The sequence below is a fragment of the Eschrichtius robustus genome, chromosome 3 (genome assembly GCF_028021215.1).
Source record: "Eschrichtius robustus isolate mEscRob2 chromosome 3, mEscRob2.pri, whole genome shotgun sequence".
NCBI classification, from domain to species: Eukaryota; Metazoa; Chordata; class Mammalia; order Artiodactyla; family Eschrichtiidae; genus Eschrichtius; species Eschrichtius robustus.
In genome coordinates, this window is record NC_090826.1 from 184,006,463 (window position 1) to 184,114,153 (window position 107,691).

The window sequence follows — 107,691 nt, forward strand, 5'->3', positions numbered from 1 at the left end:
TATGCATTTAATAGTATGGGAAGCAAATCATTTGAAAGGCAGATCTGTATGGGTTAAAAGTAAGGTTCAGGGAATCAGATCGCTGGGTTCCATTTTGGTTGTAGCACAATGTCTTTTGACTTTGAGGAAGTTGCTTAAATGTCCTGCGGCTCAGCTAAATGACCAATTGTGGCATGAAAGTCACTCAACTTCATTCCTTATCAGTAAAATGCATATTAAAACCTCAGAGAATTACTGCTCCGTGCTCACCAGAATGTCTAAAACCACAAAGATGGAAAACATCAGTGTGTTGAGGGTGTGGAGTAACTTACACACTTGCTAATGGGAATGTCAATTGATACAGACCTTTTGGAAGAGTGTCTGATGAGCCCTATCAAACCTAGAGATATTCATACATTATGTCCTAATATTCCACTCCTAGGTATGTACTCATCAGAAATGAGAACACGTGTTTCCCAAAAGCCTCATAATTTGATGTTCACAGCAGAACTATGTGCATTGTCTCCGAACTAGAAGCTACCCAGATGCCCACTGACAGACACACAGATAAATAAAATGTGGCATATTCGAAGAATTGAATATCATACAGCAATAAGGGTTAATAATCTACAGCAACACCCAACAGTGTGCTGGGATAATCTAAACATAGTTTTTAGTGGAAGGCTCCAAGCACAAAAGAATAAATATCTTATTATCTGATGTATACAAAGTACAAAACCAGGCAAATCTGTCCCCTGTTCACAGAGATCAGGAGAGTGTGTCATGGGGGAGGGGGGAGGGGCACTGAAGTGGAGGCTGGGCCTTTCCTGAGAGATTGCTACTCTTCACCTTGGGGCTCTTAGCACGTGTGTCTTCAGTTTCTCCGGATTCAGCAAACCATTGGCTTACATTCTCTTTATGCATATTATATTTCAGTACAAAGTTTAAAAAATTCAGCATTTCAGTTTCTTGATTTTTGAATTATTAAACTCATTCATACCTAAGGAGAGTGAGCCTGTTGCTTTACACACACCTTTATAACAAGTCCTTAGAAGACTAATTTCATGAACTGCAGGCAAAGCAGGCCCCCCAAATCAACCAGCACTGCATTCCTGGCAAAGTTTAGTTCTGTTGTCTGGGTCTTGATTGTGAAAGCATTGCCTAACCTCAAGTTCTGTAAATGATTTCTGAAAGAGCTTTTATTTATTTATTTATTTATTTATTTATTTATTTTAATCTTCTGAGGTCTACCAACGGTAGATCTGAATGGGGTCTAAATCATTGGAGGGTTTATGAAATGCGGAGAATATCACCAGTTATGCACATTCCAAGAACCTGAACGTTTCCAGTGAAGAACATGCCTGGGTTTATAAAAACAAATCAAGGGCAGGTCACGGCATTAGCTTTCAGTGGGAGTGCAGGTTCAAACTCTGGCACTGCTGGGGCTCCTGGCTTATTTTTTTTCTTTTACTTTGCAAACGTTTCTGATGGGCGGGACATCTAGCAATCGCTTTAATCCCCAAGCTGTGTTTCAACTTCCTTTTGGAGCAAGTAGTTTCCTGCACTTTTCATAGTTTTTAACAGAGGAGAACCTGACACAGTGTTAAGCACTGTCAACTACTAGATGTGCCCCTGAAGGGTCCCCAAAATGAGATTTCCAGCAGCAATTGTGTGGCTTATGTTATGGACTGTTTGTGTCGCAAAAGGTAAGATTAAAAAAGGAAGGCTTTTTTTTTCTATATTGCAAAACATTTGCTTACATGCTTTTTACGGTGGAAATAAAAATGTGGTCTAGAAAATGTGTTTAATTACTGTGCTGTAACCTAGTGTGTGAGACGCTTTTGACACTGTTCAGTTTAAAAAATATAAGCAGCTTATTTGAATGGCATATCTAATTATTCATCATAATTTTATTTAATGTAGAAGTTCAGGAAATGTTTTAATAATTATTTTCAAAAAACGTGACATGTCATGATCATTTCCCTAGTGATTATCATAAAATGTAATTTACTTTTTTTGCTTAGAATTTTCACCAAAATGCCTATGTGAATGTATTAAGAAGTAGTTGAACATAGAACAAGAAAATGAATTAGACAATAAAAGCCTTCAAGCTGCAATGATTGGACTTATTTCAGATAGAGGTGTTAACTCTTGCTAAAGAAAAATTGATTTATCATTTACAATTGATATTGCCATGGCTTTAAAAGTCTTGGAGACAACCATCACTTGTATCGTTTGAATGAAAATGTATAAATTTGAAAAAAAATTGAATATGCAACCTTTGTAAGAGTTACTCAATAGGGTTTTCTTCCCCTGTGGTTGATATAAGATATGCTAGTAGAAAAGCCTTTAGGAGTAGTGAATCTGAGTGCAGGAGTTTTTTTCTGATACCAGTAAGAATTTATGGATAATTAAATTTACTTCTATCACTTTTCCTTGATAGATGAAAAAGTTTCTTCTTGGAGCAAATTTGGTTTCCTAGTTCATGATAGGTAACCAATTATGTGATACATGTTTGACTGACGTTTTTTAAAGTTATCATTCATAAATTCCCAACATTCTTCACTAGGTCAACAAATTTCGATTGAATGCTTATTTCAAGTCAACCTCTAGGCAGTGAGGAATATTAGCAAATAAAACAAAACCCCTGTCCTCGAGGGTCTTTCAATCTAGAAAATAAAGCCAGATATCTTTTTTAAGTTGTATCCTTTAGTAATTTTTTTCAGGTCTTTCTCAAGTGTGTTTAAGAGTTTTTGAAAGATAGTCTTTTTCTCGGTTATACACACTAATACGGTATTGCTTGATTTTTAGCTTGTAAACCTTATATCCAGCCACTTTTTAAACTAGGTATACAATCATTTCCCTGTCCATAAAAATATTACAACTAATAATAACTAATATTACAACACAATATACCAAAATATGATTATATTGGCAAAGAGTTCTGGAACAATGTTAATGTTACCAATAGCAAACATCTTTTTCTTTACACAAGTGTTTTTGTCTTTTCTTTAATAGGAATACTCTTAGTGCTTCACGATTTACATGTTGTTTGCTGAGGTCTTATGTAGATTGCATTTGTCATGTACGGAAGATTTGTTTGGTTTCTAGCTCATGTTTAAAGCTAAGAATCAATGCTAAATTCAATTAAACTGTTTCAGTGATGACAAAGTGGAATTTGAAATATTATTAAAATTGGGTGCTACAAAGTGTAAGTGATAAAAATTAAATAATAGTGATTTAAAACTCCCTGCTTCCCTAATTGATTCCAGCTGATTCATTTCACTTGTATTTTATATTTCATGAACGTATGTTGGAATGTGACAGCAGTTTCTGCTGGTGAATTGAGCTTTAGCACTACACGCATTACAGTGAGAATGGCTGTAAATCTGGCCACTTCCTAGATAAAGTACAACTTTGGTATTTAAAGTAACACTTACATTAGCCTCATGGTTTTCACAAAAGCACACACAATGCACAACCAATTCCATCAGTCTAGCCCTAACAGAAGTTTTACTCAACAGAGTGGCCTTGATCATTAAAAATATCCACATATCCTTCAACATTTGCCTCTGTTTTTGTCTCCCATGTAGAAATGACGATGGAATACAAATTGAGAAACTGAGAAATACTAAACTGAATACTGAATGCTAAGTTGAGAAAGTGAGAAAAGACAGTTGTGTATACTCTCACGATCTGCTTTACTCAACTAGATACTGCATTTCAGCCTTTCCTAAGTGGTCTCCATCCTGTTAAGAGTGAACATTCCTCAAAAATACTAATCACTACTAAAGAGGAGTAGTAACCAACAGGAAGAGTTTATAAGCTCAACTTTCTATTTTTCCCCCTTTTTAGCAAAGGATATTGGAGACCAAGCAGTACCTTTTTAATGCAGTAGGTGGTCTGCATTTTCATCCCTAGCTGTACAGGAGCGTCAGCTGCTTGCGGGGGAGTTCACCCCAGGCTACTAAGAACCTGGTCAGATTTACAGAGTTCAGAGTAACTGTTCCTCAGTTATACCACATCGTTTCTGCTTTCTGGAATATCTTGTGACCAAGCTTTTCAAGAAGACCTTTTAGATTTAAGATCCAAAAAGCATATGCTCTTTGAAATTAGCCACGGCCCCAAAATTCCAGGCTGATTAAAGTAAATAAATCAAAACACAACTGAAATATGTCCAAGTGCACGCTGGCTATGTTGTTTGGAGAGACGTGTTTTCTAATTCTGGAGGTTTAAAGGGCAAAAGCGTTCTTTTAGGACCTGAAATATGTTACATATCAGAGAGATTCTATTCCAACAGAGAGAGGAGAATTTATTTTTTTTTAATGTATTGTTTCAAGTACAAGATGGTTTTGAATTTGAATTAACTAATACAAAAAAATCAATATTATGATCATAAGAATTAGTTATAAATTCATAAAAATGACTTTTTAATACAAAAAAGAATTGATATTATGGTCATAAGAATTAATTATAAATTCATAAAAATTACTCTTTTTTAAGGATAGATGTGAATATTATGTATATTCATCTAATCCAGAAAACTTGTGATAGCGGTTTATAATCCTAAATTCTGTGTTTCAGTTCCAGTGTGATAAATAAGAATTCCCCGTCTCCAAAAAATCCCACATTTTCAGAGGTAGTAGTGTGGGTATTTATACGGTGGGATCTAAAGTGGAGCAATGGCCCAATTGTCTTCAACATCTTCCCTTCTCCTAAAATGTTTTACATATTAATAATACCATAAATTCAACCAGTCTGAAATTTATGTGGAGTGACAATACTCTGAGTAAGAGTTGGGACAGTTTAATTTAGTATTATGCACCACAATTATGTGAATTACTATTCACAGTAAGTTTTCTGTCTGATAAGTTTTCTGCAACAATTTTAATGGGCAGAGGTAGAAATGAACGAGGATGTGGTAAGAACAGGACCCAGCAATCCTGGAAGATGAGGTTTTCTCAGGAAGGAAGATCTGACAGGGGAAGCACTCTCGTGGGTGCTTTGACCAGGGGTAGAGGAAACACCCCCAGGAATGTCACGAGAGCGAGAGCCTTGCTGACTTTTAAGTTTAGGCACAGCCTGGGAATGCACATGCTACTCTTCTGCCTGCACGTAATTTCAAATTAGAACTAAATTATTTAAGTATTGCTAACAGTATTCTTAGCTAGAAGTAAGTTTTCAAATATACGTGGAAGCACAGTTTAGGGAGGATTCTTTATTTTGGGCCTTTGGTTGCTAGGGCTTGAGCCTCAGTCTGAGTTGGCCCACTTTTTTATCCCCTCCATCCCCGACGGTTCTACAGCCTTGGCCACGTTTCCTTCTTCCCGGCTCTGTCTCCTCCTCCTTCTCACCCCACACCCCATCCCCACCTGCCTGCCCGTGAGAGTCTGCCAGCCAGCCTACCCCGTGCTCGCTTAACTAATGTGCACCTTACCCACTTCTTAACAGCTTTAACCGGTCGCAGAACACAGTGCACCAAAAGGATGTGATGCCCCTGGAAAACTAAAGTGTTACCTTCCAGCTTAAGATTATAAGGAAACACTATAAAAAATGGTTCAGAGAGAGTAAAGTAATGGGACAGAGAAAAAAATCACAAAACTAATAAAAAGAAAGGGAAAGAAAAAGATTTGACAGAGCACTTTTTTTTGTTTTGACATTTTGACCAAGAGAGCCAAGTTTCTCCTGAACCTTGTTAACCAGAACTGTAATAGATAGAAAAGTGATTATAGAAATGTTCCTTCAAAGGTTCCGCGAAGTTTTTTGAGCTAAATTAAAATGATTCCTGACTTCAAAAAAGTATAACATAATTCAAACATAGGACACATAGACAGGATGTAGAATGGAATTTTACAGATGTTAGATTTCTTGGGTTCATGCAACAGAGGTTTAAGTGCACTAAACATTTGTTCCCTTATCTTATCTTTTATGTTTGTTACCATCTACAATGCCTTTTCCCCAGGTTATCCATAATCTACAGATAAAATTGAAAGTCTTCGGGATAGCTTCACATTCATTCATCCATTCATTCATCTATTTATTTGCTCATTCAGTGATCATTTTTTTTCTTTTGAGTGACTGCTAAGTGCCAGGCACTATGACAAGCACCTTCCAACAAGAGGTCACTTAGGAGGCAAAACAGAAGGGATGATTATTGTATTTTACTAATATATTGTATTTTATCATATAAAGTATTTTGATGGAGATAACTGAAAACACTGTAGGATCACTTAGGGAAGGCAAGATGCTCAAATTGGAATGAAAGGATGGAGTAGGGTGGGGCTGAGGAGTTGGTTTGTAAGAGGTGCAATGAAGAGAGAGAAATATTTCAGGGTTGTGATGACATCATGGGTAGGTTTTGACGGATTGTGGTGACGGTCTTTATTCTTGGGGAAGTTACATTTTGATGGGAGGATAGATACATAAACATAACTATGAACCATGAATTATGTTGTGAAGGAAGTAAAGTAGGGGCTGAGGGAAAATAACAGAGATGGGGTTGTGGGGTGTCTTGCCTACCTTGCCTAGAGATAAGTGGACCACTTGGAGGAAGTACCTGAAAGATGAGACAAAGCCAGACACCAAAAATCTGTGGTTAACGTGTTCAAAGAGGAAAAAAATGACACGTGCAAAAGGCCTAGGGGGAAAAATTCATTTGAGATGCTCATCTAAATATAAACAAACTAGGGTGGCTTTGGCACAGTGAATAAATGGTAGAGGTGATAAGATGAAATCAGAGAGCGTGGCTAGAGCCAAATGTGGGTTCCAAAGCCAAGGGAAGGAGAAGTCACAGGAGAATTTTAATCCCAGGAGTGACATGACCAAATTTGCAAAAATCACACGTGGTTGTGAGGCCAATGGGAGAGGGGAGCTTGGGGACTAGTTAGCAAGTTGAGTCTTTACCGAGCTGACAGATGATAATAATCAGAACTAAGATTTTGGCGATGGCGGTGGAAAGATGGAACAACAGAGTAGGGGGCGATAACATTTTTTTCCTACGGAGTCAAGAGATACAATTTAAAATTTTTGGATTTGCACTTCTCTAATACTTAGTGATGTTGAGCATCTTTTCATGTGCCTCTTAGCCATCTGTATGTCTTCTTTAGTGAAATGTCTATTTAGGTCTTCCGCCCATTTTTAAATTGTGTTATTTGTGTTTTTAATGTTGAGCTCCATGAGCTGTTTGTATATTTGGAGATTAATCCTTTGTCCATTGCTTCATTATACAGCAGAAACTAACATTGTAAAGCAATTTTACTCCAATAAAAAAGATAAAGAAAGAAATATACACCAAAAAATAAATAAATAAATAAAGTTTGTGGAAAAAGCACCAGAGTTTTAAATATCATTTGGAGTAAAAAGTGTAATGAATATGAGAACTGTTTATATGTAGTAGATATGTATACACAGAGTAAATATTGTGAGAATCTGGTAGAAAGATGGTATGAAAGAGAGGTATCCTTGTCTTTTATGTCTGGGTGTTAAAAGTAAGTAACACACATGATTACTCTTTGGGTAAATGCATTGCTTTAGTAAAAATCATTTAAATTGAATAAGTTAATTGATAAGAAAATTTTATTACTTTTTTCCTTGCATGAGCTTAATAAAAGGATAGGAATTAAATTTATCAAAATGTTGATATATTAGTGAAAAGTGGTTCTCCACTCACAATGTTGGCATCTACATTTGAAATTTAACTAATTAATTTTTCCAGTAACCTAAACGCCATGAAGTGGATCTGAATCTAGAAAGTGGAAAACACACATATTATCCTGTAGTTAAACACAGTATTTCCATGTGAAAACATGATCCTTAAGTTGAAAAAACAAAACCAAAAACTCTGGCTTTTGGGGGGGAAGAGGGTTGCTGGTAGGAAGAGGCGCAGGCGGTTTGTGTTGTTTTGTGGTAGGGTGTTAGCACCATCTAGTGGAGGAAAAGTATGTTTACCTAAATTTTAGAAATCAAAACTAATGTGGAATCATCGATTACAAAGTGTCCTAACAAATGTGCTAAACATTTGCAAAACAGTCAAAGAAAAATTAGTGCATATGAAAGCCCACACAAGTGTTATTTATGACACAAAAATGAAGTTTCATATGGAGTTTCTGTTCTATGAAATGTAGAATGTTTTTGTAATGGGATCCAGCTCCGCTGATTATTTTTTCCCCTTGCCTTTACAAAAAGAAATTCTAGAATACAATGTTAAGCCATTCTTATAAAACCAAGTAAGAAAAGGAGCTTAACAATGAAAATAATATCAATAAATATACATATGGTGAGAAGTATCTTTGAATTTGCCAATTTAAAAGTAATGTGTTAAAGGTCAACTAATGAGCTCACCCTAATATCAAGGGTAGTTGTATCTAAACCAAGCAGTAAGAAGTATTAAAAAGATTAGCAATTATAATCAGTAGGCATGAGCTTCATTATTAATTTTATGTATTCCCTTCTTTATATGTCATTTTGTTAATGAATTACTTTTTTGGAAAAAAAGAATCATACGGCACATACAGATTCTATTACATTAGTATCTTTATTGTGAAGTACATGAGTGAACAAAATATGAATGTACTGTATGTAAAAATAGTTATAATTACCCACGTCAAGAAGTAGAGCATTCCCAGCGTTCCCCAAATACCCTTGCATTTCTTCTAGATTAATACCCCTTCCTTTCTTCTAGAAGAAAACATTATCTTAATATTTATGGTAATTATATTTTTGCTCTTCTTTAATACTTTTTAACCGTCTCTATACACATACCTATTATATACGCCTGTTCTTGAATTTTATATAGATGAAATAATTTTGTAACATTTGATGTACCTTTGTGTCTTTTTACTTCATGTGATTATTATTATTTGTCTCTGCAGCATTTTGTGGCATTGGTGTGCTATTCCAATGCATGGATATACCAGAAATTTTAATCCATTCAACAGTTGACAGACATTGGAGTCATTTCCATTTTTAACTATAAAAAAAACCATATGACTGTAAAATGTTACCATATGTGAAATCTAGTCCACAGTGTGTATGAGTTTCTCTAGGATATATTCCTAAGAATAAAATTGCTGAGTAATAAACAATGGTACCTTCAACTTCACTATGAGTTGCTAAGCTCCTCTCTTTGTGGGGCGCTCTGATTTTCCTTCCCACCAGCAGTACCTAAGGATCCACGTTCTTTCCAAGTGGTAGGATTTTTAGACTTTAAAAAATGTTGCCAATGTCATGTCATTTTATTCATGATTTATTATGGTTTTAATTTTTATTTGAAGTTTGACCAATTTTTCATCAGTCTATTGATCACTTGGATAATATAGTAAAGTATAATTATTTATCTGGAAAGTTATTCTTACAACTCTATGTAGATTTAATTTCTGTACAGTAAAATATATATCTTATATATATTAAGACTTACATTTGCAGAGAAATGAAGACTAACAGTGATACTATGATTAATAATAAGAAATACACATTTGGCCTAATCCATGGTTCCTGGCACACAGCTCCAAAACTCTTATAATTTCCTAATTAATACAGAGCAAAGGAAGTATCTTTTGTTGATAATTTTTGGTCTTTTGTTCTCAGTCCTGAAATAGCTCCAGAGGCTAAGAGGTGAAAGTAGTGTCTTCTGTTATTCACAACAAGCCTCTTTCAACCACACCTAAGTTTATGTTAATGAGGTGATTTTTGGAAAGGCCCTAGAGAACCAAAGGATGGGGGCTGGTTGCCAGGAGGAACCAACCACTTGATTAGAAGGTTGGAACTTTTAGCCCCACCCTCCCCACCCTCCCGCAGTCTCCAACCTCAGGGGTTCTGGGAAGGGAGGCGGAACTGGCGGTTTAGTCAGTCACCTAGGGCCAGCGATTTGATCAATCGTGTCTATGTAATGAAGCCGCCATAAAAATCTGTAAAGAATGGCATTTGGAAGCTTCCAGGTTGGTGAACACAGGGAGGTGCTGGGAGAGTGACACACCTGGAGAGGACATGGAAGTTCCACACCCCTTCCCCCAAGTCTTGCCCTATGCATCTCTCCTATCTGGCTGTTCCTGAGTTGTATCCTTTCATAATAAACTAGTAATCTAGTAAGTAAAAAAAAAAAAAAAAAAAGACTTACATTTGGATGGACCTGTATAGTTTTTTTTTAATAAAAAATAACCTAAACGTACTGCATTTTTAATAGTTACTTAAACACCTATTGTGTTTTCATTTCTTTGTAGATTGTCAAGAACCCCCTCCAAGAAGAGAAAGAGAAATTCTGTCAGGTTCTTGGACTGAACAAACATATCGAGAGGGCACTGAGGCTACGTATAAATGCCGCCCTGGATATAGAACTCTTGGGAGTATAGTAATGGTATGCAAGGATGGAAAGTGGCTATCTCTTCATCCTTCGAGGATATGTCAGAGTAAGTCGTTCCTACATTTGTGAAATCTGTGAAAACTTTTAGTTGTGAAGATACTGAGTGCTACTGTGGAAACGCTGGCTGAATTCTATCACTATTGTCATTTAAATACAAAACGATACATCCTCATTATTTTCTTTTTAACTTTTTATTTTATATTGGAGTATAGTTTATTCACAATGTTGTGTTAGTTTCAGGTGTACAGCAAAGTGATTCAGTTATACATACACAAGTATCTGTTCTTTTTCAAATTCTTCATCGTCATTATTCTTAACAAGGTGTTGTCATCTTCCAAAAGGTACAGATAACTTTGCCATTTTTCACTTTTCCATATTTTCAATTCTGTCCTCTAACACAATATCAAATATCCCTGTCCTCGAACTCATGTAAATTGTTACTCCCCGTGCTACATACTAACATTACATCCTTTTTTTTTTTCATTTTAGAAAAGCCCTGCGGACACCCTGGAGACACTCCATTTGGTTCTTTCCATCTTGCAGTAGGAACTCAGTTTGAATACGGTGCAAAGATTGTTTATACATGTGATGAGGGGTATGTAGCCAATAGAAAAAGAGGCTTATAATTCAGATAATTCATAATGGAAACAGTAAATAGAAACTGTACTAATTTATGTGTTTAAGGTTACTATATTTTTCTATGAACATATTTATAAGTAACATACAAGCAACCTGAAAATTTAAACTATAATGGAAATGATTATATATTGATATAATTATCATCTCCTCAACACTGAAAAATTAAAATGAATTATGATTACTCTGGGAGAGTGTAGTTATAGGAGAGTGGGAAAATAGCATGCATATAAATAAAAATTCACTGCCATGAGTCCTCACTACATTCTATTAGGTGCAGAGTATTATAGGAGTTTGATATGTCAGGGAGAGTGGGAATAGTGACAAACTTACAGTACATGGTATCTATTTTGATAAAATTTTATAAAATTTAGCAGAAACAAGACTTTTACCTGAAATAATAACTACCATTCTTTAAGGTTCCACAAGCTGTAAATTATACTTATCACATGGACCAAAAATGCTGCTATGTTCGGAATCAGTGACTTTGTGCTTTCTAAGCACCTGTTGGTTTTCACGGCTAATCTTAACCCTGTGTTATCTCCTCAGGGTTCTTTCTTTCCTAAGATCTCCAGCCAGGCCAAAAAATTATTTTGGAGAAAGCTTCATGCATGGGAAAACAGGACCATTGCACTTTTATACTACGTAAATACACATAGGATCAAGAAATTACACATGGAATCATTATTCTCTTTCCATTTATTTCTTGAATTGAGGCAGTAAAATAAAATATTTTAAAGCTTAGGCTTTGGAGTAAGCCTATATTCCAAAACTCTACCACTTAATAACTATATGTATTTTTAAAAACTACCTCTTTACTCCCATGTCCTCACTTATAAACGCAGAAACATATCAAGTGCATCACAGGATTGGTGGGAGAAGTAAATACGACACACACCTGAGGCCCTTAGAAGAGTTCCTGGGATATTGTAAACACCCAATAAGTATTAGTTCTTATAACTTAGTCTCTCCTTGGTCACTATCGGAGGGAGATTTTTCAAAGAGTTTTTACCCCAATCTCTGAAATATCCCTTTCAATCCAGGCTAGTCTGGTCCCTTTAAGTTCCACCCTTGACCTAGCAAAAGGGATCAAAACTCATAACCTTCTCCTACTAGATTCCCTAAATCTCAGTAATAAATAATATTTATAAATTGGTAAAGAGGTTAGTGACATACGTGCTTTGACTCTGGCTCTGTTTAACTCATCTTTGCCACGTTCTTCTTGTATTAACTATGGATAAACTGTCATAGACCCTGTAAGAGCAACTGTCTCCACCACCCAGCTTGGGCTTTCAACAGGACTAGATATTTGTCAGTGAAATAAAGTCCTTGGACTGTTGTAAGGTCAGCATCAGAGGGGATATAAGTCTTCTGACCCAGTAGTGGGATCTGATGATAGAGTGGGTTTACTGTCCCCACGGTTTCTGCCAGCCAACCCACCCTGTGTGTCCCCTTGTCCCATCCCCCTTTTGTCTGCTGTGCACCCATTTAGCTGAATACTAGCCACTTACCAGAATACTCAGTATGGAAAACCAGTTTGATCCTCCTACAGGGAGGGAGTCTTATAAGAGGCCCTCTGCACAGTGTTTCTGGTATTTTGCCAGCTTGGGGTTGCAGAAACACAAGCCCTTACTTTTCTCCAAACCAACATTTGGACAATCTCTCTATCCTTCTCCCTCCCTCGATGTACATGGGCCCTAGCATTACTGACCTTTTCGAGTCGTCTTAACAAGGGTCCTTCTGCCCGGTGTTCTTTCAGCCAATAGAATGAGACCGAGTTGGGTTCAGAAGCAAAGGAAAGCTTCATTTTTTAAAAAAATTATTTTTTATTGGCGTATAGTGGATTTACAATGTTGTGTTAGTCTCTGCTGTACAACAAAGTGAATCAGTTATACATATACATATATCCCCTCTTTTTTAGATTCTATTCGCATATAGGTCAGATTGTCATACTGAGTGAAGTAAGTCGGACAGAGAAGGACAAATATCATATGATGTTGCTTTCATATGGAATCTTAAAAAAAAGGGTACAAATGAACCTATTTACAAAACAGAAATAGAGTCACAGATGTAGAAAACAATCTTATGGTTACTAGCGGGGGGAAAGGGGAGTGGGGAGGGATAAATTGGGAGATTGGGATTGACATATACACACTACTATATATAAAATAGATCATTCATAAGGGCCTACCGTACAGCACAGGAAAGCTTCATTCTCCCAACAGGTGGCAAGTGAGCGGCTCTGCCTTATAGGGTCTTGTCAGCTGGGAGGGGGCGGGGCAGCTGCTCTGCTCAGGCTCCAGACCACACTGCCGGGTGCAGCGTCTCTGCACACAGCCCGCTGCTGCCATCTTGGATGGAGTGTCGTGTGCAAGGTGTGCACACGGCCCTGAGCTGAAGTGCCGGGGCCATTTTGAACGAGGAACTCCAGTTTGAAGAGCCGGGTGCAATTCCTCTGCATGTGAGACCCTGTGAGCCAGTGAAACTAGACTAAGCCGGCGGGGGGCGGGGGGGGGGGGGCCGGGGGGAAGGTTAGATTTATTCCCCAGATTCTGGTTTTATTCCCCAGGCTTTGCTGGTGACGCTAGGCGGTTTTGTGTAGAATTTTGCAGAACGCCTGAGAGAGATTTGGGCGAGTAGATGGGTCCCTGGTGTAGATGGAAAATATTCACCAGGAAATCTTCTTTCTCTGTTATAAGGTAGAGCCAAGAGAGGAACCAGAGAAGAACCTTTAATAACCAGTTATTTTGTTCCTTCGTGTGACAGAGGCACAGAGTACAAGTTTGACTTCAAGTTCTGTGACTCCCATTTACTCTTTTGAAATGTTTTCTTCCTGTAGAGAATTGGGAACAAATCAATCCCAATCCAAGAAAGACACAGTGTTTTTTGAAGGAGAAAATTTCTTTTACTTGTGTAATTTGCAGAACAACTCTTATTTGCAGACAAAGGAAACATTTGTCCACGTAGAATTCTTTAGAAGTTCATGAAAGACCATTTGTCAAAATTCTCTCTTTTGTGGTTATCAAAATGCCTTCCATTATTTATTTTTTGAGAAAAAGGTTTTGTTTGTTTGTTTTGCTTTTTGCCTCCAACCGTCCAATGTAATAAATATTGAGAAGGATGCTTTGCCTTCATCTGAAGCGTCCGGGGATGACTGCACACTGTACACCTGCCCAAGGACCTTGCGTTAAAGTACAGCATCTTTGGTTTTAAGCTCAGGCTTGATGAGTTACTATAATTCGACATTGAATGACTTCTATAAGCAGACTTGACTCAGCGACTGCACTCTGGAAAGCATCTTGGATCTCAGGTATAGAGACAGGGAGATGGAGACCAGTGCTGAAAATAAGCCACACTAAGACATTTTTGTTAGCACTATCCTTGATCATGTAAAAAGCCCAAAGCATCCAGAAAATATCACAATCATGGAGGGTAGGAGTATGGATAGAAATATGGAAAAAGAGTGGACGGGGGTGACATACAGTGACCTGTTGTGTACTATCATGTTTTTATCTTCTGTTTTTGATGATCGTTCGTGGAGCTTATTACATTGTTAAATGTACCTCATTAGTGAAAAAATAAATTAATGAAGGAATAAAAGTGCATTGTGCGTGAAACAGTAATGAGTTTGTGTCATGAACCAAGGGTTATGATTATTCCAAGTCCATACACCTGAGGGTTTGAGGGCCTTTCTTTTCTTTTTTTTTTTTTAAATTTTATTTATTTTATTTATTTATTTTTGGCTGCGTTGGGTCTTCGTTGCTGCGTGTGGGCTTTCTCTAGTTGTGTCGACGGGCTTCTCATTGCGGTGGCTTCTCTTGTTGTGGAGCACGGGTTCTAGGCGCTCAGGCTTCAGTAGTTGTGGTGCATGGGCTCAGTAGCTGTGGCCTGCGGGCCCTAGAGCGCAGGCTCAGTAGTTGTAGCGCCCGGGCTTAGTTGCTCCGCGGCATGTGGGATCTTCCCGGACCAGGGCTCGAACCCGTGTCCCCTGCATTGGCAGGCGGATTCTTAACTGCTGCGCCACCAGGGAAGCCCGAGGGCCTTTCTTAAGAAAGGAAGGAGGGAAGTATATGCTGTTAATTTTCCTTGAAATGGAGTTTCTGGACATTTGAAATGGTATCAAACTTAAAACTGGGCATAAGCACGCATTAGCTCACAATTCCGTTATTGTTGGTTTTTAGGTATCAGATGCTGGGTGAGATGAATTTCCGTGAATGTGAAACAAATGGATGGACCAATAATATTCCCATATGTGAAGGTAGATGTAAAACTGATTTACAAGTATATTAAAACATATACTTAAAATATTAGGATTTTTTGAAATGTCTTACATCAAATATTCATAAAGTCTATAATTAAATATTTCTTACTCAAATTATTTTTGTGGATTCTACTGTAGTACAGAGTGGATATCTAATCCTTTTATTGCTACGTTATTAAGTGTTTCAATAACCAAATATAAATACAGGCTCATCTGATCTAATAGTTAATGTATTACAGATTAGAAAAATCTAATTTTTTTTTCCTTTTGGATTCTAACCACTAGAAATAACACAAGTATCACATCAAAATGAAGCTGAGAATTTCAACTTTATTCATGAAGAGACACTGCCCCAAATAACGACCCCAGTGCAGGGATCTCTGGTAACGGCTGAAGTGGAGAACATGATTTAGCCACCTCCTCCCTCTTGCCTGGCAAGGGGAGTTTTCCTATGGTCTTAGTTGTACTGAAAAGAGGCAGGAACTAAGGAAGACCTCTGTCCTTTCTTACTGATCCATAAAGCAAACAATGAGAATGAAAAAATGCACATCCTGTTCCCAAATTTTGAACTAGTAATTCCAATCTCTAGTCATCATGAAAATAAGAGATCAACCAGAATTGTTTTTCCAAGTTCCATGGTGAGGAGTAAGGAGAGAGGGAGAAGAAGAGAGAAGGAAAGGCACAAAGGGAGACAGAGAAAGAGAGAGAAAAACAAAGAGGAAGCAGAAGAGGAAGAAGGGGAGGGGGGTGGGGGGAGGAGAAGAAACATGGTGACTCAAAAATCCCGTGGTCTGAAAAAGAGAGCGGATCTTTCATCTGCGGAAATGAGGGGAAGGACATCAATGTTCTAAGGAACATCCACATTGGAATCACCTGGGGTGTTTCTTAGAAACTGAAATTTTTGGTTAATAAAGATGTATGGAATCAGTATCCCTGGGGTGATAGGGCAGCCATAGAATTTCCATTTAACAAGCATCCTGGGTGATCATTGTAAAATAAAGATTGAATATCATAAGCTAAGGGATACCAGAAAATATTAAGGAAAATTAAAAAAGTGCTCAAGTTATTTTGATATGGAAAAAGGAAAATTAAAGACTATTTATTTATTGAAATAAACATAATCAGAAAGTTTGCTTTTACATCTTTTAGGAATACAGTTTTATATTATTGTGGGACTTAAATGGAAATTTTGTATTTAATTATCCCAAACTTTATATTTCTCAATTATTTAAGAAACACTTGTTTGCTACTACAAAATATATAAACTGTCATTCAAAAATCCAAAGTAGTAATTTTCTTTGTTCACTCTCATAGAAAAGAATCAGAGATAAACTTACAGGGTTTTTCTGTTTGTTTTTGGGGGGTTTTTTTACTTAGTAGAATTTATTTTTGGCTAACAGGTGTATCAAATACATCTTTAAAGAATTTAATTTCCTCCAATCTTGCTATTGGTTATATATATGTTATATTTTTATATACTCATTTTCATAATAAAATTTTCCAATTCTACTAGAAAAATTTATATTTATTTTTTCAGTTGTTAAGTGTTTACCAGTGACAGAACCAGAGAATGGGAAGATTTTCAGTGGTGCCCTGGAACCAGACCAAATATATACTTTTGGACAAGCAATACAGTTTGAATGTAATTCAGGCTACATACTTGATGGACCTAAACAAATACATTGCTCAGCAGATGGTATTTGGAGTGAAGAAAAACCTAAATGTGTAGGTAAGATACACTTACTGTTTGATTATTTGAATGAGTTTAGTTTTTTTCATGAAAATATGCCTTTCAAAACACTGTGCCTCCTACAGAATCTGAAAAATACTAACTCACTAGCATTTATTCAGCACTTACTATTTCCCAGTAAGTGATCTAAGTTCTTTACACGTGTCATCTATTTTGCCTTCCAAATGACTATGTGATTTTTGTACTGTTTTTTCACTGCTATTTTATAATTGAGGAAATCATGGTGCAAAGAAATTAAATCACATGTACAAAATTGTCATGGCATATATGGTAGAGGTAAGATTTAAACGTAGGTTATCTGACACTAAAGTCCATGCTCTTAACTATAATTAAATTGTAATTGACTCTTATGACTAACATAAAATCTTAAACATTTCTGCTACAAGTTTAATATTAAAACTCCAGAATAGGTCATTTTTTTATTTGAAAAACTATCATTATTTATTTCTATTGATGTGTCATGATAACATTGTGTTTTTGAATAACGCTTCTAGGAAGTGGCCCTGTTTTATACTTGCACTGGGAGTTTAGTATAAATATTGCTGAACTGAATTGAATCCACTGAATAAATTTTTGTCTTTAAAAAAAAGTTCCATAGTTAGCTAGAAGTTAGCAATTCTTTAGTTTTAATACTACTGACCTGTGCCTGATGATCAATATGATGATTTTGGCTTTTGTAATAATATATTTTGGTCAATTTATTTAAAAGTACCATACTTCGTTTGACCAGTATTTCTTTGGCAGAAATTTCTGCCATATTTGTTTTTTAACATTATTTAAAATCCCCAAATTATTTATACTTTCTTAGTCTAGTCTGTCCTACAGTGAGATGAAGAGAGAAGCGTCCCTCTTGCTAGGAAGTCTTTTTTACAAAACTAGTTCTTCGAGTTAATAATGGCAAACATATTTATATTCAGTGTAGCAATTACTGTATACTCTAGAGGTTCATGGATGGGTCTTATTTCTTGCAACTAAATTTCTGTGGTTAGTGAAACCTTTCTGGAATGACTGATGCAGAAGATAAGTCTTAAAGGAAGAATGGAAATCTTTCAGATGAAGTTGAGGAGGGGAAAAGCAAACCAGCCAGAAGAAGTTAGTGGAGAGGAAGGGACAATGGCCTTGAGGCCTCTTTGAGCATGAAGCTCCCCTATTCCCACTGTTCTCAGGGGCCTTAACTTAGGATGCAGTCAGGGAAGAAGTCAGTGATGGAGTGAAGATTGGCAGTCCAAGGTTCTGCGGGGCTACGTACACCATGCTGAAGAATTAGGCTTTTATACAGACTGAATTGGGAATCAATGAAGCATTTTAAATGGAACAGTAAAGTGACAAGAAAGAAAGATCATTAAGTTACAAACAGGAAAAAAAGATTAAGATGAAGGGAGAATAAGATCTGGGAAATTAGTCACTGTTTCTGGAGTCCCAGAGAAAAATTTTGGAGTGACGATAGTGTGAAAGATGATGGCCAGCTCTTTTTTTTTTTTTTTTTTTTTGATGGAAAACTTGGATGGATAGCAAAACCACAGAAGCTGGTCAGTTGCTTTTTGGAGATGTAATAACAATGAGATATATTAATTTCTTTGACAAAGTGTTTTGTCAATAATTACTCTATTATCAATAACTAAAAAAATACGTAATTTTTACAGGTCACAGTGAAAATACATATCACATTAAACCTATTTCTGTATGCAATTTTATATATACAGTTGATGAATGTTACTGGCCACTATTTATTTCAAGAGGACTAATTTATCCCCAAACTAAATAAATTAGCAACATGATTTAAATCCGAATTTTTACTTACTTCAAAAATGAATGTTAAGAACAACCGATAAATTATTCACCAAGCATTCAAGTCAAAACAGGACTTTTGTTTAGTTGTCTGATTTACCTAATGGAAACAAGAGTTGTATCTTTATATAACTATGTTTGGGACACAGTCCTTTAATATATAACAAACCTGTTGGAATTTAATCCCTTTTGTTTAGAAATTTCCTGCAAACAGCCAACCATTTTAAATGGATATCCTCTATCTCTGAAGGAAATTTATAAGGCAAATGAACGAGTTCAATATAAATGCGCAAGTGGTTTCGAATACGGGGAAAGAGGAGATGCCGTATGCACTGAATTTGGATGGGCCCCAGTTCCTTCATGTAAAGGTAATGCTATGTTTCTCTTCTATATCTTTTGCTGCATATTTTTACCAATTGTTTAAATTCATATACTCCTTACGGTTAAGCAGTTTATTTTTTCTCACAATGGAGTATTAATGTTTATAGGAATCAACTATTACAAAGACATAACATTTTATGTGTGCAAGGCCTGTTTTGAGATCAATTGGTGTGATTCTCTCACTCTGAAGATAGACATAAACAGGACCAGAAAAGTTCAATAGCTCATGAAATCTTTGGTCTATGGTCACAAAGCAAATCTAGAGCAGAGCCAGGAATGTAACAGGTTTCCTAATCCCCAGGTATATATACCTCTCAAATAATTAGATTCCTCTCGTAAAGCCCGAACTTTCACTTTAAAAAGTAAATTATATTAATACCAGATGAGGTAATCCTCCATGGATAATGGAATTAAATAGAAGAAACTGGAGATTTCATTAACCACAGGCTTCATACGAATCAACTGTGGTGATGGCACTGAAAACAGTTCCTCTTTTAGGCTTCGTAAGGGAAGGATGTTACACAGACTCAAAGAGTTCATTTCAACTGTGCTCTTTGCCCACCAGAAATTATGTCTGATTTTTTTGTGTTCTACTTAGCCTACCTCATTTAGAAAGGGATAGTTTCAACTATCATGGCTTAGAAGAGAAAAATATATCAATAAATAGTTGAGGAATGTAAGAAGTCATAAGAAAAGCAGGCAGATACAACTATAGCATGGTAATAACAGTGTTGAATTATTTGCAAACACTTATGAAAAGGAGGGAGTTAGCTTTTGATGAGGGCTGCTTCACCGAGTAAAACAAGTAACAGTATTATCACACATGACATCCGAGACAAGTGACTTTCCATGAGGGCAACTTTTACAGGTATTGCCACACTGTGACCTTCACCTCTTAAGAGCCCTCTGAACTTTAAATCATGCTATTCGTAATAACATATATAAACCTTGCTTTGGTGATCCTCTTTTACAAAAACTAGAGATAGTTTTTGAGCTGATTTTATTCTTAAAAAAATTTAGTTGAGCCCACGAGCAGCTCCTTGGAAAATACATCCTCCTGAATGACCTTCACTTTCAAGCATTGTTAAGAAAATACTTAGAAAGAAGTTAATGAACACAAGACAGTGATAACTGTTACCGAACCAAAACTTGGGTCTGCTCACCTGCACACAGTAAAGCTAATCTACTGACACCAGGCTGTGGTGAAGGGAAGTGCAGCGTTTATCATAAGGCACCAAGCAAAGAGTCCAGGGCAGCTAGTGCTCAAAAAGTCCAGCCTCCCCGATGGGTTTCAGCAAAGCATTTTTAAAGGCCAGGTGAGGGAGAGGTGTCCCAGGGTATGTGATCAGCTCGTGCCAATTCTCTGATTGGTTGATGGTGAGGTCACAGGGCAGTGTCACAGGGGTTAACATCATCAATCCTCAGGCTCCAGTAGGTCTGGGGGCTACGTGCTCATGGTCATCAAGTAGTTAACATCTTCCGTTTGATTGTAGTTTTAGCATCTGTAAAACAACTCAGGAAATGTGCATCAGATACTATCATCTAGGTAGTTCAGAGAGGAGCTACAGCAGAGGATATGGGGGAGGGGTCTGTCCCGGGAAGGCCCCACAGGGTCCCGCTCGGTTACACAACCACATGAGATCTGTGTGAAGCTGATGCTGTGTGGAGCCCAGCTGTTTATCTCCACGGCATTCGTGGCTCCTGAGCAAAGAAGGTGGATGCACAAGTCCTCTGGCGTCGAAGTCTGCCATATATGCTACTTCCAGAGCCCCTCTTTTATCCATCTGATCACCAAAATATAGCTTATAAACCACTTATTTTATATCAGGACTCTTGTCCCGTATTGAGGATAAACATTAGAATAAAGTTGCAATGAATTCCAGGTTTCAATGAATTCAAAGTAAAGCCTCAGGAATTCAATTTTACTTGGACATAGGACTCAGGATAACATGACGTAGAAGTCATTGAATTATTCCTTTTTCTTGGTCACTTACCTACCTACTTAAAACTCTTCCTTAGAACAGATCCGTTTTAGTAGTGGGAAATCTCTGTTTTTCCCACAGTGTTACTACAATTTCTAGGCTTACTTCTCTTAAAACTAGACTCCTTTACACACACACATCAAAGAATCCACATTTATAAGACATTTTCCTTTTAGAAGCTCTTTTTCATTTTCCCAGTCACAAGTCATAACTTAAAAATTCAAGACTGTATGCTTTAAGGTCCTGCTTTCTTTAGCGAGAGAGATACCAGGATTAGGACTGGTACTCTCTCTTTTACGAGATAATTTGCTAAAGATCAATATAAGTAAAGAGTGGTTCACCCCAAATTAGATAAGCATGCTCTGTCTCTTAAAGATGCTTCATTTTATTAAAATGCATTTTACATTAACTAGATATAGAGAAGTCTTTTATTAAAAGAAACTCCACTCTCTGTACCTCAGCTAGTGACACAAATACCTCTCCCTATTTTCATGGTACATTGGAAGGGTCTACCTGCTGATAATGACAAATTCCAGATTTACATATCTTATTTTATAGAACTCTATAAGAAATTTGGAATTAAGTCATGAAAGTAAATTTAAATAAAATAGTCTAGGATAAAACACTTAAATTGTCTTCTATCTGGTCTATGATTTGTACGTGTCAGGGGTTTTATTTGAGGGTGATTTGTCAAAACTTTGGTCTCTGTTTCCAATAAGGGACAGTCTCTGACAACAAGTCACTCACAGGAATAAAAGTATCAAGACCTGTTAAATAAAAGCCACCTTTGATGCAAATCTCTCTGTTCCCTGTACAGACTGGATTTTCTACGATTCACAACAGAGTGTTAACCTTGAATTAATTATTCTTATTTCAAATGTTTAATGGTTGCTTCTAAAAGTAGAAAAAATTTGGCCTTACATATTCGGACAGTCTCAAATATTATTATTATTATTATTATTTTAATAGAAACACCTGCCCTGGCGATGTTTTAATAACATTGTTTATTTTAATGGAGATCATGAGTAGGGAATCAAAATTTATTAAAAGATTTATATATACTGCTTGAAAGTAATCCCTAGAAGTTCTTCTACTCTTAATTAATTTAACAAAATTCTCCCAATATTATTTAGTAGGTATCTTAGTGAAACACATGTTTATTTATATATTGTGACTTTCGACTTCAAACTTTGGTACTAAGTTCAGCTGTAGCATGAAGTAAAAACTAAGACATGTAAACTGGACTTCAATGTGTATATGAAAATATGATAGATATAGCAGAATGAAGTGAAAGAGAAAAAACAGAAAAGAATAAATGAACACATTTAAGGCTTATTTGAAGTTAGTGTTAAATAGTGAAGACCTATTTCACATAAAACTTGTGTTTAGGTGATCACATGTGATTTCTATTACTTCTAATATAATCATTGCTAATAATTATATTATCATGTTAGCAACAGAGGCATATTGAAGCTTATCTGGCAGAATGGAATATAAATTTAAGACCAACTAGGAGACTACTGCACTACCTCTAAGAGCTGACCTTACACAGTGGAGGTGTCTTATGAAAGGGAGGAGATATATAAGTAATAATACCAACTTTATAGAATATGGTGTTTGACTGAATTTTAAAGTGATGTGGAGGAAGGAATGTAGGGGTAAATTTCCAGGCTTCCATCATGAGGTTCTTGTGTCACAAATTCCAATGTTATACACAGGAAGAAAAGCATATACTGAAAGAAGGATGATGATTGAGTTTGATATATGATAAGTTGAGTATGCTTTTGAGTTGTACCCATGGACCTGTCCAATGTGAGCTGCAACTGGATGTATGGATTGGGATCACACTGAAGAATTTATTAGCATAACAGGGAAGCTTTCTGTCATGGACAAGTCTTGAATTACACAGAGAGTATGATGAGGAAAACAACAAAATCAAGGACAAATACTCATGTAGAACCAAGTACAAGGCATCTCTCTTCATTCATACAACTCTTATAGGGTCTTCAGGGAAGATGATTCTGGCGTGGTGATAAGCATCACTATGAAGATTTAGAGGAGAATCGTTCAAGACACAAGGAACAGAAAGTGCAAATGATAGGCATAAGCTTGGCATGTGTGAAAACCAGACCGAAGGCTAGTGTGTTGGTAGCACAGAAAATAAGTAGGAAAGTGGTAGGGGATGTGATTGGAAAAGTAGGCTGGGCCTAAGAATTAAGTGGATTGGTGGAAGAAGAGGAGTAACTATAAGTAAACTAAACAAAATTAAATCATGTTGTTCAGACAAAGGTAAGGAGAAGTAGAACATAAAAAGGTAATGCACTGGGGAACTTCAAGAAGTCGGTGATCAGCAGTGTCAAATATTACAGAGTTTAGCTAGTAATATACACCAGACACTGTAATATGTGGAATACAAAGATTTTTGAATTTGGAAATTGGGGGACATTGGTGACTTTTGTCAGAGCAATGTCAGCACGATGGTGGTGTGAGAAGCCAGATGGAAACAGGTTGAAGAATAAATGGGAGGAGGAATGGAATACCTTAGTGTCGTGTAAGCGTCTGGGACATTAAACTTTTGATTGCCAAGGCATACATTTTAAAGGCATTTATCCTGAGTAAACATACTGTCAGCTGTGTGACACAGCTACTGTCAAAATAACTAGATAAGGAACCAGACTGCCGCGCCCATGAAGGTCCCTTTATAGAAAGCCCTGGGTGACCTAGATAACTGACAGCTTTTCCCTTCCCTCACCCTAATTCCCACTCTTCTGCTTTAAAGTCACCAATAAAGAGTGAACCTGAGAACCGTAGACACCCACTCTGAGACTCTAATAAAAACAGAGCTCCAAGTTCGTTCTGTCTCTCTCTCTCTCTTTCTTTCTCTTTCTCTCTTTTTCTACCTCTGACCTCACTGTGGGGCACTCCTCAGGTGTACTGGGTACACCTCAGGACCTGTGAGTAATAAATCTTGTTCTTCAGAGTTTCCTGATGATTGTTGCTGAGGGGCCTCTTGCAATCATAATAAGAACCACAGGGCTGGTCCACCCACAGCCTTGACTCCTGTCAGGAAAGGTCTGCGGAGGCTCCGCACAAGCAGTACAGCCCAGGTGGGTGCCTCAGACAACCCAGCTGGCAGCGTCCCTATGGATAGGCTGAGAGTGATACAACAATTACCTAAACTTGGACAAAGGGTAGAGAGAAGGAGTTTAAAATTGGAGAAGTTTGCATATCCATCTAAGACAGAGTGGTTGACAAAATGAGAGAGAGAGAAGAATTAAACAGTGGTGCAACATCCATGGAAAAATGAGAAGTTTGAGAAGCTATCTTGAATTTGAACACACACACAAGAAACAAACAACAGCAGCAACAACAACAACAACAAAAAACACACCTTATTATCAAAGACTAAGGGAAAGGCTTAAGTCCAAGATAGATGCAGCTAAAGTTGAAGAAATCTTGGGAAAAAAATCTAGGGAACAACTCACGACTGGTAGTCTCAATTGTTTCCTGTGAATGCAAGGACTTATTATCTGTTGATGAGAGAGCAATTGTGTTAGGTGCCTTGAGCAAAGTAAGGAGACTGTGGGTCACTGACTTTGGGAAATGGAAACAATAGTAAATTAGGAGCATATAAATAAATGAATTTCAGGCAATGCTGAATGTCCACCACAGGTTTTTAGCCCAAAATACAACATGGCACCATTATAGATGGCTGTGTAACATTTCTACAATAGTTAAAAAGCATGATATTTTATTAGAAAAGGAATATTGCAAATTGCTCCATTGTTGAGATATAGCAAAGTTTACATAAGTGACTGAGAAAAGCTTTATAAATTAGGAAAGGCTAGGTAAAGGGATAACACACTCTAATCCCCGTGTCAAATCCAGCCTGTGCCCTTTTTTGTAAACAAAGATTTATTGGAACAGAGCCATGCCCATTTGTGTATGTATTGTTTATGGCTATGTTTGCCCTACAATGGTAGAGCTGAGTAATTACATCAGAGACCTTTCATCTGGCCCTTTCTATAAAAGGTTTTTCAAACCCTGGATTAGGTTATTCTATTATAGGAAGAAAAATGTATTCCAAAATCTCAGTGGCTTAATACACTAAAGTTTATCTCCTATTCATGCTCACTTCCAATGTAGGTCAGAAGGGTCTCTGCTCATCATTTTCATTGTAAGAATCAGGGGATGGAGACATCACCTTTCCATGTTCTTCTTTTAATCACTGCAGCTGTGGGGAAGAGAACATAAAAACTCACACAATAACTGTTACAGTCACAATGACTGTTCCTCCCTAAAGGAAAACATATTACTTCCATATTCATTTCATTGTCCTATGCAAGCCATGTGTTTATGTCTACTTCAGAGGGGCAGGGGTATACTATCCAACCAAGCATCTGGAGGGAGGACACTCAGAATATTTGTAAATAGTACTTGTGAGAATGACAGAAGCTGAGGAACTTGCAGAAAGTGGAAAGAATAGCTGAAGTGATATATCAAGAATTCATTGCCGGGTATGGAATATCATGAAGCATGTGTTGGCTTTGGAGAAAGAGTATTCAAGAGTCCAGCGGGCACAAATACATTAGATGAGAAATACAATGGAGGGAAATATGAGTGATACAGCAGGAAGGGCATGAGGCTGTGCTCATTTTAATGACATTTTGTGCTGTACTAAGAACAAATAACATCCACTTTTATATTTTTATATACTTGATTATTTTTAATGGATAGTTATTTCTATATTGTACACATATCTTTTCTCTTTTCAGAAGTAACATGTGATCCTCCTCATATTCCAAATGGTATTTACACACCTCAATTAACCAAATACAGAGGTGAAGATAAAATCATTTATGAGTGTAAAAGTGGCTTTTCTCCTGTGATCCAGGGAAATGTTGCAATGTGCACCAGCCATGGCTGGTCACCTGCTCCAAGATGTTCCTGTAAGTTTCACTCATATCTTGACCTACTTCTTAATTCTGAAGTTTCTTTCTCTTAAACATACAAAAATGGGGACAGAATAAATCCAAGTATTTGCCCTACTGTGTATGCAAAGTAGAGGCTTTAGAGGCATTCTTTGCTTTTCAAAGTAGACAGTTCTAAGGAGGAATAAAAACATTTTTGTAAACTAAAACTCTTTAAATTCTTTGCTACTCAAAGTTAAATATATGTCAGTGTGTATGAATATATAATTCTCTAATATAATTCTAATATCTGAACTAAAACATTGAGTAAGACTTACATCACCTAACACCTAGCATATTAGTTATCTAGTGCTGTGTAAAGATATTCTCCCAAAACATATGGGCTTAAAACAACACACCTTTATATTCTTAGAGCTCCTATGGGTCAGGAATTAGGAAGTGGCTTAGTTGGCTAGTTCTGAATCACACTTCTTGGGTTGCAGTCGGGATGCTGGCCTGGGCTGCAAGTCACCTGATGTCTCATTTGCTTCTTAGGCTCTCTCACCTGGCTTTGGGCAGGAAGCCTCAACACCTTACCACATGGGCATCTCCGCAGATTGCTTGAGAGGAAGCTATCTTTCCCCAGAGCTAGTGATCCCAGAGAGAGAGAGAGCAGGAAGTTTCCATACCATTTATGACCTGGTCACACACTGTCACTGTCACTTCAGCCATATGTATTCTTTAGAAGTGGGTCACTAAGTCCAGCACATTCAATTGTGGGGCATTAGGCTCTAATTTTGGGAGGGAGGAATGTACAAGACACTGTGGAATTTTCTAAAACTATCACATTTAGAAAAATGTCACTCAACTGAACAGAGTATTTTATTTCTAGGGATGCTTCCTTTACCTTTTTTCAAGTGTTTTCTGTCTCTACAATCATATTCTTTTTCTTTATACATCATAGTTTATTGTAAAGATGCACTACAGTTAAACTCGATCTTGCATGAAAGAAAAATGTAATGATACAAATAATAGATCAGTGACCTCAATGTTAATTCCAGGCATAAGTCCAAAATGATTTTTCAAAGTATGAGTCCCTTTAAAAGGAAGCTGTTATCAGTATGAAACAGATTTCCATGTGCATAAGAAATATAAGAGAAATATTTAATCGTGTTAAAGTTTGGTTTATGAATATGGCAGATGAGCCTGACTGTACCTCAACGAGTTTATCCCACAAGGGAACTTCCGAAGTTCTTGTGGACAAGATGGGGAAATTGACCAGTTAGATGGTTTATCAGATATTCATAATTTCGTTAAATAAGCCTCTCTGATTATCAGATTCAGGACTGTGTTCTCAGGCCTGCTCCATTCCTCTAGTTTAATGGTGTAGAGGAGATGCAGTACAAATTCACCGCTGGAATGATACAGGGGTGCTGAAAGAGAACCTGCATTAGGACAGGTTCATCACGCAGAGAGACTCCCATGTGCGAGGTTGGATCTAATAACATGAAACTTAACAGTGATAACTGTAAGATCCTGGGCTTGGGTCATAGGAGTCAGCTGCACAAGTACAGAAAGACTAGAAACACTTTTACAAATTAGTGAATATTTTAATCAGTTTTGAGATCAGTCTGAGCCAACACTGTGATGGCACAGCCAAAGCTGCTCATGAGACCAGAGCTCGTGTTGGTAGAAGTGTGAGAGTGTAGTGAGGCTGTTCTAAGTCCTGCCAGTGTGAGTGCTGATCCGACCACAGTGGAATAGTACATGTGCTTCAGGGATTGATCTGGTTAGAGACATACAGACACATTCACATGTGACCGAATGAAAGACAAGAATAGGAACAGGGCTCGGACCAGTGATAGTAATAATACTTACTTTCAATTATGCCCTCTGTGTGTACCTTTTAGAAATGAATCTCAGTGGATTATTTTACTGTATTCATATTGTATGAAGAAACATAATGAAGTGGATAAACATACTAGTTCTGAAATCAGATCATCAGGATTCAAATCTCTGCTCTACAATTTAATGGCAAAGTTAATTGAGTTCTTTAAGATTTGGTTCTTGCAAATACAAAGACTCAAGCTTGCCCAACATAGAATTATTGTTAAATACACATATCTTGACATAACATGATGGAATTTGTAAAATCCATGGATGAAGAGAAAATCTTCTAAATCTCCAAAAAGTAGTGTGAAAAAAAACTAGTCTGTTACTTAAAAGGAATGAGAGTAAATAAGCATTTCAATCTTAAAAGAGTGGGAAGCTTCACAAAAGTGGGGAAAACCTATCAATGATGAGAGATACAGACTATAGGACAAGAATCTATACCAAGAGACGGTATCATTCACAAGTCTTTGTTAAAGAAAGACATTAGGGTATGCAAAGATTCAAAGTTTATAATTCACGTAGCAAGTCTATAAAAACAGCTTGAAAGATTTCTGTAATCATACAAAAAAGAAAACGGATCATTGATCTTAAGGAAGATTAAAAATGGTAATGAATATTGTGTGTGTGTGTTGTACATTTTTTTAATGTGTTGCATATGTGTTCTTGTAATATCATATTTCATGATGTAAAATAAATACTAGTGTAGTATTAAAAGTATTAGATTATCTCCAAACCATCCAATAAAAAGGGTAAATTTTTCTGAAAAATATTATATATAAAACTGTTATAAACAACATAACACTTAAGAATACATGTGAAAATTACTCAATATATAAGAATAACAATAAATGTAATTATATTATACCTCATTTAAAATATTTATAAGAAACAGTGAAAAAAACATCATTCTCCCATTAAAATTAGAAATAAGCATTTAAGTGTTTCCCTTAATCATAACCATTTGGATATTAAGAATTATTCATTCATTGTTCATTTCTCTGATTAGATAAAGAAGGGAAAATATGCCTTCATGTCTAGTTTGAGGGTTAAATAAGAATTTTTTTTTTTCTGTGTAATGTGATCAATGGATCAATGGCTCAACTGTTGTGCTTCTCTACACTTATCACACATTTCCAATACATAGAAAAATAAACTAATGAGTGTTAATCTATAAACAAAAACTGTTTTCCTACATTGACTTGGTCTGAGAATAAAAGCCAGGATGCTGATTTCTGATGAGAATGAAAAAGAAAGAAAAAGAAGACAGATGAGCTGCACGATAAAATTTATACTTTCATCTCTCGATTAAGATGCTAATTTAGTCAACCAAGGCTAGGACTTATGTACTTAAGGATAATTAAATCAATAGCTCTGTATAGTTTTCTACCAAGAGAGCTCACATATAAATTTTATGTAATATGACCCACAAGACATAAGTTGATCTTGATTAGCAAGGACATCCTTACATACCTCAATCATCTGAGTTTTCTGTAACTTTTCTTTTCCTAGAAACTCTAACGCAATGAGGGTAATTAAGCTAATAGGAATATAATTCATAGATGAAACATCTGATCTCTAATCTGATGGCTTACTAAGGTAAAACATTATTCATACCTTTTTTTTTTTATTCCAAGTTAAACCTTGTGATTTTCCAGTAATAAAACATGGAAGGCTACATTATGCATATGGAGAATACTTTCCAGCAAGGTTAGGTCAACAGTTCTCCTATCGCTGTGATCAGTATTTTGTGCCTTCTTCACGAAGTTCCTGGGATTACCTTACTTGCACACCACAAGGGTGGTCTCCAGAAGTACCGTGCCTCAGTAAGTAAACCTCTTTAATTTTATATATATAAATCTTCCAAAGAGTGGAGCGACAATAGTACATAAGTAGTACAATTAAGTCTTGCACAACAAAAAAAAGGCCAAGGGTCAAGTTCTGTGAGCAAAAAGACCCAAATAAGCCTTCTTTTTATGAGGAGCTCTCCATGGAAATCACATGAGAAATATAGAGACTTTACAAGAATATCTGCATCATTTACACATATTGTAATTATAAAAACCAAAGATAAATAACATGGTAGATTGATTTTTTTTCTTTTTTAACAAACACGTGGTAGTAGCTTTCATTTTCATTAAGTTATTTGTTCTTTTTGAATACTAATGCATTGTCAGTTAAATACTATAAAGTTAATTTTTAATGTGCTATTTTACCAAATATATGTTATTTTTTTTCTTTTCTATTGTCTTTATGATCCTTAGGACAATGTACTTTCAATTACTTGGAAAATGGACATTACCCAGATTACGAAAAAAAATATTTACAAGGTGAAACTGTAAGAGTTCACTGCTATAATGGCTACAGTCTTCAGAATTACCAGAACACAATGACCTGTACAGAGAATGACTGGTTTCCTCCTCCCAGATGCATCCGTGTCAGTGAGTAAACTGGTCCGAGATCCCAGTATATTTATAATTTTCTAAGACTCAGCTATATTATCCACTGCAAAATGTTTTTATCAACTTTTTCTTGTTTTGCCAAAAGACTTATTTAGTTTTATTTTTTACAAGTGTGTGTGTGTATATACAGACTTCTTGATAAGTATATAACAAAATAAATGTGCTATTGATAGACATTAGTCAAGAATACAGGGGGAAAAAAAAAAAGCCACAAAGAAGAAACCTATAATAACAGAGAGATGTCAGCAAGATGGCCGAATAGGAGTTTTACTGTCTCTCCTGATACAAACTTTGACAATCACGAATCGATGAGAATATCTTTGTGGGATTCTAGGAGTCTAGCAGAGAAATTATAGCACACTGTTGGAGCACAGAGATTCAAGACTGAATGCATCAAAGAGGGTTAGAGGAACAGTTTCACTTTACCTGTGTCACCTCTCCCCTAAAGTAGCACAGCTTATTGCCCAGAGAGACCCCTTCAGCACAGGATTTCACCTGTGGGGGAAAATAAGAGCATGTGAGTAAGGGCCAGCTTCCTCCACTTGCAATACTGATCAAAAGACCCACTTCTCTCTCACCCCATCCAGAATACTGGGGTAATCTGCATGACTGAGGGGTGGGGAGAGGCCAGGAGTACAGCATCCAGGGCTAGAATTCATCAAGAGACAAGGATCCTACTGACCGTTTTGTAGACACCACCAGCTGGCTGAGGTAGAGGTGAAGAAGTTCAAGAAGATGACAGAGGGCCTGGGTCCCAGCACCCTCAGGGACCTCGCTGTGGCAGGACTGGAGATGCAGGTAAAACCGCTCCAGAGCCTGGGCCTAAAATCAACCCTCATCACCGATGGCTCCACTCCCATCAACCTCCTCTTTAACAAAACTTTGGGTCTGCTGGGGCTCAGGTCTGAGGCCCAGCCCCCAGCCAAGAAGGCAGCCTCGGGGCCCAGTGCCCAAGAGGGCTTGCTTCTCCCCTCCACTGCTGGCTCTCTAACTCTTAGAAGCAACAGGTCATGCCTTAGCCCCCTACTGCACTGACAAATAAAATTGACACTTCTGGGCATTTTAAAAAAAGGAAGCCCATCCTCTAAACATTGCAGACACCTAGTTTGTGAATCCTTCTCACCCATGGACACCCTCAACACATCCACATCCCCCTGCCCCATGGCCAGCTCCCTGTGTATGTCCCCAAGGTGGTGATGCAAACTTTTGCAGATGACTAGTGAGACATCTAGAAGCCAGCCTGACCCTGTGGGATTGTAAGAAAACACACAAACATGAGCATTTGTCATTGCCCCAGGGAAAGCAACCAGGAAGCTGTCAGCACACAGACTGGCTTTGCCAGATTGAGGGAAGCATACAAGCTTCAAAATTCTCTCCCATGAGGGATCAAGATGTGTGGAACAGGTGTGTCCTTAAAAAAGGTCTGGAAAAGCCTATAGCAGTGTGACAGAATGTATTTTCCTCCCCAGTCAGTCTGTAAAGACTGGAGGAAGCAATTGCTTCTTTAAGTGTGAAGACAGCAACAGGCGACTTCAAGAAACAAAAAAATCAAAGGACTACAATACAAACAAAGGAACACAATAGTTTTCCATTAACTGACCTCAAATAATGGATATGTACAATTTATCTGATAGATGCTTCAATATAGTTACTTTAAAGAACTTCACTGAGATGCAAGAAAACACGGGCAATTCAAAGAAGTCAGATAAACAATAATTGAACAAAACCAGAAGTTTAACAGGGAGATAGAAAACATAAAAAAACAAAACAGTAATTCTGAAAGTAAAGAATACAATGAATGAAGTGATAAATACAATGGAGAGCATCAACCACAAACTATCAAGCAGAAAAAAAAAAAAAACTCATTTGAAAGTATCCTGTCAGAGTGAAGAGAGCCTACAGGAATGATTGGAGACCATCAAGAGAAACATTGTAGAGATTATGGGTGTCCCAGAAGAATAATGGGAGAAAGAGCAGAAAGTTTATTTAAAGAAATAATGGCTGGGAAGACATGGACATTCAAAATCATGCATTTCATAAGTCCCCAAACAGATTCAAACAAGAGATATTCTATATACAAGACACATTGTAAAAAACTGTCTAAAATCAAAGGCAAAGAGAATTTTTGAAGCTGAGAGAAAAACCTCCACAAACAAAAGGGATTCCCCATAAAGATATAAGCAGGTTAATAAAACTGCAGAAACACTGCACACCAGGAGAGAGAGGGATGAAATATTCAAATTACTGAAAGAAAAAACCCTGCAACTGAAGAATTATTTGCCTGGAAAAGCAGTCTTGTAACAATGAAGGGGATATAAAGACTTTCCCAGACGAATAAAAACTGAAGGAATTCATTAGAACTAGATCTGTCTTACAAGAAATGCTGAAAGGAGTTCTTCAAGCTGAAAGAAAAAGATGTTAATTAGTAATGTGAAACCATGAGAATATACAACACATACAAAATAATGTAAATTGTGATATCAAAAACAAAATAGGTGGGGAGGAAAGTGAAAGGGTAAAGTTTGTATGCAATCAAGTGAATTTGTTATCAGCTACAAATAGACCATTAAACCTATAAGATATTTTGTGTAAGCCTTGTGGTAACCACAAAACAAAACCTATTTTAGATACACAAAAGATAAAGGAATCAAAGTATACCACTACAGAAAACCATGAATTCTCTAAGAAAGACCAAGGAACAGTATTTACTATATAGCTGCCAGAAAACAGTTAATGAGATTGTATTAGTAAGCCCTTGCCTATCAAGTAATAACACTAAAAGTAAATGAATTCTATTCTCCAATCAAAAGACAAAGAGAGTGCATAAAAAAAAAGGGGGGGGGGGAGACCAAACAGAAGATCCAACTATAAACTACCTAGAGGTAAAACTAAACTGAAACTCACTTCAGCATTTAGGACACCCAAAGGCTAAAGTGAATGAAAAGACAATATTCCATGCAAATGGACATCAAAAGAGAGCAGGGATAACAATACTTATTTCAGAAAAATAGACTTTTAGTCAAAACTGTAAACAAGAGACAAGGAGGTCATTATAAAATGAAGGGGTCAAATCAAGAGGATTTAATAATTGTAAATATATATATATATCCAGCATGGGAGCACCTAAGTACATTAAGCAAATTCTAACAGATCTAAACAGAGAAATAGCAGTATAATAATAGTAGGGGAGTTCAATACTCTACTTTCAAAAATGGGTAGATCATTCACCCAGAAAATCAAAAAAGAGCAATTCGACTGGAACCAAACTTAAACAAATGTACCTAACAGACATCAGAACATTCCATTCAACAGCAGAATATGTATTCATCCTAAGCATACACAGAACATTCTCCAGGAGAGATAACATGCTAGGTCACAAAACAAGCCTTAAAAACCTTAAGATGATTGAAAGTATACCAAATATTTTTTGGACCACAATGGTATGAAACTAAAAAATCAGTAACAGGAAGTAGAAAACTGATGGTTTGTGGAAACTAAACATTCCTCAACAATGGGTCAAAATAGATACCAGGGAGAAATAAAAATATAAAGGAAATGAAAATTTAAGCACAACAAAAGTAGTTGTATGAGAAACATTTGTAGTGATAAAATCATACATTAAGAAAAAAGGAAGATCTGCGAAAAACGAGCCAATTTTACACTCAAAGAAAAAGAACAAACTAAGCGTGAAGTTAGCAGAAAGAAGGAAATAACAAAGATCAGAACAGAAATATGTGAAATAGAGACCAGAAAATACAACAGAAAAGATCACAACATACCTGCTTTTGCAAAAAGATATACAAAATGAACAAACCTAAAGCTAGATTAAGAAAAAAAAGAGATAAAACTCATATAAGTTAAATCAGAAATGAAGGATGAGACATTACAATTGATACCACAGCAATGCCAAGGATCATAAAAGACAACTATGAACTATCATAAGCCAACAAATTGGATAACCTAGAAAAAATGGATAAATTCCTAGAAACTTATAATTCAACAATACTAACTCATTTAAAAATAGAAAATCTGAACAGAATAAAATTAGAAATAAAATTGAATCAGAAATTTACAATCTTCCAATGAAGTAAAGCTCAGGACCAGATGGTCTAATTGGTAAATTTTACTAAGGATTTAAAGAATAAATGCCAATCCTTCTCAAACCAGTCAACAAAACCCAATGGCATATTTTACATAAGTAAAATAAATAATCCTAAAATTCATATGGAATCACTAAATACCCCCTTTTCTTGAGAAAGAACAACAAAGCTGGAGGCATTACACTTCCTGATTTCAAACTATAGTTTGAGAGCAATAGTAATCAAAATAGTATGATTCTGGCATAAATAATAGACACATAGCCAATGGAACAGAATTGAAACCCAGAAATAAGCCCATGTGCCACCTAATATTTAACAAGGCAGTCAAGAATAAACAATGGGGAAATGATGGTGTCTTTAGTAAATGGTGCTGGGAAAACTGGATATGTACAAACAAGAATGAAATTGGACCCCTATATGAAAATACCAACAAAAATTAACTCTAAATGAATTAGAGACTTAAATATAAGACCTGAAACCATAAATGTCATAAAAGAAAACTTGGGGAACTAGTTTCTTGACATTGGTTTGGGCAATGATATTTTTTGATATGTCACCAAAAGCACAAGTAACAAAAACAAAATTTAAGTGGGACTGTATTAAACTAAAAGTTCTGTTCAGCAAATCAACAAATGAAAAGGTAAACTATGGAATTGAAAACCATATATCTAATAAGAGGGTAATATTTTTAAAAAAAGGACTTTTACAACTCAATAGTAGAAAAATCAAATAATCTGATTTAAAAATGAGCAAAGGATCTGAGTAGACATTTTTCTGAAGAATACACGCAAATGGCCAACAAATACATGAGTAGATAGTAAAACAATTACTAGTCTTCAGGGAAATACAAATCAAAACCATAATGAGATATTACCTCACACCTTTTAGAATGTCTTTTATCAAAAAATATAATCGTTGGCAAGGATGTGGAGAAAAGGGAATCCCTGTACACTTTGGTTGGAATTTAATTTGTTACAACTCTATGGAAATCAGTGTGGAATTTCCTCAAAAAAAATAATAGAACTTTCATATGACCCAGCAATCTCATTCCTAGGTATGTATCCAACAGAAATAAAATAAATATCTCGAAGACATATCTGCAGTCCCATGTTCATTTTAGCATTATTCACAGTATCCAAGCTTTGGAAACAACTTAGGGGTCAGCAAAAAAAATAATAAATAAAAGAATAAATAAAGATGTGATCTATATATGTAAAATGGTATATTACTCAGCCACAAGAAAGAAAAGAAGTCCTGCCATTTGATACAACATGGACGAACATAGAGGTCATTATGCTAAGTGAAATAAGAAAGAAAGAAAGAAGGAAGGAAGGGGGGAAAGAGAGAGAGAGAAAGAAAGGGAAAGAAGAGATTGAATTCATAGAAACAAAGAGAAGGAAGGAAGGAAGAAAAGGAAGGGAGAAAGGAAGGAAGGAAGGGAGAAAGAATGAAAGAAAGAAGAAAAAGAAAGAAAGAAAGAAGAAAGAAAGAAAAGAAAGAGAGAAAAAGGAAGAAAGGAAGGAAGGAAGGCAATAAGAAAATAGGAAAACAAGAAAGTGTTGAATTCACAGAAGGAAAGAGTGGAATGGTAGTTACAAGGACTTGAAGGTGAGGAAAATGGAGAGATGCTGGTCCAAAGGTGTAAGGTTTCATTTATAATATGAATAATTCTGGGGATATACAGCTTGGTGATATAGTTACTAATACTATATTGTATGCTTGAAATTTGCTGAGAGAGTAGATTTACAGCATTCCAAGCACACATACAAAGAAAAGGTAATATGTGAGGTGATGGATGAGTTAATTAACCCTATTGTGATAAATGTATATGTATATCAAATCATCTCATTGTATACATTATACATATAAAGTTTTAATTGTTAACTATACATCAATTAAGCTAAGGGGATACCTACAACAGATACACAAAAGATAAAAAGAAAGTAAAAAATTACAAAACAACCAAATAACAATGAAAGATAGAGAGAAAGACATTGAAATAGCAATTGCAGAGTAAGCTAGTTAACAAAATATCAATAGTAAGTGCTCACTTATAATGATTACTTTAAATGTAAATGGACTACACTCACCTATCAAAAGGAATAGAACATCTGAATGGTTAAAAAAACAAGATTTAATAATTTGCTGTCTATAAAAGGCTCATTTTAGAATTAAAGACACAGATGGGCTAAACATGAACATATGGAAAATGATATTCATGCAAATAGAAGCCAAAAGACAGCAGGAGGGGCTGTCAGAAAAAATTGACTTTTTGTCTAAACTGTTTCTTGCAACAAAGAAGGTTGTTATATAATAGTAAAAGTGTCAAATCAACAGGAAAATGGATTATAAACATATAAACACCCCCCATCAGAACTCCTAAATATATAAACCAAATATTCACAGATCTGATTAGAAGAAATTGAGAGCAATACAATAATAGTAGGAGATTTTAATACTCCATTTTCAATATTGGATAGAATGTCCAGACAGAATTTTAATAAAGAAAAAGCAGACTTGAACAACACTGTAAACTAAATGAACCTAATAGGTATGTACAGAACTTTCCACTCAACAACAGAAGAATACACATTCTTCCCAAGTCCACATGGAATAATCTCTGGAAGGATATGACCTGTTTGGTCACAAAACAAGTCCTGACAAATTTTAGAAGAGAGAAATCGTGCCAAGTATCTTTTTTAACCACATTGAAATAAAACAGTAACAGAAAAAAAAAGAAGAAAAGAGAAAATCTACAGATATGTGCATACTAAACAACAAACTCTTGAACAACAGTTTGATCAGAGAGGAAATCATAAGGAATTTTTAAAAATATCTTAAGACAAATGAGAACAAAATAGGACATACCAACAATTACAAGATACTGCAAAAGCAGTACTGAGGGAAGTTTTTTATTATAAATGCATACATTAAAACAAAAGGAAGATCTTATGTAAACAACCTAAATTTATACTTTAAAGCACTAGAAAAAGAACAAACTAAGACCAAAGTTAGAGAAAGGAGGAAATAATGAAGATTAGAACAGAAGTAAATCAAATGAAGAATAATTTTTAAAAAATCAACAAAATGAAAGGTTGGATTTTTGAAAAAATAAACAAAATTGATAAAAGCTTAGCTAGACTAAAAAAGATAGACCACTTAAATTTAAGACAAGTAAAATCAGAAATGAAAGAGGAGACATTATACAGGATGACTCAAGAATAAAGATAATCATAGGGACTAATGAACAAAAATATGCCAACAAACTTTATAATCTAGAAGAAATGGACAAATTCTGAGATACATATAACCTACCAAAACTGAGTCAAGAAAAATATATATAAAGTCTAAAATGTCCAACAACAAATAAGGAGATTGAAGCAAATCTCCACCAAAAGAAACCTCCCAAAAGAGAAAATACTGGGAACAGATGGCTTCATGGGTGAATTCTTTGAAGCATTTAATAAGAATTGGTAACAATCCTGCTAAAAACTCCTTAAAAATCAAAGAAAAGAGAATACTTCCAAACTCATTTTATGAGCCCAACGTCACTCTGATAGCAAAGCTAAAGATACCATAAGCAGAGAAAACTATAGGCCAATATCACTGGTGAACACAGATGCAAAAAATTGTAGTACAATGATAAAAGAAATTAGGCACAGGTAACTGGAAACATATCCAGTGCTAGTGCATCAGAAGCTTGAGCATTGTTAAAATATCCCTACTACCCAAAGTGATGGACAGATGCAATTCAGTCCCTGCCAAAATCCCACTGGTGTTCTTTACAGAAATGGAAAAAAATCATAAAATTTGTATGGAACCACAAAAGGCCTGAATAGCCAAAGCAATCTTGAGCAAGAAAAAAAAGCTGAGGACATCATGCTTCCAGATTTCAAATATATTACAAAAATTACTGTAATCAAAATAGTATGCTACTGGCATAAAAACAGATATACAGTCCAATGGAAGAGAATACAAAGCCCAGAAATAAATCCACGCATTTGTTAATAATACATAATTGAGACACAATCAACTTATCTATGACAAGGGTGCCTAGAATACACTACTGGGAAAGGATAGTCTCTTCAACAAATAGTTTTACTGAAACTGGATATCCACATGCATAAGAAAGAAACTGGGCCCTTATTTCACACCACATAACAAAAATCAACTCAAAATATGTTAAAGATTATATGTAAAGTCCCTTTATCATTATATAATGCCCTTCTTTGTCTTTTTGTTATAGACTATGTTTTAAAGTCTGCTTTGTCTGATATGACTATGGCTACCCCACCTTTCTTGTCATTTCCATTTGCAGGAAATATCTTTTTTCATCACCTCAATTTTAGTCTCTGTGTATCTTTAGCAGGCAGCATATAGTTGGGTCTTGTTTTTCTATCCAATCAACCACCCTAATGTCTTTTGATTGGAGCATTTAGTACATTGACATTGAGAGTGATTATTGTTAGGTACGTACCTATTGCCATTTTCTTACACGTTTTTTCGTTGTTTTTGTAGTACTCGTTTTGTTTTGTTTTGTTTTTATTGGAGTATAGCTGATTTACAATGCTGTGTTAGTTTCAGGTGTACAGCAAAGTGAATCAATTATATATATACATATATATGTATGTATGTATATATATCCATTCTTTTTCATATTCTTTTCCATATATGTTATTACAGAATATTGAGTAGAGTTCCCTGGGCTATACAGTAGGTCCTTATTAGTTGTCTATTTTTATATATACTAGTGTGTATACATTAACCCCAATCTCCTAATTTATCACTTCTCCCTGTGTTTCCCCTTTGGTAACCATAAGTTTGATTTTGAGATCTGTGAGTCTGTTTCTCTTTTGTAAATAAGTTCATTTGTATCATTTTTTTAGATTCCACATGCAAGTGATATCATACAATATTTCTCTTTCTCTGTCTGACATACTTCACTCAGTATAACAATCTCTAGGTCCATCCATGTTGCTGCAAATGGCATTATTTCATTCTTTTTTATGGCTGAGTAATATTCATATATATATATATAAAATACCATTATATATATATGGTGTGTGTATATATATATATGGTGTGTGTATATATATATATGGTATGTGTATATATATATATATGGTGTGTGTGTGTATATATATATATTATATATATATACCACATCTTCTTTATCCATTCATCTGTCAACAGACATTTAAGTTGCTTCCATGTCTTAGCTGATGTAAATAGTGCTTTAATGAGCATTGGGGTGCATGTATCTTTTTGAATTATAGTTTTCTCCAGATATACGCCCTGGAGTGGGATTGCTGCATCATATGGTAGCTCATATTCAGTTTTTTAAGGAACCACCATACTGTTGTCCATAATGGTTGTACCAGTTTACATTCACACCAACAGTGTAGGAGGGTACCCTTTTCTCCGCACCCTCTCCAGCATTTATAGTTTGTACATTTTTTGATGATGGTCATTTTGACTGGTGTGATGTGTTACCTCATTGCAGTTTTGATTTGCATTTCTCTAATAACTGGTGATGTTGAGCATCTTTTCATGTGCCTCTTGGCCATCTGTATGTCTTCTTTGAAGAAATGTCTATTTAGATCTCTTTCTGATTTTTTGATTGGGTTGTTTGTTTTTTTGATATTAAGCTACATGAGCTGGTTCTATATTTTGGAGCTTGATCCCTTGTCGGTCACTTTGTTTGCAAATATTTTCTCCCATTCTGTGGGTTGTCTTTTCATTTTGTTTATGGTTTCCTTTGCTGTGCAAAAGCTTTTAAGTTTAACTAGGTCCCATTTCTTTATTTTTGTTTTTATTTTCATTACTCTAGGAGGTGGGTCAAAAAAGATATTGCTGTGATTTATGTGAGAGAATGTTCTGCCTATGTTTTTCTTCAAGAGTTTTATAGTATCTGGTCTTACGTTTAAGTCTTTAATCCATTTTGAGTTTATTTTTCTGTAAGGTGTTAGGGAGTGTTCTAATTTCATTAGTTTACACGTAGCCATCCAGTTTTCCCAGCACCACTTATTGAAGAGACTGTCTTTTCTCCATTGTATATTCTTGCCTCCTTTGTTATAGATTAGTTGAACATATGTGCTTGGTTCTATCTCTGGACTTTGTATCCTGTTCCGTTGATCTGTATTTCTGTTTTTGTGCCAGTACCATACTGTCTTGATTACTGTAGCTTTGTAGTGTCATGAAGTTAGGGAGGCTGATTCCTCCAGCTCCATTTTTCTTTCTCAAAATTGCTTTGGCTATTCATGCTCTTTTGTGTTTCCATACAAATTGTAAAATTTTTTGTTCTAGTTCTGTGAAAAATGCCTTTGGTAGTTTGATAGGGATTGCATTGAATCTGTAGACTGCTTTGGGTAGTATAGTCATTTTCACAATATTGATTCTTCCAATCCAAGGACATGATATATCTCTCCATCTGTTTGTGTCATCTTTGATTTCTTTCATCAGCATCTTATAGTTTTCTGAGTACAGGTATTTTACCTCCTGAGGTAGGTTTATTTCTAGGTATTTTATTCTTTTCAATGTGATGGTAGATGGTATTGTTTCCTTAATTTCTCTTTCTGATCTTTTGTTGTTAGTGTATAAGAATGCAAGTGATTTCTGTGTATAAATTTTGTATCCTGCAAGTTTACCAAATTCATTGATGAGCTCTAGTAGTTTTCTGGTAGCATCTTTAGGGTTGTCTATGTATGGTATCATGTCATTTGCAAACTGTGATCTTGCTTTTTAGAGTATCCTAGGTTGCAGGTTTTTCACTTTCATTCCTTTAAGTATATTTATGCCACTCCCTTCTGGCCTGCAAAATTTTGCTGAAAAATCAGCTAATAACCTTAGCGGGGGCTTCCTTTTATGTGACTCTTTGTTTTTCTCTTGCTGCATTAAGAATTCTCTATCTTTAACTTATGCCATTTTAATTGTGATATGTCTTGGAGTGTGTCTGTTTGAGTTCTTTTTGTTTGGGACTCTCTGTGCTTCCAGTATCTGTATATCTGTTTCCTTCTTCAGGTTTTGAAGTTTTCAGCCATAATTTCATGAAATATGTTTCCTACCCACTTCTTTCTCTCTTCTTCCGGGACCCATATAATGTGAATGTTGGTATGCTTGATGTTATCACAGAGGTCCCTTAAACTGTTCTTTTTTTTAAAAAATTGTTGTTCTTTTTGCTGTTCTGATTGGATGACTTTCATTACTCTATCTTTAAGATCACTTATGCATCCATCTATATCACCTAATCCACTCCTAATTCCTTCTAGTGTGTTTTTCACATTAATTATTGTATTCTTCAGCTCTGACTGGATCTTTCTTATATTTTCTAGTGCCTTGTTAAAATTCTCACTGTGTTCTTCTAATCTTTTGCCAAGTTCAGTTAGCATTCTTATTACTATTGCTTTGAATTCCTTATGTGGTAAGTTGTTTATCTCTGTTTCACTAGGTTTTTTGTTTTTGTTTTTGTTTTTTACTTTTTTCACCTTGTTCTGTTATTTAGAACATACTCTTCTGTCTTTTCATTTTCTTTAACTTTTTCTGTCTCTGTGAAGTTAGGTGAAACAGTTACCTATCCAGTCTAGAATGCGTATTCTTGTCTGGGAGCGTCCCTATACGGTCTGTGTGTGGCTAGTGGCTTTAACGATAAAGCTGGATCTGAAGTGAGTGTGGGTCACATCTTCCCCCAGGGTGTGCTGTCAGCTTTCATCTTGGTGGAAGGTGATATTGGAGATGGAGGGGATAGAGCCAGAGCCAGGTGTGAGCCAAGGCTTCTCCTGTGCTCAATGATAGTCACCACCCTATTGGGGGTGGGTAGAATACCCTGAGATCCTGGAGCAGAAGCTCTTAGGGTCAGATTCAAGCCAGATCCATTCCCTTTAAGTGCACATACACTCCTTGGCAACTGCACCTCCGCCCTAGGCGGAGCAAAAGGAGCTGGAGAGGGTACCTGGTGCAGGCCCTGGTGCACAATGGGATGATTCCAGTGCACCAGTCAGAGCCCCAGGCAGTTTTCAATCTGCTGCCTCCATGCACACATTGCCCGTGGTTGCCTTTGTCCTGTTCAGAGGCTGGGTTGGGTTCGAGCCAGCTCCATTCCCTTTCATTGTGAACACTCTCCTTGGCAATCACACCTCCACCCTATTAGAAAGCAGCATCAGAGAAAGAGGGGCTGGAGCAGGCAGACAGTATAGACAGGGTTGCATGCTGGAGTGGTCAAGGGAAACTGACCAGAGCCCCAGGCACTATTCAGTCTGTCTCTTTTGCCCTGTTCCTGGGAGTAAGCACTTGTGCACGTTCTTCACAAGTGGAGTCTTGGTTTCCTTCAACCCTCCAGTTAAGTCCCACTGGTTTCAATCCAGCTAAGAGGACTCATCTTGGTGTCAAACCCCAGGTCTGGGGCACCTAGTTTGTGGCTCAAACTCCTCACTCTCCAGGGAGAGTCTCTAAACCTCTGATATCCCACTGCTCTTCTGAGTCACCTGCTAGGGCTTGGGTCCTGACCCACTTATTTCCCTCCTTCCTACCCTACATTGTGTGGACCTTTCCTTATACCCTTTGGTGTAGAAGAGCCTTTCTTCCACTTTCCAGATTGTTTTCAGTGAGAGTTGCTCCACATGTAGATGTATTTTAAAAAATTGTTTATATTGAGGGATAGTTGATTTACAATATTGTGCCAATCTCTGTTGCACAGCAAAGTGACTCAGTTATACACATAGACATTCTTTACTTTTGATGTGTTCTTGGGGTAGGTGAGCTCAGCATCTTCCTACTTTGCCATCTTGATCTCTCTCCTCTTTTTCCAGTTCCTTGAGGTATATTTAGGTGGCTTATTTGAGTTTTTTTCTAAATGTAAACATTTAGTGCTACAAAATTCCCTCGGAATTCATGTTGCAGTATCTGATAGTTTCATAACATTGTGTTTGGCAAAATACTTGTTATGAATTCAATCTTCTTACATTTTCTAAGACTTGATTTTTGACCTGTCACATGATCTATCCTGCAAAATGTTCAGTATTCAATTTAAAAGAATGTGTATTCTGTGGCTACTGCATGGAATGTTTTGTGTTTATCTGTTATGTCAATATGCTGTAAAGTTTGGCTCAATCTAATGTTTCCTTGTTGATTCTGTGTCTGGGTGATTAATCCATTGTTGATAATGGAGTCTTGAAGTCACCTACCATTATTTAATTGTTGTCTATTTCTCACAATACATCTGTTAGTATTTGCTCAATATATTAGGTGCTCTAATTTTTATCTTCTTGATAAATTGACGTCTTTATTAATATATAATGACCTTATTTGTCTCTTGTTACTTTTTTGGCTTAACGTCTATTTTGTCTGATAAAAGTATAGCTATCCTGCCTCTTTTTTGTAATTCACTTTCATTGAATATCTTTTTCCATTCCTTCACTTTCCGCGTGTGTGTGTCCTTAATGCTGGATTTAGTCTCTGGTAGACAGATAGTTTAGTCTTTTTTTTTTTATCCATCCATTCATCCTATGTCTGTTATTTTACTACTTTTTAAATTGGGGTATACTTGCTTTACAATGTTGTGTTAGTTTCTGCTGTATAACGAAGTGAATCAACTGTATGTATACATATATCCCCTCCCTCTTGGACCTCCCTCCCACCCACCCCCATCCCATCCATCTAGGTCATCACAGAGCACCAAGCTGAGCTCCCTGTGCTATACAGCAGGTTCCCACTAGCTATCTATTTTACACATGTTAGTGTATATATGTCAATCCTAATCTCTCAATTCGTCCCACCCCCATTTCCCCTCCTGTGTTCACACATCTGTTTCCTATGTCTCCATCTCTATTCCTGCCCTGCATTTGGTTCATCTGTATTATTTTTCTAGATTCCACATATATGTGTTAATATACGATATTTATGTTTCGCTTTCTGACTTACATCACTCTGTATGACAGATTCTAAGTCCATCCACATCTCTACAAAGGACCCAATTTCGTTTCTTTCTAAGACTGAGTAATATTCCATTGTATATATATATATATACAACATCTTCTTTATCCATTCATCTGTCGATGGACACTTAGGTTGCTTCCATGTCCTGGATATTGTTAATAGTGCTGCAATGAACATTGGGGTACATGGGTCTTTTTGAATTATAGTTTTTTCAGGGTATATGCCCAGTACTAGGATTGCTGGGTCATATGGTAGTTCTCTTTTTAGTTTTTAAGGAACCTCCATACCATTCTCCATAGTAGCTGTATTAATTTACATTCCCACCAACAGTGCAAGATGGTTCCCTTTTCTCCACACCCTCTCGAGTATTTATTGTTTGTAGATTTTTTTGATGATGGCCATTCTGACTGATGTGAGGTGATATCTCATTGTAGTTTTGATTTACATTTCTTTAATAATTAGTGATTGAGCAGCTTTTCATGTGCCTCTTGGCCATCTGTATGTCTTCTTTGGAGAAGTGTCTATTTAGGTCTTCCCCCCGTTTATTGATTAGGTTGTTTGTTTGTTTCTTTGTTTGTTTTGATAATGAGCTGCATGAGCAGTTTGTACATTTTGGAGATTAATCCCTTGTCGGTTGCTTTGTTTGCAAATATTTTCTCCCATTCTGAGGGTTATTTTTTGTCTCATTTATGTTTTTCTTTGCTGTGTAAAAGCTTTTAAGTTTAATTAGGTCCCATTTGTTTCTTTCTGTTTTTATTTTCATTACTCTAGGAGGTGGGTCAAAAAAGATCTTGCTGTGATTTATGTTAAAGACTGTTTTTCCTATGTTTTCCTCTAAGAGTTTTATAGTGTCCAGTCTTACATGTAGATCTTTGATCCATTTTGAGTTTATTTTTGTGTATGGTGTTAGGGAGTGTTCTAATTTCATTCTTTTACATGTAGCTGTCCAGTTTTTCCAGCACCACTTACTGAAGAGACTGTCTTTTCTCCATTGTATATTCTTGCCTCCTTTATCATAGATTAGTTGTCCATAGGTGCATGGGTTAATCTCTGGGCTTTCTATCCTGATCCATTGATCTATATTTCTGTTTTTGTGCCAGTACCATACTGTCTTGATTACTGTAGCTTTGTAGTATAGTCTGAAGTCAGGGAGCCTCATTCCTCTGGCTCTGTTCTTCTTTCTCAAGATTGCTTTAGCTATGCATGGTCTTTTGTGTTTCCATACAAATTGTAAAATTTTTTATTCTAATTCTGTGAAAAATGCCATTGGTAATTTGATAAGGATTGCATTGAATCTGTAGATTGCTTTGGGTAGTATAGTCATTTTAACAATATTGATTCTTCCAATCCAAGAACATGATATATCTCTCCATCTGTTTGTGTCATCTTTGATTTCTTTCATCAGTGTATTATAGTTTTCTGCATACAGGTCTTTTGTTTCCTTAGGTAGGCTTATTCCTAGGTATTTTATTCTTTGGGTTACAATGGTAAATGGTATTGTTTCCTTAATTTCTCTTTCTGATCTTTCATTGTTAGTGTATAGGAATGCCAGAGATTTCTGTGCATTAATTTTGTATCCTGCAAATTTACCAAATTCATTGATTAGTTCTAGTAGTTTTCTGGTGGCATCCTTAGGATTTTCTATGTATAGTATCATGTCTTCTGTGAACACTGACAGTTTTACTTCTTTTCCAAAGTGTATTCCTTTTATTTCTTTTTCTTCTCTGATTGCCATGGCTAGGACTTCCAGTACTATGTTGAGTAATAGTGGCGAGAGTGGACATCCTTGTCTTGTTCCTGATCTTAGAGAAAATGCTTTCAATTTTTCACCATTGAGAATGATGTTTTCTGTGGGTTTGTTGTATATGGCCTTTATTATGTTGAAGTAGGATCCCTTTATGCCCACTTTCTGGAGAGTTTTTATCATAAATGGGTGTTGAATTTTGTCAAAAGCTTTTTCTGCATCTATTGAGATGATCATATGGTTTTTATTCTTTAATTTGTTAATATGGTGTATCACATTGATTGATTTGTGTATATGGAAGAATCCTTGCATCCCTGGGATAAATCCCACTTGATCATGGTGTATGATCCTTTTAATGTGCTGTTGGATTCTGTTTGCTAGTATTCTGTTGAGGATTTCTGCATCTATGTTCATCAGTGATATTGGTCTGTAATTTTCTTTTTCTGTTATATCTTTGTCTGGTTTTGTTATCAGGGCGATGGTGGCTTCATAGAATGAGCTTGGGTGTGTACCTTTCTCTGCAATATTTTGGGAGAGTTTGAGAATGACGGGTGTTAGCTCTTCTCTAAATGTTTGATAGAATTTGCCCATGATGCCATCTGTCCTGGACTTTTGTTTGTTGGAAGATTTTTAATTACAATTTCAATTCCATTTCTTGTGATTGGTCTGTTTATATTTTCTATTTCTTCCTGGTTCAGTCTTGGAAGGTTGCACCTTTCCAAGAATTTGTCCATTTCTTCGTGTTTGTCCATTTTATTGGCATATAGTTGTTTGTAGTAGTCTCTTATAATCCTTTGCATTACTGCAGTGTCAGTTTTGATTTCTCCTTTTTCATTTTTAATTCTATTGATTTGAGTCTTCTCCCTTTTTTTCTTGATAAGTATGACTAAAGGTTTATCAATTTTGTTTATCTTCTCAAAGAACTAGCTTTTCGTTTCATTGATTTTTGCTATTGTTTTCTTCATTTCTATATCATTTATTTCTGCTTTGATTTGTATGATTTCTTTCTTCATACTAACTTTGGGTTTTGTTTGTTCTTCTTTCTCTAGTTGCTTTAGGTGTAAGGTTAGATTTTTTATTTGAAATTTTTCTTGTTTCTTGAGGTAGGATTGAATTGCTATAAAATTCCCTGCTAGAACTGTTTTTTGCTGCATCCGATAGGTTTTTGGTCGTCATGATTTTGTTGTCATTTGTTTCTATGAATTTTTTGATTTCCTCTTTTAATTCTCCAGTGATTTCTTGGTTCTTTAGTAGTGTATTGTTTAGCCTCCATGTGTTTGTATTTTTTAGTTTTTTTCCTGTAATTGATTTCTAATTTCATAGTGTTGTTTTTGGAAAAGATGCTTGAAAGGATTTCAGTTTTCTTGAATTTACTGAGACTTGATTTGTGACTCCAGATGTTATCTATCCTGGAGAATTTTCTGTGTGCACTTGAGAACAAAGTGTATTCTGCTGCTTTTGGGTGGAATGTCTTAGAAATATCAATTAAGTCTGTTTGGTCTATTGCATCATTTAAAGCTTGTGTTTCCTTATTTATTTTCTGTCTGGGTGGTCTGTCCATTGGTGTAAGTGGGGTGTTATGTCCCCCACTATTATTGTGTTACTGTCGATTTCCCCTTTTATGTCTGTTAGCATTTGCCTTATGTATTGAGGTGCTCTTACGTTGGGTGCATAAATATTTATAATTGTTATATCTTCTTCTTGGATTGATCCCTTGATCTTTACGTAGTGCCCTTTAATGTCTCTTGCAACAGTCTTTATTTTAAAGTCTATTTTATCTGATATGAGTATTGCTACTCCAGGTTTCTTTTGATTTTCATTTGCATGGAATATCTTTTTCTCTCCCCTCACTTTCAGTCTGTATGTGTCCCTAGGTCTGAAGTGGGTGTCTTTTAGGCAGCATATATATGGGTCTTGGTTTTGTATCCATTCGGCCAGTTTGTGACTTTTGCTGGGCATTTAATTCATTTACATTCAACGTTATTATCAATATGTATGTTCCTATTAACATTTTCTTAATTGTTTTGGGTTTGTTTTTGTGGGTCTTCTTCTTCTCTTGTGTTTCCCACCTAGAGAATTTCCTTCAGCATTTGTTGTATAGCTGGTTTGGTGGTACTGAATTCTCTTAGCTTTTGCTTGTCTGAAAAGCTTTTGATTTCTCTGTTGAATCTGAATGAGGTCCTTGCTTGGTAGTGTAGTCTTGGTTGTAGGTTTTTCCCTTTCATAATTTTAAATATATCCTGTCACTTCCTTCTGGCCTGCAGAGTTTCTGCTGAAAAATCAGCTGATAACCTTATGGGGAGTCCCTTGAACATTATTTGTTGCTTTTCCCTTGCTGCTTTTTGTATTTTTTCTTTGAATTTAATTTTTGTTAGTTTGATTAATGTGTGTCTTGGCAGGTTTCTCCATGAGTTTATCCTGTATGGGACTCTCTGTGCTTCTTGGACTTGTAGTTTATTTATTTATTTATTTTTATAAGTGTCTAGTGACCTTATCTCTTTTTATTTATTTATTCATTTATTTATTTATGGCTGTGTTGGTTCTTCGTTTCTGCGTGAGGGCTTTCTCTAGTTGTGGCAAGCGGGGGCCACTCTTCATCGCGGTGCGCGGGCCTCTCACTATCGAGGCCTCTCTTGTTGCGGAGCACAGGCTCCAGACGTGCAGGCTCAGTAATTGTGGCTCATGGGCCCAGTTGCTCCGCAGCATGTGGGATCTTCCCAGACCAGGGCTCGAACCCTTGTCCCCTGCATTGGCAGGCAGATTCTCAACCACTGCACCACCAGGGAAGGCCCGTAGTTTAGTTTTATAAACTAAATCTAAGACTTATAGTTTTTGGCTGTGATCTCTTCAAATATTTTCTCAGACCCTTTCTGTTTCTCTTCTTCTTCTGAGACCCCTATAATTTGAATGTTGGTGTGTTTAATGTTGTCCCAGAAGTCTCTGAGACTGTCTCACTTCTTTTCATTCTTTATTCTGCTCCTTGACAGTTATTTCCACCATTCTATCTTCCAGCTCACTTATTTTTTCTTCTGCCTCAGTTACTCTGCTATTGATTCCTTCTAGTGTATTTTCCATTTTCAATTATTTTGTTTTTCACCACTGTTTGTTTATTCTTTAGTTCTTCTAGGTCCTTATTAAACATTTCTTGTATTTTCTTGATCCATTCTTCCATTCTATTTCTGAGATTTTGGATCATCTTTACTATCATTACTCTGAATTGATTTTCAGGTAGGTTGCTTTTTTCCTCTTCATTTATTTGGTCTTTTAGGTTTTTACCTTTCTCCTTTGTCTGTGACATATTTTTTGTCATCTCATTTTTTGTTTTGATGGGTAGGGATGTGTTCATGTCTTTCTGGTTGTTTGGCCTGCTGTGTCCCGCACTGGAGTTTGCAGGCAGTTGGGTGGAGCCAGATCTTGGTGCCGAAATGAGGACCTCTGTGAGATCGCATACCGATTAATATTCCCTGGGTCCTGAAATTCACCGTTAGTCCAGTGGCTTGGACTCGTCGCTCTCACCACAGGAGTTCAGACCCAATCCCTGGCCTGGGAACCAAGACCCTGCAAGCCATGCAGCATGGCAAAAAAGAAAGAAAAGAAAAGAAAAAAAGGCCAGAAAAGGCCTTGGGGGTGGCAGGGATTAGGCTCAGGGCCTGTGCTGCCAGAGGGGGCCCAGGAGTGTGGAGTTTCAGGCCCAGGCCTCCAGCAGGTTTGCCAGGTCAGAGTGGGCAGGGGAGACACTGGCCATGTTCCCTTCTTATCTCCTGATCCCCTGAAGGTCTCTCCCCATCTCCACTGATTCTCTCACTGTGAGTTGGCCCCTCCAAGCATGGTAACGCCTCCCCTCCCCCAGCTGCCCCTCAGGCGTGCCAGTCCCATCCCACCTCCACTTTTCCTCTCCTCCTCCTCCCCCGACCCCCACGTCCTACCTGGTCACATAGGGATTCCTCTCTTCCCCTTAGGTGTCCAAGGTCCCCCACCAGCACCTACTAGGTGCCCTAGTTATGAGGAGACACGAACTCTGCATCCTCCTACTCCTCCATCTTATCCATCCTATGTCTTTTTATTGAAGAATGTAATTCATTTTTTAAAAAAATTATTTATTTATTTACTTTTGGCTGCATTGGGTCTTCATTGGGTTGCACGGGCTTCTCATTGCAGTGGCTTATCTTGTTGCGGAGCACGGGCTCTAGGCTCGAGGGCTTTAGTAGTTGTGGCTCTCGGGCTCTAGAGCACAGGCTCAGTTGTAGCACACGGGCTTAGTTGCTCCCTGGCATGTGGGATCTTCCCGGACCAGGGCTCGAACCCATGTCCCCCTCATTGGCAGGTGGATTCTTAACCACTGCGCCACCAGGGAAGCCCAATCCATTTTTATTTAGAGTAATTATTGATAGGTAATGACTTACTAATACCATCTCTTTTTTTAAGACTCTTTTGTAGTTTCCTAATTCCTTTCTTCCTCTCTGACTGCCTTCCTTTGTGAATTAATGATTTTTATAGTAGTATGCTTTTAATAAACTTCTCTTTACCTTTTGTGAATCTAGTGTGGTTTCTTGCTTTGTGTTTACCATGAGACTTAAATAAAACATCTTACAGAGACAGCGGTCTATTTTATACTGATGAAACGTGAGCATCAACCACATACAAAAACTCTTTCCTTTTACCCTCCACCCTTTTATATTTTTGATGTCATGATTTGCCTCTTTTTATGGTGTGTACTTATTAGCAAATAGTTGTTGCTATCGTTATTTTTGTATTCTTGCCTTTAACTTTAATATGTTAAGTGTTTAACATTCCATATCAAAGTCCTAGAGTATTCTGTATGTGGCTGTATACTTAAATTTACCAGTGTACTGTGTATTTTCATGTTATTAATTAGCATTCTTTTACTTTAGCTTGAATAACTCCTTTCAGTGTTTCTAGTAAGACAGGACTAGTGGTGTTCAATTCCCTCAGTATTTGTTGGTCTGGGGAAGTCTTTATCTTCCATTCATTTCCGAATGACATTTTCCAAATAAAGTATTCTTGGTTGGCAGTTTTCTCTTTCAGCACTTGGCTTTCTCCTGGCCCACTAGGTTTCTGCTGAGAAATCTACTTAGAGCCATATGAGGGTTCTGTTGTAAGTTCCAAGGTCTCTTTCTCATGATGCCTTTAAGACTTCTCTTTTTTTCTTTGATTTTTTTCTGTTTTATTGTAATATGTGTTGTAGAGGACCTTTTTATATTGATTTTGTTTGGTCACCTAAAAATGTTATGAACTTAGATATTCAAATCTCACCCTTGATTTGGGAAGTTTTCAGCCATTATTTCTTTAAATAAGCTTTCTGCCCCCATCTCCACCTTTTCTCCTCTGGAATTTCAATAATTCACAGATTGGTTCTGTTGATGACATACCATATATCATGTAGCCTTTCTTAATTCTTTTTCATTCTTTTTTCTTTGTTCTCCTCTGACTGGATAACTTCAGTATATCTGTTATCTATCTTACAGATTCCTTCTTCTGCTTGTTTCATTCTGTTGTTGATGCTACTCTATTGCATTTTCATTTCATCATTGGATTTTTCAGCACCAGAATTTCTCTTTGGTTCTTTTTTTGGATTTCTATCTTTTTGGTAAACTGCTCATTTTGTTCATGTATTGTTTTCCTGATGTTTTTCAGTTGTCTTCCTGTATTTTCTGGTAGCACACTGAGTTATTTAAAACAGCTATTTTGAATTCTCCATTGGGTAAATCACAGATCTCCAATCTTTGAGTTTGAATACTGAAGATTTTTGTGATACTTTGTTGATGCCATGTTACTTGATTTCATGTTCCTTGAAGCTAAGTGTTGTTGTGTTTGCTTTGGAAGTACCAGTCTCCTTTGGGAGTGAGACAACTTCCTTCAGCCCTGCTACAGACTTTTAGACTATCTCAGATCTTCTATGGGAACACCAGCTCACACTTCTTCTCCCTCTAGTGGCAGAACTTCTGTGCTTGTGTGCCTTGTCTAGATCCTACAATGCACCAGTTTGGGTGCTGACAGCCTGTCTTTTGTTTCCCCAAAGATGGCTCTACATCTTAATCTTCTATTCTCTCCCTGGCCCACAGATTTGAGCCAAATTTCTGTGCATGCTCACTAGCTGTCTATCAAAGCTTGCTTTTACCTCCAATGTCAGTTGTGCCCACGGGTGTTGGCCACAAGATGGGAGGGTGTGTGAGTGAGGCAGACAGAGCCCTGAAGGGGCCAGTGGGCCTGTTGAGTGAACAGGAAGGTGAGGCAGTCCCAGCAGCTTTTGAGTGAGTTCTTCGATGGAGTTTGCAATACAGTTAGTAGGATCAGCCTCCCTTTAATGCTCTGTAAGTGTCCAGTCTTCTGCTTTCATAGCCTCTTCCTGACTCCCAGACATATAGCTCATTATTAGTACTCTGGATGGAATGAAAGAGAAATGAGCCTTTTGGCAGGTCCCATACTGATGGGGAAGCTGCAAGATCATACACACACTCCCCTGCGGGAGAAATCAGGGGCCCAGGAAGTTTTCTGTTAGCCTTAAGCTGTGCCTCCTTTGGGGGAGGGGTGATGAAGGTAAAGTTGAGCTGTTCCTCTTACCCAGTCCAATGAATCCAAACTCATATTTTTTTTTTCTCCAGTGTGTGCTGGAGCTCCTCCTGTGAAAACCTGGAGTTTCACATAAGGACTCTCCTCCATGTGTGATTGTATAAGATAGTGTTTCCAGTGACTCCTGGACTGAGGCTGAGTGAGGCTAGAGCTGGTTCATGGGCCACTGCAGACACCACAGTCTGGACAGAGACCTGTCTGCCTTTTATTTCATGCATATGTGGGTGAGACTCCTCCTGGGTCCCTTGGCATATTGTGTTGAGTCCCACACCTCCCTCAAAGACAGGTTTGTCTGTGGATGGATGTCAAATTTCTGGTGTCGGTTCAGGAACAAAAACAATGAATGTCTTGTGCCGCCAAGATCCCATGTTTTCTGGTAAGGGTTTAAAGTCTATTTTGTCTAACACAAATATCACTAGCCCTGCTTTCTTTTGGTTACCATTTTCATGGAATATCATTTTTCATCCCTATATTTTCAGCCTGTGTTTTTCCTTAAAGTTAAAGTTAGTTTCTTATAGAAAACATAAAGGTGGATCTTGTATTTTTATCCATGCATCCAGTTTATGTCTTTCATTGTTGCATTTAATATATTTACATTTAAAGTATTTTTGTTGATAATTTTTTACTTTTATCATTTTATTACTTATTTTCTGTTTGTCTTGTAGTTCTTTTGTCTCTCTTTTTCTTTCTTGCTATCTTCCTTTGTGTTTCATTGGGTTTGTTTCCTTATTTGTTTGCTTGTTTGTTTGTCAGTTTAAATAGGCTTTGATTCCTTTCTCTTTTCCTTGATGTAATGTATAGGTATACTCTTGTTGGGGCTTACATAAAATATCTAATTTTTACAGCTATAAACTTGTATCTCTCTCCCCTTCCATGTTAAGTTGTTGACACCACAATTTACATCCAATTTTGTTTGTAACCATTTATATAATTTGTTATATTTATTCATAATACTTTTGTCTTTTAACTTTTATACTAGCATTAAAAGTGATTTGGGGGGGCAGAATCAAGGTGGTGTTGTGGAGAGACGTGGAGTTAGCATCTTCCCACCACTAGGGTGCCTGCCGGCTGCTGGTGGGGGACCCTGACCCCCCCAGGAGACAGGAAGAACCCCCAGGTGAACGTGTAGGATGAGGGGGGATGGAAGGGGGAGGAGAAGTGGAGGCCAGACAGGATTGGCACCCCAGAGGTCAGGAAGATCAGGAGAGGCAGGTGGGAGGGACACTTGGGAGGAGTAGGAGAGGAGCAGAGGGCATTGACCCCACCCACTCTAGCCCAGGAAGCCTGCTGGGCTCCCAGGTGAGGTTCCCCTGCCCTCTGAGATGAGTGGTGGGGGACACGCCTTGGCCCCTTATGTTCCTTGAGCCTAAGCCCCACCCCCCACAGCTCCCAGGGCCTTTTCTAGCCCTGTGGGTCCTGAGCATTGGCCCCACCCACCACCCAAACCTCACCCTTGCTTAGGCCCCGCCTTCCACAGCCAAGGCTTTCCTGCTCCTTTTTTTTTCGTTTTCTTCTTTCTTTTTTTTTTTCTTCTTTTCCCTCCTCTGCTTTTGTACTATTGTGGTACTGATGTACTTCCCAGTTGTTGATTCATCTGTATTTTTATTTTTATATTCTTTCTAATATATCTGTTAGTTTCCTAGTCTAATTTTATTTTTTACTTTGTTATTGTTCTCTTTTTTTTTTTGCCACCCCATGTGGCTTGGGGGATCTTGGATGCCCCATGGGCCAGGGGCTGGGCAAAGCTCCTTCTGTGGGAGCTCGGAGTCCAAACCATGGGACTAACAGAGAACCTAAGACCGCAGGGAATATTCATCAGAGTGAGGTCTCAGGGAGGTCCTCATCTCAGCATCAAGACCCAGGTCTACCCAACAGCCTACAAATTCCAGTGTTGGAAGCCTCAGGCCAAACAACAGTAAGATAGATAGGAGCACAATCCCACTCATAAAAAAATTTTTAAAAAGAGGCAGCAAAAAAATATGTCACAGTTGAAGGGGCAAGGTAAAAAATTACAAGACCAAATAAATGAAGAGGAAATAGGCAATCTACCTGAAAAATAATTCAGAGTAATGATAGTAAAGATGATCCAGAATCTCGGAAATAGAATGGAGGCACAGACTGAGAAAATACAAGAAATGTTTAACAAAGGTCTAGAAGAACTAAAGAACAAACAAACAGAGATGAACAACACAATAACTGAAATGAAAAATACACTGGAAGGAATCAGTGACAAAATAACTGAGGCAGAAGAACAAATAGGTGAGCTGGAAGACAAAATGCTGCAAATAACTGCTGAGGAGCAGAATAAAGAAAAAAGAATGAAACCAATGAAGACAATCTCAGAGACCTCTGGGACAACACTAAACATATCACATTCGAATTATAGGAGTCCCAGAAGAGGAAGAGAAAAAGAAAGGGTCTGAGAAAATATTTGAAGAGATTATAGTGGAAAACTTCCCTAACATGGGAAAGAAAATAGTCACTCAATTCCAGGAAGCACAGAGAGTCCCCTACAGGATAAACCCATGGAGAAGCACACTAAGACATATATTAATCAAATATCAAAAATTAAATTCAAAGAAAAAATACTAGAAGCAGCAAGGGAAAAGCAACAAATCAAGTTCAAGGGAATCCCCATAAGGTTATCAGCTGATTTTTCAGCAGAAACTCTGCAGGCCAGAAGGGATTGGCAGGATATACTTAAAGTGATGAAAGAAAAAACCCTACAACCAAGATTACTCTACCTGCAAAGATCTCATTCAGATTCGATGGAGAAATCAAAAGCTTTTTAGGCAAGCAAAAGCTAAGAGAATTCAGCACCACCAACCCAGCATTACAACAAATGCTAATGAAACTTCTCTAGGTGGGAAGCACAAGAGAAGAAAAAGATCCACAAAAACAAGCCCAAAACAATTGAGAAAATGGTAATAGGAACATACATATCAATAATAACCTTGAATGTAAATGGGTTAAATGCCCCAATCAAAAGACACAGACTGACTGAATGGATACAAAAACAAGACTCATATATATGCTGTCTACAAGAGACCTACTTAAGACCTAGGGACACATACAGACTGAAAGTGAAGGGATGGAAAAAGATATTCCATGCAAATGGAAATCAGAAGGAAGCTGGAGTAGCATTACTTGTATCAGATAAAATAGACTTTAAAATAAAGCCTATTACAAGAGATAAGGAGGGACACTACATAATCATCAAAGGATCAATCCAAGAAGAAGATATAACAATTATAAATGTTTATGCACTCAACATAGGAGCACTTCAATACATAAGGCAAATGTTAACAACCATGAAAAGAGAAATTGACAGTAACACAATAATAGTAGGGGACTTTAACACCCCACTTACACCAATGGACAGATCATCCAGACAGAAAATAAATAAGAAACACAAGCTTTAAATGACACAATAAGCCAGATATTTAATTGATATTTATAGAACATTCCACCCAAAAGTGGCAGAATACACTTTCTTCTCAAGTGCACACAGAACATTCTCCAGGATAGATCACATCTGGAGTCACAAATCAAGCCCTGGAAAATTTAAGAAAATTGAAATCATATCAAGCATCTTTTCTGACCACAACGCTATGGGATTGGAAATCAATTACAGGAAAAATACTGTAAAAAATACAAATACATGGAGGCTAAACAGTGCACTACTAAATAACCAAGAGATCACTGAAGAAATCAAAGAAGAAATTAAAAAATACCTAGAAACAAATGACAACGAAAACACGATGACCCAAAACCTATGGGACACAGAAAAAGCAGTCTAAGACAGAGAGAAGTTTATAGCAATTCAATCTCACCTCAAGAAACAAGAAAAATCTCAAATAAACAATCTAACCCTACACTTAAAACAACTAGAGAAAGAAGAACAAAGAAAACCCAAACTCAATAGAAGGAAAGAAATAACGATCAGAGCAGAAATAAATGAAATAGAAACAAAGAAAACAATAGCAAAGATCAGTAAAACTAAAAGCTTGTTCTTTGAGAAGATAAACAAAATTGATAAACCTTTAGCCAGACTCATCAAGAAAAAAAGGGAGAAGACTCAAATCAATAAAACTAGAAATGAAACAGGAGAAATCAAAACTGACACAGCAGAAATACAAAGGATTGTAAGAGACTACTACAAACAGCTATATGCCTATAAAATGGACAAACATGAAGAAATGGACAAATTCTTGGAAAAGGGCAACCTTCCAAGACTGAACCAGGAAGAAATAGAGGACATAAACAGACCAATCACAAGTAATGGAATTGAAATTGTAATTTAAAATCTTCCAACAAACAAAAGTCCAGGGCAGATGGCTTCACGGGCAAATTCTATCAAACTTTTAGAGAAGAGCTAACACCCATCCTTCTCAAATGCTCCCAAAAAATTGCAGAGAAAGGTACACACCCAAGCTCATTCTATGAAGCCACCATCGCGCTGATACCAAAACCAGACAAAGATATCACAAAAAAGAACATTACAGGCCAATATCACTGATGAACATAGATGCGAAAATCCTCAACAAAGTACTAGCAAACAGAATCCAACAACACATTAAAAGGATCATACACCATGATCAACTGGGATTTATCACAGGGATGAAAGGATTCTTCAATATACGCAGATCAATCAGTGTGATACACCACATTAACAAATTAAGGAATAAAAACCATTTGATCATCTCAATAGATGCAGAAAAATCTTTTGACAAAATTCATCAGCAATTTATGATAAAAACTCTCCAGAAAATGGACATAGAAGGAACTTACCTCAGTATAATGAAGGCCATATATGACAAACCCACAGCAAGCATCATACTCGATCATGAAAAACTGAAAACATTTCCACTAAGATCAGCAACAAGACAAGGATGTCCACTCTCGCCACTCTTCTTCAACGTAGTTTTGGAAGTCCTAGCCATGGCAATCAGAGAAGAAAAAGAAATAAAAGGAATATACATTGGAAAAGAAGAAGTAAAATTGTCAGTGTTCACAGAAGACATGATACTATACATAGAAAATCCTAAGGATGCCACCAGAAAACTACTAGAACTAATCAATGAATTTGGTAAGGTTGCAGGATACAAAATTAATGCACAGAAATCTCTGGCATTCCTATACACCAACAGTGAAAAATCAGAAAGAGAAATTAAGGAAACACTCCCATTTACCATTGCAACAAAAAGAATAAAATATCTAGGATTAAACCTGCCTAAGGAGGCAAAAGACTTGTACTCAGAAAACTATAAAACACTAATGAAAGAAATCAAAGATGACATAAACAGATGGAGAAATATATCATGTTCTTGGATTGGAAGAATCAATATTGTGAAAATGACTATATTACCCAAAGAAATCTACAGATTCAATGCAATCCCTATCAAACTACCATGGCATTCTTCACAGAATTAGAACAAAAAATTTTACAATTTGTAGGGAAAAACAAAAGACCCCAAATAACCAAAGCGATCTTGAGAAAGAAAAACGGAGTTGGAGGAATCAGGCTCCCCGACTTCAAACTATACCACAAAGCTACAGTAATCAAGACAGGATGGTACTGGCATAAAAACAAATATAGATCAATGGTGCAGCATAGAATGCCCAGAGATAAACCCACACACATATGGGCAACTAATTTATGACAAAGGAGGCAAGAACATATAATGGAGAAAAGACAGCCTCTTCAATAAATGGTGCTGGGAAAACGGGACAGCTACATGTAAAAGAATGAAATTAGAACACACCTTAGCACCATACACAAAAATAAACTCAAAATGGATTAAAGACTTAAATGTAACACCAGACACTATAAACTCTTAGAGGAAAAACACTCTTTGATATTAACCACAGCAAGATCTTTTTTGACCCACCTCTTAGAGTAACAGAAATAAAAACAAAGATTAAAAAATGGTACATAATTAAACTTAAAAGCTTTTGCACAGCAAAGGAAACCATAAACAAGACAAAATGACAACCCTCAGAGAAAATATTTGCAAATGAAACAACAGAGAAAGGATTAATCTCCAAAATATACAAACAGCTCATGGAGCTCAATATCAAAAAAACAAACAATCCAGTTAAAAAATGAGCAGAAGACCTAAGTAGACATTTCAACAAAGAAGACATACAGATGGCCAAGAGGCACATGAAAAGATGCTCAACATCACTAATTATTAGAGAAATGCAAATCAAAACTGCAATGAGGTATCACCTCACACCAGTCAAAATGGCCATTTTCAAAAAATCTAGAAACAATAAATGCTGGACAGGGTGTGGTGAAAAGGGAAGCCTCCTGCACTGTTGGTGGGAATGTAAATTGATACAACCACTATGGAGAACAATATGGAGGTTCCTTAAAAAACTAAAAATAGAACTACCATATGACCCAGCAATCCCACTACTGGGCATATACCCTGAGAAAACCATAATTCTAAAGAGACATGTACCACAATGTTCATTGCAGCACTATTTACAATAGCCAGGACATGGAAGCAACCTAAATGTCCATCAGCAGATGAATGGATAAAGAAGATGTGGCACAGATATACAACAGAATATTACTCAACCATAAAAAGAAACGAAATTGAGTTATTTTTAGTGAGGTGGATGGACCTAAGAGTCTGTCATACAGAGTGAAGTAAGTCAGAAAGAGAAAAGCAAATACCATATGCTAACACATATATATGGAATCTAAAAAAAAACAAAAAACAAAAAGGTACTGATGGACCTAGTTGCAGGGCAGGAATAAAGATGTAGACATAGAGAATGGACTTTGAGGACACGGGGTGGGAGGGGGAGCTAGGGCAAAGTAAGAGTAGCATCGACATATATACAGTAGCAAATGTAAAAGAGCTAGTGGGAAGCAGCAGCATAGCACAGGGAGATCAGCTCGGTGCTTTGCAGTGACCTAGAGGGGTGGGATAGGGAAGATGGGAGGGAGGCTCAGGAGGGAGGGGATATGGGGTCATATGTATGCATATGGCTGATTCACTTTGCTGTACAACAGAAACTAACACAGTATTGTGAAGCAATTATACTCCAATAAAGATCTATTTTTTTAAAAAGTTATTTACCCATCACTGTATTCTATATTTGTCTCTATATTTACCATTACCAATGAGTGTCATACTTTCTTATGCTATTGTGCTGGTGTTTAGCACCCTTCTTTTTCAACTTGAAGAACTGCCTTTAACATTTCTTGGTATGCACATCTAGTGGCGATAAACTCCCTAAGCATTTGTGTGTCTGGTAATATTTGTACCTCCCCTTTATTTGTGATGGTCCAATTTGCTGGTGTAGTATTCTTAGCAGTTTTTTCTTTCAGCACTTTGAGTATATCATCCCACTCCCTTCTGGCCTTCAACGTTTCTGCTATAAAATCACCTGGTAGTTTTACGGTTCCCTTCTTTGTGATGTTTCCTATTGCTGTTTTCAATATTTTACTTTGTCTTTGACTCTAGACAATTTGATTATGTGTATCAGTCGGGGGGGTTGTATGTTTTTGCAGTTCATCTTACTTCATTCGGGCTTACTGGATCTGGATGTCTATTTCCTTTCCCAGATTTAGTGCATTTTCAGTTGTTTTAGTATGTTTGATTCAGTTTTCTGCCCCTTTCCCTCTCTCTTGTCCTTCTCAGTCTTCTGTAACATATATATTGATCATTTTGGTGGTGTCCCATAAGTGCCGTAACCTATGATCACTTTTTTTTTTATTGTTTTTTCTTTTTGCTCCTCTGACTCAATTATTTTTAGTGACCTCTGCGTCCACTGATCCTTTTTTCTTCTTGTTCTAGTCCGTTGTTGAACCCCTCTGTTTAATTTTTCAGTTTATTTATCACATTTTCCAGTCCTACCATTTCTCTTTTGGTAATTTCTATATTTTCTATCTCTCTGTTGAAATTCTTACTTTGTACACGTATGTTTACATGTAAGCATGTATGTTTACATTTATGTTTTACGTATGTAAGCATGTGTGTTTACGTATGCTTACATGTAAGCACGCATGTTTACATGTAAGCATGGTTATGATGGCTATTTTGTGGGTTTTGGGGTTTCTGTTTGTTTTGGGGTTTTTTGCCATTGCAAAATGCATTTCATTTCTAAATATTTCCTAGTAATAAACCCACAAGCTTTAGTTACAAGAGGGCGAACATCAGAAGCAAGGGAAGAAGCTGAGTACTTAGGCTTGGACATGGAAGCTGCCCGTGACACTCACCTGGGACATATGCCAGGCCCAAACCACCTCTGCTTTACTCTTTTGTCAAATTTTTCGCTCTATCACTGCTATTTTGAATCTCTGTTGGGGAAATCACCTGTCTCCATTTCGTTAGTGTTGGTTTATAGATACTTATCTTGTTCTTCTGACTGGAACGTATTTCTCTATTATTATTTTTCTCGAATCTCTGTTTTGATATCTGTGCATTAGATTAAACACCCACAACTCCTAGTCTTCACAGACTGGACTCATAAGTAGAAAGCCTTCATCAGTCAGCCTGGCCAGAGATTCTGGATGCCTCTCTAACCTCTATGCTCATCCAAACTGCTGTCTTTGTACTTAGCATCTTCCAGGGGTCTAGAGTATGCCAACTCCCATCTACGTCCTGAGACAGGTGAGCTAGAAGCCAGAAAAGCTTGTGCAGCTGGGAGCTGGAGTTTATCCCCTCACTCACTCTGCACTGAGCTGAGGAGAAGGGCTGTGGAAATGCCTGCATGCTCCTTCAAACCCTGTGCTCTTCCAAACCATGATTTTGCTCTCTGTAGTCCCCAGGCACCAACAAATTCTGGGCTTCATCAGCTCTCAGAGAGAGGTTAGTTAGGAGCCAGTTCCTTAGGCAGCAGCTAGAAAAGATGAGGGTCTAGATGTGTAGTCTAACTCCTTCCATGGAGAAACTGGGAGCTGCTCACTCTGCACTAAGCTAGGGGATGACCTGTGAGCAGTGCTAGCACAGCCATTCCTAACTGCCACTTTGTCCTCAGTAGTCCCAGGGGACTGGAAATGCTGGGCCCTCCCAGAGGCAGGTGAGTTAGAAGCCAGACCCTGGACTAGCAGTTGGAAAACTGGAGCCCTAGATTGTGGTTCAAACTCTTTGCTCCTCCAGGAGAAGCTGGGAGTTGAGGGTTCCCTCCCAATTATATGGTGCTGTGCCTAGGTGGGGTTTATTGTGAGAGTGTGTCTCAGCTTTTCCTAACAGTTAGGATTTTAGCATTTTCTCACTTGCCTTGAATGCAGGAGCCTCTCAACCAGTGTTTTGAATAATGGGAGCTGATACATGCATAGCTGTTAATTCAGTGTGTCTGTGGGGAGAGGGAGAGGTCGAGGCATCTTACTCCCCCATCTTACTAATGTCACTCTATTCTTTCAAATTTATATATGTTGTGTTTGTTTGCTTTTCTTTTTATAATTTTTAAGTAAAAAGAATTATAGATTTTCAATCTTTATTATTTTCTATTATTGCTATTTAATGTTAAAATTCCCCTCTCAGCACACTTTCTTGTCATTTCATAAATCTCATAAAATTTTACTTATCATGTTTTTATTTTCATTCAATTCAAAATATTCAAAGTTTTCTCTTTTGATTTCTTCTTTATCCACGAGTTATTTAATAAATGAAGCTGAGCTCTGTGAAGAGACCCAGTAAGTGACAGAAATGTACTTTACTATTTCAAGTTTAGTTATACGTAGTTTGAGGAAGCATCATTTAGTCCTTTGTAGAATGAATACATGTGTTGATCATTGTCATCTTCATTGAACTCCATATATTGACATGGCTTTAAGCACCCAATTTTGATGACAAACATTTCAAATTCTCAGATACAAAGGCTATGGTAACTGTGGTGGAAGATTCTGAGATCATCACCTGATCTGAGCTACCCCAATTTGTTAACTGTGTTCTGGGTTGCTTAAGAGATCCAGACTAAGCAATGTTTTGAACAAGTCCCAGGAAAGGAAACCTATTGTTAATAGAGTTCTGACATGCTGTAGGATTCCAGATCCATTAGACAAACAGATTTCTAATAATTTCCTAGTAAGGATTCTGAGTACTTTAAATCTTGCTTTGTTCTAAAAAAATGAATAAAGTGTCTTGATTTAATACCTTTGGAAACTCATAGATTTTTTTCTCTCACACCAGAACTTAAATGATTAGAATTTTTCTAGGTTTACATTTATAAATGACTCCCCATTTTTCTATAGTTATATTATTTGCATCCTTATAAAATGTTTATCAAATATATGCTTATCTTTTCTTTATGCTTTCTCCCTTTTAGAAACATGTTCAAAATCAGATATACAAGTTAAGAATGGATTTTTTTCTGAATCTACCTTTACATATCCTTTAAATAAGCAAACACAGTATAAGTGTAAATCAGGATATGTAACAGCAGATGGTAATACATCAGGATTAATTACATGTCTGCAAAGTGGATGGTCAATGCAACCTGTATGCATTAGTAAGTAATTGATTATTTTAGTATTCATTATCCTAATGATCACTCTAAAGAAGTTTTCTTTAACTTCATTCTTTTTATCCTTTTTTTTTTTTTGCTGGGGTGGGGTGGTATGAGGTGTTGATGTGGTTCCATGGCTGTGTTTGAAAAGATAAATTTAAAAATGTGTATCATTTTTTACCTTTTATGATTAATTACTAGTAGGGTAGAATATCATTGCATCCTTCACTTCAAGGTTTTTTCACTTTAAAACATCCCGTGATTAAAAACTAATTTAGCTAGAAGACATACCTATAGTCTGGTATAAACTCATTTATTTTTAGCTGAGTCCTTTATGCCAATTGTATCTGATTTTATTTTATGAGACTTTTATGTCAGAATCTTTCCTCCTAAGCCTAAAAGTTATGTTTTTAAGTGAAGATATGAGTCCATAGTGCGTAATCTTCAAATAATATAACTTGTAAATTTTATATGTTTGAAACTGTAGGGTAGAGCCACTTGCGAAAATTTCTCTCTGTTAGGAAATCTTCATAAACATCTAGTAGGACCAAATTCTGCTGTGCTGAGAAGTTTTTCTGTCCCACCACACAGACGTTTATGACAATTTTCCAAGGACAATTTGCTGAGTTTATCTTATTCATCCCAAAGCTGCACAATGATATTTTTGAAGTGATAGTTTACATATTCACTTCAAGAGAAGTGGATGTTTAAAATATCCCTTTCTACTGTTTACATTTTATTTCTTTTGCTTTCCAATGTCTATGCTTAATATGGGCACTAGCCAAAGAGAAAATGATAAAAGTTGCCCCCATATCAAATTCACTTTGCACTAATATGTGACCAATTTTCCATTCTAACGCTCTTTTCATGGAAGAGAAAAGTTCTCTATTACTTTTGTTTATACTAGTATAGTTTTGCTGTAATTTTTTAAAGTTTTAAGCTAGCTGGCTACATAACACATTATGAAATTTGAGATTAATTATTTAAACCTTTATTAACATCACTCTATTACAGTGTTAGTGAAAATTGATACTGTTCAATTTTACTTTCTTATAAAGAAACATTTTACTTTCTTGTAACTTGTTATAAAGAATAGAACTACTTCTGCATTCAACCTTGATAAATATAAAAGAATACACAACCATTAGAAATATATTTGGGAAAGCAAAATCAGCATGTGACTTTAAATATTAGTGTGTTTTAAAGTAGAATTCTATAGAATGTTTAAAATTTTACTTACCTTGTTGAAAATTACTTTTTTTCAATTAATCAATTTTTCTCTGGCATATATGTCACAATTGCTAATAAGTTCAGCATATTAATTCAGAAAATGCTGTTATAAAAATAGTACAATACATCTGTAATGGCTTATTTTATTACTAGCATGGGAAAAATGCATAAGTATAATTAAATTGAGAAAAATGTTCATAAAAGAAATATTTCAGAGACATTAAGTGTTGAGAAAAATGTTGTGTAAAACATATTTTTTCAGGAATTCCCTGGCGATCCAGTGGTTAGGGCTCCGCACTCCCACTACAGGGGTCACGGGTTCGATCCCTGGTCAGGGAATTAAGATCCCGCAAGCCGTATGTTGCAGACGAAAAAGACAATAACAGAAACATATTTTTTTCATTTTGAGTAACTATTTCAGGACAGTGATCTATCACTGGTATTCTTGGATTATTTTTGTATCATTATTTATTAGCACATACTAATTGGTAAAGCCCCCTTTCCCCTTGAGGTGAGACTTAATCAGATTGCCCACTAAATAATATTAGAAATGAAATATTTTTATTCCATTATCCATTAGAATCCTGTGATATGCCAGTATTTGAGAATGCCAGAGCCAGAAGCGATGGCACATGGTTTAAGGTCAATGACAGCCTGGACTACGAATGCCTTGATGGGCATGAGAGCCAAGATGGACACACCACAGGCTCCATCGTGTGTGGTGAAGATGGCTGGTCTGATAAACCTGCATGTTATGGTAAGAACTCCTTTTCAGGTGTTATTCTTTTCAAAATGAACATAATTAACAATAATCATCAAAAATGTTTTATTTTTACCAAATCTGACTGATCTAGAGTCATTGTTAAGGCACAATGATTAAAATCAAGATGTCTCCTTCTGCTTTAATATAAACTGGGTAGAGGGGAAGTTTTGAAATGCAAAGACTCACTCATTACCAAAATGACAGTGTCTTATAACCTCTTCAACTATTTTGCTCCTGAGTTTCTGCTTTATACCTCCTACCTTGAGTATTAATTTCTGCAGGTACTGAGAGGAGCTCTTTATTTTCCCACTGTGAGAAGTTCTGAGGACAGTGACATGAATCTCTTTTATCTTTGCCAATCAGCTGTCTTTTCTCCAGGGCTAGAAACAGGGCTACAGTCTCTGGCCAACTGAGTGGATGTTGAATGTTCCAAGCCAAGGGAACAGTATATGCAAAGCTTTGGCAACAAAACAATATTTGGGAAATACCAAGGTTAATGGATTCTACTCAAGGTGTGGGAGAACTTTATGAGCTGAGGCTGGATAGGAGGCAAAGGAAAGATTATCCAGGTTACTTCAGGGCATGTTCACATTTGGATTAATTTTATGATTGATGAAAAGTCATAAGGAATTTTAAGGAAAGGAATAATATAATTTTATTTGGTTTCTTGAAAGTTTTTTTTTTTTTTTTTCAGGAAGCCATGTAGGGTGAGAAAGAGTGGGGATTAGATAAGGTTATGGCTGAAGAGATGCACAGCAGAGGATAGATTTGGGATATATTTTGTTGGCAGAAAACACAGATAATGTCACTAAATGGTGGATGTCGAAAAGAGCAAAAAGTCAAGGGACTCACGTGCTTGCTCTCCATTGCTTCATAAGCAAGCAGGTAAATGGAAATGACTTTGTCAGGTGCTACTGGCAAGAGAGAGAACGCTTTGGGAAGAACACTGCAACTTTTGACTTGAACACATTGTGATTGGGCTGCCCATGGACCATAAAAATTTGATATATCCACTACAGAGTTGAATACATGGGTCTAGCCAGGAGATACACCTGTGAGATTATCACCCTATAAATAATGATATCGCGTTGGGAAAGAATGTAGAATGAAAACAGAAGAGAGATCAAGACTGAGCCCTGAAGCATTCCAGCATTTAGGTGTCAGACAAAGAGGAATAGATGGCAAAGTAGATAGGAAAAAGGAGAACCCAGAGAATTTAGGGGAAAAACTTAGAAATGAATGTTTCATAGATGTGGAGGGAAGAAAATGTGTAAAGGTAAAGGAAGTATAATAGATCGACTAATGGTGAATCCTGTGGAGTCAGCCTGGATGGGTTCTAATTCCAGTTCTACAATTTGCTAAACATGTATCTTAGGGCAACAACCAAGCCTATTTGAAGCTTTGTTCACGCTTCCTAATCTGGAAAATGGATTAGTAATTACAAATGTTCTAATATTTCAAAGGATTTTGGACTAAATTATTCATATAAACTTCTTACCATAGTGCCTGCCATACAATAAAATCAAGGAAATTGTCATCTAATTACATTATTATGATTGTTAGAGTGGTGAATATTTCTAATTCAGTAGATACGTCCAGTTAGAAGACTGTAAAAATGTGGTGGATTTGGCTACATAGAGGCCAACAAAAACTGCAACAGAGATGGTTTTGGATGGAGTAGACAGGAAAAAACCTACATAGAACCTGCTGAAAAAAATGATTAGTAAGAAACTTAATACAGCATGTGGACATAACTCTTTCAAAAGATTTGCTTGTGGCAGAGAAGAGGAGGTTCAGGATATATTGCTAGGGGAATTATGCACTGAATAAAGAATTGTTTTAATGGGAAAGATGAGAGTGTATTGAACGCTGAAGAGGATATGCTAGAGAGGGGAGCAGGCAGAGACTGAACACAGGAAGTTCCCTGTGAAGGAGAAGGGAAAGGAACCAGCGCTGCTGAGAAAATACTGGGCTTTGGTGGCAACAGCTCTGCTTCCAACTTCCTATCAGGAGGAAGGAAGGAAAATGGATGTGTAAGTCTAATGCTGAAAAGAAGCAGTCGCTGATGGTTTCTACTTTCCTTTGAGGTAGGAGACAAAGTCATGTGAGATTAAGTGGTGCACAGGGGAAGAAGGAGAAGGAACACTAGGCAGAGTAGAAAAGATTAAAAATAGAGATTTCAGACAGACACACAGAGTGAATTTATAACGGAAATGAGACAGGCTTGTTCAAGTGTTCTGGGCACAAATTTCACTTTTCAGGCTGTCAGCAAACACCTAATATGTCCTAGAAGTAGGCTAAGAGAAAATGGTGAAAGATACTAACAGGGGATCTGCCTTTCAAGAGCTTTCATTCCACTATGAAAAAACAACAAATAATTAAGGTAAATAATGAACCAAAAGGTAAAATATTTCTACTATATTTTCCAAATAACTGTATTCGAAGAACAAAAGAATCCAAGTGCTTAGAAAATAGGAGGGGACTGAAGGCTCTAGTTCCTACAGGAAGACATCTATGCAAAGAAAAGTTGGAAACCATTCACTCAGCATAGAGATAAGGGTCTGTGCAACAGCCGAGGCAGCAAAGAAATTGACCTATTTTAAAAATTCTGTATTGACTCCGACTCCAGGGGCAGATAGATGACATTGGAAGTGTAGGCAAGGAATGGATTGTAAAGTGTTTGGAGCTTATTCTAAGTAAAAGGAGAGGCTCTTAACATGATCATGGCTTTCTTAAAGTCACTGTCTTTATGTGAAGACAGCAGTTGGAAAATAGCGTACAACTGATGTTATTGTTAATGCAGCATTTTTCACAATATGATAAAATAGGAATTTTATATAAGCACAAAATATATAAACACAGACACATACCAATAAAAGTATTGCTATGTGGAAATTTGGAGTAGAATTTTTGGAAAGGAATCTCAGTTGTTCTCATCAAGCGTGACCTTCTCAACTAAGCTACAAAACTCAATATTAACACAAAAATGAAAACTATTTTTTGAGTTATTTTTTGTGACATTACTTTTAAAAATAGTTGACTTACATCTAACTTTATGATTATGTGTTAAGACTTGACTTTCAGATGGTATGAGTTTTCATTTTGGTAAAATTCTAATTTTCAAATTCCAGTTTTGAATTTTATAAGTTAATTAACAAGATAGGAAGATTCCAAATAAGAAAAATGCAATTTTTCATAATTTGTAGCAATGTCACAAATTTCATACATTTTATAAATTTGGGGATATAATTTTACACATTTCTAAATTGAATCAGGATAATTATAAATATATTAGTAGTAAGATCATTTATAGGTACAACAAGAATAGATATTTGTATATCATATACATAATCATGACACCTAGAATATGCCTATCTCTGTGACCTTGAACATGTTCCTCATTTTGTTTCATGTTTCAATTTGATCATGTTTCAGTTTGATTTCCACACTTGTAAAATTAAGGGATTTTTAATGTTCCTGTAACTCAAATACATGAGAAATGTCTCCCTTGTGTGTTCTGGTTTCCCCATTATATTTTTAAAAATACCATTTTTCATTTGTGTGCAATTTAAAAATTGTAGCATTCGTTTTCTTTAACGTGAGAGAATCTTTTTACGTTTTGAGACAGAAAAAGTAACATTAAATTTTATAAATGTCAGTGATAAAATCATATCCAGTTCAAACAAGCTGACTTAACAAATAAATTATCAGGACACATACGTTGCTGTTCAATACCTTAATATTTCTCAAAGAGCCCCATATGAATGGAGAGGGTGTATAAAACCTAATATGTAATGTTTTTCAAGGAAGAGCATTTATGTGCTGCCCCTCTGTATATGCATGCAGTACCCAGCACCTCATTTTTACATGCTATATATAATATTTATTTGGCAATGATTAGTTATATAGTCTCACTAAATTATTTGTCTCTTTCTATAGAAAGAGAATGCAGTATTCCACAAATGGAAAACAATTTAGATGCTAATCCCAAGAAAGACACATATAAATTTGGAGACGTGTTGAAATTCTCCTGCATACAAGGACGTATTATGGTTGGAGCAGATTCAGTTCAGTGCTACCACTTTGGATGGTCCCCTAATCTTCCAACGTGTAAAGGTAAATATTTATCTTACAGCTGCTGAACAAGAGTTAAAACCTTAGACATCAACCATTTCTTTCCTCTCTTGATTTTCTGTCTGCTACCAGCGCATCTATAATCTAATGCATTAAGCCAGAGGTATACCCACCAAGGACAAGCGTTGGGTTGTAGATAAAACAGTTTTCCTTATTTAAGAAATTAATCTCCAGTTGCTTCTTGAAATGCGTGGTGGAAGTATCCACAGATATGTATAAGGAACCTGGCACTGGCAGGATTTCTTGTTAGTTTTCCTTTTGCCTACAATTCCACCATTAATATCGAACATTGTATATAATGTGGGACCTACCTTAAGTGTCATCAAGTGTGTCTAAACAATGTTCAAGTAGCTTATGGTCAATTCAATCATATGTATGGCTGGAATAAAAGTTAAAACTTGATCAAATGCTTGTTTCAAAGGATGATATTTTCTCAAAAAGTTTTGATACAATGTTTCCATGGAATAAGAATATTACTATAATTTACACACCCATATTGATTAATTGGTTTGCATACCTATTTAGGGTATCTAGATTATTGAACATGTTTTCTGGGCTTACATAGACTTCCAATATGTTAGCTCAGGATGAGTAATAGAACTAGGAAACAGAGTCTGGTGTAAACACCATTGTTTTTTCATTGTTTAAGAATGCTAAAATAAATTATGTAATAAATAACAAACTAATTAACAAAAAATCTCTGCATTAGCTGGATTTTTAAGCTGTAAAATAGACCACGTAACCATTATTTACACAGTATGTCTACTGTAGGGCAAGTAAAATCGTGTGCTCCACCTCCTCAACTCCTCAGTGGGGAAGTTAAAGAAACGCAGAAAGAAGAATATGGACACAGTGAGGTCGTGGAATATGTTTGCAATCCTGGATTTCTGATGAAGGGCTCTCATAAAATTCAGTGTGTTGATGGACAATGGACAGCTTTGCCCGTGTGTATTGGTAATGTATTAAAAATAGTAATATTTAAAGGTAAATCAACACTTTTATTTGTATTCTTATACAAACTTAAATGATAAAGACGAACATACTTTTGTGAAATTTTCCAGAGGAGAAGAGTACCTGTGGAGATATACCGGAACTTGATCACGGCTATGTCAACCATTCTGCCCCTCTCTATCACCATGGAGACTTGGTAGAGTTCCGTTGCAGAGAAGCATTTACAATGATTGGACCCAGATCAGTCACATGTATTAGTGGAAAGTGGACCCAACCTCCTCAGTGTATTGGTGAGAATGCACTTCTCAAATTGACATTTAACATTTGCAACCATATTGTTGAAATTTAGAGATATCCTTGAAAATGTCAGCTTAAATTATAATGATTCCCAACATTTGTTGTTTATAATTCAATATGTGTCTGAAGAGGAAAAGTATAAACTAGAAGAGAATTTTATGAATCTTTCTGTCCTGATATTAACATTGTTTATCTTTACAAGTGTGAAGCTAAATCTTACTGATATTCACATGATTAAAATATGAGTACTAGTTACCAGGAAAATACAACTATCTCTGCAGAAATACCATTTTTGTTTTTATATGATACTCTTTCTTTTAGGACCTTTAAAACAAGGAAATATAGCTAAGAAAATACCCATTTCATGCATTCCTTTAGGAATCTTGCCTCTCTCAAAACTTCTAACAATGATGATTTCTCAGTCAGTTTCAAATGCAGCAAAAAGAAGCTAATGTGCTGGAGGGAAGGTGGGCTCAGGCCCTCCCAGTCAGTAGGTAACTCAGTCACAGGAGGCCCTTGGGCTGGGGTCAGGAACCTGCCCTGACTGATGCATTTCACTGTAAGTGAATTCATCCTGACCTTTGGATGACCAAGTCCTTGATGACTGACCGGGAGAATCTTAGCTATCTTCCTTCACTTTTCCCTTAGTTGACTTCTTTCCTGGAGTTTTCCTGGGTCCTGCACTCAAAGAGAGCCCTGGATGCCCAGTCTTATTTATTCATCAGATTTCTAGTCATTAATTATTCCAAGAAGAAGGTAGGGCTTAGGCTCAGGCTCCATGAGAGCAGGTATTCATACCTGTTTTGTTCACTGATATATTGCCAATACCAGAAGACTGGCTGACAGATGGGAGATATTCAATAGGAGCTTATTAAGTTAATCAGTAAATTTCATTGTTTATTACTCCCTACAGTTTTACTTAACACAGTCCTGTCCAAGGTATTGCCAGTTCTTCACCAACCCTCATCTTTATCCTCTTCCATCTCCACAAATGACCTCGCCTCATTAACTTTTCATTCTACCTTACACCAAAGCATGTGCTTCAATTATTACTCCCCTGATCTCAGAATTTTCCTTGCAAAGGTTAATCCTCTACCTGTATTCAGTTTAACATAATCCCTCTCAGCTATAATAGACCTTATTCCAATTTTCTCCTCTCAGTGTTTATTTTGTAACTCTGTCTAGTCTAGATTTTCATTCTTCTTACTATATTTATTTTCTCCTAATAAATAAGTTTGCTTTCCTTTCAGAAACCAGTCAATCATAGGATGACGACAGCAGGCACCACTGCTCCTTTTGAGTATACATCTTCCTTCAGTTACTGTTCCCTGAAGAATACTGTCGGCTTTGTCTCCCTCAACACTCTGAACGAATCCTAAAAATAGGGCTGATTCTCAAGCCTCTAGTGTGTTTTGAATTCATCTCCTTATTTCATGTTATTTTTTCAGGGTTGCATTTTCAAATCATTATTTTTCGAGGGCCAACTACTTGACTTTTCTTTATTCTGTTATCCTCACTTGACTCTTATCCCTAACAAATCATTAACAAATACTACCAAAGACCTATACTGATATTTTGTCATATTCAAAAAGGACTTCCACCTGCATTGATTTTTTGAAATAGGTAGCTATATAAAAAGGTTTTTTAGTCCATATTTACCTTTTTTTCTGGAGCCAGAAAAAAAATTGTTATTATGGCATTATATTGGATCATAGAATGACCTGGTGTGTAATATAGCTTCTCAAAGACTCTACGTGTATATACAGAAAACAGGTTTTAACTTTAAGTACCCACTTTCTTATTCCAAGTATTTGTTATTTTTTGGTGATCGTTCAAAAGATCTGCTTAAAAATTAAGATTCTATAAAAAAAAAAAAAAACCCTTAGATGTACTTTTCTTACTATGTTTCATTACTTTTCTTGAAAAAATAATATAAACTAGCAACTTGATATTCTATGTCCACACATAATTGTTTTTATTTTAATGTTTTAAGATTGTGAATTAAAAGTAATGCAGAGATGCTTCAGATCTAAAAACAAATGAATGTGAACATTTGCACATGTTTCAAGTTTGGGACCAGATTATTCATGCGATGACTATTCACTATGTAGATCATGCAAAAATGTTCCAATCCAAAATGCAGAATGTCTTAAAGATGGATATTTTCTCTGAAATTTCAAAAACTGGATGCAGGACTCAGGTTCATATATAATAGTCCATTTCATGCAATTTGATCAGTAATAACTTGGTTGGTGGAATTTGTAGGCATAAATTGTAAGTTCATCATATTACTGACTCCATAGCTATTTATGGTATTTGTTATTTGGTTCTTAGAATTAGTCTTTTCAAGGGAATATTTTCATTTTATAGCGACAGAGGAACTTAAGAAGTGTAAATGGTTAAAAATATTTGCATCTGAGGGAAATCCATCAGATACGATTGAATTTGACCATAACACGAACAAAAGTTACAAATGTCGAGGAAAATCAGAATACAAACACTCAATCTGTATAAATGGAAGATGGGATCCTGAAGTAACCTGCAAAGAAGGTAAACTCTTCTTTATAATGTTTTCAAAAATGTATTCTATTTCTTTCTAACTTGTAAAAGTAGTATCTTTGTGTCTTTCAAGGAAATTGTTATTTATCATTACAAATAATTTTCAATCTGAAAGGTAATTTAGAAACAAACCAAAACACTGTTTCTAAATATTAATTGTATCGTGTGCATTAGTCAGCTATATGAGACAACACCCAGAACGTTGGTGGCTTTAAATTAACATCTGGGCAGTAGGTGTGCTCATTAGCATGGGAAAACCATTGCTTCTGATTTCTTACATTACACATAAATGTGCTTATGTCTATGCTGAACTATTATGTATTTATTCATGTATCTATTTATGTATCAATCTATGTATATATCTATTTATATATATTTATGTATCTATCAAGTCATCTATTTATCTATTTGTGTGTCTATAGCTATCTTAAAAAGTCTTGAATTATATTGACACCACCAATTCCAATTGAATAGGCTCATTTCAGTTTTTTACTTTCACATCTGTATCTCTCTTCTCTAACTGTAGGACACCTTGACTCACTATCCTCAATATTTTTACCAATTTCTACAAGCCTATAATATACAGAAAGTAGCTTCAAACCAATATAAAAACAAATCTACTATCTAGTGTCCAACATCTTATAGTTCTTTCTTATATGCAGTTCTCTATGTAAAAATCATACCACACTAAAGCTGGTAAAGGAGAATAAATTATTTAGAAAAACATAAATATTTGGGAATTAAACAACAAACTTCTAAACAACTGCCATGGCAATATACAATGTGTACTGTATATTATACATGATACATTTATGATTGCTTAGTCCTTGTGAATTAACTTTTTTTTTTTTATAAATCTGATTTTTATTTATTTATTTATTTATTTATTTATTTATTTATTTATTTATTTATTTATTTTTGGCTGTGTTGGGTCTTTGTTTCTGTGCGAGGGCTTTCCCTAGTTGTGGCGAGCGGGGGCCACTCTTCATCACGGTGCGCGGGCCTCTCACTTTCGCGGCCTCTCTTGCTGCGGAGCACAGGCTCCAGACGCGCAGGCTCAGTAGTTGTGGCTCACGGGCCCAGTTGCTCCGCGGCATGTGGGATCTTCCCAGACCAGGGCTCGAACCCGTGTCCCCTGCATTGGCAGGCAGATTCTCAACCACTGCGCCACCAGGGAAGCCCAACTTTTTTATTATTATAAAATATTTATTTATAGTTTTTGTAACACACCTTGTCTGCAAGTCTATATTAGCTTATTTAAATATAGTTAATTTATTTAAAACAATTTATTACTTGCATATGATAAAGGAATGCCCAACAAATTTCAGGTAATCAATGTCCTCAAATTATTCTCTCCAAATTAAAAGCAAATGTAAAATTAAAAGAGAACTTGCTACACAACTGCCTCTTTAAGGAAACAAGTAATATTTAGAGGCAGTGAAGTACATGTGTTCTTCTCCATTTTCTTCTAGAAGCTTCATAGTTTTAGTATGTATATTTAAGTATATCATCCATCTTACATTAACATTTGAGTATTGCATAAAATAGGAGTTGATTTTTTTATGTATGGATAGCCAATTGTTTTAGCAATATGTGTGGAAAAGACTTTGAAATGAAAATCAATTGACTATGGAAGTGTTGATTTATTTCTGGACTTGCTATTCAGTCCATTTATCTATTTGTCTACCTTTATTCCTGCCAAATTGCCTTTGTAACTAGCTTTTTAGTAGACTTGAAGTCTGTGAAGTCTGATATGTAGTCTACAAGTATGTTCCTCCTACTCAAAATTGTTTTAGTTATTCTGGTCTTTACATTAACATAGAAATTTCAGGGAAAGCTGATTAATTTTTATAAAATATTTGTTTGTATATGGAAAGGGATGGCTTTATAATGAGAAATAAATTAGGGAGAACTGACATCTTTACCATATTGAATATTCACATCATAAACATGGTATGTCTCTTTATTTATTTCTGCTTCTGTTTTTCCAGTAATGTCTTAAGCGTAAAACACTTATAGTTCTAAAAAATTTTGAATTTACATGTGAAGTCATCTGATATGTAGTTTGCTTTTTTTGGAAGTTTCCCTTGATGAAGAATTCAATTTCAATAGGGAGTGTGCTATTCACATTTTTGATATTGTCTTTTGTCAAGGTGTGAAAGTTGTATTTTTCAAGAAATGTCTCCATTTTACCTAATTTATGAAATTGATTGATGTAAAATTCTTTCTAATAGTCACTTAACATTCTATTTTTCTTTTAATTCTACAGTATATTTGGTGATATCACTTCTTTCATTCTTGGTGTTGATAGTTGTTTCTCTCCTTTATTTTGATCTTCTCCCAAGAGTTTTGTTTTTCAATATTATTATTTTCAAATAACCAATTTTAACACTCTTGATTTTCTCCATTTCCTCTCTTCTCTAATTTTTAGCTTTGTTAATTTCCTCTGTTTCCTCTTTTCTATTCATCTTTCTCAATTTTCTCTCTTTTCTGGACTTAATTCTCCTTCCTTATAATTTCTTGAGTTTAATTTTACTCTCTCATTTCTTAAGATAGAAAATTAAAACATTGATTTAAGCCGTCCTACTTTCTAAATGTAAACCTGTAAAACTGCCTTTTTCCCTTCTAAGTGCTGCTTTAGCTGTGTCTCAAAAAATTATAAATATATCCAATTTACTTTCATTTAGTTCTATGTGGAATATTTTCTAATATTCCTAATGACTTCTTCTTTGACATGGCAGTTGTTTAGAAGTTTGTTGTTTAATTCCCAAATATTTATGTTTTTCTAAATAATTTATTCTCCATTTAAGAGCTTTATTGTGGTATGATTTTTATATAGAGAGCTGAATATATTTAATGTATACAGTTTGATGAGTATCATGGGTGTTTGCATAGATAATTTATTCTTATTGATTTCTAATCTAATTCAATTGTCACAGAATACACTGTAATTTTTCAATATTTTGAAATTTGTTGTTTCTTTATTGCACAGCATATTGCCTATCATTGTGGTATTTCCTTTTTCATATAAAGCATATGTATAATCTAGTTGCTAGATCAGGATAAAGTGGTTCCTAGTGTTCTAAAAATTTATCTATGTCTTAAAATGTTTTTTTCTAGTTGTTCTATCAGTCAGAGTAAGAAGGGTATCAGTATTGTTAACTAGGATTATGGATTTGTCTATTTCTTCTTTTAGCTCTGTCCATCTTTGCTTCATTTATTTGATATATTTTTAGATACATTATACATTTATGATGGCTTAGTCCTTGTGAATTAACTTTTTTATAATTATACAATATTTCTTTATAGCTCTTGAAATACACCTTGCCTGGAAGTCTATATTAGCTTATTTAAATATAGTTAATTAATTTAAAACAATTTATTACTTTCATACGATAAAGGCATTCCCAACAAATTTCAAGTAATCAATGTCCTCAAATTATTCTCTCTAAAGTAAAAGCAAATATAAAATTAAAAGAGAGCTAGCTACACATCTTATTCACACATGTCACAAATCCCTAAACTAAAAAACCCCATTTTCGGTGGTTTACTAACAGAAGATACGTTAAGTTAAGTAAAATGAAAAGGAAAACAGTATACTTTGAAATCTATGGGATACAGCAAAAACAGAGATATTTGTAGTTTAAAGCATGCATTACAAAACAAGGAACAAACTTAAAGTAATAGGAAGTACAATCTGGAATCTAGAAAAGAACATACACCCAAAGAACATAGAAGGAAAGAATAATTAAAATTAAAATATCAATTATTATAATAAGCTAAAAAATCATAAATAGCTGATTTACAGAATATTAATTCAGTTTATAGGGAAATGTAGTGGATAGACCAACTTCTGCAAGACTTATTAAGAAGTACAGGTTAATATTATTAGGACAAAAGTGGTTAAACATCAGACACAAAAGAAAATAAATTCTTGAAAATACATTGAAACAAACGTCAAGATAGTTAAAACAGAAATAAGAAAAATACTTTGGATGAAATATAAAATACTTCTATTGATGTAGAGCGAAATAGAAAATCTGATGATACTAGTAAGCATGAATGAAGTGTATTCAGTCAAATATTTCTCTGAATTTAATACAAAATATTGAACAATTGAAAGGATTTACAAGACTTTCCAGTATATACTTGCATACGGCTTCTAATGAAATAAAAGTACAGTATGGCAGGAGAAAACAAAATCAAGGAGTCACAGAGAGGTCCAAAATCTTCCAGGTATAGTCATGCAGAATCTTCCCTCAGGTGAGCAGGACAGGCTTTGTCTTCAAATTATGAACTGCCAATATATATCTGAGGTATCTCAATTTTATGGGACTCAGACACGGTTTACAGAGGGGTCTTTTATACCCTGCTGGTCACGTAACTAAAGCCAGGTTGTCTAATCCGTTAAACCAGGTGTATTTCATCGATCTATATATCTCTTAACAGCACAGGAAAGCTAGTAAATTGTACCTCCAGAAGAGTTCTGAACTGTAAACAGTATACTATAAATCCCAGTGAACATATCTAATTCTTACCTTGGCCAAGACTCTGCATCAAATTAATCGATCATTAACTAAGTGTAATTTTTCCTCTGGCTAATCTGCTTCCACTGGGAGAAAATCTTGTGAGGGTTTTAAGCCGATTCCAATACATCTGATCACCGATATCTGTAAAAAACAATACCCTTATATCAGTTTTTACTTAGTGCCTGTAATTGAGTGAGCAATTCACTTAGAACATCCTAAAGGTTAGAAGTAATTAAAATCAATTTTACGTAAATTATGCAAGATTGACCACAGAAAGAACAGAGGAAGAACCTGCAAGGAAGACCATGACACTGTAAACCAAGTGTGATACATTAAAGTACTAAACAAGCTTAAGAGTATAATTAAGAGTCTAATATTGTTTAATCATTTATGATATATTATTAGAGCTTTCTATTTATTGAAAATTATTCCTTTAATATTTTTAACATGGTTTTTAATCAAGAAATCTAATTTTAATATTTTCAGAAGCACAAATACAATCATGCCCACCCCCACCTCAGATTCCCAATACTCGAGATATGACAACTACAGTGACATATCAGGATGGAGAAAAAATATCTATTCTCTGTCAAGAAAATTATCTAATTCAAGATGCAGAAGAACTTGTGTGCAAGGATGGGAGATGGCAGTCAATCCCACGCTGTATTGGTCAGTAGTGCATAACTTACTTTATAACATTCTTTTAAATAAGATTAATACTCCTCTAAGCTTTGTATGGATCAGCAAGGTCAAGGTCTCTCTATGCCACTTTATCTTGAAATGGTAAATCACAATTAAGTATATAAATTAATGAACATTCTTTCACTTCTAGTGTGAAGTAAATACAGACAAAATCTTTGGCCTACTATGTAAATACCAGGTAAAATTTATGTTTATGCATATTTTATTCCTAATGATCAAAAGGACAAGAATGAAGGGGCAGTTGGGCTGCCCAGCCTGGGAGTCACACACTTGGAGGATAAGCCCCCAGCATGTCTGACTTAGAAGACCAGTGTAGCTTGTGTACAGGAAAGCCAGAGGGCTGTAGGAAACAGAGATTCTGTTCTTAAAAGGCACACAAAAATTCTCACTTGCTCCATGTCCCAGTGCAGAGGCAGTAATTAGAAAGAAGTCTGGGTTAGACTGACTTGCTGATCTTTGTGAACCTCCCAGAGAGGCAGGAGGCAACTGGGGACATGGATGCTGGTGCCAGCCATTATAAGAGACAAGTGCCACTTTGGAGTTCTCCCTATAGCTTATTAGCACCAGAAGCTTACCAACCCACGACAGCACCAACTCCAGGCCCCACCAGGCCCCACAGCTCCTACAATGGGACCTGGCCCTGTTCCTGGGTGGGACAGCACCAGCCCAGGTACCCTTGGGTCCTGCAGCCAGCTGCCCCAGGACTTGGTCCTGCCCACCAGTGGCTGACAGCCTCTGCATGAGGCAGAGTATGGTAGCCAACCAGGTGGGGGGCCAGCCCCACCTACCAGTGCACCCAATTGGCCTTGCTACAACAGATGGGCACCCTTATAGCATATAGATCTGGTGTATAGATCCTACAGAGGGGAGCATGCTGCTGGGTCCCGTAGACTTTTCCTACATAAGGTCACTCCTCCAAGATCAGGAACATGCCTCACACATATAAATACAGAGAATTAGGCAAAATGAGGAGACAGAGAAATACATTCCAAATGAAGGAGCAAGACAAAATCTCAGAAAAAACTCTAAACAAAGTGGAGATAAGCAGTATGCCCAATAGAGTTCAAGGTAATGACCATAACAATGCTCAATGAACTCTGGAGAAGAATGGATGAAAACAGTGAGAATTTTAAGAAAAAGGTAGAAAATATAAGGAAGAGCTAAACAGAACTGAAGAATACAGCAGCTGAAATGAAAAATTACACCAGAGGGAGTCAACAGCAGATTAGAGGATTCAGAAGAATGGATCAGTGATCTGCAAGACAGGGTAGTGGAAACCACCCAAACAGCACAGGAAAGAGAAAAAAGAATTTTAAAAAAATGAGGATAGCTTAAGGGACATCTGCAACAACACCGAGTATAGTAACATTTTCATTATAGGGATCCCAAATAAAGAGAGATAGAGAGAAACAGAGAACGTATTTGAAGAAATAATAACTGAAACATTCTAACAAGACAGAAACAGACTTCCAGGTTTGGAAATCAGAAAGTCCCAACCAACATTTACTCAAAGAGGACCACACCAAGACATATTATCATTTAAATGGCAAAAATTAAAAATAAAGAGAGAATCTTAAAAGTAGTAAGAGAAAAGCCATTAGGTACATACAAGAGGACTCCTCTAAGACTATTAGCAGATTTTTCTGCAGAAACTTTGCACGCCATAAGGGAGTGGCAGAACATACACAAAGTGATGAAAGGAAAAAACTTACAACCAAGATGACTGTATCGAGCAAGGCTATCAAAGGATGGATCAACAGTTTTACAGATAAGCAAATGATAAAAGAGTTCAGCAGCACTAAAATGACTTTACAAGAAATGCTAAAGGGACTTTCTAAGAGGAAAAGTAAAGACCACAACTAGAAATAAGAAAATTACAAAAGAAAAAAATCTTAACGGTAAAAGCAAACATACAGTAAAGGTAGTAGGTGCTAGTAGGAAGGTTAAAAGACAAAAATAGTAAAATCCTCTGTATCCACAATAAGTAGTTAATAGAAACATAAAACAAAAGGATGTAAAATATGAGGTGGGGAATAGAAATGCAGGGTTGTTAGAATGTGTTTGAACTTAAGAGACTATCAACTTATAACCACATATGAATATAGGTTGTTATATATGAATCTAATAGTAACAACAAAACAAAAAATCTATAATAGATCCACACACACAAAAGAAAGTAATCCAAACATAACACTAAAGATAGTCGTTAAATCACAAAGGAAGAGAGAACAGAAGAAAGGAACAAAAAAGAATTACAAACACAACCAAAAAACAATTAACAAAATGGCAATAGGTACTTACCTATCTATAATTACTTTAAATATAAATGAACCAAAATGCTCCAATCAAAAGACATAGACTGGCTGAATTGATTTTTAAAAAAAAAGACGCATATATATGCTGCCTATAATCACTCATTTCAGATCTAAAGAAACACTCAGACTGAACGTGAGGGAATGGAGAAAAGCATTTCATGAAAATAGAAATAAACACAAATCTGGGGTAGCAAAATTTATATCAGACAAAATAGACTTTAAAACAGAGACTGAAACAAGAGACAAAGAAAACATTATATAGTGAGAAAGGGACCAATCCAACGAGATTATGCAACAATTTTAAATATATATGCACCCAACATAGAATCACCTAAGTACATAAAGAAAATACTAACAAACACATACAGAGAAATAGACAGCAACAAAACAATAGTAGAGGACTTTAACTTCCCAGTTACGTTTAAGGACAGGTCATCCAGACAGAAAATCAAGTTTAAATCCAGTGAAGAAACATTGGACTTAAACTTTAGGTCGGATGGACTTACTAAACATATATAGAACATTCCATCCAAAACCATCAGATAAACATTCTTTTCAAGTGCACATGGAACATTCTCCAGGATAGATTACATCTTGGCCACAAAAGAAAGTTAAGAACATTGAAATCATAGCCAGCATCTTTTCTGACCACAAATGTATGAGACTAGACTTCAACTACAGGAAAAAAAACCCAAAAGTGCAAACAGTTAGAGGTTAAACAATATGCTACAAAACAACCAAGGGGTCACTGAAGAAATCAAAGAGGATATTAAGAAAAATACTTGAAGACAAATGAAAATGAAAAAACAATGGTCCAACATCTATGGGACTCAGCAAAAGCAATTCTAAGAGAGAAGTTTATAGTGATACAGGCCTACCTCAGGAAAGAAGAAAAATCCCAAGTAAATAATCTAACCTTAGACCTAAAGAAACTAGAAAACGAAGAGTAAACAAAACCCAAAGTTAGTAGAAGGAAAGAAATAATAAATACAGAAGAGCAATGAATGAAATAGAGGCTTAAAAAAACAATAGAAAATATCAATGAGACTAAGAGCTAGTCATTTGAAAAGATAAACACAATTGATAAACCTTTAGAAAGACTCATCAAGAAAAAGAGATGAGGGTCTGACTCAATAAAATCAGAAATGAAAGAGGAGAAGCTACAACTGATACCACAGAAGTATAAAGAACCATAAGAGATTACTATGAACAATTACACACCAATAAAATGCACAACCAAGAAAAATTGATAAATTCCATGTAATGCACAATTTCTCAAATATAAATCAGGAGACATATAGAAAATATGAACAGACTGATTACCAATTAAAATTGAATCAGTAATTTTAAAACCCAAGAAACAAAAATCCAGGACCAGACAGATTCACAGGTGAATTCTACCATTTACAAAAGAGTTAACACCTATTCTTCTCAAAATATTCCAAAAAATTTGAAGAGGAAGAACACTTCTGAACTTATTCTGCAAGTTCAGCATCACCCTGAGACCAAAACCAAAGATGGTGCAAAAAAAGAAAATTACAGGCCAATATCACTGGTGAACTTAGGTGTAAAAATCTTCAATCAAATATTAGCAAACCAAATTCAACAATACATTAAAAGGATCATACACCATGATCAAGTGGGACTTTTCAGAGGGATTCAAGTATGTTTCAATATCTGCAAATCAATGTGATATACATCAACAAATTGAAGAATAAAAATGATATGATTATCTCAATAGATGCAGAAAAAGCTCTTGACAAAATTTAATATCTATTTATGTTAAATCTCTCAGTGAAGTGGGTAGAGGGGAAACATACCTAAACATAATAAAGGCCATATATGACAAACGTCCAGCCAATGTCATACTCAACGGTGAAAAGCTGAAAGCATTTCCTCTAAACCAGGAACAAGACAAGGATGCCCACTCTCTCCACTTTTACTCAACATAGTATTGGAAGTCCTAGACACAGCAATCAAACAAGAAAAGAAATAAAAGGAATTCAAATTGGAAAGGAAGAAGTAAAACTATCACTATCTGTAGATAGCATGATACTATACATAGAAAAACACCACCAAAAACTATTAGAACTAATAAATGAATTCATTAATGTTGCAGGGTATAAAATTAATATACAGAAATATGTTGCATTTCTATGCCCGAACAACAAAGTTTTAGAGGGAGAAATCAAGAAAGCAATCCCATTTACAATTGCATCAAAAAGAATAAAATAGCTAGGAATAAATCTAACCAAGGAGATAAAAGACTTGTACTCTGAAAACTATAAGAAATTGATGAAATAAATTGAAGATGACAAAACAAATGGAAAGATATCATGTTCACGAATTGGAAGAATTTATATTGTTAAAATGACCATGCTACTGAAAACAATCTACAGATTCAATGCAATCCTTATTAAATTACCAATGGCATTTTTCACAGAATTAGAACAATTTTTTTTTTTATTTGTAAGGAAGCACAAAAGACCACAAATAGCCAAAGCAATCTTGAGAAAGAAAAATGGAGCTGGAGGAATCAGGCTCCCTGACTTCAGACTATACTACAAAGCTAGAGTAATCAAAATAGAATGGCATTGGCACAAAAACAGACACATAGATCTATGGAACAGATTAGAGAGCCCAGTAATATACCCACATTTATATGGTCAATTAATCTATGACAAAGGAGGCAAGAACATCATGGGGAAATGATTGCCTCTGTAAATGGTGTTGGGAAAATAGGAAAGTTACATGCAAAAGAATCAAGCTGGGCTACTTTCTCACACAATATACAAAAATAAAATGAAAATGAATTAAAGACTTAATTGTAACTCTTGAATCCATAAAACTTCTAGAAGAAAACAAAGGCAGTATGCTCTTTGACATCAGTTTTAGCAATATTTTGTTTTTTTTGGTTTTTTTTTGGATACGTCTCCTCAGGCAAGGGAAACAAAAGCAAAAATAAGCAAACGGGACTGCATAAAATAAGAAAGCTTTTCCACAGCAAAGAAAACGATCAATAAAATGAAAGAGGCAGCCTACTGAATGTAAGAAGATATTTGCAAAGGATATATCCATTAAGGGGTTAATATTCAAACTATACAAATAATTAATGCAACCAACATCAGAAAAACAAATAACTCAACTAGAAAATGGGCAGAGGACCTGAATAGACATGTTTTCCAAAGAAGACATACAGATGGCCAACAGACACATGAGGAGAGGCTCAACATCATTAAAAGTCAGGCAAATGCATGTCACAACCACAGTGAAATGTCCCTTCACACCTGTCTTAATGGCTGTCATCAAAAAGACAATATCAAGTGTTGGCGAGGATGTGGAGAAAAGGAAATCTTTGTGCACTGTTGGTGCGATTGTAGATTGGTGCAGCCACTATGGAAAAGAGTATGGAGTTTCCTTAAAAAACTAAAAATAGAACTGCCATATGATCTGGCAATTCCACTTCTGGGTATTTATTCAAAGGAACCAGAAACATTTGAAAAGATATATGCACTCCAATGTTCATTGCAGCATTACTTACAATAGCCAAGGTTTGGAATCAACCTAAGTGTCCATTGATAGAGGAGTGGATTAAGAAGATGTTTTATATATACACACAGAATGAACTATTACGGAGCCATAAAAATGACACATTTCCATTTGCAACAACATGGATGGATCTAGGGTGTATTATGGTTAAGTAAAATAAGTCAGATAGAAAAAGACAAATGCCACATGGTCTCACATATACGTAGACTCTAAAGAAGCCAGGGGGATGTGTATTCAGCATAAGGAATATGGTCAATGATATTATAATAACTTTGTATAGGGACAGATTGCTATTAGACATCCTGCTGGTCATTTCATAATATGTGTAAAAGTCAAGTCATTATGTAGTAGACCTGAAACTAACACAATATTTTTTTAATTTATTTTTTTCACACCTTTATTGGAGTATAAATGCTTTACAATGTTGTGCTAGTTTCTACCATACAACAAAGTGAATCAGCCACATGTATACACGCATCCCCATATCCCCTCCCTCCCAAACCTTCCTGCCACCCTCCCTATCCCACCCCTCTAGGATGTCACAAAACACCGAGCTGATCTCCCTGTGCTATGCGGCTGCTTCCCACTAGCTATCTATTTTACATTTGGTAGTGTATATATGTCCATGCCACTCTCTCACTTCATCTCAACCTCCCCCCACCCCCATGCTCTCAAGTCCATTCTCTACTTGTGCGTCCTTGTTCCTGCCCTGCCACTAGGTTCATCAGTACCACTTCTTTAAGTTCCATATATATACATTAACATACGGTATTTGTTTTTCTCTTTCTGACTTACTTCACTCTGTATGACAGATTCTAAGGCCGTCCACCTCACTACAAATAATTCAATTTCGTTCTTCTTATGGCTGAGTAATATTCCATTGTATATATGTGTCACATCTTCTTTATCCATTCATCTGTTGATGGATATTTAGGTTGGTTCCATGTCCTGGCTTTTGTAAATAGTGCTGCAATGAACATTGTGGTACACGTATCTCTTCAAATTATGGTCTTCTCAGGGTATATGCCCAGTAGTGGGTCATATGGTAGTTCCATTTTTAGTTTTTTAAGGAACTTCCATACTGTCTTCCATAGTGGCTGTATCAATTTACATTCCCACCAACAGTGCAAGAGGATTCCCTTTTCTCCACACCCTCTCCAGCATTTATTGTTTTTTTGTTTTGTTTTAAATTTATTTATTTTATTTATTTATTTTTGGCTGCATTGGGTCTTCGTTGCTGTGCACGGGCTTTTGCTAGTTGCGGCGAGCAGGGGCTACTCTTCATTGCAGTGTGCAGGCTTCTCATTGCAGTGGCTTCTCTTGTTGTGGAACACGGGCTCTAGGCATGCGGGCTTCAGTAGTTGTGGCTCGTGGGCTCTAGAGCGCAGGCTCAGTAGTTGTGGCACATGGACTTAGTTGCTCCACGGCATGTGGGATCCTCCCGGACCAGGGATCAAACCCGTGTCCCCTGCATTCACAGGCAGATTCCTAACCACTGTGCTACCAGGGAAGCCCCTTATTGTTTCTAGATTTTTTGATGATGGCCATTCTGACCATCACCGTGGTTTTGATTTGCATCTCTCCAACGATTAGTAATATTGAGTATCTTTTCATGTATTTGTTGACCATCTGCATGTCTTCTACAGAGAAATGTCTATTTAGGTCTTCCACCCATTTTTGGACTGGGTGGTTTGTCTTTGTGATACTGAGCTGCATGAGTTGCTTGTAAATTTTGGAGATCAATCCCTTGTCAGTTGCTTCGTTTGCAAATATCTTCTCCCATTCTGAGGGCTGTCTTCTTGTCTTGTTTATGGTTTCCTTTGCTGTGCAAAAGTTTCTAAGTTTCATTAGGTCCCATTTGTTTATTTTTGCTTTTATTTCCCTTACTCTAGGAGGTGGGTCAAAAAGGAGCTTGCTGTGATTTATGTCATAGAGTGCTCTGCCTATGTCTTCCTCTAAGAGTTTTATAGTGTCTGGCTTCACATTTAGGTCCTTAAAACATTTTGAGTTTATTTTTGTGTATGGTGTTAGGACGTGTTCTAATTTAATTCTTTTACATGCAGCTGTCCATTTTCCCCAGCACCACTTATTGAAGAGGCCGACTTTTCTCCATTGTTTATTCTTGTCTCCTTTGTCAAAGATAAGGTGACCATATGTGCATGGGTTTATCTCTGGACTTTCAGTCCTGTTCCATTGATCTATATTTATGTTTTTGTGCCACTACCATACCATCTTGATTACTGTAGCTTTGTAGTATAGTCTGAAGTCAGAGAGCCTGATTCCTCCAGCTCAGTTTCTCTTTCCTAAGACTGCTTTGGCCACTAGGGGTCCTTTGTGTTTCCATACAAATTGTAAAATTTCTTTCTTTAGTTCTATGAAAAATGCCATTGGTAATTTGATAGGGATTGCACTGAACCTGCAGATTGCTTTGAGTTATATAGTCATTTTCACAATATGGATTCTTCCAATCCAGGAGCATGGTATACCTCTCCATCTGTTTATGTTATCTTTGATTTCTTTCATCAGTGTTTTATAGTTTTCTGAGTATCGGTCTTTTGCCTCCTTAGGTAGGTTTATTCCTAGACATATTATTCTTTTTGTTGCAATGGTAAATGGGATTGTTTCCTTAATTTCACTTTCTGATCTTTCGTTGTTAGTGTATAGGAAGGTCAGAGATTTCTGTGCATTAATTTTGTATCCTGAAACCTTACCAAATTCATTGATTAGTTCTAGTAGTTTTCTGGTGGCATCTTTAGGATTTTCTTTGTATAGTATCATGTCATCTGCAAACAGTGACTGTTTTACTTCTTCTTTTCCAATTTGTATTCCTTTTATTTCTTTTTCTTCTCTGATTGCCATGGCTAGGACTTCCAATACTATGTTGAATAATAGTGGCGAGAGTAGACATCCTTGTCTTGTTCCTGATCTTAGAGGAAATGCTTTCAGTTTTTCACCATTGAGAGTGATGTTTGCTGTGGGTTTGTCGTACATGGCCTTCACTATGTTGAGGTAGGTTCCCACTATGCCCACTCTCTGTAGAGTTTTTATCATAAATGGGTGTTGAATTTTGTCAAAGCTCTGTCTGCATCTATTGAGATGGTCATATGGTTTTTATTCTTTAGTTTGTTAATATGGTGTATCACATTGATTGTTTTGCATATATTGAAGAATCCTTGCATCCCTGGGATAAATCCCAGTTGATCATGGTGTATGATCCTTTTTTTAAAAAAAAAAGTTTAGACTTTATTTTATTACCCAGATTCTTGTTTTTTTTTTTTTAAGGGAATGGTATTTATTTATTTATTTATTTATTTATTTATTTATTTATTTATTTATTTATTTTATTATTTATGGCTGTGTTGGGTCTTCATTTCTGTGCGAGGGCTTTCTCTAGTTGCGGCGAGTGGGGGCCACTCTTCATCGCGGTGCGCGGGCCTCTCACTATCGCGGCATCTCTTGTTGCGGAGCACAGGCTCCAGACGCGCAGGCTCAGTAGTTGTGGCTCACGGGCCTAGTTGCTCCGCGGCATGTGGGATCTTCCCAGACCAGGGCTCGAGCCCATGTCCCCTGCATTGGCAGGCAGATTCTCAACCACTGCACCACCAGGGAAGCCCTGTATGATCCTTTTATGTGTTGTTGGATTCTGTTTGCTAGTATTTTGTTGAGGATTTTTGAACCTATGTTCATCAGTGATATTGGTCTATAATTTTCTTTTTTTGTGATATCTTTGTCTGGTTTTGGTATCAGGGTGCTGGTGGCCTTGTAGAACGAGTTTGGGATTGTTCCTCCCTCTACAATTTTTTGGAAGAGTTTGAGAAGGATAGGTGTTAACTCTTCTCCAAATGTTTGATAGAATTTTCCTGTGAAACCATCTGGTCCTGGACTTTTGTTTGTTGGAAATTATCGATTACAGTTTCAATTTCATTACCTGTGATTGGTGTGTTTATATTTTCTAATTCTTTCTGGTTCAGTCTTGGAAGGTTTTACTTTTCCAAGAATTTGTCCGTTTCTTCCAGGTTGTCCATTTTATTGGCATAGAGTTGCTTGTAGTAGTCTCTTAGGATACTTTGTATTTCTGCAGTGTCTGTTGTAACTTCTCCTTTTTCATTTCTAATTTTATTGATTTGAGTCCTCTATCTTTTTTTTGTGATAAGTCTGGCTAACAGTTTATCAATTTTGTTTATCTTCTTAAAGAACCAGCTTTTAGTTTTATTCATCTTTGCTATTGTTTTCTTTGTTTCTATTTCATTTATTTCTGCTCTGATCTTTATGATTTCTTTCCTTCTCCTAACTTTGGGTTTTCTTTGTTCTTTTTCTTGTTGCTTTAGGTGTAAGGTTAGATTGTTCATTTGAGTTTTTTCTTGTTTCTTGAGGTGAGCTTGAATTGCTATGATCTTCCCTCTTAGAACTGCTTTTGCTGAGTCCCGTAGGCTTTGGATCCTCATGTTTTTGTTGTCATTTGTTTCTAGGGATTTTTTGATTTCCTCTTTGATTTCTTCAGTGATCTCTTGATTATTTAGCAGTGCACTGTTTAGCCTCCATGTATTTGTGTTTTTTACTGTTTTTGTCCTGTAGTTGATTTCTTATCTCATAGCGTTGTGGTCATAAATGATGCTTGATATGATTTCAATTTTCTTAAATTTTCCAAGGCTTGATTTGTGACCCAAGATGTGATCTATTCTGGAGAGTGTTCCATGTGCACTTGAGAAGAAAATGTATTCTTCTGCTTTTGGGTGGAATGTACTAAAAATATCAATTAAGTCTGCCTGGTCTATTGTGTCATTTAAAGCTTGTGTTCCGTTATTTATTTTCTGTCTGGATGACCTGTCCATTGGTGTAAGTGGGATGTTATTTCCCCCACTATTATTGTGTTACGGTCGATTTCTCCTTTTATGGCTGTTAGCATTTGCCTTATGTATTGAGGTGCTCTTATGTTGGGTGCATAAATATTTATAATTGTTACGTTGTCTTCTTGGATTGATCCCTTGATCATTATTATGTAGTGTCCTTCCTTATCTCTTGTAACTGTCTTTATTTTAAAGTCTATTTTATCTGATATTAATATTGCTACTGCAGCTTTCTTTTGATTTCTATTTGCATGGAATATCTTTTTCCATCCCCTCACTTTCAGTCTGTATGTGTCTCTAGGTCTGAAGTGGGTTTCTTGTGGACAGCATATATACAGGTCTTGTTTCTGTATCCATTCAGCCAGTCTGTGTTTTTTGGTTGGAGCATTTAATCCATTTACATTCAAGGTGATTATTGATATGTATGTTCCTATTACCACTTTCTTAATTGATTTGGGTTTGTTTCTGTGGGTCTTTCTCTTCTCTTGTGTTTCCTGCTTAGAGAAGTTCCTTTAGCATTTGTTGTAAAGCTGGTTTGTGGTGCTGAATTCTCTTAGCGTTTGCTTGTTGGTAAAGCTTTTGATTTCTCCATTGAATCTGAGTGAGATCCTTGGCAGGTAATCTTGGTTGTAGGTTTTTCCCTTTCATCATTTTAAATATGTTCTGCCACTCCCTTCTGGCTTGCAGAGTTTCTGCTGAAAGATCAGCTGTTAACCTTATGGGGATTCCCTTGTATGTTATTTGTTATTTTTCCCTTGCTGCTTTTAATATTTTTTCTTTGTATTTAATTTTTGATACTTTGATTAATATGTGTCTCAGTGTGTTTCTCTTTGGGTTTATCCTGTATGGGATTCTCTGTGCTTCCTGGACTTGATTGAGTTTTTGACTATAGTCTCTTCAAATATTTTCTCAGAACCTTTCTTTTTCTCTTCTTCTTCTGGGACCCCTATAATTCCAATATTGGTGCATTTAATGTTGCCCCAGAGATCTCTGAGACTGTCTGCAATTCTCTTCATTCTTTTGTCTTTATTCTGCTCTGCTGCAGTTATTTCCACCATTTTATCTTCCAGGTCACTTATCTGTTCTTCTGCTTCAGTTATTCTGCTATTGCTTCCTTCTAGAGTATTTTTAATTTCAGTTATTGTGTTGTTCATCACTGTTTGTTTGCTCTTTAGTTCTTCTAGATCCTTGTTAAATGTTTCTTGTATTTTCTCCATTCTGTGCCCAAGATATTGGATCATCTTTATTATCATTACTCTGAATTCTTTTTCAGGTAGATTGCCTCTTTCGTCTTCACTTATTTGGTCTTATAGGTTTTTACCTTTCTCCTTCATCTGTAACATAACTTTTTGTCGCTTCTTTTTTTTTTTTTTTTTTTTGATGGGTGGGGCTGTATTCCTGTCTCACTGGCTATTTGGCCTGAGGCATCCAGCACTGGAGTTTGCAGGCAGTTGGATAGAGCCAGGTCTTGGTGCCAAGATGAGGACCTCTGGGAGGCCTCATTCCGATTAATGTTCCCTGGGGTCTGAGGTTCTCTGTTATTCAGAGTTTTGGACTCAGAGCTCCCACCACAGGAGCTCGGGCCCAACGTCTGGCCTGGGAACCAAGATCCTGCAAGCCACATGGCAAGGCAAAAAAAAAAAAAGGAAAAAGATAAAAGAAAGGAGCAGTACAATAACAAAGACTAAAAATCAGCATAAAATTAGAAAGATAAAAACTATATTAGGAAAAATAAAAATACAATTGAAACAACTGCAATAAAGTAAAACAAAACCACAACAGAAAGAAAAAGGGGGGGAGGGCGGGGAACAAGCCAAAAGGAGCAGAACAATAACAAAGTATAAAGAATAAAATAAAATTAGAAAAATAAAAGATTTATTGGAAAAAATAAAAATATAAATGAATCAGCAACAAGGTAAAACAGAAGCCCAATCTACAAGAGGAAAAAAGAAAAAAGAAAAAAAAAAGAAAGGAAGAAAAAAAGAAAAAAGAAAAAGAAAAAACCTTGGCTATGGGGGGTAGGTGTCTAGGCAGAGATGGAACTTAGGCAGGGGTGGGGTTTAAGGTGGAGTGGGACCTAGGCAGGGAGGCTGATGTTTGAGCATGGGGCGGAGCGTAGGCCCAGGACCCATGCAGCCAGAAAAGGCCTTGGGGGTGGGGCCTAGGCAGGGCATCATTCAAGTGGAAGCAGAGAGACAGCAAGTCTAAAGGACTGCCTATGGAGTGTGGAGTTCCAGAGTTTGGAGGTAAGGCCCTGGGTGAGTGTGTGTGGGTTGGATTTAGGCCCAGCGTGGTTGGAGGGGGGTCTCAGAGGGGGTCTCCAATTATAGAGGTAGGGCCCTGGATGGGGTGAAGGGGCGGGGCTTGGGCTCTGAGCTGCAGGAGGGAGGCTCCGAAGGCAGTGGATTAGGCCCGGGAGCCCAACAGGCTCCTCAGTGCCTAAGTGGACAGGGAAAGTGCTGGCCCCGTTCCCTTCCATTCCTCTGTGTCCCCCCACGTCTCCCCCAGAGTCTCCCCCATTCCTGCTGGACCCCTGACTGTTGGTGGGTCTCGCTGGGTGTAGGAACTCCTCCCCTCCCCAAGCCGCCCCTCAGGGGTGCCAGTCCCAGAGGTCCAGCCTTTACTTTTGCTCCCCCTTCCCACCCTCCCACTCTCTCAGGACCTGCACAGCTGGAGGGGGCCTAGGTGGGCAGAGGATCAGGCCCGGGATCTCAGTAGCCTCCTGGAGGCCCAAGAGGGCAGGGGAAACCTGGCCACGCTCCCTTTTGATCCTCTGCCCTCCCAATGGTTCCCCAATTTCCCCCTTTGGGCAAGGGATCCCTTCCCCTCCCCCAGCCACCCCTCAGGGGCGCCAGTCCCGTCCCACCTCCACTTCTCCTCCCCCCTCACTCCCCCCATGACCCACGTCCTACCTGGTTGCTGGGGGTTCCTCCCGTCCCCTTAGGTGTCCGTGGTCCCCCACTGGTGCCTGGTAGGTGCCCTAGTTGTGAGGAGACGTGAATTCCGTGTCCTCCTGGTCCACCATCTTGACTCCTCTCCCTAACATACTATTATACATCAAATATATTTCAATAAAGATAAATTTTTAAAAAGGATGAAGGGGCATACTGAACAAGTGGATAGTAGCATAGTGTTTATGGAGACAAATACCTTGCAAGTTTCAAATATTTTTCAGCTTTAAAATTCCTTAACTTGTTCAAATTATTCTTATTTTAATGTATTTTTAATTTAAACATTATACTTATACTTTACCCTTTGATCTCTGTTTTTCATGTAGAAAAACTTCCATGTTCTCAACCACCTCAAGTAGACCATGGAACGATTAAATCATCTAGCTCTGCAGAAGAAAGGAGAGAAACATTTGCACCCAAGCTTTATGCGCATGGCACCAAGTTAAGTTATACCTGTGAAGATGGTTTCAGGATATCCGAAGAAAATGTGATAACATGCCACATGGGAAAGTGGAGTTCTCCACCTCATTGTGTAGGTGAGGACAGTATGCAAACCAAAATTCTATTTTCAGTACCATTCTTTACTAATCAATTATCATCAAAGTCATGGAACAGAATCCTTTAGATTCCTAAATATATCAATTATTTATATATTTATAGGTCATTTATGTATTAATATATAATTTATATTTTTATACATTTAATCAATTTTTGTATATTCATTTTCTGTTAATTTCATCAGTTCAGTATAGAATCACTTTTAAATCTGACACTTTCTTTTGTATTAACACTGTATGTGTAAAAAAAGTAAACCTACCTATTCATATAGTTAAACCTATTTATATTCCTACTTATTCATATAAGTTTCAGTGTATGCGTTGCCACCAAGTTTTTTCAAAAAAACTTATGTTCTTCCTACAATGTCCCTTTTGATGTCTTACAATATATAGTACTTTTCTTAAGATGATGAAGTCTCAGTGTGTTTTCTTTTATTAATCATAATTGCTTAGAGATGCACTGATAGTCTCTTTCATAAATATATTGGTATTTTTAGTTTCAGGTTCTTGTTCAAGTGGATAGCTGGAAACACACCAGAATGGTGATTTTTGGGTGCCTTTGTGCACTTCTCTGCAATGTGATGGAAGTTCCTGTATAATCATTTATTATTTTCAAGTAAAACTACCAAATATGGCTAGCAGTACATCAAATTAAATTTCAGAGTTAGTGAAACATGAAATCGTTCTTTCATTTATTCCTAGGACTTCCTTGTGGATTTCCACCTTTGATTCAGCATGGTGTTGTATCTAATGAGAAAGACAGTTACCAACATGGAGAAGAAGTTATATACAACTGTGATGAAGGTTTTGGGATCGATGGACCTGCATCTATAAGATGTTTAGGAGAAAAATGGTCCCTTCCACCAGAATGCATAAGTATAGTATATTTCATTTTATTCTAAGGCTGATAAATATCTTTAATTCAGGACATAAATGGCACAAGTATGAAACTAAGCTGTAATTCTAGAACTAAACAAGGTGTCTTTGGAAAGTTCTGGATTCTGGTAGAGAATTAATAACCCTAGTAATAATAAAAGTTTGATTCATGAACTAAATTATCTCACTATCACATCGTCTTGTGTACACTTTGGACATCCTCTGATACACATTCTCAGACTTCTGGTCTCTGTTCCTATAACATAGCTGGCCCCTGCTCATCAGTCTTATCAGCACTCAATTTACTGTTACTTTATCAATTATTTCTTTATAATATACAATTTTCTAAGATATTTGACATAATTCAAGGGAACAGATTTTGATAGAAGCAAAAAAAAGAAACACATCCATAATGTAGGTGACCTGTGATGGGGAAAAATAATTTAAATGTGAGAAGTACGGTCTCAAGCATCAAAGGCATCCCTGTCTCTTTGAATAGCACCATTCCCATGTTATAGTTTTGATGAATATAGACACATTCAATGTAACTAAGTCAAGACTTCTAACATTTGTTTTAAGTTGTAAGAGAAATATTGTACAGTATTCATTAGTTTGATATGTACATATCTATTTTTCTAGAATATAATTATTGGCCACTATTATTTTTAAAGACGTACTAAACAAATACTTTTTTTTTTTTCAGACACAGATTGTTTTAACGTACCCAGCTTTAATGATGCTGTACGCATAGACCGGAAGAAGAAATCATATAGGTCAGGAGAACAGGTGGCTTTTAAATGTCTACAATATTATCAGTTGGATGGAGCCAATACTGTACAGTGTATTAAGAGCAAATGGATAGGAAGGCCAGCATGCAGAGGTACTTTGGTAAAATTTAAAACTTTATTTATTAAAGTATCTTAAGTAACATAATACAGAAAAGTGCCTCTACCATCATAAAATGGACACAGATTATTTTCAGGCCAAGTCAAAGAAGGTTTATGCCTGAACATAAAAAGGGATGGAATTGTGTACTCAAGTGCTCAGTCTTGTAGCCCAATAATTCTCAAAGCACAGCCCCTGACACAGCAGTCTTAGCATATTCTGGAAGATTATCAGACATGCAAGCACAGATTCACAGGCTCACTCATACCTGTTCTATCAAAAACTCTGGGGATGGAACCCTGAAACTGTTTTAAAGATTCCCAAGGGATTCTATGCACATTTCAGTTTAGGAACCATAGCTACAGCATATTGTACTTTACATCCTCCTGAATCTCACTGATGAATTACACATTACTCATTGTTGTATACGGAAGCATTTGCAAAAATATATTATTAAAGAACATTTTAATAAATACATACATTTATTTTTCTGTTATTTTTTCCAGATCTTTGTTTGGATCTTTTAATTAATCATCTTCTTCTTTCAACTACGGTATTCTTCAAAGTGTGCTAACTCTTGATCAAGTCTTTAAAGAAGTACCTAATGTGTTTATTTTCCTAAGGGCCTAAAGTTACAGTTCATAAACAGGATGACTATAAACCGAATCCTGATGTCAAATGATCTTTTATTATGATCTTCTTATGGTTTATAAGTTCATTTTGAATTTATATAATTTATAACACTTATTTTACTAAACTCAGAAAGAGATGTCCAGAAAAGCTTTCATTTTCACTGGCCTAAAAAATGTGTATCAACCGTCTAGTGAAGGATGGGGGAGAGATTTAAGATACAGAAGCTTAATTTGTACTAAAAAATATTGCTTTATCTCCTTATCCTCAAACTTACATGTAAATTTATTAAAATTAACAGTCTTTCATGACAGATTAACTCTTGATTTTAAATGACCATGGAATATATGTGACACCCCCCTTGTTAGCTTGCTGTTCATAATGATCATTATATTAGAGATACTATTTTTCTTTCTATCTAGATGTTTCCTGTGTGAATCCACCCAAAGTGGAAAATGCTATTATACAAAAAGAGAGGTCTAGATATCAAAATGGTGAGAGAGTACTTTACGAATGCATCAGGCCTTATGACCTTTTTGGGGCGGTAGATGTGATGTGTTTAAATGGAACTTGGACAAAACCACCTCAATGCAAAGGTAGAGTATCTTACACCGCCACCCCCCCCAATTTTAGAGAATATATTAGGGACAAAATATGTTGATATAAATGTATAATGAAGTAGTTCTTATGGAATTTTTTTGTTGCAAATAAAAATGAAGGTGCTTAAAATCCAGGTCTTTTGCGGACTGAATAAGTAATCTGACATATTTATTGTATGAAAGAGTTGACCAGATTTGAACAGTTGGAATCTTGGAACATTTCTTATCTTAAATATTAAGACATTCAGTTACTTCCTGGTGAATAAATGTGTTGACGATACCATAAGTACATTTGACAGCCCAAGAAATTCCACTTAGAGACATGGAATACAGGCAGCCAGGGCCTGATCACAGAATGTGACTTAAATTTGGGCATCTTCAGCATATTCATGATATTTAAAGGTATGTTACTAGCTGAACTCATTCAGGGAATTAGTGTACATATAAAAAAAAAAAGTCTGAGAACTTGGTCCTGGGACACTTCAGTGTTTAGAGTTCAGGAAGTAAGGGAATCCAAACCAAGAAATATATTAGCCACTTATAGTTTTTCAAGTTAACTTTTTCCTGGTATGTATTTTTTGCAGTCTTCCACTTGAACATGTTTTCATGTTTGGAGTGATTTTCTTGTAGACAGCATATAGATTAATCTCGTTTATGTGTCCACCCTGCCATTTTCAGTCTTTTCACTGATATATTAAGGCTATTTACATTGAAAATATCTATTAACATAACAGAGACAATGTCAGCAATTTTATTATTTGTTTTGTGTGTGTTTCCTCAGTTTCTCATCCCCATTTCCTTTTCTTGTCTTCCCTGTGGATTTTTGAACATTATAAATAACTTAATTTTTATACATCTGCATTGCTTTGGAGTATATGTCTTGGCATGTTTTTATTAGTGGTTGCTCCAAATATTAAGATACACATAAGCGGCTTATCACTCCCTACTTGGATTGACATTTTACCACTTCAGGTGAAATGTGGAAACCTTACTTCCATTTAGATTCTTTTTATCTCCCCATATTTTAACATAAATGTCTTTAGTATTCTCTCTATATACATTGAGCAACATATCAAATGACATAATTTTACACATAATTTAACAAAATCATTAGGGAAAAGATATTCTTATTATATTTACCCTTACTTTTAAAAATCAATTCCATTGTTTTTTCTTCCTTCCTAAAGTCTCAATCCCTTTTCTAGTTTCCTTTATATTTGAAAAATTGCTTTAGCAATTCTTTAGGTATAGGTCTGCTAGAGACAAATTCTCTCAGTTTTCCTTTGTCTGGGAATGTCTTTCTTTCTCCCTTTAATCCTAAAATATACTTCACTCGATATAGAATTTCGGGTTGACAATTCTTTTCTTCCAGCACTGAAAAAATGATGTCACTTCTTTCTGGATCTATGGTCATGGATGAAAATCCTACCAGTTTTTTTAATCCTTTTTCCATATAAGTATTGCATAATATCTATCTAGCTCTTTTGAGATTTTTTTCTTTTTCTTTAATTTCCAGCAATTTGATTTTGATGTATCTTGACATTAATTTCTTTGGTTTTATCCTGTTTGGAATTCACTCAGCTGTTTTATTATGTAGATGTGTGCCTTATGCCCTATTTCAGAAATTTTCAACCATTATTTTTACATTTTTTTTCATCTCATCCCCTTTCTTTTCATTTTCTGGGTCTCCAATCTTTTGCTATTTTCCCATGGGTTCCTGAAGCTCTGTCCATTTTCTTTTCAGTCTATTTTCTTTTTTTTTCTTTTTAATTTTTTTAACATCTTTATTGGAGTATAATTGCTTTACAATGGTGTGTTAGTTTCTGCTTTATAACAAAGTGAATCAGTTATACATATACATATGTCTCCGTATCTCTTCCCTCTTACATCTCCCTCCCTCCCACCCTCCCTATCCCACCCCTCTAGGTGGTCACAAAACACCGAGCTGATCTCTCTGTGCTATGCAGCTGCTTCCCACTAGTTATCTATTTTACATTTGGTAGTGTATATATGTCAATGCTACTCTCTCACTTTGTCACAGCTTCCCCTTCCCCCTCCCCGTATCCTCAAGTTCATTTTCTAGTAAGTCTGCATCTTTATTCGCATCTTGCCCCTAGGTTCTTCATGACCTTTTTTTTTTTTTTTTTTAGATTCCATATATATGTGTTAGCATATGGTATTTGTTTTTCTCTTTCTGAGTTACTTCACTCTGCATGACAGTCTCTAGGTCCATCCACCTCATTACAAATAACCCAGTTTCATTCCTTTTTATGGCTGAGTAATATTCCATTGTATATATGTGCCACATCTTCTTTATCCATTCATCTGTTGATGGACACTTCAGTTGCTTCCATGTCCTGGCTATTGTAAATAGAGCTGCAATGAACATTTTGGTACATGACTCTTTTCAAAGTTAGCCTATAGTCAAGTTTATTTATCCTTCTGCCATCTGCAATGTATTATTGAGCCTATCCAGTGTGTTCTTTAAAAAAATTATATTACTCTATTTTCCAGTTCTATCAAATTTGACTGGATTTTTAAAAACCATTGTCCAATAATTTCAATATGTATGTCATCTCAGTGTTGTCTTCTTTTGATTGTTTTTTCTCTTTTGAGGTTTTCCTCATCCTTGGTATGATGAGTGATGATCAACCGTATTCTGGACATTTTGGGTATTATGTTTTGAGATTAAGGATTTTATTGAAATCTTTTATTTATCAGACCTCCCTTACTGCCATGCAGGGTGCAAGTCCAGGGGTCCCACCTGGCCTCCACTGACTCCTGGAGAAAGGGGAGAGGTGTCTTGTCCCCTCACCATGTGGGTGGAAGTCTGGACTCCTCACTTGGCCCCTGCTGATCAAGGCGGGGAAGGGTTGGTCTTAGGTTCTATGGTGTATTTCTCGAGAAAGTCAGGATTGTAAAAACTGTTTCTGTCTTACTATGCTGATACTTTCCTGGGACTTTGCTTAAAGAGACCAAGTGCTTCTTGGGACTGTTTTTTTTTTTTTTTCTTTCTGAACTTGCTATCATTTCTGGGTTGCAGGCTCAGTGGTCCATCCCGGATACAAAGAAGGGAAAAGGAAAACCCAAACAAGTCTCTGGAGTGTAATTCCTTGAATCCCAATGTCTCTAACCAGATTAATGTCTTCTCTACATCTTTCACAGTCTCCTGAGTTGGTTTATTATAATATGTTCAGGATTTTTAGTTAGCAGAAAGAATACAGGGCAGATGCAATAAGCAGAAATATTTCTACCTCATCTTGTTCAGAAAAGGAAGACAGCATTCCCTCTCCCACTATTGAAATCTGTAATTCTTTGACTTTTATAAAAGCAGCTGATGGGGCTAATGTTCGTTTTGTAATAAAAATGAAAATCAATAAATATGACTAGAGATTCAATAGACACTGCTGTATGTTGTATACAAGGATAATTTTTTTTATCTTAGCTATCCATCTGTCCATCATATATTCACTAAGAAAATATGTTTTAATACCAGAACACTGCAAAGCAGACATATTTGTTAATGTATTATGTGTACTTTCATGTGGGGTAAAACTAGGGACTTAAAAATGTGCCTTTTCATTTAAGTGATTAAAATTTCTTCAATAAATCACTTCTGTCATCAGAAATCACAAGCCTGGTTATTACATATTAGGCTACATTTTTATCTTTTTATTTTAAACCGTGGGATTTCTTTTTCTTTTTTTTCTCTTTAAATAAATCAAACAACATATTTTTTAGACTCTCAAGGAAAATGTGGGCCTCCCCCACCAATAGACAACGGAGACACTACCTCATTCCCGGCACCAGTATATCCTCCAGGATCGATAGTTGAGTACCAATGCCAGTCCTACTATGAACTTCAGGGAAACAGACACGTAGTATGTCAGAATGGAGAGTGGTCAGAACCACCAAAGTGCTTAGGTAAATATTTCAATCTTCTTGTGGATCCTGGGAAAATCGGTGTACTGAGTATGATGTTTAGCTGTTTATAATAGAATTTTCATGGATTAACTACCAACCATTCTGTGGCATGCCTGACTACCAAAAAATAATATGTGTGGAAATAAAGTTTGAAAATTTCCTGTTCAAGCAACAATAGCAACAAAAGATTCCTTAATGAAAGCTCTTCATATGATAACTGACATTATGAATCTTTGATTATAACATTTAATTATTACACTAAAAATAGTACCTCATTCTTACAACATTAACTGTTTAAAATGATGGAAACTACATACTGGATTTTCAATGAGTTGGTTTGTAAAAGGTTTTGAGAAGGAAGTTTTGGACCAGAGCAGGAGATTCTACTTGAAAGCCTGAAATTCTGTGGAAAATATTTGTATACCACTTAACGGTTTATGTTTATTTTGTTTTAACTTCAGATGCATGTGTAATTTCAGAAGAAATTATGAAAAAACATAACATCCAGTTAAAATGGAGACGTGATAAAAAACTTTATTCTAAAACAGATGACACTGTTGAATTTACGTGTAAACGTGGATATTATCGAAGGACACCAAATCATACATTTCGAACAACCTGTCAGGAAGGAAAACTGGCATATCCTACTTGTGGATGAAACAGTGGTTATAGTGTGTTGTAAAACTGAAATATGTACATGTATTCAGAATTTTTCATTATTATGCCAATTCTCAGTTTCTTTTTATCAAGTATTGTTTAACTCATCGTTATTCATAAATCAGCTTCATGTTAAACATTATAGGGATGGTGTAATTATAATCTTGGAGACCAACTAATTACTTCTTAAAAGCACCTCATTAAAACTTGGCAAACCAAAATGCTACGTGTCCTGTTGATAAAACATCTACGGCAAGAAATTAGATGCAATCACTTCAGTACCTCCTTTCATCCATCAGTTTCCTAACTTTCTAAAGATTTCTCCATAACTTCTGAGGTTTCCTAAGATTCTGTTTCAGAAGAAATGGGAAGAAATGCTTGTCTCCATTTTCAAAATAACATCACTTCACAAACATGTAAAACGCAAACTATGTAATACCTATATTAGTAACTACATGTAAGTAGTTATTTCTTACTTTTGCTCTTCCGTCAATAGATAAATATACCAAAAAATAATGAAATACATGATCTTTTACAAGACGCCTATCTAGCACACATAATAATTCACATAAAGAGGAATTAGAGGACTTCCCTGGTGGAGCAATGGTTAAGAATCCGCCAGCCAATGCAGGGGACATGGATTCGAGCCCTGGTCCGGGAAGATCCCACATGCCGCAGAGCAACTAAGCCCGTGCACCACAACTACTGAGCCTGCGCTCTAGGGTCCACGAGTCACAACTACTGAGCCCACGTGCCACATCTACTGAAGCCCGCACGCCTAGAGCCCGTGCTCCACAACAAGAAAAGCCACCACAATGAGAAGCCCGTGCACCGCAACGAAGAGCAGCCCCCGATCGCCGCAACTAGAGAAAGCCCGCGCACAGCAATGAAGACCCAACACAGCCAAAAATAATAAATAAATAAATAAATTTATTTAAAAATACTATACTAAAATCAATAAAAATAATAATATATTAAAAAAAGATGAATTAGGATCAAATTGGTTGCATAACTATCATAATATGACATATAAGTGATTTTTAAAATCCAGCATCAAGTATAAACACACATACACATATAAACACAATATGCCTTGAACACTGAATACATTTTTTTTTAAACATCTTTATTGAAGTATAATTGCTTTACAATGGTGTGTTAGTTTCTGCTTTATAACAAAGTGAATCAGTTATACATATACATATGTTCCCATATCTCTTCCCTCTTGCATCTCCCTCCCTCCCACCCTCCCCATCCCACCCCTCTAGGTGGTCACAAAGCACCGAGCTGATCTCCCTGTGCTATGCGGCTGCTTCCCACTAGCTATCTATTTTACATTTGGTAGTGTATATATGTCCACGACACTCTCTCACCCTGTCACATCTCACCCCTCCCCCTCCCCATATCCTCAAGTCCATTCTCTAGTAGGTCTGTGTCTTTATTCCTGTCTTGCCACTAGGTTCTTCATGGCCTTTTTTTTTTTCCTTAGATTCCATATATATGTGTTAGCATACTGTATTTGTTTTTCTCTTTCTGACTTACTTCACTCTGTATGACAGACTCTAACTCCATCCACCTCATTACAAATACCTCCATTTCATTTCTTTCTTTGGCTGAGTAATATTCCATTGTATATATGTGCCACATCTTCTTTATCCATTCATCCAATGATGGACACTTAGGTTGCTTCCATGTCCTGGCTATTGTAAATAGAGCTGCAATGAACATTTTGGTACATGATTCTTTTTGAACTATGGTTTTCTCAGGGTATATGCCCAGTAGTGGGATTGCTGGGTCGTATGGTAGTTCTATTTGTAGTTTTTTAAGGAACCTCCATACTCTTCTCCATAGTGGCTGTATCAATTTACATTCCCACCAACAGTGCAAGAGGGTTCCCTTCCCTCCACACCCTCTCCAGCATTTATTGTTTCTAGATTTTTTGATGATGGCCATTCTGACCGGTGTGAGATGATATCTCATTGTAGTTTTGATTTGCATTTCTCTAATGATTAAAGATGTTGAGCATTCTTTCATGTGTCTGTTGGCAATCTGTATATCTTCTTTGGAGAAATGTCTATTTAGGTCTTCTGCCCATTTTTGTATTGGGTTGTTTGTTTTTTTAATATTGAGCTGCATGAGCTGTTTATATATTTTGGAGATTAATCCTTTGTCCATTGATTCATTTGCAAATATTTTCTCCCATTCTGAGGGTTGTCTTTTCGTCTTGTTTATGGTTTCCTTTGCTGTGCAAAAGCTTTTAAGTTTCATTAGGTCCCATTTGTTTATTTGTGTTTTTACTTCCATTTCTCTAGGAGCTGGGTCAAAAAGAATCTTGCTGTGATTTATGTCATAGAGTGTTCTGCCTATGTTTTCCTCTAAGAGTTTGATAGTGTCTGGCCTTACACTTAAGTCTTTAATCCATTTTGAGTTTATTTTTGTGCATGGTGTCAGGGAGTGTTCTAATTTCATACTTTTACATGTACCTGTCCAATTTTCCCAGCACCACTTATTGAAGAGGCTGTCTTTTCTCCACTGTATATGCTTGCCTACTTTATCAAAGATAAGGTGACCATATGTGCGTGGGTTTATCTCTGGGCTTTCTATCCTGTTCCATTGATCTGTATTTCTGTTTTTGTGCCAGTACCAAACTGTCTTGATTACTGTAACTTTGTAATATAGTCTGAAGTCAGGGAGCCTGATTCCCCCAGCTCCATTTTTCGTTCTCAAGATTGCTTTGGCTATTCGGGGTCTTTTGTGTTTCCATACAAATTGTGAAATTTTTTGTTCTAGTTCTGTGAAAAATGCCAGTGGTAGTTTGATAGAGATTGCATTGAATCTGTAGATTGCTTTGGGTAGTAGAGTCATTTTCACAATGTTGATTCTTCCAATCCAAAAACATGGTATATCTCTCCATCTATTTGTATCATCTTTAATTTCTTTCATCAGTGTCTTATAATTTTCTGCATACAGGTCTTTTGTCTCCTTAGGTAGGTTTATTCCTAGATATTTTATTCTTTTTGTTGCAATGGTAAACGGGAGTGTTTTCTTAATTTCACTTTTAGATTTTTCATCATTAGTGTATAGAAATGCAAGAGATTTCTGTGCATTAATTTTGTATCCTGCTACTTTACCAAATTCATTGATTTGTTCTAGTAGTTTTCTGGTAGCATATTTAGGATTCTCTATGTATAGTATCATGTCATCTGCCAACAGTGACAGCTTTACTTCTTCTTTTCTGATTTGGATTCCTTTTATTTCTTTTTCTTCTCTGATTGCTGTGGCTAACACTTCCAAAACTATGCTGAATAATAGTGGTGAGAGTGGGCAACCTTGTCTTGCTCCTGATTTTAGTGGAAATGGTTTCAGTTTTTCACCATTGAGGACAATGTTGGCTGTGGGTTTGTCATATATGGCCTTTATTATGTTGAGGAAAGTTCCCTCTATGCCTACTTTCTGCAGGGCTTTTATCATAAATGGGTGTTGAATTTCTCAAAAGCTTTCTCTGCGTCTATTGAGATGATCATATGGTTTTTCTCCTTCAGTTTGTTAATATGATGTATCACGTTGATTGATTTGCGTATATTGAAGAATCCTTGCATTCCTGGGATAAACCCCACTTGATCATGGTGTATGATCCTTTTAATGTGCTGTTGAATTCTGTTTGCTAGTATTTTGTTGGGGATTTTTGCATCTATGTTCATCAGTGATATTGGCCTGTAGCTTTCTTTCTTTGTGACATCTTTGTCTGGTTTTGGTATCAGGGTGATGGTGGCCTCGTAGAATGAGTTTGGGAGTGTTCCTCCCTCTGCTATATTTTGGAAGAGTTGGAGAAGGATAGGTGTTAGCTCTTCTCTAAATGTTTGATAGAATTCACCTGTGAGGCCATCTGGTCCTGGGCTTTTGTTTGTTGGAAGATTTTTAATCACAGTTTCAATTTCAGTGCTTGTGATTGGTCTGTTCATATTTTCTATTTCTTCCTGGTTCAGTCTCTGAAGGTTGTGCATTTCTAAGAATCTGTCCATTTCTTCCAGGTTGTCCATTTTATTGGCATAGAGTTGCTTGTAGTAATCTCTCATGATCTTTTGTATTTCTGCAGTGTCAGTGGTTATTTCTCCTTTTTCATTTCTAATTCTATTGATTTGAGTCTTCTCCCTTTTTCTCTTGATGAGTCTGGCTAATGGTTTATCAATTTTGTTTATCTTCTCAAAGAACCAGCTTTTAGTTTCATTGATTTTTGCTATTGTTTCCTTCATTTCTTTTTCATTTATTTCTGATCTGATCTTTATGATTTCTTTCCTTCTGCTAGCTTTGGGGTTTCTTTGTTCTTCCTTCTCTAATTGCTTCAGGTGCAAGGTTAGGTTGTTTATTCGAGATGTTTCCTGTTTCTGGAGGTAGGCTTGTATTGCCATAAACTTCCCTCTTAGCACTGCTTTTGCTGAGTCCCATAGGTTTTGGGTCGTCGTGTCTCCATTGTCATTTCTTTCTAGGTATTTTTTGATTTCCCCTTTGATTTCTTCAGTGAACACTTCGTTATTAAGTAGTGTATTGTGTAGCCTCCATGTGTTTGTATTTTTTGCAGATCTTTTCCTGTAATTGATATCTAGTCTCATAGCGTTGTGGTCGGAAAAGATACTTGATACAATTTCAATTTTCTTAAATTTGCCAAGACTTGATTTGTGACCCAAGATATGATCTATCCTGGAGAATGTTCCATGAACACTTGAGAAAAATGTGTATTCTGTTGTTTTGGGGTGGAATGTCCTATAAATATCAACTAAGTCCATCTTGTTTAATGTATCATTTAAAGCTTGTGTTTCCTTATTTATTTTCATTTTGGATGATCTGTCCATTGGTGAAAGTGGGGTGTTAAAGTCCCCTACTATGATTGTGTTGCTGTCGATTTCCCCTTTTATGGCTGTTAGTATTTGCCTTATGTATTGAGGTGCTCCTATATTGGGTGCATAAATATTTACAATTGTTATACCTTCCTCTTGGATCGATCCCTTGATCATTATATAGTGTCCTTCTTTGTCTCTTGTAATAGTCTTTATTTTAAAGTCTATTTTGTCTGATATGAGAATTGCTACTCCAGCTTTCTTTTGATTTCCATTTGCATGGAATATCTTTTTCCATCCCCTCACTTTCAGTCTGTATGTGTCTCTAGGTCTGAAGTGGGTCTCTTGTAGACAGCATATATATGGGTCTTGTTTTTGTATCCATTCAGCCAGTCTGTGTCTTTTGGTGGGAGCATTTAATCCATTTACATTTAAGGTAATTATCGATATGTATGTTCCTATTCCCATTTTCTTAAATGTTTTGGGTTTGTTATTGTAGGTGTTTTCCTTCTCTCGTGTTTCTTGCCTAGAGAAGTTCCTTTAGCATTTGTTGTAAAGCTGGTTTGGTGGTGCTGAACTCTCTCAGCTTTTGCTTGTCTGTAAAGGTTTTAATTTCTCCATCAAATCTGAATGAGATCCTTGCTGGGTAGATTAGTCTTGGTTGTAGGTTTTTCTCCTTCATCACTTTAAGTATATCCTGCCACTCCCTTCTGGCTTGCAGTTTCTGCTGAAAGATCAGCTGTTAACCTTATGGGGATTCCCTTATGTGTTATTTGTTGTTTTTCCCTTGCTGCTTTTAATATGTTTTCTTTATATTTAATTTTTGACAGTTTGATTAATATGTGTCTTGGCGTGTTTCTCCTTGGATTTATCCTGTATGGGACTCTCTGTGCTTCCAGGACTTGATTAACTATTTCCTTTCCCATATTAGGGAAGTTTTCAACTATAATCTCTTCAAATATTTTCTCAGTCCCTTTCTTTTTCTCTTCTTCTTCTGGGATGCCTATAATTCGAATGTTGGTGCATTTAATGTTGTCCCAGAGGTCTCTGAGACTGTCCCCAATTCTTTTCATTCTTTTTTTCTTTATTCTGCTCTGAAGTAGTTATTTCAGCTATTTTATCTTCCAGGCCACTTATCCATTCTTCTGCCTCAGTTATTCTGCTATTGATTCCTCCTAGAGAATTTTTAATTTCATTTATTTTGATGTTCATCATTTTTTGTTTGCTCTTTAGTTCTTCTAGGTCCTTCTTAAACATTTCTTGTATTTTCTCCGTTCTATTTCCAAGATTTTTGTTCATCTTTACTGTCATTATTCTGAATTCTTTTTCAGATAGACTGCCTATTTCCTCTTCATTTGTTAGGTCTGGTGGGTTTTTACCTTGCTCCTTCATCTGCTGTGTGTTTCTCTGTCTTCCCATTTTGCTTAACTTACTGTGTTTGGGGTCTCCTTTTCGCAGGCTTCAGGTTTGTAGTTCCCTTTGTTTTTGGTGTCTGTTTCCAGTGGATAAGGTTGGTTCAGTGTGTTGTGTAGGCTTCCTGGTGGAGGGGACTGGTGCCTGTGTTCTGGTGGATGAGGCTGGATCTTGTCTTTCTGGTGGGTAGGTCCACATCTCGTGGTGTTTTGGGGTGTCTGTGACCTTATTATGTTTTTAGGCAGCCTCTCTGCCAGTGGGTGGGGTTGTGTTCCTGTCTTGCTAGTTGTTTGGCATAGGGTGTCCCGCACTGTAGCTTGGTGGTCGTTGAGTGAAATTTGGTCTTGGCGTTGAGATGGAGATCTCTGGGAGATTTTCACCATTTGATATTACATGGAGCTGGGAGGTCTCTGGTGGACTAATGTCCTGAATTTGACTCTCCCACCTCAGAGGCACAGCCCTGATGCCAGCTGGAGCACCAAGACCCTGTCATCCACATGGCTCAGAACAAAAGAGAGAAGAATTGAAGGAAAGAAAGAAAAATATTAAATAAATAAAATGAAATGAAATAAAATTAAGTTATTAAAATAAAAAAATTATTAAAAAACATTTTTTAAGTAATAAAAAAAAAGGAAAGAAGAGAGCAACCAAACCAAGAAACCAATCCACCAATGATAAGAAGCACTAAAAACTATACTAAAAAAAAAAAAAAAAAAAAGGACAGGCAGAACGCTAAGACAAATGGTGAAAGCAAAGCTATACAGATGAAATCACACCCAGAAGCATACACATGCACACTCACAAAGAGAAAAAAGGGAAAAAATATATATATATATCATTGCTCCCAAAGTCCACCTCCTCAATTTGGGATGATTAGTTGTCTATTCAGGTATTCCACAGATGCAGGTACATCAAGTTGATGGTGGAGGTTTAATCCGCTGCTCCTGAGGCTGCTGGGAGAGAATTCCCTTCCTCTTCTCTTTTCGCATAGTTCCCGGGGTTCAGCTTTGGATTTGGCCCCGCCTCTGCGTATAGGTCGCCTGAGGGCGTCTGTTTCTTGCTCAGACAGGACGGGGTTAAAGGAGCAGCTGCTTTGGGGGCTCTGGCTCACTCAGGCGGGGGGGAGGGAGCGGTACGGAGGAGGCGGGGCGAGCCTGCGGCGGCAGAGGCGTCGTGACGTTGCACCAGCCTGAGGCGCGCCGTGCGTTCTCCCGGGGAAGTTGTCCCTGGATCACGGGACCCTGGCAGTGGCGGGCTGCA

The 107,691-nt window shown here is 36.4% G+C and overlaps 1 protein-coding gene across 1 annotated transcript; it reads left to right on the forward strand.

Moving 5' to 3' along the window:
* The first annotated feature begins 1,473 nt into the window (after positions 1–1,473).
* CFH (complement factor H) lies at positions 1,474–100,394 on the forward strand. Its single transcript, XM_068541833.1, has 22 exons — positions 1,474–1,685; positions 10,197–10,382; positions 10,826–10,931; positions 15,154–15,230; positions 16,771–16,962; positions 18,969–19,139; positions 25,910–26,083; positions 29,572–29,760; positions 30,199–30,375; positions 63,049–63,231; positions 65,039–65,215; positions 69,161–69,337; positions 70,127–70,309; positions 70,417–70,596; positions 72,974–73,153; positions 78,178–78,360; positions 92,382–92,591; positions 93,315–93,488; positions 94,192–94,368; positions 95,426–95,599; positions 99,344–99,526; positions 99,988–100,394. The coding sequence occupies exons 1-22, from the start codon at positions 1,628–1,630 to the stop codon at positions 100,182–100,184; spliced, it is 3,708 nt and encodes a 1,235-aa protein (XP_068397934.1). The 5' UTR covers positions 1,474–1,627; the 3' UTR covers positions 100,185–100,394.
* The last annotated feature ends 7,297 nt before the right edge of the window (positions 100,395–107,691 follow it).

What these genes read in the sequence shown, in the direction of transcription:
- CFH (XM_068541833.1), top strand. Translation starts at nt 1,628, where the DNA reads ATGAGATTTCCAGCAGCAATTGTGTGGCTTATGTTATGGACTGTTTGT. An exon ending in AGAAAAACCTAAATGTGTAG is followed by an intron (nt 16,963 to 18,968) that starts GTAAGATACACT and finishes CCTTTTGTTTAG; the next exon opens with AAATTTCCTGCAAACAGCCA. An exon ending in CCTTCCACCAGAATGCATAA is followed by an intron (nt 93,489 to 94,191) that starts GTATAGTATATT and finishes TTTTTTTTTCAG; the next exon opens with ACACAGATTGTTTTAACGTA.